The sequence below is a fragment of the Phodopus roborovskii genome, unplaced genomic scaffold (genome assembly GCF_943737965.1).
Source record: "Phodopus roborovskii unplaced genomic scaffold, PHOROB, whole genome shotgun sequence".
Classification (NCBI taxonomy): domain Eukaryota; kingdom Metazoa; phylum Chordata; class Mammalia; order Rodentia; family Cricetidae; genus Phodopus; species Phodopus roborovskii.
In genome coordinates this window covers 22,213,401-22,353,140 of record NW_026126541.1, presented here as the reverse complement: position 1 = coordinate 22,353,140, position 139,740 = coordinate 22,213,401, and the positions used below count along the sequence as shown (strand labels likewise).

General features: G+C 40.9%; 2 protein-coding genes across 2 annotated transcripts; both read left to right on the top strand.

The window, feature by feature from the left end:
- Positions 1-70,931: 70,931 nt before the first annotated feature.
- Tnks2 (tankyrase 2) lies at positions 70,932-126,758 on the top strand. The gene is made up of 27 exons (XM_051199574.1): positions 70,932-71,429; positions 82,234-82,458; positions 84,111-84,206; positions 85,145-85,181; positions 86,108-86,183; positions 86,497-86,591; positions 88,550-88,616; positions 91,020-91,206; positions 92,161-92,282; positions 95,419-95,510; positions 95,597-95,675; positions 98,721-98,892; positions 100,365-100,444; positions 104,445-104,590; positions 105,234-105,399; positions 106,420-106,639; positions 108,778-108,887; positions 109,683-109,871; positions 112,617-112,869; positions 113,702-113,784; positions 114,887-115,007; positions 119,852-119,949; positions 121,263-121,337; positions 122,711-122,816; positions 123,391-123,577; positions 125,557-125,713; positions 126,238-126,758. Exons 1-27 carry the CDS (start codon positions 71,231-71,233, stop codon positions 126,298-126,300), a joined length of 3,501 nt encoding a protein of 1,166 aa, XP_051055531.1. The 5' UTR covers positions 70,932-71,230; the 3' UTR covers positions 126,301-126,758.
- Positions 126,759-131,360: 4,602 nt separating this feature from the next.
- LOC127233224 (40S ribosomal protein S2-like) lies at positions 131,361-132,243 on the top strand. Its single transcript, XM_051199603.1, is given in 2 exon segments — positions 131,361-131,389; positions 131,391-132,243. Coding segments are annotated over 2 exon segments (867 nt in total). The 3' UTR covers positions 132,229-132,243.
- Positions 132,244-139,740: the final 7,497 nt, after the last annotated feature.

Sequence of the window (139,740 nt, the reverse complement as noted above, 5' to 3'; positions counted from 1 at the left end):
AACAGAACTCTTTGCTAAGAGACGTCACAGTATCCTGTAAGCTTGGTGATCCCAGTCTCTCCCTCAGGCTCCTGGCTGGTTTTTATTACCTTTCATGATAGGATTGAAGAAACTGGAAAGGAGTGGGTGTTTTTTAGTTGGGTATTGCGTCAATGAAGATGGATTGGAGCTGAAGAATTTTATTATTTATGGGTTTTCTCCAAGTGTGGTTTGGCAGCACTTAGACACTACTTTGTCTTGCTCATCTTCGCATAATAAACCTGTGGACTGGGGCTCTTTAATTGGTGCAGTGTGTCCAGCACCATGCTAGGGGTTACCACGAGTCATAAGCCTTAGTCCTTTGACCTTGAGAATAGTCCAGACTTTATTTGATTTTAAACTCAACAAGTAGCCTGGAAATGAAGGGCTGTTGACTGTGTGAGTTACACAAGTGGGGCTGTTAAAGCATTTGCTCAATATATCATCAGAAAGCTGAAATGCCATCGTGGGAAACTCACCCTGGGGTCCCTCAGTTACCAACTCATTTTCTTTTTCATCATTCTTTGTCTGTGTGTGTGTGTGTATCTGTGTGTGTGTGTACATGTTCATGCTTGTGCACATGTGTGTAAAAATAAATGTACATGTGTATGTATATTAAAGTCTTCCTCAGTCCTCACCACTGCCTTATTTTTGAGACAGGGTCTCTTCCTAAATCTGGAGATCACTGATGGCCAACAGCCCCAAAGACAAAGCTCACTATAACCCCAAACTCCTGTACTAAGACTACAGTCAATAAAATAACATGTTTTTTTGTTTTTTAGTCCCCTGATTATCTTGAACAAAATCAGACCTCTGAGTGCTACAAAATGAGATAAGAAGTGAATAAAATATAATCTGACTCTGGGCATTCACTCATCTTGATGGTGATATCGCCAAATTGCTGTGGTATCTCTCTCTTCACTCACAGATGGAGGTGAATAAAAGTGTTGAGTTAAAAAGAATCTAAGAGGTTGAGTGATGGTGGCACACACCTTTAGTCCCAGTGCTTGGGAGGCAGGGGCAGGAGGATCTCTGTGAGTTCAAGGTCAGTCTGGTCTACAGAGCTACTTCCAGGACTACCAGGGTTGTTACACAGAGAAACCCTGTCTCAAAATAAAAAAAAAAAAAAAAAAAAAAAACCTAATAATAATAAATCTAAGAAGTAGCAAATGTATCATGCTGAAAGATATTTAAAAAGACTCCTAAATGTCATTACTTATCAGTGTGTGTGTACGTACATGCGTGAATGTGAGTGTGTGTGCGCGCGCGCACACGCACGCACACCGTGGCACCCAAGTGGTGGTGTCCTGTGTAGGAGCATGGTAGATATGAAAAAGCAGGAGCATACAGCTGCAACAAAACACACAGCAAGGGAGGTCAATAGACAGTGGGGGTGAGGGACAGCTCCTCTCTTTTATAACCAGCTCTGGCAAGAACAAATCCTCTCTTGAGAAATCTACCGGTCTCCTAGAGATCAGCTTAGCTTCAATCCTTTCAGACAGCAGTCATGACCCAATCACCCCCCATCAGGCTTAAACTCTTAAAGGTCCTGACACATTTCAATACCATTATGTGAGGAACAAGCTGCAATGTGAGTTTGACACAGTTGGCCTGGCTCCACCCACCTGGACACTGCAATGTTGGTGATTTGGGGAGTTTCTACTTTAATTCACAACTCTGGGACAAGGGGGACAGCACTGAATAGGGGTGGGATGTGTTTTCTTCAGTAATGTAGCCACTGGTAAGTTGTTCATGGTTTAGTGTTTATCTTCCATCTGTACTCATTCAAGCAACCGTAATTCAATTCACAAACACCACACACACACACACACACACACACACACACACAGAGGTGCGCGCACGCCTGGTCTGGAGATTGTAATTATATTTTAATTATAGGTTTTTTTTTAATTTGTAGTCAAAACTTTTAATTTCCCTCTGGATATGGTGGCACACACCCTTAACCCCAGCACTCTGGAGGCAGAGGCAAGCAGATCTCTGTGAGTTTGAGCCTGGGCTACAAAAAAAAAAAAAAAACTAGAGCAGAAGAAAAGTTCCTAGGTGAGAATCCCTATCAGAGAAGTAGATGGGAATTAACACAGAGAACCACGACTGGTCAACGTGCAAAGAATGAGGAAATTTGAAACACTCAGTCCTAAATGGCTTCATCAAACCTCTCCACTCAGGGATCTATGTGAAAGAGGAGGCAGAAAGACGGTAATAACCAAAGCAGATGGATGGCACCTAGGAAATCGTGTCTTCTAGATACAACAGAACCAACACACATGTGAACTCACAGACACTGTGGCAGCATGCACAGGGCCTGCACAGATTCAAGCCAAATGGGGTCCTGGCATTGAGGTGGGGAAATGAACTTGAGTGTAACGATTAGTTTAGTGGCTTGGCAAGTCCTGCCACCCTTCACAGCCCCAAAGGAACATGTGGATGCTATGTTAATTATGAAACTGTTGGCCATTGGCCAACTTAATTATTAACACATTTTCTATTAACCTAAGTATTTCCAAGTGGTCTTGGCTTACTGGGAATGCCAGACTTGCATCTCCTTTGCCTGCTACATCCTGTTTGTCCCTGCTTATATTATGATTCTGCCCAGCTATGTCACTTCCTGCCTGTCTGTACAGACCTCCAGACCTCTATGGTTAGCTAGTGACAGTATCTGCCATGCTACGTCACTTCCTGCCTGGCCAAACAGTGTTTTATTCGTCAACCCATAAGACAAATGTATATACAGAAGAACATTCCCCCATCATCTCCTCTTTTCTGTCTAAATAAAAGGAAGGGCTTCAACTTTAACATAGTAAAATTAAATATAACAAAACAGTTATTAAGCAAGAACTATAGTTAACACTATCTAGCCAATTAACATTATCAAGAATTATCAAGATTATCAAGGAAATATCCTATCAGAAAACTATAACCATAACTATCTGTCTTCAACTCCATAAAAGACCAAAGAAGGATAGATATAAACTCTAGAAATGACAGAGACATCTCACTACCTAGTCAGTCACCTGAAGTTTTTCTGTAATGTTGGGGCATCCATCTTCAGCCCATAGGCCATAGTGTGTCTGGCAGACTTCTCAGTGAAGCAGGGAATTTTAAACTGTCTGCCTGTAATGGCAGTTTGTCAGTCATTTTTCTCTGTGTCCTGCAGAATGTCTGGCAGACTCCTCCACAAAGCAGGAACCCTTCTGGACTGTCCATCTTGTTTTGCGAGTTCAGCAGTCACTTTCCTGTGGGTCCTTCATGTCCAATTTATACAGCAACAGTCAAACAGTCTAGGCAAGGTTTGCAATCACTCTTTAGCAGTTTCTTGCCCAAATGGCTACTCTTGCTATATCAAAAGCAAACTCCATAACAAGTTTCTTCGATGCCCATCTTCCTCTCAGACGTAATTGGTTTTGCCAGAAGCAGTTGTGTCATTTTAAATGCCATTTTCTGAAAGTCTTTGAAAGGTTTGAAGACTATCCATTTCCAATATATCTCTGTACATCTAGAAATCCTAACTAACATAAGTTTTGACTATTATAGATGATTATATACAATCTGTATTTAATTATGTGTTACATTTTAAAATATCTGTATAAACAAAATACTTAAACAAGAGGAAAAATTTACATATCCCAAAATTGTCCTAAAATTTGTATCAATAAATGAAAACCCACACCAACACAAAGTATTCATTCCTATATCATTTCCCCCTTTTTTCCTTTAAAAAGAGATTGACTGTGATCATTACCATTTATAATCAACCCCATATAAATGAAAACAAATACTCATAAACAATATTTGGGAATGTGGGCTTTGCTCTCTCCAAACTGCTTCCTATGGTAGGGGGCACTGTCTTTGGGATCCTAAGAAGAGGCAGAAATGCTGGCTGTAGTAATCTGCAAGGCTGCCTTGTCCCAGCTGTCTTGAATGTTGGATCATCTGGACCACTGCTTTAGGGGGTCTGGAAGGAATATTAGTCTGGAAGGAATCCACAGCTTTTCATTTTCTGTGGAAACACAAATAAAATCTCTTTTCCGAAATAACATATACTTAAATTTTGAAGTCAGGGCATTTTTAAGATACATAAATTGAATTAATCCAGAGGCATTTCTTTTAGCAGTTGTTACTATTTCCTCAGCAATCAAACAATTCAAAAACAACACAATAGCATACAGTATCCAGACTCTCTGTGTATTTTCCATCTTTACATGGCTTTTATATTACTCTATTTCTTTTACTTTTATTTATTCCTTTTTTGAGATGGTTTCTCTGTGTAACTTTGGCTGCCTTTGAACTCACTCTGTACATCAGGCTGGTCTTGAAATCACAGAGATCTGCTTGTCTCTGCCTCTTGAGTGCTGGAATTAAATATGTGTGCCACCACACCCAGCTACACTATTTATTTTAATAATAATAATAATAATAATAATAATAATAATAATAATAATAATTTATCCTGTTGTGTTGCTCTCATAAGCCTATGTATATTTTTAAACACACTGTAAACCTTGAAGTTTTACTTTTTCCTTTTGAATCTCTCTTTATTGCATGTCTATCTTTTTCTGGCTACCTGTTTTTTATCTGCTAAACAATATTGCTAAAATTAAAGCATCAGCTGTTTTAGCCACTGTCTTCCCAAGATGTCACTGCCTTGGTCTATTCTGCCATCAAGCAACATGCTGCCGGCTTGGAGATGTGGTCACCGCCATTGCCAGCTGCTCACACACACCATTCAATTGTTAGCAGGGCCTCCTAAAAGAGCCTTGCAGTTTTTTTCTGCTTATGCTGAGTCAGGAAGCCTCCCTTAAAAGAGCTTTGTGAGTCTCCAGCAAAACAGAGACCACCCAAGAAAATGCTGCTACCAAGAAGCCGTGCTTGACTTTGCTCTTTTGTTACTAAAATCCCTTTTAAGCTTTTGTCATTCTACATGGAAATGCATGCTGCACATTGTGGGCATCATTTCGTTAAGTGCACTTTTCCAACAGTCTGGTCCCAGAGCAGTGTCAGCCCCAAATAACACGCAGAGACAGTGTATTAATTATGAAACTGATGACCAGTTATTAGCGTTTCTTATTGGCTAGCTCTGTCTTAAATATTAACCCATTTCTATCCATTTAAGTGTTTCCACGTGGTGTTATCTTACAGGAAAGAGGGTCCAGACCTCTCTCTCATCCTACATCCAGACCTCTTCTCTCACATCCTACATCTTGACTCCTCCTTACTAACTCTCCCAGAATCTTCCTTGTCTCCTAGTACCATCTGTCTTGCCTTCCTATTTGCCAACAGTGCTTTAATCATTAACCAATAAGAGAAACATATTTAAAGAATGACATCTCCCACCACATAGGGTCTTAGCTACTGTTCTATTTCTGTGAGGAGACATCATGACCAAGACAAATTATAAAGGGAAGCATTTAATTGGGGGCTGGCTTACAGTTTCAACGAGTCCATGGTGGCAGGCAGGCATGGACCTGGAGCAGTGGCTGAGAGCTCACATCTGATCCACAAGTTACAGATAGAGTGCAAGATGGAGGCAAGCACAGTACCAGTGACACACCTCCAACAAGGCCACACCTCCTAAACCTAATCCTAAATAGTTTACCAACTAGGAACCAGACTTTCAAATACATGAGCCTATTCTCATTCACATTCAAACCACCACATACACCCTAACCAAGAAGCTGTTTGTAACTGGCAAAAGGAAAATCTGTTTTCTCCAATGGAGTGTCATGGGGTATATCAATCACACTCCAGGGCAGACCACGTCCCCAGGAGTAGTTGGGTGACACAAAAGGAGCTCCATATTTTTTCACAGACTTTTTGTTGCTTTGAGACATTTTGGAGTTTTTCATTTGTTTTGGATTTTGGTTTCGTATGGTGTTTTGGTCTTTTGTTTTAGGAAGAGAGAGAGAAAGAGCATAAAGTTGGGTGGGTAGGGAGTTGGGGAGGACCTGGGAAGAAGTGGGGGAGGTGAAAAACATGATCAAAATGTATTGAAAGGGAAAAACTGAATTAAAAATAAGTAGTCTCTGAGGAGATAGGTAGAAAGGAGATGGTGTGGGGGGTTAATATGGTCAAAGTACATGGCACTTGAATGAAACTTACAAAACCTATAAAGGTTAAAAAAAAAAAAAAGTATTAAAGCAAAGACTGAATTTTCTAGGTACAAGAGGAGGGACAATGCATAGCCAGTCCCTCCCTCCCCTCTGAGTCAGACAAGCCGGTTCACGACTGCTTGGCTCTTTCTGTGTTGTGTGGGCTGATGCTATCTACATCGTCCTTGCTGTGTCTAGGCAGCTATTCCCACCTCTGATTTGGTCACACATTTCATTAAGTCTTTATGCCCTGTAACATCAAATTCTGCTGCTTTGCCTTAAATATGAACAACAGCTATGTGTTTGAGACCAGGCCACTTTGTTTATCAGGCTCGTATCGTCCACTGCACAGACTTTCTGTTTTATACCCTGATGTCTGGACCCAGCGCTGAACTTTGGCTCTAGGAAAGGTTTCAAAGAACCTTCAGCAGAAGCAAGCCCACTCACTTGTAAGCTACCACAACACTTCCTGCAATTATGACAAAACTAACCTCCTCCTCCCGTAACAAGCTGCCCCCTCATGCTCACAAATGACTCACATCACCCTACTCCGAGGCCAAACAGAACTGCTGACAACAACTGGCTCCAAGCATTATTCAGAGCTCCTTATTCCTTTCTTTGTAACTAGAATTGGATGTTGTCTCCATGAACCTTGTGAGGAGGGAGTGTAGATCTAGCCTAGGCCAGAGTCCTGTGACAATCGGAGAACTGTGTCTGCCTGGCTGTTGCATGCCAAGGATGTGATGGAAAGTTCCAGCTTGGGAACCTGGAGAAGGCAGTTTTCCAGATCCCACTGAGTCAACTATTTGCACTAGAGCTTTAATGTTTTGTTTAAAGTGTAGTAAATCTTCTAGAATGTCACCCAAAACTTTAAAAACACTCCTCAAAGCCAAGTTTCTCCAAATGTTGTTTGCCCTCCATTAGCTAAGTATTGGCTTTTTCGAATGAGCAACTGTTAAACATTTTTGTTTCATTTTGTTTTTGTTTGTTTTTCTGAGACAAGATCTCTCTATATAGCTTTGGCTGTCCTGGAATGCACTGTGTAGACTAGGCTGACCTCGAACTTATAGAAAGCCACCAGCCTCTGTTTCCCAAGTACTGGGATTAAAGGTGTGCCCCATGGTGCCCTGCTGCAACTGTTCAAACTTTTAAATGACTTAGTAAAGTTAAGAGTAATTTGCGAACCGCCAAGAGAAAGGTAAGTGCTTCCAAATGCTTCCCTAGTCGAAACAGGTTACCTCCTGTAGTCTGACTTTCCTGTGTGTATTATTGAGCTTCTAGAGCTCAAACAATTGGTGGTTGAAAAAGATTTTCATTCTGAAAAAGAACAATAGGAAGAAAATTCTCAATACTAGGAACAAATTATGCATCCATCATGCTAGGTTCTCTTACACATCTAACGGCGTCATTGCTATGTGCGTGACCTTTTCTCTGTGTCCCAGCAGCTGCTCCCAAATAATCACACAGAGACTTAATATTAATCAAAAATGCTTGGCCGATATCTTCGGCTTGTCTCCAGCCAGCTCTTATCATTTCAATTAGCCCATTTCTATTAATCTATGTGCTGCCCTGAGGCTCGTTTACCTCATCTATGAACTTCCCGTGTTGCTTCTTCTGAGTCTGGCTCATGACTCCCAAAACTCTGCCTTCCTTCTTCCCAGCATCCTCTCTGTTTGGCTCTTCCATTTAACCTCTACCAGTCCAGCTACTGGCCAGTAAGCTTTTTATTAACCAATGAGAGTAATAGTATTTACAGTGTTCAAAGTTTGTTCCACAGTACTGATAGCTATATTGTAATATTATAATATAATATTCAGGTTTACTTTATTTTGCTTTATTTGTTTATTTAGCTTTCTGAAACAGTGTCTCAAGAATTTGTCATACAGCTGATGATGACCTTGAACTCCTGATCCTCCTATCCTCTCATCCCAAGTGCTAGGACTAAAGGCATGCACCACCCTCTCAAGCTATAATGCTTATTTCAAATTAAAGGATATTATTCTTGGGTATTTACCCAAAAATCTCAAGTCAACATATCTCAGAGACATTTCCACATTTATATTTGTTGGTGCACTCACTATACCCAGAAAATAAAGCCAGCTAGATGTCCATAAACAGATGAATGGATAAAGAAAATCCAATACATACACACAGTAGAATTTTATATAGCCACAAATGAAATGAAATCATGATTCCTTCAGGAAAATTGATGGAACTGGAGATCATTATATTAAGCAAAATAAGCTAGACTCAGAAAGAAAAACAGTGCCTATTTCTCCTCAAATGTGGAAGCCGAATTTTAAATTATAAACGTGTATCCATATGCATGTATTTATGTATATTCATTTATGGGCTATGACAATTCTGAGAATTGGGGAGCAGACCTTAAGGAAGGCGGGAATTAGAGAGGACAATGGAATCCATAACAGGAAAGCAGAAGGGGCTCCTCACTAGAAGAAAGGAAAACAGCTGGAAGTGGGTGGTGTGGGAGAAGACTGGGGACAGGAAGAGAGTGAAAATGAAATGTAAAGACCTTTGTGAAGATGCGATTGTGAGAAACAACGACCCTCACCCATAGTAAGAGTAGCATTGAAGCCGTTAATTTTATGACTTTGCAAAGAAGGGGGTCAGCCCTTTATGGCAGGTACAGCTAACTGCCTGCAGAGAAGAGATTTTTAAACCCTAAGAAGCGAGTCCCTCCCTCCTTTCCCATTGCTATGTAATCAAGTACAAGCTTACCCGGCATCTTCATCTTCCTTCATCTTCCGTCTTACATTTATCTTTTTCTCCACCAAAAAAAAAAAAAAAAAAAAAACATGTGTAGGTTTATTTCTGTCAGACACATGATCTTGCGAGCAAGCTTGGCCATTAGTAACATTAGTAGCCTTCTTCTCTCAACTTCATGTTTATGGATAGGGCTTTGGGTTAGGATGACAGCTACACTAGCAGGCATTAGCAAGGTATTAGCAATAGTATTTCCTATTCATTCATAGCCTGGCCCAAAGTGTCAAGGTACCTTTGAAAATGGACTAACAGATTTTATTTCTGACAATAACAAAAACCCACTATTTTACATTGTAACTAAAAGATAATTTTGAAAAGGAAATAAGTAGGTAATAAAAATAAATAGTGTTCAGTTAAAAATTAGAGCAAGAGACAGTTGCTTAAGTCAGAACAAAAGATGGTTAGTTATCACTTTTTCTTGTCTTGCTTCCACCCCACCTCACCCCCAAATTCAAAGTTTGGGTACTGTTTACTGAACAAGTCTTCTCCATGGTTTATGTTGGAAGAGGTTATTATTTTGCAAAATCCAAACAGAAATGCAAGGTTCAATTTATAGTAGCCCCAGTCAGCACTTGAGCAATAACATTCTATGTGTGGTTAGGCCATGCAGTGTCCTACAGTCTTTATTCCAGTTATTCTTCATTAAAACCCTTCCTATTGCTGTGAAAGAAAACACGTCATTGTGATGATGGCTTACACGGTGCTAGAGAAGAGCTCTTACACCTTGACCCACAGGCAACAGGGAGTGGTCTAAGACACTGGGATGTACCTTGGGTATATATGAAATTTCAAAGCCCACCTCCACCGTGACACATTTCCTCCAACAAGACCACACTTACTCCAGTAAGGCCATACCTCCTTAAAGTGCCACTCACTCTCTTTGGGGGTCATTTTCTTTCAAACTACCACACCACTCATGATGCCATTCTGTCAGTGGGGAGAACGAGACTCGGTAAAACTGATTTACTGTGAAGAGTCACAGGAAGTAAGTGGACGGAATCAACTTGAACTCAAGACCCAATCTCATGGGTACAGTATCTGCATCATTCGCAGATATTGTACTAGGATGTGGTATGAGTAATCTGTTGGTCACTTATCTCTCCATATTCATTCTGTCTCTAAGTCTGTCTGTTTTTACTGCTTTGCTCTTCCCCATCTCTCATTTGAATTGAATGCCCTTCCTGCTAGCTTGTCTCATAATTCATTCAACTGAATCACAACCAATATACAGCTCTGACCACAAAATCCAACACTACCTACCCCAATCCGAATTTACCAAAAATAGATAAGCAATTGCTTAATACCCATGCCCAAATCTTTCCCTCTCACAGAGTCCTTTCTCCATTCACTTTTCTGGGGTTCATCTCAGAAGTCATTTCTACAGGAAGCCCTCCATGCCCTCCTCCACCTCAATGACCTTCTCTGTACTTTCCATAAGATTCTAGAGGGTTTCTTATCATTCCGTGCACCATCACTTTGGTAAAAATCTGCCTTGTGCACATCTCCCTTGCTAGACTGTATGTTCCTCGAGAGCAAGGACAATGCCTTATTCATCTGCATATCTCTAATATCGGATACCATGTCTGTCTAGCACATATGTCCACTAGGTGAACTGGGTGCATTAATTATTAATACAGGTACTGGCTTCCCAGTGCCTCACAGATAATTGAGAAAATGACATTGAATTGAGATGAATGCTGTGAATTGGCAGGTGGAAAGAACATACTTTGAGAAACAGTCTACAGATGAATGCTGACCCCACCCCCCAAAAAAGAAATCCTAAATAAAGATAGAGAACTACACAAGGTTGACAGGCAGAGGAAAGGTTATTTCAAAAGTACTGCAAAGCAGTGCCAATGGAACTACCCAATGAACCAGACTCGGGAGCCCCAGCAAAAGTACAAGCTGTCCTAGGACATGGCAGATCTGTTTTCAGGTCATAAGCCAGTTCCCAGGACTGGGACCAGTGGAGACTTGGGTTTCTTTAAAGCAATAACTCATCAGGGATTCTTTTAGTGTATCAAAGCCCTTCTCATCCTCTGATGATTCTTGGCTGCTTGTGTCTATTGGCCAACTTCTCCTGTTCATCATTAAGTTTCTAAATCTCTCTTCTTCTGTCTTCCAGTGTCTCCATTTTCTCCCTCATCTTGCGGCTTGTGTAAGATCACCATTGACTTTCAAGCCTGCCGGAAATTTCTGCTGCATAGTCCACACCTCTAATTGTAGAAAGTACACAGGTCAAATGAGTGCTTGCCTTAGTGTGCCATGGTCTCCTGTTTGTCTTCTGTCCCCTCTCCTGGGAAGTCCTTCACCTTATCCATCCTTCAAGGTCCAGCTCAAATGTCCTCTGCTAAATGTCCCCAGTGCATGGTAACAGAGACAGAATGCCCTGTTCTCCCCCGTGAGCTTTAGAGATGAATTTGTTTAGACAACTAAAATAGATTTTGTAGCATGCAATGATTTTATTTTGTTTACTTAACTAACTGCCTCCTCTATTAAACTATGAACTCTTGAGGACAGATACCACCCATGTCCATATCCCTTACACTTCACAATACCTCAACATCATAGACAAAGGAAATTTGCTTTTGTAGCCTTTATTCTAAGCCAAGCACAGTGGCCCATGCTTGTAATCCCACCACTTGGAAGATTGAAGCAGGAGAATTGCTGTGAGTCTGAGACCAAAGTGACTTCTAGGTCAATCTGGAATACAGAGTGAGACTCTATGTCAGGAGACAAGGAGAAGGAGGGAGGAGGAGAGAAGAAAGGAGGACTAAGAAATACCTTAGTTGGTAAAGTGCTTGCCTTGCAAAGACCTGAATTCAGCCACCAGGAAAGGCCAGCCCTGGTGGCGTGCATGGAGAATGCCAGAACTAGGGGGACAATGTCAGGTACATCCTTGGAGCTCATTAGCCAGCCAGCCTAGCCTCCTTGGCAAGTTTACCTAGAGAATGATATTCAAACTTTCCATCTCTCCTCCACATGGACATGAACAAATGGGTATATGCACACATGTATCCTCTATTATTGTGATATCTAAAAGAGACTATAAAGCAAGTAGGTATACAGTTAATTTAATATGAAATTTCCATGCATGAGTCAAAAGAAAACTGCAGGAAGTCCTGAGGAACATGACCAAAATGGAGAACGATCATGGAAGGCTACTTGCATGGGTACTTCATACTCAGGCTTACATTAGACAACAAGGGGGCATCAGCTAGGTAAAGAGGCAATCATGAAAGACCGAAAGGAAATAATGCACATATCTAATAAGGTGGCTTGGAACAACCATGCAAGGGCCTGTTATAGACTTCCAAGTGGTCCTGCAAATGCATTTGCCCCACTTGTACAGTATTCTTCATGTGTAGGGAGTCTCACTTACACCAATTTTGTCAATAGATATTTCTAACCTTTGGTTTCTGGTTGGGTTTGATCAGTAGCAGGAAAGAAGAGGGTGGGATGGAGTAAAATTGAAGAATTTATTTCCCCGCTTCCATCTTGACAAATGGCTGGGGTTGGCTTCTCCCTTGTACTCAAGGCCAAGGCTTCCACCAAGGGATCTCATCTAGAGATCAGCCCTACAGACTCTGCAATGGCTCTTCCACTAGAGGCAATGAAAGCTCCTAAGTTAACCCACAGAGGACAGCACTTGTTAGATCTCTGTTGCACAATAAATAAAAGACCCAGAGTGGGTGTTGGGGTTCAAGCTTCAAGCTGAAGATCAGAAAAGCAAAGCAGAGAGCCACTAGCTCTTATCTCTAGCTCAGACTGACAGATGATTCTGGCTGCACCAAACCTCAGACTGCTGCCTCTCCTTATCATGGCTGGAGAATCTGAGACTTCATTGTCTTCCTATCTTCAATGTGTCTGGAGAATGAGTGCCTGATGCTGAAACCTTGCTCCTGACTTATACACCTCCCAAATGCTGGGATTAAAGGCATGTGATCCCAGGTTTTGAGATCATCTTTGTGTGAGCTGTTTCTCTTTAAGACTGGATCAATCTTGTGTAGATCTGGGTGGCCTTGAACTCACAGAGATCTATCTACCTCTTAATCCTGAGTCCTAGGATTAAAGTTGTGTACCACCACCTCCTGTCATTGGGATTAAAGGTGTGTGCCCGGCTTCTATGGCTTGTGGCTGACTTTGCTTTCTGAATCCTCAGGCAAGCTTTAATGAATCATAAATAATACATCACCACAGATCTCCACAATCTTGTCATCACCCACATGTTGATGCTCTTTTCTGCAAGAATTTTGACTAGCTCCCAATGTAAAGGAGAAGCTAGATCAAGCAGAAGAAAGTTTTAAATTCGGAAGACTTCACTGTTACCCTAAGAGCTTCAGGGAGCCATTGAAGAGGTTAGTGGGTGAGGTAGGTATTTGAGTTTTGTTTGAGGCAATCTTTTAACATCTTCTGTAGAATATTAAGGAAAGAGGTGCAAGATGGGGCAGAGGTCAGAGAGTCCAGGGAGAAACAGCTGAAGGCATAAAAGTGGTACAGAACTTGGAGGAACAAAGGAACAATAAAAGCCAGCATAATCTCAACCACAACACAATGGCCCAGGAAAACAGACCCCAGTCCTTGTCACTGAATTCCTCAGGCAGTTGAGGTAGCCCAATGAAATGACATCTTTATTGATCACAGTGTACTTCATGCTGGTATCTTCTATCTAACATGTTCTGCCTCTTATCCAACTCCTACTCAGCTTTCAAGGCCCAGCTCAAAAGATAAGTACTCCAATCAGACAAACAAACAAAAAAAGATATAAAGTCTTTCCCAAATATATGATTGTGTGATATCTACATCAGCTCATATAATCCACCTACTTAAGTAGTGTTGTCATCCATTCCATTCTAGTTGGTGATCTGAGGCTCAGAGAAATTAAGTGATCTTAATTACACCAGATTGGATTTGAACAAGGCCTGGATGACTTCAGTCCATCCTAGTCTAATGTTGCTTCTCCAGTGGTAAATAGTTAACTTTAGTGATGACTCACTAAATGACAGTCATTTTACTAAACTCCCTTGAATTGCTTTATTTGATTTTCATAAAACTCGTTTATAAGAAAGGCCAATTGAAAAACCGTCTTTAGAGAATGAGATGAAAGCATGGAATTTCTTCAAATGCAACTGCCTCCATAAAGCTTTATTAGATTTCCCACATGTTTAAAAATATTTCCTCCCTCCTCTTAAAGGGCATGGCAGGGCATTTCCGGTCCCATCACTGCCCTCTACTTCACATCAGTGCAGGTTAGCTTGTATCATCTTTTTAGAACAGACAAGGAAGCCAACCTGTTCTAACTTACCATGCATTCAAGGAAATCACCTGCCTGTTCTTTCCTCCCAGCCATTCCATAACAGTTATTTGCCACAATTAATCACTTGCAATGGCTTGGTGAATGAGCACCAAGAGCCTACAGTGTGCCATCAAGGTAGTCCCTTAGCAATGAGGAGTGTCACTTGGCATTTGCTCAGACCACACTGCTGGGCCCACTAGCCACTGTAGAGTCACTGGATTTTCTGTAACATGTTCAATGGATTAGATTTATTACAATTAAGTTGTTAAACAGTAAGTGCAATCATGTATGGAGAGTTGTTGACTTTAGAAAAATCACCACATACACTTTTAGTCTTATGATTGTAAAACCTTGAGTCCATCAATGTCTTAATAAGCTATGGATTTCTGATCTATAAAATGATAGTAAGAACTACTTGCATCACAATGATTATTTAGAGCATTAAGTGAGATGATATTTGCAAAGCATCTATAGGGATGTGCCTTGAAGTAAACATAGTTTATAACTAGAGGTGAGCATGGACCTTTCTGCCCCTACATTTTAGGATGATCGTTAACAAACAGGAAATCCAAAAAGAGGTCAAAAGGATTGTTACACACACTGTCAAGGGAGCTGGAGGAGCTTAGCTTATGAATCCCAAAGATAGATAGATAGATAGATAGATAGATAGATAGATAGATAGATAGATAGACAGACAGATAGAGATAGAGATAGAGATATGCATGCATATGTAGAGTTCATGTATGGATTAGAAAGCAAACTTCTCCTTGGCTCCAAAACTGAAATAGAACCAATGAGGAAAATGATAAAGATAATTTTACATTTATTTATGTGTTTGTTTAGTGTGTGTGTGTGTGTTCGCATGCACGCGCACACACACGTACCATATCTTATGTGTAGAGGTCAGAGGACAACTGTGGGAATCAATTCTCTCCTTCCACCATATAGGTCCCAGGTATCTCTGTGTGTTCTAAAGAATGGTCAGTGACCTTGATCTTGTTCTTTAGAACACACAGAGATACAGTCAATATTTGCTAAAACAAAAGTAAAAAGTAGGGGTTTCTATAAGGTTCAGATAGAGTGATCTGAACATGCAAAGAGAACTGTTCTCCTTGGCCCAGACAATGGGAAAGCCCTCCCAAAGTGTGTGAGCAAGCCATGGAGCAGGGGTAGGATGGGCAAAGGGAATGAGATCTTCAGTCAGGGAACAGAACAAATCAATGCACAAAAACAGGCCAATTCAGAATACTTGCAATAGCCCAATACAGAATGCTTGCATTAACCCACTCAATTAAGGTGAAGTGAGGAGTGGAGTGGAGCCAGATCACCAAGGATCTTTGAAAGTCATGTTATGAAATTTGCAGTTTCTACTTTGTCCAACAGCAGCCTTTGAAGACCCTGACCTGGGAGAACTAAACATGGGTACATTAGCTCACCTCATCCTTCCCATAACCCTGCAGGCATGCATTCCCATATCCTAGTCTACAAACAGCACACGTGCTCCCAATCTCCATGTCAAGAAACCCTTGTAATGATGTGATGACACAGTGACAAGATACATCAAATACAATAAGCCAGATCCCAAATTAAACATTAGAACTACTTTATAGAGAATGATTGCTTGGCCATTTCTTTGAGATCTGGGAAGGTGAAAGTCTTCCTGTTTCACTCGATGACCCATAAGGCTGGTGTCTGTGAAAAGGAGGCCACTCTCTCTGAGTGGCTAGCTTTGGGATGTCATTTCACTTCCACACCCTCATTCAAGGCTGGCTGTGTCAAAGCACCAGGGACCCAGTTTTGCCCTCAAATGGCCTCTGTCCCCTTACCTAAAGGATCAAAGGCAGCCTGGAATCAGAACTGTCCATAACTAGTTTTCACAACCATGCTTGTTTTAAGAAACTCAATCTAATGGATGGCATTTTGCACTCTGATTTTCCATTTTGAGGGTTTCTAATTTTAAATGAATCAATATGGGATATTTTACCTAATCTTTCCACATTTCTTGTTTTGTGAATTATCTCAATAAATTCTAAGTTGGATCCTCTCTCCCTGGTTCTTGAAAACACATGTGTAAACTACCATGCACAGTCCATGGTATGTACTCAGTTAGCTCAATGACTAAAACAAGTGAAGACGGTGTGTGGGATGCTTCTTCATACTCTCTTCAATGGAAGTCAAAAGGGCCTTCTGGAAAAAAAGTGGATAATGGAATCCAATCATGGGAACAAGAAGAATCCCAGTAAATGCTGGTGTAGATAGTGTGGTATGATGCTGAATAGCATGAGTATGTGAGAGCCGCAATAGCCAGTAAAAAAGGGGGAGTGAGGAATTGCGATCTATCGGCAACAGGGAAGAGGGGAGAAGATGTTTCAATAGAAGCTATAATGTGAAACCATTCCTGCTCAGCACTCTACCCTAGTCAAAGTGTGTAACAGTGAAAGAGCTGTGACACCAAGCTGCCTTTCCAAGAGTCTCTTCAATAGAGCCTAAGTGCACAGAAGTTATTTCCCAGCCCAGTCACCTTTGAGTGAAATGGTGAGCACGTGCCCTGAGCCAGATGGCAGGGAATATAGAATAGGTACCAAGATGGTAGCTGTAAGAGGTAGCAGGAAGTAGACAAGAGAGACAACAGCCCTAGGAAAGCATGGATCAGACCAGGGGCTGGTAAAATCAAGGGCAAACCACAGCTGAAGGTAGGGTTTATGAACCTCATCATAATATGAGCCAATGAGATGTCTCTGTAGATGCCATAAGATACTGTGACTCCCTGCCTTCATTGACTGTTTCTATAACACAATACCTAAGACTGAAAAGACCAAGATGAGCGCCAGTAAGACTATCTTCCTCCTCAGTAGCATGTGCCTGTCGCATCTCCTTGAGGGGAGGAGTAGTATGTCTTGCCTATGTGTGACAGAAAAAGCCAACAAAATGCTGCATGAGCCCTCTTTTACAAAGGGCCCAATTCATTCATGGAGTTCATAGTCCAGCTATCTTTGAAAGGTCTCACTGCTAACCCATCACATTGACTGCAGCTTCCTCAAGCTTCTAGAAAGGGAGAAAAAGTCAAAATCAGGGGTCCTTATGTATATGTACAGAAACAAAAGCAGGCAGGTATGGTCGCTGCTACATAAAACCGGGTACAAAATTTGCTGTGTTTTGTAGACACGGCGCACTTTTCAGAAGTCTATTTTATCTGATACTAACATAGCCACTAGAGAAAATTTTCTTATTTTATTTTTACCTGTTGCTTTTGGGTGCTAAGGTTGAAACTGGGTCTCCATGATAGCTCGGCACATACACCACCACCAAGCCACCCACAGTACATTCAAGCTCTTCGGAGCTCAGTTTTAGCACAATATATTTTTCCTGCTCTGTTTTCCCACAGTATGTTTCTTTTTAAATGTAGACAGTGTGTGTTTAGGGTGGTTTGCTTTCTTTTGTTTTTGGTTTTGTATCACATCTGACAGCCTTTTCCTCTAATTGGAGTGTTTGGGTCATTTTCAATAATGCTACTACCAAACTGGTTGGATTTTTTATTTATCTGAGATTTTTGTTGTTGTTGTTGATCTTTGTTTGTTTGTTGTTGTTGTTTGCCTTTCTTTTGATCAATTTGCTACTGTGGTGAGTTTCATCAAAGGCTTATTGATGGGGATATCCTTCTGTATGCTGTGAATATAGTTTCTCTTGTTGATTGGTGAATAAAGCTATTTTGGTCAATGCACAGGCAGGAAGTAGCCAGGCAGGAAGTACAGGCGAGGCTTCCACACTAGGGGAAGCTGGGAAGAGGAAGGCAGAGAGTGGCTTGAAAGGGAGATGCGTGTAACTGCCAAGGGAGCAAGAGGGCCAGGCATCACCGGTAAGCCAAGACAACGTGGAGATACACAGATTAATAGAACTGGGTTTATAATTAAGAGAGAGCAAATAAGAAGCCTTAGCCACTGACCAAACAGTTTATAATTCATATTAAGCCTCAGAGTGGTTATTTAATATGCAGCTGTGGAGATTGGTAGGTGGGAGAGAACGCCGTCCAGTGGAGACACAGAAATTTCCATCCTACAGCTTATTTTCCATGTTTTAGACGTTGCCCTGGAGTTTGTGGTGTGCATCTTTCCCTGACTGTAATATATTTTTAAATAACATTAGCCATCTGACACATCAAAACGGCTCAGAAAGGTGTTTCAACTTCTCTTCCCCTTCTCCATGCTATAGGTGTCTGCTACATGGATTATTTTTACTTTGGCCTACTTTATAAACTCCACATGCCTTTCATTCCAGCACTCAGGAGGCAGAAGCAAGCAGATCTCTGTGAGCTCAAGGCCAGCCTGGTCTACAGAGTGAGTTCCAGGACAGCCAGAGTTGTTATACAGAAAAACCCAGTGGCGGGTGGGGAAGAAAAAGAAGGAAAGAAGGGAGGGAGGGACAGAGGGACAGAGGAAGGAAGGGGAAAAACTCCATAATGCTGTGTCATCTTTCCTTCTATAGTGTTTAACTGGTCAACGCCCGTCAGTGACCTTTTTCATTTCAGGTACACTTTTTCATCTCCAGAAGTGGCATTTGCTATGGAGGCTGTTGGGGGGTTTTGTTGTTGCTGTTGTTTTGTTTTTGTTTGGTTTTTTTTTTCCCTCTCCTACCATTTTGTTTTACTCGAAATACTTGTTTTTAAAAAAGAAGAAACAATGAAAGTTCTGCTTTGCCTGGTGGACACTTTCCAAGTAGCAAATTGCCATTCAGTTACTCTTGTTGGTAGCAAAGAACTTGTGAATAATTTTCTCAATAACAAAAGGACATTGGTTGAACCTCTTTTTTTTTTTTTTTTTTTTTTTTTTTTTTTTTTTTGCTTCAGATCTATTGGTCAATAAGCATTATTGCTTATGGTCAGGTTTGGTCCTGTCTCTTGTTTATGAAGTGTGATTTAATAGCTTTAAGTTGCAAGATAGCAGTGGTTGCCTGGCAGCTAACCATTGAGACTGTCTCCCAGCTAGAGAGGAGTTGTCTAAACCACGAGCTCTTGCGTCTTCAATGGTTGTGTCCAAAGCTACACCACATATCTAGTGTCATGGAATTCTTGGCTTGAAGATACAAAGATGCAGTTTTGCATGATCCATTTATTCAGAAAATATTTAAAGACTCAAGGGGACTCAATGGGACAGAGTCTTTGTCCTCAAGGGGGACAGTGGACCAGAGGGAAGATAAATGTGACTGCTCTGTTATAACTTTGGGTGAAAATGAAGATTGCTTGAGCACATGAGGAGGTGAAGGAGCTGCAAAGACTTGGAGAAAGTTTCTCTTCACCAGTTTTATGAGGAGCAGATGATGATTTGCCTAAGGCCGTGATGTTCAGAAAGTGCTGACATAAGTAAAGATTAAGCCATGCACATATATGGGGTTATGCAATCTAAATGCTATGTAGGTGGTGATTTTACTGCCCTCTTTAGGGAGTAGTAGTAACAAGAGGGAGAATCTGAACATATCTGGGATAGTTGAAAATTAAGTATTTTTGTGAAGTTGGTTACATCTGTGCAAAAAAAAAGGTGCATGGTATTAGTAAAATACATGGCCCTTATCAGTGCTTCCAAATGTTAACACGAAGTATGTTCCCTGGGAATCTCACTGCTTTGGGATGCGAAAGGACTGTGTTTCTAACAAGCTCCCAAGCATTGCTGATACTAAGTCCTCCAGTCCCCTGACAACCACAGGTCTAGACAGACTATCTGAGAAGCAATTTAATAACTGATACCTATTTTTGGAAGAGTTGTGATGTGGAAATGTGGGATTCGCAGGAGAAAGAAATGGCTAGCCCTTAGAGGGTGAAATTTGAATCTAAGCTTGCTCTACCTAAGTCAGCGTTTCACTCAGTGAAATTTAATCGATGCTGCTAGACAGAAAGCCAAACCTCCCACAGAAAATTGTACATAAAGAATGAAGGGTCAGAAGTTTAGCTGCATGGTAAAGGACCTGGGCTCAAGCCCTAACACATACACACACACCAAAATAAATTAATTAGTAAATTAAATAAGCCTAGTTAGTGGTCAGAGTTCTTGCAGTGGCCTCCTATTCAAAAACTTACCCAAAATGCCCATTAAGAAGGAAATGAACCCCAAATAACAATATTGCACTATATTTTTTAAGCTAAAAGAATTTAATGCCTTCACCCATTTTCCCCCTGATGCAGCCATCCCCAGCTTCAGCCAGTTGAAAGCATCTCCAGAGCCCCTGCTCCCATCCTGAGAGCTTGGCAGAGTCTACGGACCTAATGAAAGAAACCCACGTGTCTGTATTTCTCGGGTGGAGGGGGTGGGGGTGCAGGAGAGATTTGGAAAATCCCACCTAACCTGGTTCATATCATTTCTTACCGTGGAGAGAGCTGTGCATAGGAAACTGGAGTCCCATCAGAGATCCCAGGGGCAATCAACTATGACACCCATGTAGCCCTGATCAAGTTACTCACTATTTTCTCATATATATATATGCTTCTACAAAAGTGATGGAACTTTCTTTTGTTAAGTCAATACAAATGTGATTTCCATAAATGCATTAAGTCAAATCTTCACAGAACAAAACCGTTGAGCTGCTGTTTGGGCTGTGTTGATATAGAATGTATCCACTCAGCCAAGGGGATTTGGTAAAAGCAAAGGTCAAGTTAACATGAACCGGGACAAGCCCTGCTTTGCCTTTCATTATTCCAACCTGTGGGAAGATGGCTGTCTTCCAGATCTATTATTTTGCCAGTAAAAAAGTGCCAACGAGAACTCCCCACTCCCTTCTTGGACTGGTTGAGGTGCTTTGTAATGATGAGACCCAAAGGTGTTTTTACAAACTGCCTATGATGCCAGGCCGTACACATCGATGCCAGGCCACACAGGAGCTGGATGGGGCAGGAGTCAGTTTTCAGAGCCACTAATACATCACCCCCACCCCACCCTCGACACCTAATCCCTGCCCCAAAAGATAAAAGGCCTGCTGACAGGGAAGGGAGATGGGAGCGGTGACTTTCCATCCGTGGTTAAGAAACGAAGAGAATTAATGGATCAAGAGATAATGAGCTCGGCAAGGGGCACTCTCAGGCAACACACACTTAAACAGGGTGAATTTAGCCACTGAATCATATAAATACTTTGAAATATCAGGTTGTACAGGATAAATTTATTTCTCAATTAAAACCTAATAGTTAAATAATAATATGGAAAACATAGCAGAATGTCTGTGGTGATACATTGTTTATGATTTATTAAAGCCACTGGAGGTCAAAATAACAAAGCAGCCATACTTGTTAGAAGCCAGGCAGTGGTGGCACACACCTTTAAACCCAGGACTCAGGATCTCTCTGAGTTCAAGGCCACCCAGGGCTACACAAGATTGAATCAGTCTAAAAGAGCTCAAGAGAGGTATTTAAGGGTCTTGGGGCTGGCTTTCGTTTTCCAATCACATTGAGGCTAGGAAGGCATTGATTCTCTCCAGCCACACTGAAACCTCATTGAGAAGAGGTTTCAGTCTGAGGCTTGGTGAGAGCTGGTGGAGACAGGATCAGCCCTTTCAGCCTGAGGTGAAGGTAAGAAGCTACTGCTTTGCTTTTCTGATCTTCATCTTGAAGCTTGAACCCCGGTGTCAGTCTCTGGGTCTCTTATTTTTCATGTTACAAATGCCAATTCCCCCCCCACAAGTGTACACAGAGAAGACGCTGCGTACAGCAATATTATCAGTAAGAAGACGGCAATACATTAGTAAGACTGGAAGAAACAAACACCCAGTGGCGAGTGACCATAAGAACTTCCAGACTCCAGAACTGAAAGAAAACATATTCCTACCGTTTTATCCAGAAAATAAAAAGACCTTCAAAGATAGTCAGAGTCCTGCAGTCCCCGAAGTGGAGTTGAGGGAGGAAGCTGACCCACTGTTGGCATACCTGGTATCTTTCAAAGGTTCCACACCACATCTAGTGATGGAAAAAGTCAAACATTTCTCCACTGCTGTTAGCTGTTATCACGCAGGCATTTCAGGAGTGGGACTGTGGACTTCGTGCCTGAGGAAGAATTGGGTTTGGATATCTGTAATGTGGAGTGCACTTTTAAGGGATTAATTAGGGGCTCGGAGAGGCCTTAGAGTATGGAAGTGCTCACATAGACTCAAACCAGGAAGAGAGAACAGCTGTCTGGGTCACTCAGATCTAAGTGCCCAGGAGAGAGAGAGAGGAAGCTGCCAACGGCGGAAGCTGCCAAGGGCGAGCCGGAAAACCGGCAATCACCAAAGTGGCTGATCCCAGGAAAGCTGCTTCCAAGAGGATTTCAGGAGACAAGAGATGAAGTTCAGCAGCCAGCGAGCCAGGAAAACTCGGTCAGGTGGTAGAATGCTCACCAAGCATGCGTGAAGCCCTGGGTTCAAACCCCAGCACTATATAAACCACACATGGCTGTAATCCTGGTAGTAAGGAGATGAAGGCAGGAGGACCTGAAGTTCAAGGTCATCCTTTACTACATAGTGAGTTCCAGGCCAGTCTCAGATACGTGATATCCTGTCAACAATTAATCATAGCAATGAAACAAAGAACAAACTCCAACCCCTTATATCTCAATATTTTTGAAAACTCTCCTTTTCTTACCACATGTTACTTACTTAAAAGCCAGAAAGAGACTGGAGAGATTGTACAGAGGTTAAGGACACTTGCTGCTCTTTCAATGGACCTTAGTTCAGTACCCACATTGGGTGGCCCTCAACCTCCTGCCATTCCTATCCGAGGGGACCTGACCCCTTCTGGCCTCCAGGGACACCTGCACTCATGTGTACACATACCTATGTGCAGGCACATACACATAAATGTTTTTGGGGTTTTTTGTTTTTGTTTTTTTAACTAATAAGAAATGTGGTATCACACTCAGTAACAACCTAGAGGTTGTTACTTTTGTAGTCTCCTTTTTATGGTATATAGCATTAAACAAGATGATCCTTTTTTAATTAAAAAGAATGAAAATGCCTCATGGGAGTGAAGATCTATTTGGCCAGGAAATTACAGTTTAAACTCAGTTTTCAAACTTGCACTCACAGCAGAATGGTCTAGAAGTCATTAAAATGCCTGGTGTGTTCCTGTATGCCTAGATCTGAACAGCCTGTATTTGTACAAGCTCCAGGAGATGCTGGGTCCACAGCCCATAGTCTGGGGACCATTGCTGTAGATGGGGATCCTGAATGGATTAAGAACTAAGAATGTGCAGACTCTTAGGAATGAATGAATTTCCTTATGAATGTTGTAGCATTTTAAATGGGTATTGTAGCATGTCGCTCCTCCATGCTTGGCTTCCTAGTCTATGTCCCACTGTTTGGAAATGCTCACAGAAACAGTGAGGTCAATCTTAAAATGGAATAGTAGGATAGGTAGCTCACTGAACAAAAGCCATGTCATGAAGTGAGGTTCAGCCATTCCAGATTTACCCACAGATGCCTAGGCTAATATTTCCTGAGGCAGGGGAAAAGTTCCTTTGTTTGAAAACTATTGTTTGGAAATTATGTTTTCAGATTTTTTATAATTATGTATGGAGTGGGAGATTTAAAAAAATAATTTAGATGACTGGAGAGATATCTCAGTGGTTAAGAGCACTGACTGCTCTTTTAGAGGCCCCAAATTATGTTCCCTGCACCCAGATGGTAACTTATAACCACCTATAATTCCAGATCCAAAGGATCTGACACCCTCTTTCTGGCCTCCATTGGCATCAGGCATGTGTAGATATACAAACTGAAAAAAAAAACACACATACAAGAAAAACATTTAATTTTAAAGATAGTAAGAAGGGTCAGTGGTAAAGAAAGGCACTGGCCACCAGCCTGAGTTAGGTCCCCAAGACCCACCAGGTGGAAGGATAGAATTGACTCCTACAAATTGTCCTCTGACCTCCATTAGTGCCATGTGTGTTAACTCATGAATGCACAGAGAGAAAGAGAGAGATTAATAAATATGATAATAACTTAACCGGGTCTTTCCTAACATTCACAATAAAAATGTTAAATATTGTCTCTTTTTTAAAGATTTATTTATTGTGTATACAGTGTTCTGTCTGCAGTATGCCTGCAGGGCATAAGAGGACACCAGATCTCACTACAGATGGTTGGGAGCTACCATGTGGTTGCTGGGGATTGAACCCAGAACCTCTCACAGAGCAGCCAGTGTTCTTAACCTCTGAGCCATCTCCCTAAATATTCTCTTGCTAATAAAAAAAAATTGAGAACATCAAACATCAAAGCCAATGGCCTATGCTCAAGAGCTTGGAGGCCCAGATTAAGCGTGTTCATCCCTCTGTCCATCCTTTCTTTCCCATCCAGTAGAAATAGAAAGTTGGATTTGTTCTCTAGCCTAGCGAAAACACAAGGAAGCCAGGTGTGGTGAAACATACCAGTAATCCTAACACACTGAAGTCACTACAAGTTTGAGGCTAAGCTGGTCTACACAGGAGTTCGAACACAAGGAGCATCCCATTGGGAAACTTTGTTTTGAAAAGTCAAGAACTAAAACAAAACAAGACACTGATTCAAGAGGTAACTCAGCCAGTAAAATGTTTGCCACGCAAGCAGAGGACCTTACTTTGATCCTCAGAAACCAAGTGAAAAACTCAGCTGTGGTGGCATACCCTTGGAATCCCAGCACTTAGTAGGCAGAAACAGCTGAACCCCAGGGTACACTGGACAGCCAGCTCCATGCTTGGGAGAGACCCTGTCTCAAAAAACTAAGTGGAGATTGGTAAATGTCTCTAATCCCAGCACCCACCAGAGGCAGGCACATCTCTGTGAGTTTGAGGCCAGCCTGGTCTACATAAGCAGTTCCAAGCCAAGCCAGCCAGAACCACAGAGTGAGATGCTGTTTCCAAAAAAAAAAAAAAGAAAAAAGAAAGAAAGAAAGAAACAAAGGAAGGAAGGAAGGAAGGAAGGAAGGAAGGAAGGAAAAGAAAGAAGAAGACAAACAAAACAACAACAAGGTGAATAGCTGCTGACGAACAACATCCAAGGTTGGCTTTTGGCTTTCAAGTGCACACAGACATATGCATACACCTCCCACACCCCCACACACTTTTATGCTCACACACACACACACACACACACACACACACACACACACACACACACAATTAGATACACAGAGCGCTCAAATAAGCCACTGACATGGGTAATATCTTCCTGCAGGAAGAAAAACTAGGAAAATAATTGCCCTAGACATATCCATTGGACATTCTATGCCTGACCCCACCTGCTATAAATAGTGTGCTTCCTAGCACTGGGTGATGCACACTGGTGATCCAGAAAGCCTTGGTGAAGGTCTCCTCACAGTCATCATAATGATTTGAAATGTTTTGCTGAAAATATGCCTCTCCCTCTCGTTTGCACATCATGCCATCATGCCTCTGGGCCACCAAAGGTGGTGCTTCTAATGCTAGGTGAAGAGAGTCAGAGGTTTTGCAATCATGCTACATAACAGCACAAGCACAAAACACAGAACGACTGTCCCCATGCCTGCATGCTGTGTCTGCCACCATACCACTGTTAGGCAAGAGACAACTGGTGGTTCTAGAATGTGGTCAAGATTGGGCAGGATTTAGAATGGATCTCTAATATCAAGACATTGGTGCCATTATCTGAATTCTGACCAAGGATAGCAGCCAAGGTCACCACAAAGCTTACTGTGACCTCGGAACAGGACACCCTGCCTGCCTGCACCCTGGCTCCCTTCTGCCCAGCTCCTGTATCACTTTTATACCACTCTTCCTACATACCAAGCTCTTGGTAGGGCAGCAGCGGGAAGGTATCGGGTGACACGTGAAGTTGGTAAGGTATGCAGGTGGCAAGTGCACACCACCCACAGGTTGGGCAGTGACAGTCACAGCTATATTTAGGGACCAAGATTAGCACAATCCTCCCATGGGTACAGCAAGTACTGGCACATGGGCTCACTGCATTGTGCCAGCGAGAAGGAGACTATTAGCAATGTGGAACATGTACCATGCCAACTGGAAACACAGTCACACAGGAAAATCTGAGATTTAAAGGGAAAGAAAACGCTAACCCTTGTGATCAGCCAAAGGGTTCATTGATTATAGCATCCCATGTGTCTGAAGCTCTTGCACTCAGTTACTCCATTGTCAACATCGAAGCTCAGGCACAGACCTAGTCCTAAAGCTGAGTGATGGACACTGGGTCTAGGAAGGACCTTTCCAGTCCAGTAAGCTGAAGAGTTTTCAGTGGAGGCATTCTGTCTGACAAAGACTGCCAAGGCACTGTGTGGCCTGGACTTGAGTTGACAGGTCCTTTAATTTAGAATTTTGTAATTATCTGCGGAAGAAACCTTGAATATAGCTCCCAAGACACCCTGACATGAGTAAGACAAATGACACTCAAGATAAAAACTTAAATTACCACATTATTACCAGAGAGCAGCACTTGGAGCCCATTAAGAGTGACAGCTGTGAGGGTACAGTGACTGTCACCCAGTGTACAAGGTTCTACTAAAAGTACTTTCCTGTGATATGTGTAATCTTCACAAAACCTGACGAGGAAGTGCCACGGTGCCCATTTTATTGGTTAGAAATGAAAGCCCAGAAGAACACGTAGCCCATCCAAGATCACACAGCTAACTAAGCCTGGACCAGGGTTTGAACGTGAGTGTCTGGGCCCAGACTCAGCTACATGCTTTGAAGTAATTGTTTTTGTAAAATAAATTAATAATAACCCGATCCTACTGCAACTTTGCAAGCTAAAGCAGGATCAATATGTTTCATTTATATTCTCAGAGTGTCTCAGAGGCCTTAGCAGAAGTTAGCACCTGCCGTTCATCTTCACAAGGACTGCTCTTCCAGGGGAAATGACATATCTTGATGAGGGACGTCAGGACACTGTGAATGATTCTACCCTGGGCTGTGGAAATGCTCCTCATTGACCATGTCTGGCCTTCATCTCAGATTTCTCAAGTCAAGGTGCCAGTGAGCTTCCTAATGGCTAACAACATCAAGGCCTGTCAATGGAGAGGTGGCACGGGGCAGTACCAGGCACCCTCCAAAGCACTGGGTGATGTTACCCAATGTCAGCACTAATTGACTTATAAAATGAAAAGATAACTCTTAAGAGCTGGAAACTGAATTGGAAAATCTATTAGAAACAAGATCCCAAAGACGCCAGAGGCCAGAGGGGAACACTGTACAACCAGTGTTAGATACATGGGGAGAATTTTTTTTTTTACTCAAAACATACCAACTATGGGAATGTAAACTAGTCTAGTCATTTTGCAAACCAGTGTGGGGGTTCTTCAAAAAACTAAAACTATAATTACTATACGATTCAGCTGTATCACTCCTGGATATATATCCAGGAGTAACTATACACCCACGTGTGCTGTAGCTATGTTCTCATTAGTCATCCACGGAGTCACCGTAAGTGTCTCTCAACAGATGGCAAAGAACGCATAGTATGTACACACTGTGGAGAATTATTCAGCTATGAAGAGAAATGAAATTGTGTGATTTGCAGGAAAGTGTGTGGAACTGGAGATCACTATGTTAAGCAAAATAAGCAGACTCAGAAATTTCATGTACTCTTTCACGTGGAGAACCTAGTTTTGGTTTGGTTTGGGGGGAGGGTTGTATTGTATTGTTTTGTTTAAGTCACAAAAGCAGGAAAACTATTTGGGGTAGAGGAAGAGACCAAAAAGAGAGGGGGTAAGAGGGGAGACAAGAGAGAATAATTGAGGGGTGACTACGATTAAAGTAGATAGTGTGCATGTGTAGAAAAGTCAAAGTGAAACTACTGTGAGCAATTAATACCAATAAAAACATAAAACCGTCCTTTCCAACCCTCCTAGGGAAGGCATCATGGTAGGAACCGTGGACATGGAGACGGATGAGATACATCAGAGTGCAGAATGGAAGCAACCAAAATCCACAAAGCACTGCAGAGCACCACGCGGTTGGTAAAATGGACCACAGCATGGACAGATGTTGTGGGAGCCTTAGGAGGGAGGGAGTTCCAGGAGCTACCATCTACAGTCAACCAATAAGAACAAAGCCACATTGACTCAACAACATGCCTGGTAATGAGCATAACAGCTGCTTTTGAACATTTTCTGTATGACTCTTATGGCTTACAGTTTCAGCAGGAGAGTGCTTGGATTTTTTTTAAAACTCGTTTACTTACTTATTTTCTATTTATGTGTGTGTGCCTTTATAAGTTAATGTGAACCACATGTATACAGAAGCCCTTGAAGACTAGAGGAGGCCACTGGATCCCCTGAAACTGGAGTTGTAGGTTGTTGTAAGCAACCATATGCGTAGTATGGGTAGTGGGAATGGGACTTGAGTCCTCTACAAGAACAATAAGCACTGTTTTGGAGGGGTTTTCTTGGGGAAGGGGTGTTGAGACAGGGTTTCTCTGTGTAGCCATGGCTATCCTAGAACTCTCTGTAAACCAGGTTGTCCTCGAACTCATAGACATCTGCTAGCCTCTGGCTCCTGAGTGCTAGGATTAAAGACATGCACCACCACCACCACACTCTTAACCACTAAGCCACCCCATAGCTTAGCTCTTAATATTCTGTGATGACAAAGCCTTATATTTCTCAACTGACTTTACTAATCCATGTTTATCTTCATAAAATAACATCCATAGCAGCCATTGGACAAATGAACACATACATGTGCGCACACATGTGCGCGCACACACACACACACACACACACACACACACACACACCACTTGAGGATGAAGAGTCCATAGAGACTTTTCAGGGTATTTTTGTCTCTGACTTTGACTCTCTCCATGACCTGACTCCTTGAATTACATCTGTTGGGTTAGCATCAGATGGCTGTTAACAAGAAACATTCCACTTCCTGGAGGGGTTAGGGACCATGTCTGTTCCCATTAGAGTGGCTATGCTCTGACATCATGAGTCTCTCATTCCATGACAGAGTGTTGACAGGCTCACTCAATGAGATCTTAAAACTGCTCAAATATTTGTTCATTATTATTTTTAAAAGGGGGTAGAAACTAGAGAGGTGGCTCAACAGTTAAGAACACTGGTTGTTCTTACAGGGACCCAAGTATGGTTGCCAGTACCCACATGGTAGCTCACAGTCATCTGCAATTCCAATTCTAAGGGATCTGATTCCCTCTTCTGGCCTCTGCAAGCACACACACACACACACACACACACACACTCACGCACACACACACACACACATGCACACACACACACACACACAGGCAGAACACTCATAAAATAAAGTAGACAAATACTTTTTTAATCTAAGGAGAATGAGTCTAAGAAGTATTTGGAATCTTATTCTGTGAAAACAGGGTAGGTATGAGTCTCCTCTCAGATGTCTTTTCCAGATTTCTGTCTCTGAGAGCCAGTTCAATGTCTGTTCCTATCATTGTCAATGAAGGATAGAGCAAAGGAACACAGGAGTAAGAAATGAATGAATAAAATAAATAAATGTCCAATCTGTAGAAACTCTGGTCACCTTCACATGTTTGTCCTAGAGCCAGTAAACAATAAAAAACCTTCCTCTATCTCGGTGACCAAGGAAAACCCTTCTTTTTTCAGAAACACTTCCCAGTATGAGTCTCCCTCAGTTCACACTCTGACAGCCCAAAGGACTCCCATTGGCTAGCAGGCATCAGCATCATCTGGAGCATCTCTTATACACAGATCACAGGGCCAACCTGAGAGTCTCAGACTTAGGAGGGCTGGGACAAGAATTTGCATTTCTGTCTCCAAATCCTGGAAGCATGCTTAAGAAACATCTCTAAAGCATGGCTTTGACTGCATCACTCACTGCTTTAAAATCCAAACTCCACTCAAAAAGTTCACAATTAAAATTACTGATGAAGTCCACACTCCTTAGTCTGGACTCCTTAGGGACGTCCACACTTCCTTCCCAAAGAAGCTACGGTCAAACTTTCTGGTCTTATTTCCTGCTACTCCAGCCATTCTCTAGTGGCACTGAGCCTCTCTCATGTCACTGACACTCCAAGACCCTGACCTGCACTGTTCCTTTGCCCAAGAACGCCCTTCTCGTCCTTTATGCTGATAAAATCCTATGCATCCTTGATGACCAGATGCAAATGCATCTACCTGTGTCACTTTCTATGAGTCCCTGAGCATGTTGTGTGGCCTTTGTGCGTTCTCTGTAGATACCCATTGTGTTAGTAGACTGGCTTTGCCCATCCAGTTATGATCTTGGATTCTTCGTGATGCTCAAAGGCACATGGTGAGTTCATGAAGCCAAGTGTTGTTCCTGGAATCTCACTCTGGCCTCCCCTCTGCTCCTGGTCATCTCCATCAAATGAACTCAGACTAGACACACAGTGTACCAGACAGGTGAGTTTCATTTCAGAGAGACAGAAAACACTCTCAGGGGGTGAGGACGGACAAGAGCCAGAAAGACCATTGTGCAGGCCTCCATGCTCATGCAGGCTTTAAATTACTTTCTAATATCTCTGGAGGAGTCCTGAGGGTCCCTTTTTCATCCAGGTGACTCACGGGCCCATTTGTGAATGGAGAGGGACACAGTATCCCTTTGTCCCTTACCAGAAATGTTCCTGCTACATCATGACGTGTGGCAGGGCTAGAGATGTCATCCTTGACTAAAAACCTTAAACAGCAGATTAAGAATAAAAAAGTAGGGCATAATAGTGCATGCCTTTAACCCCAGTATACAGACACTCAGAGGCAAGTAGATCTCTGTGAGTTCAAGGAAAGCCTGTTCTATATAGTAAGTTTCAAGCCAGCTAGGGTTACAGAATGAGGCTCTGGCATGAAAGAGAAAAACAATGAGAAGAAAATAAATAGTATTCTTTAAAAACAGCCATGTTTACTTTTCAGGAAATAGCTGTCCCTTATCAGGCCTCAGCAAAGTCCTGCTATCTCCAACTTTCTCCATATCAGACAGTATTTGAGTCTCAAGGAGATGCAATTGTGATACCTTCTCCCTCCGTCTACATAGTGTTTCAAGTCTAAGGAGGGACAACAGTGATATTTTTCCCCTTCCTTAAAATAATGTGTTAACAGGAAGACAAGGGGTAGGTAGTGGCTAAAGATGATCATGAGGACAGAGCCCATCCTCGATGCCCTGCAAGTATGTTCATTCCTAATTAGCTACCCAGCCTTAAGAACTGAAGCTCCCATAAAAAAGCCTCACCTCTCACAAGGGCTAATCTTTGTTGTCAACTTACTTGGGTTTGGAATGCCTTAGGAAACCTGCCTCTACGTGTGTCTAGTGAGGACATTTTCAGAGAGGCTTAACTAAGGTGAGAGACCCACCCTGAATGCAGTTGTCACCATTCCAGGGGATGAAGTCCCAGACTGAATAAAGAGGAGGAAGTTAATTGAACTTCTGTACTTCCTGGCTAAGGACATGATGCTACTCGTGTTCCTGCCAGCCGCCTCCCCCGCCACGACTGTTTCCTTAAGGTGTGAGGCAAAATACACTCATCCTTAAGTTGCTTTTGTCAGGTACTTTGTCATAGTGTTGAGAAAAGTAACTAATACATCAATGCCAAAGATACTACAGATAGGGCAGGACGGTGGTAGCGCGAGCCTTTAATCCCAGCGCTCCGGAGGCAGAGTCAGGTAGATCTCTGTGAGTTTGAGGACAGTCTGATCTACAGAGCGAGTTCCATGACATCCTATAAAGCTACGGAGAAACCCTCTCTCTCAAAAAAAAAAAAAAACATATTTTACAGATAGGGCTAGAGATGATTCGGTGGTCAAAGGCAGAAGACCCAGGTTCAATTCTCAGAACATACACAGCAGGTCACAACCATCTATAACTCTAATTCTGTGGGTTCCAACACCCTCTTCTGGCCTTGGCAAGTGGTTCCCATACATACATTGAGACAAAACATCTATACACATAAAATAAAAATAAAAAAAATTTTTTTAAAGATTCTATAGATGTTCAGACTGCTTGACTAACTAGAACTTCCTAACTGTGGAGAATTGGAATGCTGAGTTGGAATGGGTCCAGAGCCAGTATTGCCTTGGTCTATCCTTACTGCCTTTAAGCATCATTTATCATCTACCCCTTTATCTGGTTTAATATTGCAATAAGAAGGACACCACTGGGATTTCTATATTTGTTCAAGCACTTAAAAAGTCACCTACAGAGTAGGTTGCCTAATGAAAAGAGCTGTGTTTGCTCTAAAGGTAATTCTAGTTCATGTGGTGGTTTATTAGCTGTCATCAGACCTGGATGAAAGTGTCCATAAGAACAAAGAAAGAGCAGAAAAACAAAGATCCCGCCTTATCTCCACAGCCAGGCAAGAAAATTTCTACTATAGAATCTAATACAGTGCTTGTGTCTTTTAAAAATATGTGGAGTGATGGGGATATAATCTAATTTAAAAAAACAAAAGCACTGTGACCATTTCCTGATGGGCTCATCAGCACAGACTTTCGAACTTTGGACTTTCATCTATCGTGTGCTTAAGGCTGGAAACCAAGAAGAGCTTGATTCAGCCACTGTTTTCAGAACTATCTTTTACAAAATCATTGTGTGTGTTAGCAAAAGCTCCCATTGTTAGGGAACACAATTTTATTCTTCCTTTACAAAACTGTACAGGGCTGTGAAACTTCGCAAAAGTCCAATCCTTCCAGTCATAATAATACTTTTCTTGAACTTCATTTTCCCTTTGTCTAGTCTAAAGGCTGACAAAAAGCCTGGTCTAAACCAAGAGATCAGAGGGGCTCTCACATAGCTTCCATGCAGGAAACAGAAAATAATCACCATCTCCCCTTCCATACACTCATACACATGGTCTATTGCTAAGGATGACATCACATATAGATTTCACATGCTAAAGATGACGTCACACTATAGGTCTTCTTATGGCCTGTTGCTAAGGATGGCATCACACTATAGATCTTCTCCAGGATGAGATTATTGTATCCCTTCTCTGTTTTTCTGAGAACCTAGCACATGGCACACCTCCAGCCAGTAAACTTCTCCTCCTACCTGTTCTTGAAAATCAACCAAGAAATCATCCTCTATTCTTACAGACAGTCAAAGAACAGAAGTCTATTTTGAAGAAGACAACACACGATATAGCCATAAGTTGCGAGTTCTACCACCATGGGCCTTCCTGGACCTCCATTCCTTTTCTCATCTCTCCTGGAAGGAATTTGCCCATACTTCAGGTGAAGCAACCCATTCATGATACAGAATGATTTGTCACTTATATATTAATTTATCTTCTTACTTACATTTCAGCCACATAAACATGCATTTCATACCTAGCCCCTGGATTAATGTCAATACATAATAATCATGCATGCAATTAATAGATGAATAAATGCATCAAATAACCTACTGTTATAGTCTATTATTTTTCTAGTCACAGCAAAAAAAAAAAAAGAGCAAGTGACAAAAATATAAAAGATTAACTCCCTTTTATAGTTCCCAAGAAGAAACGGGGTAGTAAGTGACAAACTATAAATGCCCTCTTCATCAGCCACACATTGGATCACTTTGTTTGATAGTATAAGGGATGATTATCTCATATGTGTTTTAACATGACCTGAGTAATTACATTAATCACAGAAACTCCAAAGTCTTTCATTTCTTCCTAGCATTTCTCAGCTGACCTGATCAATCATTTGACTCAACAGTTAAACAGCCTAGCCTACTCACCAAATCCAATCTAGTTTTTCTGCTTCCATTATGTCTAACCTCAGAATTATTTCATTGTTTTTGCTCACTCTTACTACCAAATCCAGAGAATTCAAGATTAAATCGGAAACACACCGCTTAAAAATATGACATGTAGCTGGGTGGCAGTGGTACACACCTTTAATCCTAGCACTTGAGAGGTGGAGCCAGGCAGATCTCAGTGAGTTCAAGGCCAGCCTGGTCTACAAAGCAAGTTCCAGGACAGCCAGGACTGTTACACAGAGAAACCCTGTCTTGAAAAAACAAAAGGAAGAGAGGAAGAAAGGAAGAAAGGAAGGAAGGAAGGAAGGAAGGAAGGAAGGAAGGAAGACATGTAACTCTCCAGAATGGAGTTGTTACATAAAGTATGTGTACAAAGCCACTATAATGAACTGCCATTAACCACACTGCTTTCAATATATCATTTAATTAGGAAGACCATAGTTTATGAATGGCTGTGGTCTCTATCCTCATGCCATGCAAGCAGCACACAATTGGGCTATCCCAATCTAAAGGACAAATCACAAATCACTAAGTTGGTCGTTTTTCCTTTGGCATTCTTTTCGTTCATTTTCTGGGTTTGGAAAAGGATTTTAACTGCTCTTTGTTGTTTGTTTGGTTTTGTTTTGTTTTTTTGTTTGTTTGTTTGTTTGTAAGTAGCTAAGATGATGTATCTGGTATCTGCTATTCATAGTGGTCCCTGGACATAGAAGTGGAGAGCCAGTTACAGCTCAAGCACAATGAGGGATGTCCTTCTTATTGGTTGATGAATAAAACACTGGTTGGTCAGTAGCCAGGCAGGAAGAATGGGTGGGGCTACCAGACAGAAGAATTCTGGGGAGAGCATGCAGAAAGGAGCCACAAGAGATGCCATGTAGCTACCAGGAAGATAGGACACTCTGGGCATTCTCTGATAAGGCCATATAGAAATACATAGATTAATAGTTATGGGTTAATAATTAAGAGAGAGCTAGCCAATAAGAAGTCTGAGCCATTGGCCAAACAGTTTATAATTAATATAAACCTCTGTATATTTATTTGGGAGTAAATAGCTGTCGAAGACCAGGCAGGACAGGAAGCCCCACTCACAGCGCAGTCCAGACATGACTCCCTGTTCTGGCCTTCTAAAAACTTTTGGACAGAACAAATACATCTATGCAGTGTCTGTCAGATGTTTAAAGCAAAAGCTAGAACTAAGTTTTTCCCACCTTCACAGCTTTATTTCCACCTTTCTTCACTCTCATCAGCTCACACCATGCTTGCCTGTTGCCCTCCTGAACCCTCATCCTGGAAGTCTTAACACATCTGCTACCTCTTCCGTGAAACTGCTGCATCATGCTGTTTGGGAGTATCTGAATTCACTGGGGTCTCTTACAGGACTTTTCTTCTGCTGCTGTGATGATTCAGGTTTGAGACATTACCTGCACCACAAAAAAAGGCTCCAGTGTTGAAGGATTGGCCCACAGTTGGAGGTACTACAGAAAGATGATTGAATCTTGGGTGTGTTAATATCATCCTGCTCTTTGGTGAAGCCTATTTGGAGGAAGTATGTCACTAGAGGCATGGCTTCTGAAGGTATCTTGTTTCAAGACTTTTCCTCTTTCTCTGCTTCCTAGGGATGAGCAACAATGCTGCACCAGGCCCTTTCATCACCACCAATCTCTGCCCCAAACAGTCCCATCACAATGAAGCAAACATTCCATTCACAAAATCCTTCTCTGGCCAGGAGGTAGCAGTGCATGCCTTTAATCCCAGCACTTGGGAGAGAGAGGTAGATGGATCTCTGTGAGTTTGAGGTCAGCCTGGTCTACAGCGCTTGTTCCAGAGAAACCCTGTCTCAAAGCAAATAAACAAAACATCCATCGAGAGCCCAAATGAATTTCTCCTCCCTTAAGGCATCTATCTCAGAGGGTTTGTTATAATGACTGACACACCACCTTATCTTAGGGTACCTACAAGACTCCCTTTCTCCTGTATCAACAATAGCATCTGTATGTAAGACCCATCCCCTCTGCATCTTTATTTCTCATAGTATTTTTGGTTGGTTAAATGAATAAATTTTCCCACTTGTGAAATAACTATTATGCACTTAGAATTCAACACATGCTGTGAATAACATAACTATTCTTTTGGATCTCAACATTAGCAAGATAGATAGTAAAACAGTCATTGAACAAAATCAGGATATAAATTTGGCTTTTGTTGTTGTTGCTTTGTTGTTTTGTTTTATTAACCTTGGAGGGTCTACTGTTTCATCTCAGATTTATGGCAGGAATATTAATTCTACCCTGAGCCAAGTAATACACTAAGATCACAAATAGAAGGAATCACACCTCCTACTGGAAGAAACTGGAAATATAGGCACTCACTGAAACATCTACTTCAAAGATACTGGAAGAAACTGGAAATGTAGGCACTCACTGAAACATCTACTTCAAAGAGTTAGAGCTACAACTTCCTTTTTGTATTTAGGTGGTTCTGTTCTTGGATACCCATGAGTTTCAAAGCACAGTGACTGAGTGTCCACATAACAAAATGGACATAGATGGTGTCAAGGCTTGTTTAAGCCTAAAATAATATTACCCAAATAGTTCACGAATGTATAACCAAACTTGAAAGCTGCAAACACAATCAGAAGAGTGTTCCTTACTGGGTTTTGGAGAGCCAGGAACATTCAGGGAACTAGTGTCTGAGACAAATATCAATGATGAAATGAGAAGCAGAATGGTGATCTTGGGAGTCATTAAGCAAAGTAAGGTATGGGTCAGTCAGGAAATTCTGGAAAAGTTAAGTACTTAAAGAAGAACCTGTCTTTAAATAAACTGCCCAGGGTCAGACTCCAGAAGTTGGAACCAACACTGGCTACTGAGTCCTGTTGAACCAGACTTCCTTCTTGCCTCACGTAGATTAATATTCTGCTGTCCCTGGGGTCTGCAGCAATCCCCACACATTGTGTCTAGTAAAGTACTTAATAAAGATAAACAATCTCATGTCACTACCAAAAAGATACAACTGTTTTGAGAGGAAACCAAGTAAGATGTAGCAAGACCACAAAAAAAAATGTTCACACTCTGGGTTGGGGATACACTTCAGTTAGGAGAGTGTTTCTCTAACATTCAAGAGGCCCTGGACTTGACCCCCATCATCACATGAAACAGGTCTCAAGTCCTGGCATTCTGAAGTAGAGTCTAATGTTCACACACAGGTTATGGAAAGGTAGGTACCTTTTCTATCTCAGATGTCACAGGCACAATAAGATGGAGAATGCTTGCAGGCTTGCGCTAGTCCAGCATTAAAGTAGGTAGGTCTAAGGTTCTCTACAGTTACAGACCGACTCCCAGCCTAACCATCCATCATAGCACCCTCTACAGTACCCAGAGAGAAATGCTATCCACCAGTAGCTCTGTCCAGTCTGCTCAAATGCAGACTTTTCAGAGTTCCTGTGAAAGTGACTATGTACAAGATGGCCCAGGGCAATTGACCCAATAAAGAGAGGAAAATATGAGAGCTGGGGGAGCAGAGTCAGAGTGCAACTCCATCAGTACCTATGGTACAGTAGAGAAGACCATGAGATACTTAGATTCCCTTACACAGTTAGCCATTCTGTGCCTCAGTTTTCTCTCCTTTAAAATGGAGCATATTACTGCCTACCTTAGAATGTTAAGTATAAGAAGGCCTGATACATAACAGAAGGAACTGTTTACTACATGTTCACCTTTGTGTCACTCTTCTCTTTCTAGTTCTGGAGCTTAGGGGATTGATTATTCAACAGGCATCACCATGTGGGCAGAGGCAGAGGTCAAAGGCACTGCCAGGATGCTTAGGGTGCTCTCCGCAGGGGGTCTCCTCCCACTCAGAACCTCAAAGATGGAAGCCTCAGGCCATAAAGTTTCCTAATGCCTCAGAAATGAACCCAGGTAAGCAACCTGGGACCCACGCCACATGTGTGAGCTGCTTAGGGTCAGATAACTCAGCATTTGAGTGAGAGCCTGTAAGGAAATATGCAGCTGCCAACCTTGTTTCCCACCACAAACTGCAGGACTCATTCCAGCTCATCTCAGGAGGGTCTGGCAAGTGCTCCCAGAACAAAAAGGGAATGACTTTGCTCAAACCAAGTCTTATGCCATGGACTAGACTCAACTACCTGGATGCAATTCAATTAGGCTAGACCAACCCCAGCTTTACTCAGTGTGAAAGGGTGTCCATCATGGCTGTCACCTATGTGGGGTCCCTGCAGGAGAGGAATAAGTGTCCAACCCCCTGGCTCTATATATGAGGATGCTAAAAACTTCTACCCTCAGGACAGTAGTGGACGAAAGGCCTACAGTGATTTCTAGCTCTCAGAGGGATTCTTGTAGTAGCTGGGCTACAAGGGCAACTTGATCCAAGACAAGTGTCCGTTCTAGAAGCCTCCACTGCCTCATGTGAGTAATCTGTTCTCAAGGCAGCTCTTTTCTTCAGCCGAAGGGCTCAAACTGATTTGGGATCTGTTTACTCTCCCTTCCTTGCTACTCAGATACCCCTGAGGTCATAATTACTAAGGATAATGCCAAGTTGGCTCTAATCCATCTGCTCCCCAGGGCCAGAAAGAAGACAAGATCTCCAAACCTGGACCTCTTGCTTGTTTCATAGGGCTCCCCAATGGAGATACTTGACTAGGCATGAGACATACAATGAATAAAAAAAAAAAAAAAGAATTCCAAGGAAGCAGGCCACCAACTTCATTGACTGTTTTGCTATGGCTTGAACCCTAAATTTATGTTGAAGCTTTAATCCCAGTGTAATATTTGGAGATGAAGCCTTTGAGAGGTCATTGGGATTAGAGGATGTCATGAAGATGGGAGCCCCATGATGAAATTAGTGCCCCCATAGAATAGAACACCAGAATACTCATTTTCTCCCTCTATGCAAGAACCATTGGGCAAAAAGGACATGTGTCCCATGTCCCCCTCCCAACCACCATCATTAGCTACCCTTAGGCAGCTACCCTTAACGCAGTCCCAGTGTCTCCCAGAAATTATGCCAGATTTTGGGGTCCAGCTACCAATAAAACCAGGGATTACATACACAGCAGTGAAGCCTATAGATATGCTGGATGAACATGATGTAAGAGCCCTGTCTATAAGGAGAAGAAAGGTTTCTCCTGCTTCCCCACTCAAAGAGAATCTGACTAGGAATCAGACTTAGACACTCTCTAGCCCCATTCTCCCTAGTAGGAGTGGGCTTGTTTCAGAAGGAACCCTCATGATGGTGACTCTGTGGTGGCTTACTCCAAATGTCTTCAAAGCTGCTCAACAATTAATTTCAGGGCTGGAGCATTGTTGGTAAGCTGTTGGTAAATTACCTGCTTTGGAAGTACAAGGACCCAAGTTCAACCCCCCAGAACCCATGTGAAAAAAGCTAGGTGGATGCAATCTTGTAATCCTCGCAACAGACAAGCAAAGACAGGATCCCTAGGGCTCCTGGCCAGCCAGCCTAGACTGTGTGATGTGTTCTGAGACAGTGAGAAACATTGTCTCAAAATAAATAAATAAATAAATATCCTCCACAAGCATGCACACATGAACTTGCTCACACAAATATCTACATATCTACATAGAAATAGACAATTCATTTCAGTTTTATGGTCCGCAAATATCTATATCCTTGAACGTATTGTTTCATTCTGTTTTGCCATTGTTGGCTTAAATACTCTTCTCTGAACTCTCGTCTCAATTGTTGTCCTTTCATATAGGAGCGTCCCCTCTCTGGCATCTCCTTTCCCTTAACCACTTCAGTCCCCTGGAAGCTTCTGGTCTTGTTAGATCATTTTGAGGATATCTGCCCATATTCTCCCTCTGTCCAAGAACAACCCCACAACCCGTCCCTGTCTGCCAGGACAGTCCCCAGAAGGCCACATTCACAGTGCCTGCCCTGCAGGGTGGACCTTCCTCATCAATGCTTTCCTGTCCGTAGGCATCAAAGTATTCAAAGTCTTCCTCAGATGTTTTTCTCACTTGATACACTCTTGAGAGGTAGGCTGGCAGATTCTAGCATCCCCGTGTTACAGGAAACAGAAGTCCCTTTAACTAATGCAATAAATGAATTGCAGCGCCATAAACTGCCTAGGACAGTGGGGGGAATTGAACTCTGGCTCTTGAGTTCCATGAACCCCTATCCAAAGCTAGGCACTCCATCTCCCACTAGCTGCCTCAGAGCAAACGCCACCTCCTCCTCTTGGATTTAGAGTGAAAGCCATGTCCTCTAGTCTACATGACTCACTTCTGCATGGTTGACCTTCTGCCCCAAGTTCCTCAATCCCAGTGGCGAATCATTTCTGCCCTGCTGCTACTACACTGACTAGTAATATCTCCGCCTAACGCCAAGTTTCTGCCAAACACTTATCCACGCCCATGGTAGTGCTCCATGTTTGACAAATTATTAAAGAGGAGAAACAACTTGTTGTCCTCAGTCTGGTCATTTTCTGACTCACTATCTTACATTGTCCTGTGACTCATGTAGTCTATAATATTTGTTATTGCTGCCCCTGCTGCTGTTAATACAACACTAGGTTCTGGGACTGGCTTCAAACTCCTGGGATCAAGCAATCCCCCACCTTAGCTTACTTGAGGAACTAGGACTACATTTGCATGCCACTAAACCCCACAAAGATGACCTTTAAGACCCAATGTTAGAGCCAATGAGATGGTTTAGCAGATAAAGTTGCTTGCCGCCAAGCCTGATGGCATAAGTTCAGTCCCTGAGACCAACTCTCTTAAGTTGTCCTCTGATCTCCACAAATACGATGTGGCACAGATACACTCACACATATACACAAAATAAATGGATGGATGATAGAAGGCAGATAGATAATAGATAGATGATAGATAGATTGATTGATAGATAGATGTAATTTTAAACAGTTAAAACCAATTAGACATGCCTTTAATCACAACTAGCCTGGTCTACAAAGCAAGTTCTAAACCAGCCAGAGAAACAGTGAGACTATGCCTCAAAAAAAATTATTTTTAATTTAAGGGTCAGGAGAGATGGCCCTGAATGTAAGAGCACTGGCTACTCGTCCATAGAACCCAAATTCAATTCCCAGCTCCCACATGGGAGCTCACAGCTCTCTATAACTCCAGTTCCAGGAAATCCAACATCCTCACACAGACATATATGTAGGCAAAACACCAATGCATATGAAATAAAAATAAGTAAATAGATTTTTATTTAAAAATGTTTTAGGCTTGATTTGGGGGTCAAATTTCTTATAAACAATCCCAGACCCTTCCAATTCAGAGGCTTCTGCTTCTTACTGTTGTTTTCAAAAGCTACTTTGTATGTACATAAAATTCAGTTGTCCATTGTCCAAGAGCATGATCTCATCTATTATGACAGAACTACACAGACCCAGAAGTGTTCAACCCAAAAGAGACTAAATGTGTGAGCAGGATGAGGTAGGGAAGCCTTCTAAGAGAAAAGTGGCCAGGCCAGTCTTTAACACTGAGTGGGAGGGCCAAAGAGATGGCTCAGCAATTAAAAGTACTGGCTGCTCTTCCAAAAGAAACCTCAGTTTAATTTCCAGTACCCTTGTGGTGGCTCACAACTGTGTGTAACTCCAGTTCCAGGGGGACCTATAGCCACTCTAGGCCTCCAAAGGCACCAGGCACATACATTGTACACAGACATACAAAATACCCACACACACACACACACACACACACAAAATACAACAAACTGAGAAGGACCAACCCAGAGGGGGAAAGAGGAAGATACTTCATGCACAAGATGTGGTACACATGAATACACAATGTGAGAAGTTGACAGACTACGAGACGTTCAGCCTGGCAGGAGGGAGGGTTGGGATGGGACAGCACTAGGAGATAAGCTTACAGAAGAGCCTGTGCCAGACAGGAAAGGACCTGAGTGGCATGCAGACATGATGACTGTGTACTCAAGGAGAGAGCTACCCTTGAAGAATTCTCATGATCAGACTTGTGAGAACATTCTAGATACATAAGGAGACTTTATGACACTGATAGGGAGCAACACCAAGTTTTAGGATTAAAACAAAATACAATAAAATGCAATCTGTCTGAAATCCAGTGCTATTTTCACCCACTCGTTAGGAACCCATGGGTTTATTTCCTTAATAGGAAAAAATTCTCCAGTACCAAAGCATGCATTAGCCAGTGTCCACTAGAGAAAACATACCTCTGTCCAATGGTCAAATGCCTATTAGTGTGTGTAGGGAGCCAGTCTTAAAATGTTGGAAAAGTTGGGAGACAAACACTGGATACTGAGATAGTCTGGAAAGCCTACACAGTGACAAGCTGCTAGCTACAAACCACCTTAATAAAAAGCCAGAAGCCAGGGCATCAGAGGAGGACTGGAAATGCAAGACAACCACCTACAGCAGAGAAATGAGAGACAAAATATCAGCCTCCCTTCCAGACACCCCAGGGGTGAAATGTGGTTAGAAACCAGATGGTGCTAAAGAAGCTTAGGGAACAAGTCAGTGGCCATCCCCTTGATACCTGAAGAGGAGGAAATAGGTTTAGAGTCTCATAGCACACAAGGAAATGTGTGACACAGTATCCCAGCAATGAGCTAGAATAGTGCCTGAGAAAGAGTGTTCATTCTTTCTTTGTCCATGGGAAAGAACCCAGCACCTCGTCCCTCTAAACATCCAAGTTTATTGTCCTTAAACTCTAGTCTTCCCAAGGGTAGTTCCACCACACCAGACGGAACCCACTTGCATGAGCATCTTACTCTGTGTTTACACTTCAGGCCGTGGGACAAGCATTTCATCATCTCTGCCCACGGAGGCTGATCTAGACAAATCAGCTTTTAAACTCTGTGCACCTTGCAAAACCTGTGGACTTTGTGCCACACCCAGACTTCTGACCTTTGCCCAGCCCCGTGATCTGTTTGCACTTCCCCGGTCCAAAACTCAAGAACCAGCAACAAAAGTCTCACTGCAGCAAATAGACACAGCTGGCTGATGCTGTGACAGAAATGCATGTGTAACAAACACTGGGAGGAATAAGGCCAGGAGACACAATGGTGTGAGCTTAACTGTCATGTGACACAGGAGATTGACAGGTTCCCTGGGAAGTAAACCAATCAGGATGGAGGTAGATGAGCTATTAGAGACTTGAAGGAAGCACCAGACCTGAAAACAGAGGTGACTGAGAGGAAATGGGACTGCAGGAGGGGAGGGTAGAATTCTTCCGAATTCTCCCGTGTTCTTTAAGCCACCAGAGATTTCTGTTCTCAGATCTTGTCTCTGGCATTCTCTGCCTGAGATACACTTTGCTCATACTCTCATGGGCTGGTTCTGGCTGGTTTCCATTGGGGAATGACAAGTGTTGGGATTTGCTTACAAATTTCAAGTGTTGAGTCTAAAACACTGAAGGATTGTGGGTTAGACAGTATTGCTGTCTATTAGATAAAGATGGCCTTCTCAATGGACTTAAATTGTAGTCAGTGTACCCTCCTTCGATCTCTTTTGAAAAGGCAGTGATTTCTTGTAAAGGAGTCTATAGGCATCAACAGCACAAAACCAGCCTCTCTCCACTTTCTTCACAGGCTTCACCTTCAATCTGCTTGAGTGAATCCCCACTCTGATTGAATAAGTGACTCAAGCTGAGTGGGTCAAGCTAGAGTGCAGAGGAAGGCACACCCACCTGGGCTCCAGGCTGCGACAGTTGCTTTTATGTTCAGCTCCAATGGCCACAGGGCTCCCTTTATCTGCTTTATCGTGGTAAACATAGTTTAGAATCTTTCAACTTGCTGATCTCGAATTTGTGGATTAATGATTCCTCATCTGGTCTGCTAACTCCCTGAAGAAGTATTGCCCACCTGCTCCCTTACTGGTTTTTACTGTGAGCATGGATGCCAGGGTAGCTATGGGACATCACATGCCCTTTGTCACAGAAGAGCCACTTGAGAGAGTTTGGCATCAGCTGAGTGTTTCAGGGTTATCTCCTGGTATTATATATACCCAGGGAATTACATGAGTAAATATGAAAATGAACTCTACTCACAAGTGTATAGTGATTGATGATAGTTGGATGTGTAAGGGAGAATTACATAGTATGAACTTTAGGCTTTATAGTTTCTATTTGAACTACTCAAATTTGCTATTGCATCAGAAGAATAGACAGAGATATGAATTTATTAGGAGAACTTAGGGGACCATGGACCACTCACAGACAACTGTACCCCTGGAAAGTCTCTGGGCAACTATACCACTAAAAGGTCCAAATTCCAGTTAGCCTTCTGCCTCCTATACATTCTAGCATTCTGGAAACCATGCAAACAGCCTCATTACTATTATTACCACAGACCTAGCTTATTCTGCTTATTTCATTGCCATTACTGTCGCTTGGGGTCTTCTGTAGATCACCACAGCTCCTCTGCCATGCCCAAAGGAACAGATAATATGGGGTGAAAAGAAGAAACACCCTGAGCCTGACTTGACCACAGGACCAGGACTTAAAATCCCGTAACTCCCTGAGCTTTTCCCATAATCAGGCCACAAAAATCCATCAATCTCAAGCCACCCTGAAGGCTACACTCCCTTAAGGAACCCTATATAAGCTCTGTACCCTGTTCAATTTACTGAGGCTTTTCATCCTAGAGGCAGCCACCTTCCTGGATTCTTCCAGGAAGAATAAATCTCATGAGTGAGGTTTGCTGCACAGTGTGATCTTTTCGTCTAAGCAGAGCCCAGCCCAGCTGTAACAATTTTTGTGGGAGCCAGAGTGGAGCAGAGCTGCTAACGCTTTCCCTGAGGAAACTTTCCCCCAGTGGAACAGAGTTACTACACTCTGGGGGACCTATACAGAGCTGTAACACTTCCCCTGGAGAAGATTCCCCCAAGCAGAGCAGCTCTCTGCAACAGAGCTGTAACAACTTCGCTGGAAAACCCTCCCCTGCAGGGCAGTGTTGTTACACTGGCATTCATTGGAGCAGGGCTGTTAGCTGCTATACTTACAGTGACTTTGTGGTATTCTTTGGCTCCCAACTGCCAGGATACTTTCCCATCTGCGCTGCAATGATTACAGATACACTATGACATGGGTATGTTCCAATAAAATGTTATTTACAAAATAGACCCAGCAATTAGATGTGGCCCCTGTAGTGTGGTTTGCCAAAATCTGAAGTAAATGATCAGTATATAAATGTTCATTATATAATTATTTTAGCATTTTTGAAGCCAAATTAGAATTATTAAGAATTTTTGATGAATCTTTTTAGCTCTTGTGTATAATTTTTAAAGCTTTCATAATGAAATAGTAAAAATAATGTCTAGCATATAAATGTTTAAACATGAAGCATTTGTAAATTGCCAAGTGTTATGGCACATGTATGTAATTCCAGCACACAGGAGGATGGAGATTTTGAGGTCAACCTGATGAGCTACATAAAGAGTTCAAGGCCAATCTGAGTCAGATTGTGAGAGTGTCTTAAAAATAAATTACATAGGCCCAAGTTCATTTTTTGCTTTATGTGTGATCTTTGACAGCAGCTTCCAGGTGATAAAAATCTGTATACCAAAGTTTCTGACAAGCTCTCCAGATTGAGCATTTGAATTACCCAGGAGAGGGGTTTTGGCAATGGTAGGAAGAAATTTTTCTTTCCTGCTTTTCCCAGACAAAAATATACAGAGACTTTCCACTTGAATGTGACCTTTATATTCCTGTCAAGAAAGGGGATGCAGTTTTTTTAAGATACTAATATATATATAGCATACGTGCCCCTTTTCCAGGATTTTTTTACACACACATTTAAGTTAATATTATCGAAAGCTGACAGCTGTGACTTTTCAAACTATTTCCCTCTGAACAATTCTGTTACCTGATGCTTATTATAATTTGACATATATTCACTTCCTTCACGATGTGGACTTTTAAACCACATCTTGGGGAAGTTGTGACAAATTACTTGAGATGTTAAAAGGGTTCTAAATATGTATGACTTTAGACTGTCACTGCTGCTGAACAGACCAAGACTATAACCAGACCCCAAGACACCTTTGGCCTTCTTGAATGAAAAGGGGTGGGAATCTGTTTTAAATCATAATCCACACTAAGCATGAGGAGAAACTGGTTGTCTTTGGCCCTCACAGAATCTCTCTTCGGTCCCATTAAACCATCTAGCCTTCAGGCCAATTGTTTGCTATAGAAAACAAAACGTGGCATTAGAAAGAACACACACCTATGCTGTGAGGCCATTTTAGCCACCACTGTCACAAGGTGCTTCTGTGGTGACACTCAGCACCCCTAAACGCTAAGAGAGCATCCCCACCTAACTACTGACACTTTACTCTTTTTAAAGCACCGCTTAGTGTAAGAGCAAGCAACCCAGGCTTAAGCTGGAGTGTTCATTTGGTGAAGAAATTATCAGGGAATTAAACTATGCAGCCTTCCCTCCTGCCTGGTGAGTCTCACATGCCTACTCTTCCATGTGTCTTATTGCTATCACTTCCTGACAGGAGAGCTAGCTTGCAAATGGCGACTTTGAGGGCAAACTGTGAGTCAAGCAATTGGGGATCTTACTAGTGCCACTTACAGCTACACATTTTGGTCAAGTTGCCTAATATTGCTGAGCTAGCAATGGCTCCACAGATGTGTCCAAGCCAGAGGTTCTGGGATGACCCCTTGGACAATACCACTTTTGAAGGTGATTAAGGAAGGATCTCCCCCCCCCCAAGACAGGGTTTCTCTGCATAGTTCTGGCTGTCCTAGAACTCTCTCTGTAGACCAGGCTGGCCTCAAACTCACAGAGATCCACCTGCCTCTGCCTCCCGAGTGCTGGGATTAAAGTCATTCACCACCACTGCCCAGCTTTAAGAAAGGATCTTGTAGTGAAGAAATAATCCTTATTTTCCAGGTGGTGTATAAATGATGTTGTGGGAAATATCACCAGTGTCCTTAAAGGGTGAGTGGACTCCACAAACATCAAGGGGGAGAAATGAAGGCGTATAGCAGGCACCTAGACGATGCTTTGCGAAGGAGCCTTGACCCTCACAGGGGAAACAAAAACGGATGAAAGCCTGGCATCTGCCCTCACGTCATGACTTTCCCCTTCACTTTGGGTCAGACCTCTGCTCCTCTCTGCATAGTATGTCAATCATGTAAGGAGTGTCTGCAAACCTGTCTCATCACCCCCCCCAAAGGCATAGAAACAAGTCATGAACAGCTAAATTCTGCAGCGCAGACCATGTTCCATGTTCCATCTGCAAATGAGAGTTAAGTGATGATCTTGTAGGAAGAAGATTGACCCTACCAAACTACCAGAGCAGCAAGGACTTCTCCTGGCCACTCTGCAGAATCTGAGCTAACACAATGATCAACCAAATGACACTTTGACCAGGACTGTTAATTATCCATACCCCTTGGCTTGTGCAGTAACTCTTTCTCTACTTAAACCTAAGGCTAATGCCAGTAAACCCAAACAGACTCAGGGTCACTGACTTCTTTATCTGTTCTTCCTTTTCTTTTTTCTTTTCTTTCTTTCTTTCTTTTTTTTAAGATTTATTTATTTATTCTGCATACATGTATCTCTGCAGACCAGAAGAGGGCACCAGATCTCATTACAGACAGTTTCGAGCCACCAAGTGGTTGCTGGGAACTGAACTCAGGACCTTTGGTAGAGCAGACAGTGCTTCAACCTCTGAGCCATCTCTCCAGCCCCCGTTCTTCCTTTTCATAACCACCTCCCCCAAACTGAGGTCTGAATCTAGACACCCACCCATGCAAAGCAAGGCCTCGTTGTTCCTCTCTGTGATTGGCATGTTGGGGTGGTGGATAAGCCTAGCCTGTGGGCACTACCACAGTCGGGACTTTTGCTCTACACTCTAGATAAAGATGAAAATAGAGATTGGGGTAATTCAGCCACGCGCTAAAGAATGCAAAAGCCCCATGCTGAAGAGAAGCTTCCAAAAAGAATCAGCACTCAGAACACCCTGATTCTGAACTTCTACCCTCTACAATTAAATATATTATCATTTTAAGCCACTTAATGTTTGTGGAAATTGGTTTACAGCAGCCAAAGGGAAGCAAATACTAGCTTTGGTGAGTGTCTTTATCTGTTAAGTGGAAACCATGCATGCCTTGCTGGGTTGCTACGATAACAAATCCCATAGACATAAAAACTAACTCAGTGTCTGCCATGACATACACACAGCGCACACAAACGGCTGTTCTGTGAGTATTGCCTTCATTGTTTTTGAACCCAGAGGGAAAAGTATAGACAGCTTATTCCACATTGCATTGCAAGGGTCTAAGTAATACTCAGTGGTGTCGGCTTCATCTGGAGGAGCAAAAGCAATGTATAATTTATTTCCAAATAGTGCCTTTCATTGAGAAGCCATCTTCTTGACCTGTTGTGCCGGTGTTCCACATCTATCCATGCCAATAATTAAACAAACCATGTTACAGCTTTCCAAGTGTTTAATTGCATGCTGACTATAAATTATATGTTCAAAATGGAAAAGTTAAACATTTCCAGCTGTTTTGATGGCCCACATACTGAGGGCCTAGCTGGGTCCCTTGCAGGCTCCCCAGTTGTCAATCCAGAGTTTGAGTTCCTATGAGCTCCGGTTAGCTGTCTCTGTGAGCTTCCCCATCATGATCCTGAGCCTCCTCCCACCCCCCAATTGCTCATATAATCCCTCTGCCCTCTTTTCAACTGGACTCCCAGAGCTCAACTCAGTGCCTGGCTATGGATCTCTGCATCTGCTTCCATCAGTCACTGGATGTAGGTTCTATGATGACAATTAAGGTAGTCACCAATCTGATTACAAGGAAGGCCCGTTCAGGCACCTTCTCCACTATTGCTAGGAGTCTTAGCTGTGGTTATTCCTGGAAATTTCCCTAGCACCAGGTGTCTCCCTAACACCACAATGACCCCCTCTATCAAGATATCTCTTTCATTGCTCTCCTCCTCCATCCCTCCCCCAACTGGACCATTCCCTCATGTTCTCATCCCCCATCCCCGACTGACCCCCTACTGCCAGTGACTTATTTTTATTTTATGGGTATAGGTGTTCTGCCTGCATGTATGTCTGTGCACTATGTGCACGTAGTGTCCATAGAGGCCAGAGAGGGCATCAGATCCCCTGATCTGGAGTTAGGCTTGTGTGCCATCAGGTGGGTTCTGAGAATTGAACCCAGGGCCTCTGAAAGAGCAGCCAGTGCTGTAAATTGCAGTACCATCTCTTCAGCCCTTGATAAGTTTTCTTTGAAAGATTCTTTAAGTATGTTAACAAAGGACAAAAGCACAAACTATTAAAGAAAAAACTTTTTGTTCCACCCTCATCCATCCCAGCCTGTTACTATCTTATAAACCTCAGTAAAGGACACCTCCATCAAATGACAAGCTCCGACCAGAAAGCTGCGAACAAACATTAATGGCCCCCACTTCCTGCCTCCTGGTCTAACTCAGCACCCATATCTTCCAATTTTGCCTCCAAATTTCATCTCAAACCCATAATACTCTTTCCTTCAGTAGCAGCCCTTTCACTGAGTTCATTTCCTCTCCTCATTCCTCCTGGTTCCTGTCACAGTAACCAGAGAAAAAACGTGCTCTTGAAAAGAAAACCTGACCAACACTGCTGTCCAATCAAAATTAAGACAGGGCCAGGGAACGGGAGGACTGCTGAAATTCAAGACCAGCCTGAGCTACAAGATCAAAAAGAAAGCATACTAAAAAAATTATCAAAGGAAAAAAATGAAGCAAAATAAAATTGGGCTAAAAATCCAGAATCTTTACCACTATTGCGGAGGATCTAGTTTTTGGGTTTTTTTTTTTTTTTTTCCCTTCCAACCTCATTATCTCTCTTTCATTGACTTCCCATTTCCCTCCAGCAACTGGCCATTCTTTAAAAGCTTCAAACGTATCAAAACTCCCATTTCAAGGAGTTCGTATATGTTTTTCCCCTTAGCAAGCCACACAGTCTACAAGTCTACACGTTTCCCTGTGGCATACACAGCTGGAAATTCTAAAATGACGGTTTACTGGCTTTATGGCCACACTTTGCTGCTGGAAGACATTACTAATTTAATCCCTTCTCCCACCACTCAGTAGAGATGGTTTGAAAACCACGCCAGCTTCCCACATGGCCACTTGGCTTTCTCAGAAGGGCAGCGGCAAGAGCATCCAGAAGTCAATTGATTGAGCAATGCACAGTCAGCAACCACAAAGTTGGCAAGGCGTTTAAATCACCAAGAGAAAGAAGCTCAGAGAGGCCTTCATGGACACTGTTCGAACAGACCGAGAGCAGAGTCCACCCTCTGGAAAAGAACATGAGCTGGCAGAACTCAGTCACCAGCAGTATGGCAAGCACCACTGTTTCACAACCAGATACCCTTTCTTTCTTGCCATGGTTCACTATAGAAGCAAAGAAGCTAAATGGTCTAGCCTCATCCCTCTTGCAGCTAGGAGTAGCCAAATGAGCAGTTTGGGCTTGATGAGAAAACTTGGAAAGTGTTTCCTGACAAAGCAGGTGATTTAACAAGCAGTCTTACAGGCTGCACTATGTATGTAATGTCTGGATCAGCAGCAACCATCTTGCAGCTATGAGCAACCAAGCCAATAAGGATGGGAAGATATCGGTCTTCTGGACCCACAGATAACATCTTAACTTGCACTGATTACTCCCAGATCTTTCTGTTACACAGGAAAACTAAACCTTCTCTAAGCAAGCCGCTATTCTTACCACAGAAATATTTTTATGTTGACACTGTATCTGTGGCAAGGGTATGAGAATACCGTTCAAAGCCAGAAGCAGTGCCCTGGCATCGATGAGAGCTGCTGGGGATGTGAGATGTGAGTTCTTTTTTTATTTTTTTTATTTTTCCGAGACATGGTTTCTCCATGTAACAGACTTGGCTGTCATGGAACTCACTCCTCACTCTGTAAACCAGACTGGCCTCAAGCTCACGAAGGCCCGCCTGCCTCTGCCTCCCAAGTGCTGGGATTAAAGGTGTGCGCCCCCACTGCCCATCAAGATGAGAGTTCTTTTCATCCTCACCTGCCACCCACAGCTGACCAGGCTCTGGTCTCTACCTCCTCGTCTTTTCTGTCTCTTCCCATTTTCATTATTTCATTTCTTGGAAACTTCTTGAACCGTCTTACTTCCCCATATTTTGCTTGTCCAAGCTATTATAACTCAAAAGAGACATCTTATAAGTGTATGAAACATTGTTGGTAAAAATAGAAGGCTGAAAAGAAAACCGTGGTGCCAGAGACATGCCGCAGCCTGTGAAGGTGCCCGGCACCAAGCCTGATGGCTCGAGCTGGAATCGGAAGCCCCCATAGTAAGAGAGACGCGTTTCCTCTGACATCCACAGGTGGACGGTGGCACGCATGTGGAAGTCTCTCTCTCTCTCTCTCTCTCTCTCTCTCTCTCTCTCTCTCTCTCTCTCTCTCTCTCTCTCTCTCTCTCTCTCTCTCTCTCTCTCTCTCTCCCTCAGAGAAAATAAATGTAATTTTAAGAACATTGTGGACATTATCATATTTCTAGGATGCATTTCAAAATTTAAAAATACAAAACCAAACACTTGATTGGTTTGTTCCTAGTGTTCATTTTAATTAATGACATTTCCATTTTCCTAAATGTTTATGTCTTTCAAAAACTTCTTTTTTTTTTTTTTTCTCCCACAATGCCACATTTGGTCCATTAGCAAATTCTGCTTGCTTTAACCTCTTAACATATTCCAAACCCAACTATTTCTCACCTCTTTTAGCTTGGTCTCAGCCAGAATTATGTATGCCGAAGCCACGACAATAGTTTCCTGCTTGCTGTCACCTTTGCCCTCCTATGGTCTTGTTTTCAAGGAACGGCTGGAACAATGCTTTTTAAAATGGGAAAGTTGGCATATCACTCTTTTTCTGAAATCTTTCAGTGCTGTTTGTTTTGGTTTGGTTTTGACCCTGGGTCTTGGTATATAACTCAGGTTGGCCTGGAACTCTATACATAGCCAGACTAGCTGCAAACCCACAGTCTTCCTGCCTTAGTGTCTTGAGTGCTGGGTTTGCAGGTGTAAGCCACCAATGTCTTTTGGGTGAAGGGTGGAAGGGTTAATATTTAAGATTTTATTTATTTGTGTGTGAGAGTATTTGTCTGTCTGTATGTATGTGTACCACATGCATGGCTGGTGCCCAAGAAGGTCAGAAGGGGGCACTGGATCTCCTGGAATTGGAGTTACAGGTAGTTGTGAGCTGCTGTGTGGATGCTGGGAAACTAGCTCTGGTCCTCTGTGAAAGCAGAGTGCTCTTAACCACACAGCCATCTCTCCAGCCCCAGCATGGTTATTAATGTAATTAAATACAAACTCCTTAACAGCTTAGAAAGCTGTCCCTTGGTCTGGCATCTTCCACCGTCACATGATCTGGCCTCTACCACTCATCTCAATTCCATCCTTCATCATTGCTGGCCTTTTGCTACCACTCAAACATGTCAACACATCTATATCAGGGTCTGGGTTCTCTAGAATCACAGAAATTATAGAAGACAGACAGACAGACAGAGGAATTTATTGGCTGCAGTCCAACCATGGCTAGCTGTGGACAGAAGGTCCAAGAATCTAGTAGCTGCTCAGTCCCATGAGACTCTGTGTCCCAGCTGGCCTTCTGTGTGTGCTGAAATCCCTAAGAAGCAGACTCCAAGGCCAGTGAAGGAACGGACATGCTGACTGACATGCAGGAGAAGAACAGACCCTTTCATCTTCCATTGTCCTTATTTAGGCTTCCAGCAGAAGGTGTGGCCCAGATTAAAGGTGTACCTTCCCAGCCAGGTGGTGGTGGCACACACCTTTAGTCCCAGCGCTCGGGAGGCAGACACGAGTTCCAGGCCAGCCTGGTCTACAGAGTGAGTTCCAGGACAGGCTCCAAAAGCTACACAGAGAGAGAGAGAAAAACCCTGTCTCCAATAAAAAAAAAAAAAAAGAAGAAGAAGAAGAAGAAAAAAGGTGTGCCTTCCCACCCCAAGATCCAATCACAAATCTGTCTTCCACAGTGTGCCCTCCATTGTAGGTCATGACAGATATAGTCAAGTTGACAACCAAGAATTGCCATCACAGTGTCGCTTTCTCTTCCTGCATCACCCTTCCTCCAGACACATTTTCCTCACTTAATTGTACCTCTATTCAATTATTACCCTGCTAGAGAAGACTGCACTGAATATTTTCCATAAAACAGAATGCTCCTACCATGCCTCTTACCATCCCTTTACTGCACACTTCATAATTAGACTTTACATTAACTTTGTACTTGCTAAGTTCTTTATTGTCCCCTCTAACACAAACAACAAGAACACACACAGTTTTATTTACCTCTGCTATCCAGGTATCTTTTTAAAATGTCTGACATGAAATATGGGCTTACTAATTATATTTGTTGAATTAATAAGCTTCCTGTATGCCTACCTTAAACTGAATTTATATTATTTTACCATTCTTTACTGCTTCCTCTAGATCCTCTAAGTTAATAATTGCAGTAAACTTTGTCCCCTGTCCATACATTTCTATTCATGTGAGAGTAGAGCCATTGAGCTACTCCATTCCAAGGATGAATCTAATCCAGCCATGAGAATATTATCCTATTTTACCATGTATTATCATGCAATAGATACATAATTTCATTCTGTAAATGAGAAATAAGGGACATTTTTTTAAACAAGCTCTATAAATAACATGAGTTTTGCAGTTATCCTGTCCTTCCTCTTGGACTATGGATGTTTTATTCTCTTCTCTTCCTCATCCTCCTTCTCCTTCTTTTCCTTCTTCTCTTTCTTTTCCTTCTTCTCCTTCTTTTCCTTCTTCTTCTCCTTCTTCTTCTTTTCAAGACAAGGTTTTTCTGTGTAACAGCACTGCCTGTCTTGGAACCTGCTCTGTAGACCTGGGTGTCCTGGAACTCACAGAGATCCACCTGCCTCTGTCTCCCCAGTGCTGAGATTAATGGTGTGTGCCACCACTGCCCAGACCACCTTTTTTATAAAGTGGATGTTTTCTTTCCTCCTATCTAGATCCTGTTCTATCCCTTAGTACCTGCTATTTGTAGAGCCTTCCCTAACCGAGAAGGTCAACATGAGAACACACTTGGTCAGACATCCATCACCCTCGCCCAATCCATCCTTTGCCATACACCCAGCAACATTACCATCCCTTTGCTAAGTCAAAACTCTGTGACTTAAATCAGAGCACAGTTGTTAGTCAAAAGAGAGCAATTTTTATGTGCCAAAACTGAATTGTATACACAGCTCCTAACAATTGGCTCCCTATCTCAGTGACAAAACTTGGGAGCCAGGATAGTCTTTCCCCTTTCAGTGTTGGTGAACTATTCTGCTCCTTCCCTATGCTGAACTCAGGACCAGCGACTCCAAGAACAGCCTGCAGCATGCCCAAGGAATATGGAAGGAACTGGGCTCCCTAGTTCATGACATAAGGGAAGAGCAAGTTTCTCTCCTAACATGGACAGTGACTTTCCTTTTTTTTTTTTTTTTTTTTTTTTTTTTTTGTAGACATTAGCTGATTTTCTTGGCAGAGAATGTGTAGCATAACCTTTCATAAGACAGGCTTTTAGCCTTGGAGAAGCATTTTAACCAAAACAAAAAGCCAAGTTGCTGACTATTTCTCAGTTTGCACCCATACGTACACCAAGACAACTCACTGAAACCAAATAAAGGGCTAAATTCACACCTTCTTCTGTTTCTGCCCAATAGCAAGTCATCCTATTTTTACTTTTTCTCTCTTGTTCATTTTCTTGCCCTTCTGCTTAATTAAAAGAATTTTTCATCACCCACAGCCACTGTTCTCATTTGCATTTTCCTGCTCTCCATCTAAATAGGACACTTTAAGAAACTGAGCCAGGCAGTGGTACACACCTTAAATCACAGCCCTCTGGTGGAGCTCTGACTTCCAGGCCAGCCTGGTCTACAAAGGGACTTCCAGGCCAGCCTGGGCTAAGCGCACGCGCACGCACACACACACACACACACACACACACACACACACACACACTCATCTAAATTGTAAGTAATCTAAAATTGAATTTTAAATGTATAAAAATAATATAAGTAAAATGTGACTCATTAGATAATTTATTTCTTACAAATCTGAATACAGATGTGTTTCATGTTCTTTGTAAAGCGATTTTAAGGAGAACTTTAATTTTCATCCTTAGGAAACCTACTTTAGAAGCGATTGCATTCTGCCAATATCATGATTTAGGAAGGTAATAAAAATGAACTACTGTAAACTCTTGTACCAGAATCAATGGCAAGAGTACTAGGCAATCCAGAGTTCCAGCTTTGAAGTCAATCAACCCCAAAGTCAACTATCATCGTATGTTCCACTTAATGAGTAACTAGCTAAAGAGAAAGATCCAGGCTTGATTGCAGCATGATATGCACTGACCAGACCACTAGTTTTTCTACTTTTAACGCAGTTAAAGAGTAACAGACATGATTTTCAAGGCCATGGAAAAGCACCACAAAGCTGGGATAATTATAAAAATTAAGCTTTAGTTCCAAGTTACCTTACTTTCACGATCTAAGTTTGAATTTTCCCTTAAGATCTTCAGAGGACCTGGTCAAATGCTGAGTTACTAACACCTCCCTGCACAAAGGCTGGAGTATGTAAGCCTTGGGTGTCTAGTCTGAGACTGAGTCAATTGGTGTCAGGCTCATCCTTGTTTTTTTTTAACCTTTTCCTAATATGCATGAAATATTTCATTCACTGCCTAGAAATCTACTTAATTTCTTTCTTATTCATTTATGACATGTTGGATCTACATTTGTGTTCTTGCTGTTGCACACACCTGCAGGGATGCTTGTGAATCTCCCTTCCACACCTCAACTGCACTGAGTTGAATATGTTTTTACACAGACACATGGTCTTGTGAAATATATTGTTTTATGGACTGTATAAGTATCTCACTGAACTTCATATTCTGGTTTTTGTTTTTGTTTTTTGTTTGTTTTGTTTCGTTTTTAGAGACAGGGTAGCCTCAAACTCAGTATATAATGAAGACTGTCTTGAACTCCTGATCTTCCTGCCTCCATCTCCCAAAGTCAGCCATAAATTAGTCTTTCACAGCTTCTTCACAGGCAAAATCAAAGGTGAGATTTTGCAAGTCAGGCATTCCCAAACTTGTTTGAAACACCTTTATCTAAGGAGATAATGGTGCCAAGCAAATAATGATGAAAGAGGGCAGGAACACAACGCCTCTTTGAGACCTTTAGGGGTGAAGGGGTGGGTGTTTCAGGTCTGCCCACAGGACCGGGTTAATCATATTCTTCATTTCAAGTCCCATCATCATCATTCATCTGTGCAAAGCCTCACCCACATTTTATTTATTCACTCATGTTTTATTTATCCATCTTTTAATTCCTATCTCCTACTTCTTCCTGCTTCCTCCCCTTTCATCCTCCTACAGGCAACTGTGCCAATGAGTAAAAGGAATACTTGCTTGTATGTGTTCTTGCAAAATATATTATTTTTGTATAAAGATTTTTTTCATCCCACGCTATGCTTGTATGTTCATTTATAGCCCATGTATAAATCTACTTAGCTGCTTCTAATTCCTGTCCTGTTCCCATGGTAACCAATCTCCACATTTTACCTAGCCGCTTTCAGAGAGAAGGACACTCGAGACACCATCCAAACACTGGCCAGCATAAATAATGCTAAAATTAACATTCTTATGTGAACTTCCACATGAACAATCAAAGCTATGAGGAAAGATATAACCGCACAGTCCCTTGATCTGAGACGGCTGATTCTGCCTGCCATGAACAGACCTACAGATTCAAGACATAGAATCAGAATAATTAGAGAAAGGAGCTTAAAGAGCACAATCTACACATGTCTTCAGGATCTAAATTAATGCAACAGAGACAAACATAGCTAGTCAACAAGAACACTTGTCACTTTGACCCCTTAGAAAAAGCAATTGTTTAGTTTGTTTGGTTTTGGCTTTTGGTTTGCTTGTCTGTTTTGGTTTGGTCTTTTGTTTAGGGGGATGTTGGTTTGGTTTGGTTTGGTTTGGTTTGGTTTGGTTTGGGTTTGAAGCAAGTTCTCTCTACATAGCTCTGGCTGTACTGGAAGTCACTATGTACAACAGGCTGACTTTGAACTCACAGAGATCTACCTGTCTATGCTTCCCAGGTGCTGTGATTAAAGGTTTGGGCCACCATGCCTAGCTAGAACAGATATTTTTTTTTTAAATACATACTGGGGTTAAGGGAGAGGTTTGTAACCTGAAAGGTTACCCTTTCTATGTAAAACTAGAGACAGGAGGTGACTCGGCAATTAAAAGAACATACTACTCTTTTTTTTTTTTTTTTACATTTTTATTTTATGTGCATTGTTGTTTTGCCTTCATGTATGTCTGTGTGAGAGTGTCAGAACCCTGGAACTGGAGTTACAGGCAGTTGGAACTTGATATGGCCTAATACACACACACACACACACACCCTTTAGTTTTAACTAGAATATTAACCTCAAAGAATAAATGCAATCCCCCACAATGTGTGTATACCTATTAAGTTCCAAGAAAACGAGGCTATGTATTACTTCTGTATAAACAGGATATAATTTAAGAACTAATGCACAAACAATAATACAAATGCAGCATTAAAAAGAAATACATTTTGTGAATCTAAATATATGTTATGTGCTCACAGGAATGAGGAAAATGTAAGTTTTGGAGAAGATGCAGAACCACCAAAAGTCATACTAGGAATATAAGCTGCTACAACCATTATGGAAAACTACAACCCCTAACAACATTAATCATGTGAACTCTATGGCCCGAAATCCTACTTCTGGCAAGTAGCATAGAGAAATGAAAATATACATCCAAATAAAGACTTGCACACAAAAGAGTCAAAGCAGTTTCCCATTTAAATGTAAAAATAGCACCGGGTAGTAGTGTAGCATACCTTTAATCCCAACACTCGGAGGCAGAAGCAGGCAGATCTCTGTGAGCTCAAGACCAGCCTGGTCTACAAGACCTAGTTCCAAGACAGGCTCCAAAGCTACACAGAGAAACCCTGTCTTGGAAAAAAAAAAAGTAGCACTTGAGCTTCCAAGTATCACCTGAGTTGTCTAATCTGTTTTCAAGAGAAAAAAATAATAACTGAATTGCTTTCAGACAATTATTACCAAATACCAATGTTTGAAGTCACAAAGTGTCATTCATAGTGTTTTCTTTCTCTCTTCAAAAATGGATGCCATTTATTTTTTACTATGATTTACTATGGCTTTGCTCTTCTGGGTTTTGTTGTTGTTTGTTTGTTTGTTTTTGTTTGAGAGGACAGAGTATTCCTATGTAGCTGGGGCTGACCTCAAATCTCCCTGACTTAGGCTCTCTAGTATTGGAATTACAAACACATGCCACCATGCCTATTCAATATATATATATATATATTCTTTCTCTTTCTCTCACCCGATCTCTTCATCTCTCATACCTGTTTGTTTCTGAAAGTAAAGACAATTAGTAAGATGTCATTAAGAAGTCTCTAAATGGAACAATTTGCCTCTAGGTGAGCAGATCCGCAGAGTCTGGCCCTCTAGGCTGTACTGAGGTACTGCTTGTCCCTTGTGGGCAGCAGCCACAGCACTCAGAAACAGTTCCTCCTGGGCCCTTGCTCACAGGCCCAGCTGATGGGGATGAGGGCTGCTTGAATGTCAGCAGCTCCAGGCTGGAAGGGCACTGGACCGGCACAGAGTGAGAGCCCACACCTGTGTTGGACTCATTCTCCATGACTCTGGAATATTAGACCTAACTGGAGCCTGAGCTTTAAGGTCATGCTAGTCCTGCTCCGGCTCAGCCCTGCCTTGAAGCATCCCTTGGAAAACTCTCGTCCCAGTTAGTTTCTTGTCAACTTGGCACAGACTAGAGTTACCTGGGAAGGGAAACCTAAACTGAGAAAATGCCTTAATCAAATTGCCTGTAGGCAAGTCTGTAATACATTTTCTTCTAATGGTTGATGTGAGAGGGCCCAGCCTACTAGGGTGATGCCATCCCTGGGCAAGTGATGCAGGTGGTGGGCTGAGCAAGCCAGGAACAAGCCAGCAAGAAGCAACATTCCTCCATGGCTCTGCTTGAGTTCCTGCCTCCAAATTCCTGCTTAAGTGCCTTGGCTTCTGTGCTGGTCTTATGTCAACTTGACATAAAACTAGAGTTATCTGAGAGGAAGGAACCTCAACAGAGAAAATGCTGCCATAAGACCCAGCTGTAAGGAATCTTCTTAAATAGTAATTGATGGGAGAAGGCCCAACCCATTGTGGTTGGTTCCATCCCTGGGCTGGTGGTCCTAAATTTTTTTTTTTTTTAAGAAAGCAGGCTGAGCAAGTTATAAGGAGCACTCCTCCATAGCCTCTGCATCAGCCCCTGCCTCCAGGTTCCTACCCTTTTTGAATTCCTGCCCTGAATTCCGACAGTGAGGAAGAGCAATATGGAAGTGTAAGCCAAATAAACCCTTTTCTCCCCAACTTACTGATTTGGTCATGGTGTTTTGTTGCAGGAATAGAAACCCCAAGACAGCTTCCCTCAGGGATAGACTGTGACTGGGGTATTTAAGTCAAGTAAATGGTTTCTTCCCTAAACTGCTTTTGATCATGGTGCTTCATCACAGCAATAGAAACCTAAGCAGGACAGCCTCCATCCACCAAAAGCTCAGAACCAGCAACTTAGCCTGGATAGCCACAGTAATAATACTAGCAAATTAAAAGTGCAATCAAGTTCTGCAATAAAATATCAAAATTCTTTCTTAGAGTTATACACAACCAGATGTTTGAAGTATTAGCACCTGACCAAACAGAGCCAGATGTGCTGCTCAGGAGAAAACCTCACACAAATTTCTGGATTCATATTTAATCCAAAACTCCAAAACTATCATCGTTTGCCAAAAACATGTGCCCCCTTCTTTTTTAATATTAGGGACAAAACCTGGAACTTTGTGCATGCCAGGTAAGCATTCTACCACTGAGAGCTACAGCCTTCCTCCGATTTCTGATGACTCATAATTGTGAATTAGTTCTTTCTAGTTCAATTTCTCATGACTCATAATTGTGAACTAGTTTTTTCTAGTTCAATTTCTCAAGACTCATAATTGTGAATTAGTTTTTCCTAATTCAGAAGAAAACAAAACCCTGCATATAAAATCTGATCTAGCTCAAGCACCCATCACCAAGCCTGTCACATTACTAGCCCTTTTAATAGCCTTTGTTATGAAAATGCTAATAAAAATTGTAAGCCTAGCCAGGAGGTTATGACTCACGCCTTTAATCCCAGCACTTGGGAGGCAAAGGCAGGTGGATCTCTGTGAGTTTGAGACCAGCCTGGCCTACAAGAGCTAGTTCCAGGACAGCTTTCAAAGCCACAGAGAAACCCTATCTTGAAAAACCAAAACTAAAGTTGAAGAATTATATATATGAGTGTTGAATGGACATCAACAGTTAAACATCAATGGTGACTAGGAATTTACTCTGCTGGCAGAGCATCTGCCTGACGTGGGCAATGCCCTGGGTTCAATTAATCTCAACCACTATAAATGATGCAAATATGCTGTTCATAAGAACTTGCCACCACCACCACAGACCTAATGACCTCAGTGCCACCCTTTCCCTGCTGTGATGGCCTTATTCCCTGGAACCAGGTGCCAAACTAACTCTTCTTCAGAAGGCCTCTGTCAAATACTCTGCCACAGAAATAAGAAAAGTAACTAATACTCTATCCTACAACGTTAGCTACTTCCTGCCACTTCAGAGAGTAGCTGATGCAGACTCGAAGCCATGCAAAATGTGTTTGCTCTTCTCTAATCAATTAGCTCTCTACTCCCTGAACCAGGGTACGAAGACCACCCCCTCCCCAACCTGCCCTCTGCTTTCTCTCCACTTTCAGAGCTGCAGTATCTGAGTATGGATTTGTTGTTTGGGGCTCGGGGTTTGCTTGTTTGTTATTTTGTTTACTGCCTTGGAGTTTGAGGTTTATCATGTAGTACTGATGAGTGAACTGAGGGCCTTGCACATTCCAGCAAGCACTTTTCTCCCGAGCTACACCTCCAAGCCCTTTTTATTCATTTGTTTTCTGGAGACAAGGATTGTAGCGCTGTCTAGCCATAAACTCACAGAGATCCTCCTTCCTCTGCCTCCCAAGTGCTGGGTAAAGGTATATGCCACCATACCCGGCCCAGCCAGTCTATTCAAAAGCCTTAAATCAACATTGCAGTTTTCCGTTGAACTGGGCACCCTTATTCATTTTATTTGCTGATCCTCAAACATTGGTAGTACTATTTCCACTAGGTGGCTGTCTTCACCAAGAAGTGTCAGAGCTATGCCGGCTTATAGTAATTTGAAAACTTCAACCTTACCGGTTTACAGAGCTAGGCATGGCTGCAGTCATTAATAGACATTCTCATACAAAGTATCAATCTATAACTTTCTTTTTATGCCTTCATACTGGGAGGAATGGACAATATGTTAGTGTTCTCAGCTGTACTGGGAGAGACAAGTGGAATGGGGGTGGACATCTCTGGAGAGAGCTAGAAACCTAGTGCAAATGAAAACTCTCAGGAATCTTTGACAGTGACCTTAGCTAAGACTCCTAGCAATGGGACACACAGAGCCTGAGCCGGCCATGTCCTGTAACCAGACAAGACTTCCAGTGGAGGGATTAGGATGCCAAGCCAGCCACAAAAACCTTCAACCTGCAAGATGCACTGGGGTAACGGTGGTGTAGAAATTGTGGGAGTGGCCAACCAATGACTGGTCCAGCTTAAAACCCATACTGTAAGAGGGCGCTCACCCCTGATGCTGTCTGGGGAGCCAGAACCCAGAGGCATGGTAGCCCTAGACTAGACCTAGACAATGAAGTGATTCCTAATGATACTCTACTATACTCATAGATTTTGAAGGTTGCATATCAAATACATAAATAAACTTTATTGTAACTTGTACAGCCACTGTGGAAATCAGTGTGGTGGTTTCTCAGAAAATCAGGGATCAACCTACCTCAAGACCCTGCAACATCACTGTTGGGCATATACCCAAAGGAGGCACATTCACATCACAAGGACCTTTGCTCAACTATGTTTATAGCAACATTATTTGTAATAGCCAGATCTTGGAAACAACTTAGATGCCCCTCAACTGAAGAATGGATAAAGAAAAATGTGGTATATTTACATAATGGAGTACTACTCAGCGGTAAGAAACAATGATATCCTAAAATTTGCAGGCAAATGGACAGAACTAGGGGGAAAAAATCCTAAATGAGGTAACCCAAAACCAGAAAGACAAATATAGTATGTACTCACTCATAAGTGGGTACCAGACATAAAGTAAAAGATACCCAGCCTACAATCCACAACCCCAGAGAAGTTAGAACCCTCTTCCAGAAACAGATGGAAGCAGATGCAGAAATCCACAACTAGCCAATGGGCAAGCTCCTGGAGTATAATCAAAGTGAGAGAGAATCAAAACTATGAACAAAGCAGTCAAGACCATAATGAGAAAACCCTCAGAATCAGCTGACCCGAGCTAGTGAGAGATCAATGACTCAGGTCTGACAAATGGGGAATCTGCATAAGACCTAACTAGACTCCCATTCTATATGGGGAGATACCTTGTCCAGCCTAGACACAGGGGTGTGGGGATGGAGAGGTGCCTTGATCCTGCCTCAACTAGATGATGGGACAGACGGACTTCCCAGGGGAGGCCTTGCCCTCTCCAAGGAGCAGAAGGGAGAATGAGGAGAGCGGAGGGTTTGGGAGGAGAGGAGGGAGGGGGAACTGGGATTGGAATGTAAAAAATTAATTAGAAAATGAATAAGAAAATTAAAATTAAAAAAAAATCAACTTACAAAAACACCTTGGAACTAGATTAAGGTAGCCACTCAAATAAACACTCCTATACAGTTGAAGTTGTGGAATTTCACTCAGTTTTATACTTTCATTATCAATTATATTTTTACACACTTATCCACACACACCCCCAAAAAATAAAACAAAGAATACGAGAAAAATACACAGGCTCTGGGCTACTGATTCAGCTCTTAACCCAGAGGACCTGGGTTTGATTCCCAGCACCCACATAGTGGTTCACAATGGTCTGTAGCTCCAGTTCCTGGGGCTCCTACGCTCTCTTCTGGCCTCCATGGACACTGCATACACATGGTGCTCAAGCATATGTGCAATCAAAACACCCATACACATAAAGTGAAAATAATTAACTTTAAAAAATAAAAGTAACTTTAAACAAAAAGAAAACAATGACAGTGGGCTAGTTTCATATACTTTTTCATTATTCGTGCATCCTTTTGCCAGCATTCCATCTGATGTGGGATGCCCTTCTGTATGCTATGAATATGTTTCATTACCAGTGGTTAATAAAGAAGTTGATTTGGCCAATAGCCAGGCAGAATATACCTAGGCAGGAAATCCAAGCAGAGAAACAGGGAGAAAAAAGTCAGAGTTGAGGAGACAGCAGCAGCTGCTGGAGAAGCAAGACGTGAGGAAACAAGCCACAAGTCCTGTGGTAAAATATAGAATAGCAGAAATGGGTTAATTTAAGATGTAAGAGTTACAAATATTAGTTAATAGTAAGCCTGAGCTAATAGGCCAAATAGTTTAAAATTAATATTAAGCCTCAGAGTGATTATTTTAAAAGCAGCTGTGGGACAGGGCAGGGTGAGAAACCTCCAGCTACATTCTTCCTCATCATCTAATATTACCCTTTCTTGGTCTCCTTTCTAAATTCTATACTACATCCACACTCACAGATATCATGTATGCATGTACTCATTACAATCGAGGATCTCCATAGGGAGAACATATGGGGTTTTTTCCCCCTTTCTTTCTACATTTGGATGACCTCATTTAATATTATTCTCTCTTTCTTCTTTCTTTCTTCCTTTCTTTCTTTTTTGAGACAGGGTTTCTCTGTATAGTCCTGGCTGTTCTGGAACTCCCATTGTAGAGGCAGGCCTCACAGAGATCCACCTGCCTCCTGAGTGCTGGGATTAAAGGTGTGTGCTGCCACTGCTCAACTGTTTTTTTAATATTCCAATTTGTATATTACCAGATTTTCATTATTCATTCATCTGTCACTGGACATATATGTTAGCTCCATTTCCTCACTGTAGTAAATAGGACAGCAATAAACAGGGGTATGCAAACAAAGCAATTATTCATTTATAAGAATTAAGTGTTTTAATACTATAAGAGATTGGCTACTACCTCTCATAGCTGGTACTTCTTTATATCTTATCTACAATGGCAACGATTTGTAAAGATAAAATCTGTTGACTGGAATTTACTAAATGATACAAATGCCTATTACTTAATTAGTGTCTAATGCCTTGATCTTTGGCTAGGGGGAAAAAAAAAACAAGCATCTTGTTTAGAAAGAATTGGTTACTTGCTTATTTTTCAGTAAACTTCTAAATTTTTCAAATTTTATCGTTGTTACATGCTACTAAAGATTAGTGATCAGTGACAGCTACTGAACATTAAATCGTTATGGTATTGGCAAAGGATGTGCAGATAAATTGATGAGTCAGTCTGGAACAGTCTTGCATTTATGGGAGCTTGAAGAGTCACTGTATCACTCTTCTTAGGATGGGAACACTGACTAAGTGGGAGGAGCAGATTTTCTTATTATTGTGGGAAAAATATAAAGAAAATGAAGATTTATTTCATATAACACTCCAAAATCAAGTCCATAAGTATTAGTCATTTAAGTATAAAAGGAAAATTTTTAACTTTTAAGAAAAAATTATTGCCCTTAACAATATTTTTTAAAATCTTTTTTAAACATTTATTTGTGTGTTTGCTAGTTTAAGAGGCAAGGGCACGCATGCAGGCATAGAGGTCAAAGGATAATGCCTGGGGGTGGTTCTCTCCTTCTACTTGGGGATTAAACTCCAGTTGTCAGGTTTGACAATAAGAGCCTTTACCACTGAGCCATTTTGCCAGTCCAGATGGAAATTATATCTTTACATGAATGTGTCAGACCATAAGAAAATTTTATCTTTATGATATTGGAGTAATAAAGAATCCTTAACAGAGGCACACACTCTACAAGAACATATTATAAATTCAACTACATTAAAACCAAGACATAGGCCGGGCAGTGGTGGTGCATGCCTTTAGTTCTAGCATTCAGGAGGCAGAGGCAGGTGGATCTCAGTGAGTTCAAGGCCAGCCTTGTCTGCATAGCTAGTTCCAGGACAGGCTCCAAAGCTACAGAGAAACCCTGTCTAAAAGAGAGAGAGAGAGAGAGAGACAGAGAGAGAGAGAGAGAGAGAGAGAGAGAGAGAAAGACATTTTTGAATTGAGAAAATAAAAAAAAATGACAAATTGGGAAAAGATATTTTTCCACAAATGCAGCTGATGAAGGATTAGTTGCTAAAATATATGAAGAATTCTTGCAAACAAAAGGCAAACAGTAAAAAATGGACAGGAAACAAATAGGCATTTTACTAAAGAGTAACTATAAATAGAGGAAGAGATAGTGCTGTGATCTGAGTAATAGCATCACCTTCAAAATTCATATTTGAAACTTAATCTTCAATGCAACAAAAAATAAAATGAGTGGTTTTGGGAAAAGCAATTAAGTCCTGAGGATTCTTTACTTTTCCCATTGCTTTGACAAAATATTTGACAAGAAGCAAGTTAAGGGGAATATCCCAGAGCCCCTCATCTTAGTTTGGGTTTCTATTGCTTCGACAAAACACCATGACCAAAAAGCAAGTTAGGGAGGAAAGGGTTTATTTGGCTCACACTTCAGCATTTCTGTTCATCACTGATTAAAGTCAGGTCAGGAACTCAAACCAGACAAGTTCCCTGATGCAAAGGCCATGGAGGGAAGCTGCTTACTGGCTTGCTTCCCATGGCTTGCTCAGCTCATCTTCTTATAGAACCCAGAACCAGCAGCCTAGGGATGACACCACACATAATGGGCTGGGCCCTCCCCAATTGGTCACTAAATGAGAAAATGCATTATAGCTGTATCTCAAGAAGGCATTTCCTCAGCTGAGGCTCCTTCCTCTGATGACTCTAGCTTGTGTCAAGATGACATACAACACCACCCAGAAGATGCCCCCAAAATAATATAGCTATTGCCATTGTTCTTGGTTGCCCACCAGAACTTGATTCTAAGATCCTATTTGAGGTATCACACACTTTGGTGGCATATGGAGAAATCAAGTTGGTAATAACCAAGAAGCTTCCTTCTGGCTTTTATAAAACTGGAAAGCACTATGCCAGATGCTAGGAGGAAAAGTTATCAACAGTCTGTGAGCCATAATAATTACCAGCATGGCAAGATATGCCCATGGGTGTAATAGTGGCACAGCTGTTATGGGGATAACCCAATTACTTTCTGCTTAAATTTCACAGGAGGAAACACATTCTTGGGACTATAAATCTGGCCAAAAACACATAGTTGAAGAGCTCATGGGCCCCACCAGTAAGCCTACTACTATTATTTCTATTATTTTGTTGAGTGGACACAGTATCACACTGCCCTCTAAATTTGGATATCTATTCCCATAGTTTAGTACAGTTCTCAGACCTCTCAGAAAAAAAAATTTCTTTTTTGTAGTGGATGGTAATTAACTCAGAAACTTACAATAGTTCAAAGTGCAGAAAATTACAGTCTGTGGAGTGTTCAAACACAAGTGAGACATCTATATCACACTCCCTTTCCCTGGGTTCAGAGGGCATCATGGAGAAGGGAGCAGAAAGATTTAAGGATGAAAGGTTAGGAAGAACTGGGGCCAACATCTTCTGGACATGGCAGGACTGTATATCCTTGAATTCACAGCAGCTGTGATTGCCTGCAGAAGACTTGCACAAGAGAACTGGGAGCTGTCAGTCAACAGTCACATTGGGAAAGGCTCACAAACCCTACCCCTAGCTGAAATGCTATTGACAATTGGTGCCTTCTAGATAAGGAGAGAGTTTTCTTTAAAACTGTGGCCTCCCAGCTGGGCATTTGGGAGGCAGAGGCAAGCATTCTCTGTGAGTTCAAGACCAGCCTGGTCTACAAGAGCATCCAAAGCCACAGAGAAACCCTGTCTTGAAAAACAAACAAACAAACAAACAAAAAGTTGTGGACCTCCCTGTTAGGTCAACCATGCTCCAGTGGATAGCCCCACATCCATGAGTGTGTAGGCAGCAGAAACTGGACTGGTGGATTAGATTTAAAAAAAAAAAAAAGAAAGAAAGAAAGAAAGAAAGGAAGAAAGAAAAAGAAAAAGAAAATACAGCATATGAATACAAGTAACATTATACAGACTAAGAAGGTATTATTTATATATTTTAGGGATACGCACGTACGCGCACACACACACTCTCTCTCTCTCTCTCTCTAACAGTTAAAGAAAAAGAGGCCATGAACTTGAGAGAGAGCAAGGGGGTACATGGGAGGGTTTGGAGGGAGGAAAGGTAAGGGGTAAATGGTGTAATTACGTTATAATTTTTTAAATATTTTTAAACTGGGTGATATTGGTGCACACCTTTCATTCCAGCTCTCAGGCGACAGAGGCAGGTGGATCTCTGTCAGCTTGAGGTCAATTTGGTCTATAGATTAAGTTCCAGGACAGCCAAGTCTACACAGGGAAACCCTGCCTCAAAAAAAAAAAAAAAGAATAATACATACATATATATGTATGTATGTATGTGTGTGTGAACATATATATGCATGTGCATGTATACTGTTTTATGTATATAATTATAGTTATATGTATGTAACTATATATGGTCATATATGTAGATATATATTTTTAAATATTAAAAAAAACAAAGCAAAAGAGGGCACAAAGTTGGAAGGAGTTGGGGTGGCTCCAGGAGTTAGGATTGAGGGGTAAATATGATCAAAGTACATTGTACACATTTATGAAACTCAAAAATTAATAAAAATACTGTAAATTTTAAGAGGAAATCGTTTAAGGGAGGAAGGGATTGTTTTGCGGGGGATATGGTTCACTGAGGTGGGGAAGGCATGGTAGCTATAACTAGAGGCAGCTGTCACACTGCATCCACAGTCAGGAAGCAGAGAAAAGACCAGAAAGTAGGGCTTGTATAAGCTCAAGGCCACCCTCAGCTGTCGCTGGTTTCTTCCATTTTTCTCTCTGGCTCTTTGCTCTTTTGGGAGCCTACCACCCAGCTCCCAAATAAATCACACACAGAGTGATTTATTCTTAGTTATGAGGGCCAGGCCTTATCTTGGCTTGTTTCTTGCCAGCTTTTCTTAACTTATCCCATCTATCTTTCGCCTCTGGGCTTTTTCTTTCCTTACTTCTGTCTAGTCTACTTTCACTCTTGCTCTGTGGCTGGCTGGCTGGGTAACTGGCCCTTGACATCTTCCTCTCCTTGTTCTTCTTTTCCTTCTTCCCTCCCCTTTTGAAATTTCTCCTCCTATTTATTCTCTCTGCCTGCCAGCCCTGCCTATCCTTTCTCTGGCCTTGCTATTGAACATTCAGCTCTTTATTAAACCACCAGGTGTTTTAGACAGGCAAAGAATCTCAGAGTCACAGAGTTAAACAAGTTCAGCATTAACAAAAGCAACACACCTTAAAATAATTTTCCACAACACTCAGTGACCCACTTCATTTAGTGAGAACTCATCTCCTAAATGTTCTACAACCTTCTACCATCAACACCATTCACTAGCAGGAGACTAAATGTCCAAATCCATGACCGTATGGGATGTTTCACATTCAAAGAACATTCTGTCCCTGGTACCTACAGACTTTTCATGGTTCAAAATGCATTCATTCCTACCTAAAAAGTCCCTGCAGGGGACTTTAACAGTCCTAACACAGCAGTTTCTAAGCAGTCTCTTCTGAGCCTCAGTGCAATTTCCTAACTATGAGCCCCTATAACATTAAAAATTAAGTTACAAAGTCCCAATACCCAATGCCATAGAGTAAACATTCCTGTTCTAAGATGGAGAAACAGGACACAACAAGGGAAAGTTAGGGACAAAACAAGAATAAAAGCCAGCAGGGCAAACACCAACTTCTGTAGCTCTAAATCCTACATGGTGGATGTGTGACAGAATCACCTGAGTTCCAAAGGTGGCTTCTCCCCTCCAGCTCTGCCATCCACAGCCTCTCTCTCAGAAAACTTCACTCTGTGCCTACAGCTTTCTTCTACAGGCATCTGTATCATCCTGGCATCTCTGTTGTAGCCTCAACTTGTCCCTTGCCTGGCTGAGGGCAACAGATCCTGAGACTAGAGCTATGGTTCTGGAAATTGAAACCAAGTCCTAGGAAGAACAGATAGTACTCTTAACCACCAAGCCATCTCTTCAGTCCCAATATGTTGAGTTTTGTGAGGAGCTGCCAAATTGTTTTCTAAAATGAATACAGTTTACTTATGAACCCATCAAAAATGGAAAATGATTCTAATTTGTCCTATCAACATTTGTTATTTTTGTTTGCTTGTTTTAGAATAGCCATCCTAATGTGGTTTTCAACTGCATTTTTCTAGAAATCATATATGATGTTTTTTTTAAAAAAAAAAATGTCAGGGGTGTAGGAGATGGATCTGTGATGATATATTATTTATGATTTATTAAAGCTTGCCTGAGGATTCAGAAAACAAACCCACCCTCAAGCTATAGAGATCAGGCATGGTGATACACACCTTTAATCCCAGCAGTGAAGTAGGGAGAAGTCTGAGGATTGCTCCTTTGGTCTGAGCTGAGGTACACCTAAGAAGAGCTAGTGTCGGCCTGCTTTCCTTGTCTGATCTTCAGATTGAAGCTTGACCCTAATATCAGTCTCTGGGTCCTTTATTTACCATGCTACATGGATCAGTAGGTAAAGTGTTTGCTGTGCCAGCATGATGTTGCTTAAGATACATATATTGGAAGCAAATGCATAGGCAGAAATTATTAAATAAAAAAGAATTGGGAATATATCTGGCAAGTAGATGAAATGAAGAAATGTGCGGCACAATCATATCAGTAGTGTTCTAATCCTTAGGTATGTTCATGAATGTTTATTTTATTAAGATGTATCAATTTAAAAATACACTAAAGAACACAGTTCTACAATAAACACATATAACAATGCTCCCATTGACTAAAATGCTTTAAAAAGTGTACCCTGCTTTTCTCCCACAGCAGTGAGTCAACACTCACAAACAAAAACTGGATTTCCTGAAAACAGGTTAAGTAAAGTAAACTCACTGAGGGAAATGCTTGTCAGCATGACAAAGGCCAGCACTTCCATGAGAGCAAAATCTATATAAACCTTTCTTTCGGGTTTCTGAAACAAGATCATACACAAAGATGTCACTATTACCTTAAACACAAAAGTGAATTGTGCGCTTGTACTCTTTGATCACAGGGTTAAAGAAAAAAAAAAAAACTTCAAAAAACTTTCTTGACGTGCACGCTCAATGTACCGGCACCTTCGGCCACATCCGGTAACAATACTGATTTATATATAGATTCTCTAGTCAGCGCTGAGCTAATCATTTACTATGGGAAATGTAGCTAATCAGAGCCACCCCACCCCCCAATTGTTGCTTTAGAATTAACTTTCATCGCTTTCTTGACTTAGGGCCGCTCATCCAAAGTTCTCAGTAAGAGCAACGAGTCCGTTTCTGAGGAAAGGCTTCCGAGAAAAACAAAAACAGATGCGACGGTTAAGTGAAGAGACACAGTAAAGAAAACGAGAGAGGGAGTGGGGAGCAGGAATCTCCTACAGGCAGGTATGGAAGCAAAAAACCCAGAAATTTCCTACACTACGACTTCCAAAAGAAGATGCATGCCCGGAGCAAAACTTGCAAAGGCTCACTGAAACTCCTCCTGGAAGGTGTGTGCTTTAAGGGAAAGAAAAGACAGGGAGCCCTGCCGTTTTCAGCAGAGGCTCCGTAAAGATGGCGGTGGGCCGAAGCCCCTTCCCTTCCCACAACCAAAGGCGCTCGCTGCACATTTCCCACAAACCCCTCCGCGCCGCCCCGCTCGCCCAGGCCGGCCCGGCCGGAGTGCAGCCAGTGCGCACGCGCGAGCTGACGTCACGCGCGCTCCCAGGACCCGACCGAGCTGGCGGGAGTGGTCTCGGCTGCTTCCGCCGCCGCGTCGCTCCGGGGCTCGGCGGGCGGGTTCGCGCTGCCTCCGCCGCGGTGGGGCAGCCGGGGGTCACGGAGTCGAGCAGGGGGCGCGCGGCGGCGCGGCCATGGGACTGCGCCGGCTCTGGTGACAGCGGGGAGCCAAGCGGCCCGGGCCCTGAGCGCGTCTCCTGCGGGGGGCCTCGCCCTCCTGCTCGCGGGGCCGGGGCTCCTGCTGCCTTTGCTGGCGCTGCTGCTGGCGGCGGCGGCGGCCAGGATCATGTCTGGTCGCCGCTGCGCCGGCGGGGGCGCGGCCTGCGCGAGCGCGGTGGCCGAGGCCGTAGAGCCGTCTGCCCGCGAGCTGTTCGAGGCTTGCCGCAACGGGGACGTGGAGCGAGTGAAGAGGCTAGTGACGCCCGAGAAGGTGAACAGCCGCGACACGGCTGGCAGGAAGTCCACTCCGCTCCACTTCGCCGCAGGTAAACGCCGACCCCGCGTCGCCTCCCGCACGCCCCACCTGCGAGCTCGGGCTTGCAGGCCGCAAGCCACGCAGCACTGCCCGGGCCCCGACCTTTTCCCCGGGGCTCTCGCCGTGGCCATCTCGCTCTCTTCCTCCCGGGGCTCGTGATGAGGGGTGGGGTGGGGTGAGCGTGCTCTCGGGCAGTTGTTTTGGTGGTGTGGGTATTTTGTTGGTGTGGTTTGTTGAAGAGGGCTGCTTTGTTTTGTTTTACTGTGTCAACAATACCTGCATCGACTTCCGGTCTTGCTACCCTGAAGGGCCTCTCTGCACACAAGAAAGGCTTAGTAGACCTTGTGAATTGAAAGAGCAATTATCTCAACAATTCACCCGTCTTTTGCAAGTTCCACCGTAACTCTTACCAATCCCTTTAGTCGTAGCGGCCTTCGTAAACTGGGAAAAGGTAATTTAGGAGTTGTTTTATTGGCTATTGACTCATTAGAGTTAATTGGTTTAGGTTTCTGGGAGGAGGGGGGAGGGAGGACGAAAACCGGAAATAGGGAGGTTTGGGAGACCTGAGATCTACTTAGGCTGAGTGTGGGTGGCCTCTGCCACACACACATACACACACACACACACACACACACACGTTGGTGTGGAAAGTGACAGACAAGCTGGAACAAGCACTTGAGCTTGGATCTAGGATTTTGAGACCTGTTTTGAGTCGTTCTGAGGTTTATTATAGTTTGAAGTTAGTTTTAACTACTGGATTTTCTTTATGATAGCAGAGTGCTTAAGTTTGTTGAGGTATTTAAAAATAGCTTATTGACTAAATCTTTTATGCTTCTCATGCTAAGGACAGATGGTAACTTTTTAATCGCTTAACCTCATGGCTTGGTAACATTTGCTATAGTGTGCATCAAGATTGTTTAGAGGTTCTTTTAGAAAAGAAACATTTTAAGTTACTCTTCTTCCTCTAGCACAGGAATGATGGACAGACGAGCATGAAAAAGATTTCCTTGTTCGCAGACCTTGCTTTTACAGTTATACCGATTGTAGTCTGTTTGCTTTGACCCGTCCCTATTTTAAAATGTACGTGCTGTCATGAATCATGTTTCCTTAATCTAGTGCCCTTTAGGAGCCTTTCTAAGAAGGAAAAGTTTGGGAAAACCACAATTGGGCGAACTGGAAAAGCCTGTGGACACGGGGAAGAAAAGAGCACAGAAGCCAAGTCTCTTGTTAACAGTGTCCCCTTTCTTTGGGCCAATTTGAATTGTCCTGCTTGACCATTTAGCCAACCTATTTGGCAAATGGTCACAACCAACTGCTACATATCCAAAGGGGTAATGTTACTTAGATTATGTTCACTTGATAAAAATAGCCAAGGACGATCGTAGTTGCCACCTTTCAAGAATTTGATGAATTAGTGAGTTCATGTCTGAAAATAGTAGGATTTAGAGATGTGGGTTTATGGTGTGACCTTGTTCCTACACCACTCAACCCTCAGTTCTTCCCAGCACACCTCTCCTCCACCCCAAGGGTGGAACCTAAGGCCTCAAGTATGCTAGACAAGTGTTCTACCACTGAATAGGATAGAGTATACACAGCCCCTGTCCCAACATTTTAGAGCATATTTACATGTATTTTATATTGTTTGTCCAGATTGAAATGGAAATTTAAGTAGCATAGGGACCAACTTGCCACTCATAATTCTCCTATATAGACAGTTTTGGGGTTGTGAAATTAAGATATAAAATGCAAGTCATAAAGTAATTACTAAGAAGACTAGGGAGATGGCTCAGTGAATAAAGTTCTTGCCTTGAAAACATGAGGGCTTGAATTCAGATCGACAGCACCAATATTTAAAAATAAGTAAAATTGTGCTGATGCATGCCTATAATCCCAGCTCTAAAAGGTGGAAAAAGAAGGATCCTTGGGTTTACTAGCCAGCCCTTAGTCAATGAGCCTCAGGGTCAATGCAAGACCCTGTCTTACAAAGTAAGATGGAAAGCCATAGATGAAAATGCCTCACCTGCACCTGCACACACACACACGTGTGTATATTCCATACACATAGAATAATAAAAATAATTACTAAAGAATTGATATTCGACCACAGTTTTAAAAGCTATGCATTTAAACACTAGAAAATAAGGAGTTTTGTGAGAGACGACTTTGTGAATTTTTTTGTTTCTGTTTTTCAAGACAGGGTTTCTCTGTGGAACCCTGTCTTCAACCCTGGCTGTCCTGGAACTCGTTTTGTACACCAGTCTGGCCTCAAACTCATCCATCTACCTCTGCCTCCCTAGTGCTGAGATTAAAGGCATGTGCTGCCCCCACTACCAACTGGCTGGCTTTGTAAATTTTAAAAATCCAAATTATTAGATTAACAAGGCACTGATTCTGTTTTTCTTTGTTGGGTATGGAACCCAGTACTTTGACCTTACTAGACACATTTACTACCCCTGAGCTACATTTACCCTGACCTGTTTTTTAAGTAAATGTGACCACCCACATTATCTTTGTGGGTAGTGGCTTACCATTTGTGTTTATGTAAGCATACTGTTTGATGCTCAGTCTATGGTCTGTAGGTGGTGGTACTTGGTAATTGCCTGACCAAACAGTTACTTGTGTTTATAATTTATAGAATTGGAGAAGTAACCTCATTTAAAAGAATTAAAATAGTCAAAGTTTGGAGGTTTAATTGACCAGGAAAGGCATGCTTTGTCAGTAGGAATGACAGGAGTAAATGCTACAGAAAATGAAGAATGTTTTTGTCTTTCCACATATGCCCCTCAAAACAACAACATAGACCCCTTAGTTCAATTAATCAGTTGGGAGCTCTTCTGGGAATTAAGTTCTGTTTGTGATTAAGGTAAATATATAAACATTTTTCTCTGTTAGCTGCTTTTTATATAGAACTAGGTTATATACTTCTAGATAAATACAATACTAAAGAAGTCATTTCTAAGAGAAAAAAATAACAGAAAACTATTTCCTTTTCCTTCCATTCTTTCTCTGCCCCATCTATACAGATACAGGATATAAATTCTTTTTCTTTAAAATAATTTTTTGGTAACCTCACATTTTGGGCTCTAAAAGTATGAAATTTTTGGCATTGAAGTCCCTTCTGATCAACAACGCTGTACTTTGAACTTTTCTGGAAACTAGGTGACAGAGACATTGGGAGAAAGTCATTTTGGTGTTCATCATGGTAGAAAAAAATGCGGTGTTCCTTGCCTTGAAGTAGAACTCTATGGCTATGAATCAGAAATTTATTTTGTTAAAGATTATTTTTATTTTATGTATATAATTTTGCCTGCATGCATGTGTACCATGTGCATGCAGTACCTTTGGAAGCCAGAAGAGGGTATCAGATTCCCCTGGAACTAGAGTTATAGATGGTTCTTTGATGCCATATGGTCACTGGGAATTGAACCCAGATCCTCTGGAAGAGCAGCCAGTGCTCTTAACTACTGAATTATTTCTCTAGCTCTCTAATTTTTTTTTAAAAAGAGAATAATTTTTATTGTCTGAGCATTTTGTGCATGCATACAGTATGTGGGTTTTGTTTTTTTTGGTTTGGTTTGGTTTTGGTAGGTGTGCATTGGTGTTTTGCCTGCATGTATGTCTGTGTGAGCATTTGCCTTGCCTCTTCCTGGGCCTAGAGTGGAGAGCTGACTTCAGTAACTTCTGCTTTGTAGTACTCTTCCAGGTGCCTCCTCATTCAGCTTGTCAGGGTTTTATCATCTCTGTGATAAAACCATGATACTCTTATCTACATTTCCTCTAGTCTGGCTACATAGTATACCAGCTCCAGGTCAAGGTGGTTAAAGCCCTCTTCCTTTATTCCTTATTCTAAAGAAATTTAAGGTGGAGGTTGGCATTGACTCTTAGGGTATATTTACTCATGTTCTACCTCACCAGCGGGGACAGATGAGAATGTAGCTAGCTGTAAAGCATTCCCCTCCCTCCAAGAAATTGCTACTTATCAGAAGTGCATTGTGCGATTCTTGAGAACCTAAGAACAAGGATTTCATCAGAGATTATCCCCTGAGAATTTGAAAAGCATCTTTTTATTGTTGTTTGTTTTAAATTTTGAGGCTAGATCACATATAACCTAGTTGTCTTTGATTCAATTCTTGACCCCTCTGCCTTTTGCCTCTGAAATGGTAAAGTACCATGCCTGACTGTGATGCATCTTAGATTGATACGTTTTCCTAACAGTGGAAGTTTATTGAAAATAATTCAGAGACTGTCTAAATAATATCCTTTAGTGCAATGGTTCTCAACCTGTGAGTTGTACTTGAGGATCAGACAGCCATTTTACAAACATATCTGATATGCAATCCCTGTAATATACATTACAGCTCATAACAGTAGCAATATTACAGTTGCAAAGTAGCAGTGAAAAGAGTTTTATGTTTGGGAGTCACTACAGCATAAAGAACTGGAGTCAAGGGCTGCAACATTAGGAAGGTTGAGGACTACTCTTTAGTGTTAGGATGTGGCTTCAGATGTTAAATTTCAGGCTCTTGATCTTGAGCAATATAGCAAATTCCACTTATATATATTATAGTTGTTCCATGTGTATTTAAAAGCCTGCTGATCTCTACTATCAGTCTCCAAACTGATTTTAAACATATTGATAGCTAGGGAATCATGTTGATAGAAACTCGTTGACATGGAAGACATAAGTGCCCTGGAGTAATGGTAGATGTGTAGATCTACACACTCTACTCATTCTTCCTTTATCTCCTCAGGTGAAACTATAGTCAGTGTCCCTTTAATTCTGGCTTCAAGCAGCCCTTTTCTCAGTGGTATTTTGCCAGGCACTTACAACTTGACCTTCAGCTAGGTCACTGGCACTTTGGAACAGATATCTTCCCACTGGACACTATTTCTTGTAACAATAACAACCATACATCCCACTTTAGCTTTTGCTGTAATCACCAAGTTTTTTTTTTTTTTTTAATGAGAATTGGCCTTTATGTCACCATCTTTATTAATGATTGTTAACCAGCGAAGAAATAGGGATCTTTCTAAAGGTGGCTATGTTAAATGACTTTACAGTGAAGAGGGATACTTAAATTTTTTCTCATTCTTTTATTCTCCAACTTAGGAAGCTTTCCTAAAAACATTTCCTCCAAAACACAATGTCCATGAAGCCAAGGTGGTGGTAGCAGAGTCAAATTAAGAGCAGTAAATTTACTGTCTCTTTAAAATTTTCCTTCTCGGCTTCTCAGTACCATTCTTAGCTTTCATTCTTAGCTTCCTTTCCCATATATTAATTAAGCAAACATCAGCAAACTATTAAACACCTCATCCTCTGAAGGACTCCAGGAAAATAATGATGAACTAAGACATTCACAGATCTTGATTCTTGTGGAATTATCATCCAGGAGCTGGGTTTGGTGGTACATGTTAGTAATCTTAGCCCTAGGAAGCGGAGGAAGGAAGATCTTGAATTTGAAGCTAGCCAGATATATAGAGACACTGTGTGTAGAGAAAGACAGATGATACAGACCATATATATATATATATATATACACACACACATACATACACACACACATATATATATATATATATATATATACAAACCATATATATAAGACATAATCTGCTCTTAAGGAACTTTTGTCTTAATAAAGGAAAGGGAGATGGCTGGGTGATAACAGGTGGGCAGAATGGAGATGGTCAGAGGTGACCTTGTTTGGGTGGTGACTTTTAAATAGATAACAATAAATGAGGGTTGTACATCCAAAAGATGACTTTCTGAGTGGGAAGACAGTGTTTACTAAATCCCGACATACCTGATTAACTCAAAGGAAGCTGGATCACAATTACGAGAGGGTGTTTTGCCTGAATGTGTGTATGTGCAATACATGTGTACTTGGTGCCTGCACAGGGTGTCAGATTCCCTGTAGCTGGAGTTATAGATGGTTGCTAGTCACCATGTGGTTGCTGGGAATTGAACTCAGGTCCTCTGGAAGAGCAGTCAATGCTCTTGCTGACCTCTAGCTTTCCCACATCTTGGGTAATGAATGACTCCACTCTGTCCACTCACTTTTGCTTTCTCAGCACCTAACCCTATGCTCGCCCCACATAACCCATCAGGAAGCTGTGCTGCCTCTGCCCCAGAGCATCCAAAATGTGCCACTCATTCTGAGCAGTACTATAAGGTTATGCAATATAAACCATCATAATCTCTCCTCTACTTTATCCTACTTAGCCCCTAACACAGTAACCAGATTAGTATAAGGCATGTCTTGTAACTCAAAACTCTGTAGTGACTCACATTTTCCATGATTTAAAAAAAAAAAAAAAAAAAAAAAAAAAAAAGGCAAACTTGGTGATCTTCAAGTCTTCACCTGATGTTTTTATGTGTCCTTCCTTGCTGCTTTACTTCCTGTTATATTATTTTTCACTGTTGTATCCACTGTTAGCCGGTAAATTGGTAGCTACAGAGACCACCATATTCAAATTTTCAGTTGTCTTCTCCCACATACATACTTTAAGCACTCCTCATGCTTCCCTTTTATTCATCAACTCTTAACATAATTATTTTTTATGTTTATTGTCTTCCCCCATACCAATAAAAAAGAAGTTCCTCAAAAACAGAAATTTGGTGAGCTAGAGAAATGGTTTTGAAGTTGAGCACTTAATTCTCTTCCGGAGGACCCAGATTCATTACCAGCACCCATAGGTAGTTCACAACCATCTATAACTACAGCCCTCTTCTGTTTTCCAAGGGCCCCTGTGTGTACATATGTACACACATTCATTCACACGTGTGCACACACACACATTTTTTTAAGGCAAAGATTTAGATTATTTATTGGTTTGTCATATACACCAGAAAAGCATCTGGCAGATAGTTGATATTTTCTTAGGGTTGTTAAAATGAATGAGTGGGATAGCAAGAAAGCCTGGATCATGATTCCTTGAACTCTTTGGAGATAGTACTTAAAGCAGGAAGGAATGGTGAATTTGCTGGCAAATTGTCTAGTCAAATCCAGAATCCTTTGGATGTGGGAATGTGGCCATTGTAAGTGACCTTGTCCAAAGCAGCTGTGAGAAAATAGCAGAAGCTGGCTGCATTTGAGAAAAGAAAGGGAGGTAGCCTTACAGCTTGGGTTATGTGGGAGCAGAGCTCAGAACGTGAGTTGGGGGAGAGAATGTGTTGATGGTCTCTGGGCACTGATCTGGTAGAGAGTGTAGATTGATGGAGCACAGCAGAGCGAAGGTCTTGAGAAAGTGAGGAAGAGCTGTAGGTACACTTCCCATTATACAACAAAATACCAGTGTTCTCTGGTTAGCTTCAATAATATTCATGACTTTGTGGCCCATACTTCAAAATGACTGTCTCCAGTTTGGACCAGTTTCTTGAGTAGATCCACAGAACTTACTACTTGCTGGGCATTTATCCTGTGAGCACGTCTAACTAACATTTCCAGAACCAAATCTTACCTACACCTACTGTTTCCGTTAGGGTTTTTATTACTCGATAAAACACCATGACCTGTTACACAGAAAAACCCTGTCTCTAAAATACAAACAAAAAACATGACCAAAAGCAACTTGGGAGGGAAAGGGTTTCTTTAGTTAACTCTTCTACATCACAGTTCATCGCTGAAGGAAGTCAGGGCAGAAGAAATTTGAACAGGACAAGAACCTGGAGGGAGAGACTGATGCATTGGCCAAGAAGTGTGCTTGCTTTGTTAAAGCTCTGGAGCTCAAGGGTGTGACACTACATACAATGGGATGGGTCCTCCCTCATCAGTTATATAGAAAATGCCCTACTGGTGCCTACAGCTAGATCTTATGGAGAGGTGGGTGGGTGGGTTGGTTGGTTGGTTTTTTGGTTTGTTTGTTTGAGACAGGGTTTCTCTGTAGTTTTGGAGCCTTTCCTGGAACTCGCTCTGTAGACCAGGCTGGCCTTGAACTCACAGAGGTTCACTTGCCTCTGCCTACTGAGTGCTAAGATTAAAGGCATGCAACACCACCGCCTCCCGGCTATGGAGGCAATTTCTCAATTGAAGTTCTTCTTTTTGGGTGATTTTAGCTTATGTCAAGTTGACAAAAAGCTAGCCAGCACTTTCACAAATTCTGTTTTATTCTGTATATCTCATTTGAGAATCTGTTCACCGTATTATCTACTGGAGTCTATCATTTTCTTTCTCTCTTTAGTTGTTTATAGTGTCATATAAATCATCCAACTGTCTAGATAGGATGGAACTAGTAAAAGATTGATATTACAATAAAGAAATTGTTTACAAATAGAAGGCTATCACTAGATTTTAAATAAAAAGACAAAGGGGTAATATGCAAATAACATCTTTAAAAACATTGGTGGTAATATGAGTGGAAATGTGTGCAGAAAGCAATAATCATAAAGGAATATGTGGGAGGCTGGGAATAGGAACCAAAGAAAAGCAAGTCTCAGTATATGAATGCAATCTGGTTTAACAACTAACCCTGCCTTACTAAGGGCACTCAGCGCATGCCACATGGATTGGAACAGTGACCCTGTCAAATCTTGACTTAGCTATCTCCTGTCTCTGTAGTCCTTCCATTTATCTACATACCACCAAAGTGATCTTCCTAAACAAAACTTAAGGGCTGTTGATGTGCTATAGTACTGTTCAAACTTCCTCAGGTGTCTCAAATATACAAGAATATTTTCTTTTGAGTCTTTGTGAAAGAGAAGAAGGCTATTCTGAGTGTCAGCTATGTGCCAGCATGGCTATTTGACAGTAACCATAGCATAAATTTATTACAGTCATAAATAAGATTTCATTGAAATCTGCTGCCTGAACAAGTCTGTAGGACAGAGTCAGAACACTGCCTGGGGAGTCACGTAGGTCTTTCCAAACTGCCCTCTGATTATGTATCCTGGCTGTCATTAAGCCTTTGTTCTTTTATCTCTAAAAACAGATACATGGTTTCTTCTTGCACTGCAGTGTGTTTTCCTCAAGTTGTATCCTTGTTGAGAGAGAATCAAGCAACAAAGGAAAGGCTGAGACTGGCTTAGTTGATAGCGTGTTTACCTAGCATTCAGGAAGCTCTGGGTTTAATTCCCAGCAACACACAAACAGAGCATAGTGGTACACTTGGGAAAAGCAAGAGGATCAAAAGTTTAAGGCATACTTGGTTACAAAGTAAATTCACAAGTATTCTGGACTCTAGAAACCAAAGGGGTGGGGGCAGGCTAGGGAGAAACTCAGTACTGTACCAACACAAGGACTCCTTTTTAAAAAGAAAAGCAAGCAGGCTTTGATAATCTCAGTGCTGTGGGGGAGCAGAGGAGGCTTGCTAGTCACTAGCTCAGCTCCAGGGTCAGGGACAAGCCCTGCCTCAGGGAAATAAGGAAGGGAGTGATAAAGTGACCTCCATGCATGGCACATGTGTATATTCATGAGTGTGTACACACATGATACTCATTTTTCTTGCCAAAAGATACTGAAAAACTTGTTTCACCCCCCAAAACCCAGCTGACTTCTCAGCACTGTTTGTCCTTCATTTGCAGCCAGTTTCCTTTCTATCTAGAAAGACCATGCCACTCTTTTGATCTACATCTTAAAAGCATTACATTCAGACTTAATGATTCTAAGAATGTTATGGAAAAATTTCAGAAGACTGAGTAGTTGAGGTTTTTCTCCCTGTCTCAGGGAGACACCCACTTTAATGCATGCTCCAAATTGTTTCATTTCACAATTAATTTTAATGGTATTGAGTATTAATAGTATGAGAATGATAGGAGATAGTTTTTCATTGGTACTAAATTATTGTTAGTTAGAATAATTGTTACCAGATGTGATAGTTTGAATGTAATCTCTTAGGGAGTAGTACTATTAGGAAGTATGGTCTTGGTGGAGGTGGACTTTGAGGTCTCATATATACTCAGGATACCACCCAGTGTCTCACTCAGGTCCCTCCTATTGCCTGCAAGTCAAAAAATAGCCAGCACCATGTCTGCTTGCACACTGCCATGCTCTCCCCCATGATGATAATGAACTAAACCTCTGAAATTGTAAGCCGACATCTCAATTAAATGCTTTCCTTTATAAGAGTTGCCATGGTCGTGGTGTCTCTTAAGGCAAAGAAGTGCTATGCTAACTAGCCTGGTCCTCAAAGCAAGTTCCAGGACAGGCTCCAAAGCTACACAGAGAAACCCTGTCTCAAGCAAACAAACAAAAAGCTAACTAAGACATCAGACTTCTTGTTTCACTTGGTGTGGGGTGCTTGAGCAGACTGGCACCTATAAAAAGGAGGACCTAGAAGTTGTTTGTGTTGTGCAAATAGCAAAATAAAGACATACATTTCACCTCTCTCATCAACAAGCTGTAAGCTGGTCTTATTTTGTTGTTGTCTTATGATCCCCCACTGGAGCAGAAAGGGATTCTGTAAGAGTTTAAGCCTCCACTTCTTTATTAGGTACTGATTTACATACTTAGGTTACATACATGGAGTGTCTGAAAATATGTGCACACTAAATATGCAGAACTTGGTATTTATAATTGGAAATGTTATTGGAATCATTTGGGGTTTGAGTTTTGCTCCTCCTCCCCCCCCCCCCCTTGGGATCATCTCTGAAGTTAGTAGCAGCAGCAACTAAGGCACTCTCCCACTAAGGTGTTGTGGGCTGTTTAGGAGAGGGAGAGACCTTGGCTTAAACATTAAGATTAACTGTATGTATTTCAGGTTATCTTTTCAACAGTTCTTGAATTGTTCATCTTGTTATTTTGGATCCTAAAACATTTTAGCATGGCTTATTGTTTTCCTTGGTAAATTTAAAAGTGGGCATTTTGTTTTCTTTCTAGGTTTTGGGCGGAAGGATGTAGTTGAGTATCTGCTTCAGAACGGTGCAAATGTGCAAGCACGTGATGATGGGGGTCTTATTCCTCTTCATAATGCATGTTCTTTTGGTCATGCTGAAGTAGTCAATCTCCTTTTGCAACATGGTGCAGACCCAAATGCTCGAGATAATTGGAATTATACTCCTCTCCATGAAGCTGCAATTAAAGGAAAAATAGATGTTTGCATTGGTAAGCCTGTATTTCTTTTTCAGAGTTTTCTAGAAATTGTAACTATTCTGAATCTAATTTGTTACTGTCATTCATGATTTAATCTTTTTTTTTTTTTTCTTCAGCCCTCAATCTAACTATTCTTTATTGAATGCCTTTTCTTAAAATCTTAAAGTTCTTTGGGAAATAGAAAAAAAAATCATTCTCTAGAAACTTATTTCTTGAGAGATAAGATGAATGAAGAACCAAATAAAAGGCAGCCAGGCATGGTGGCTTTTAGTCCCCAGCACTCACTCAAGAGGCAGAGGCAGGTGGATCTCTGAGTTCAGTGCCAGCCTGGTCAACAGAGCAAGTTCCAGGGTGGCCAGAGATACACAGAGAAACCCTATCTCTAAAAATCAAACAAAGCAAAAGAACCAAATAAAAACATGGTAGAAATGAACATTGAGTTCATGAGAGGATAGTGGCTAATGATAAGTTAGTGTGCTGGTTAGGTTTCATCACCTAGACACCAAGTAGAGTCACCTGGCAAGACTGAACCCCAGTTGAGCATTTCCTCCATTAGGTTGACCTGTGGGCATATTCTTAGTTCTTAGTTGATGTAGGCAGGCTCAGCCCACTGTGGGCGGTGCCTTCCCAGGCAGGTGAGCCTGAGCTGGGTCAACAGTGTTCCTCCATTGCCCTTGCTTGACTTACTGCCCTTAGGTTCCTGCCTCAGCTTTTCTTGATGATAGAGTGTGACCTGTAAGCCAAATAAACCGTTCCCCAAGTGTCTTTTGGTCAGGGTTTTATCCCAGTAACAAAAATCTGGACTGGCTAACCAGAATCAGGTCTCAAGGCTCAACTTTTTGGCATCCTTGTACTGGAGAAATGTTAGGAAAACAGAAAGGGACTTATGAAGAACTCTGGTTGTAGTTTGAGGGTCTTGTTCTAACTATATAGGCACTGTTCCGTAACTTACCCAGATCAGTCTTGACCTTTCCAGTCTTCAAAAAAAGTTTATTATTTGCTTCTGTGTATGCAAGTACACACAAATTCATGCTTGTATTCACATAGGTTTTAAGTCCTATGTCTCTCTGCCTGGTCTTGGTACAGCTTTAGACATTTCATGATAGAAGAGTCTTTCTAACATAGACAGTGCTCCTTTGCAACAAGAAAAGCTTTCAAACCATTTTTCCCTTTTACCCCTGCATACTTCTTATTGACCTTCATCACTTGTCACTAGCCATAAAAATAGCCAAGAAAAACTTTACATTGAATTGAGAAAACATAACATGCTCTTTGTGTTTAAATAATTGAATATGTTACATTTTCTTAAATTTAAACATTTATTATTGGTATACAAAAAGCAATTAAATAATTTTGAGAATTCTGTACTGGGACTTTTACTTTAAATGTATTATTGTCACTATTATTGTATGTGTCTATGCGATGTGGAGGCCATGTATACCAGGACATGTGTAGAAGTGAGAGAACTCTGTGGACTTGTTTCTCTCTTTTCACCTTTAGATGGATTCTAGGGTTTGAACTCAATGTTGTAAAATTTGCACAGCAAGGGCCTTTACCCACTGAGACATCTGACTGGTCACTATACCAGAACTATTAAGAAACTGATTCATTAACTCAGATTGCCATGATCACCATTGTGAAAGGTAGTGTTGCTATTTTTGCAGTGCTTTTACAGCATGGAGCTGAGCCAACCATCCGAAATACAGATGGAAGGACAGCGTTGGATTTAGCAGACCCATCCGCCAAAGCTGTTCTGACTGGTACGTCTGTGCACATTGTGTATTCCAGGAAGAATAAAAATACTTAATGGGTTAGGTAGATGCATTGATTCGTGCAGCTAATGACCTCAAGTAGAATTTGTGAGTAGCGTAGTTCACTTACTATTTTGCTGTCTATCAGCAGTTTAATTTGGTTCTTCTCTAAAAATAAAGCTTTTTTTCCTTTCAAATTTGAATTTAAATTTATCATTGTATTGACAACAGGATGTGATACATGTGTTGCTTCAGGTATTCAGTATATTTTTAAAATATCCCCAAACTTTTCAGATGACAAATGTACTCCTTTATATACTATTATATTTTTAGTGTAATGATTTTTCTTTTTAAGGAATCCTTTCAAAAAGCACAATTTTCTTTTAGATAATTTCGAATTACGATATGGGACACATTTCATACCATGAGTATGGTTGTTTTAACTACAGTTCATTTCTTTGGACTCTGTTGGCATGAGAGCTCTAGTTTAAGGTAGAGGCCTTAATTTGAGTTATATCTACTTCATGTGTTTTTTTGCCCTTACCCAGTATGCTATCCATTTAAGTAACTGCCATTATTTATTGGATTCGTTTTATAAATATTTATTTAATTGTGTGTGTGTGTGTGTGTGTGTGTGTGTATGTGTGCAGTGCCTAAGGAGATTAGAACAGGTGTCAGAACCTGGTATAACTATAGTTATAGATGGTTGTGAGCTATTATAGTTGGTTGTGAGCTGCCATATACCAGGTGCTTGGGACCAAATTTGAGTCCTCTACAAGAGCAGTAACCATTTTTAACCACTGTGCTGTCCTTTCAGCCATGTTTACTGGGCTCTTATCTATCCTTAGGAGTTTATTTCTAGGTTGATCTACTTTAAATCTTTGTGCATAAAATCACTGAATTGTTTTGAAAATTTCTCATCTTTCCCTTTACACCCCAATTCACAGGTGACTATAAGAAAGATGAACTATTGGAAAGTGCCAGGTATGTACTACTCTTATGTATGTGTGCCATGGAAACTTCATAGTGAGGGGATGGAGAGATGGCTTAGTGATCAGGAACACTTGATAGTTTTTCAGAGGTCTCAGGTCAGGTCCAGGTCCCAGCACCCACAAGACAGCTCACAACTATCTGAAACTCTAGTTCCAGAGGTTCCTATACCCACTCCTGACCTCCTTGGGCTCCACATAGTTTCTCTGTGCAGCCCTGGCTGACCAGGCTGGCCTCCAACTCACAGAGATCCACCTGCCTCTGCCTCCTGAGTGCTGGGATCAAAGGTGTGTACCACCACTGCTCAGCTAAAAATAAATCTTTAAAAAAGAAATTCTTGCTTGGCATGGTGGTGCACACCTTTAATCCCAGCATTCTGGAGGCAAAGGCAGGTAGATCTCTATGAGGGGATGGGGAGATGACTCAGAAGAGTGATTTGATGCTCTTGCAAAGGACCCAGGTTCAGTTCCTGGTACCCACATCAAAAGGCTTAAAACTACTCTTAACTTCAGCTCCAGGGCCAAATGGTGCCTCTGACCTCTGGGCAGCACACACAAGTGTGTATGTATATGTACATGCACACACACAAACACATTAAAAAAATAAATAAAGATAAGATATTTAAAAAGAAAAGATTTCACTGTGAATCTCTGGTTGTTCACCCCCAATTCCCAAATGTGGTAATGGCCTGCACTATACTCTCCATCCGTGGGAGGCAGAGTCAATAAGCCTACTATGAGATCAGGGTAGTTTGAGCTGTATAGAGTTCCAGGACAATCTGTGCTACAGAATGTCAGACCAAGTTTTTTTTTTTTTTTTAATTGCCATAAATATGCTTTAAGAAAAAACTTTGTTTTAATGATCATAATACGTAGTATAAGCTACTGATACATTTTTTTTTTTTATGTGTGTGTTTCTAGGAGTGGCAATGAGGAAAAAATGATGGCTCTGCTTACACCGTTGAATGTCAACTGCCATGCAAGTGATGGCAGAAAGGTACTTGCTTTTGTGATTTTTTTTTTTTTTGGTCATCTGGTGGTGTAAGTGTATATTTATAAATTAAAACATTTAAAGAGAGTTCTAGTGGGGTTTTTTTTTTAAATAGTAATTAAAATTCTTAAGCTTAATAAAACACACTGGTAATGAACATTATCTCTGTATGCAATAGTGAACTTTAAACTTTTATGCTTTGCTTTCTATATATGTTAATTTTATAAAATCAAATTATTAGCAATGAAGTTTTTGATGTTTCAGACATGTTATGCAGCCATTATGTGAATTTCATTAGTTTATTTGGTTATTGTTTCAGTCAACTCCATTGCATTTGGCAGCAGGATACAACAGAGTAAAGATTGTACAACTGTTACTGCAACATGGAGCTGATGTCCATGCTAAAGATAAAGGGTAAGCTTTGAACAAAAGGGAGGTCTTCTTGTTCCGTCCTTGTAACACTGAAAGCATGTCCTCTTTCATTGTTTGTATTTATTGAGCTTTTGTAAGTTGCAGGCTGTTCTGAGCACCATAGGAATTATAAAGCATTAAGCCTACCTACCACTCATACAAAACAATTCAAAGCTCATGAAAGATGCTTCATAAATTTGAGTGAAAGTAGAAATTGATGGATGGAGTTATTAGAAAATCTTTTAGGAGATGTATGCTCTACCCATATCTTCAAGTCAGTATTCACTTCAAGACTTAAAGCAAAGTTCAGGGCAGGGTGTAATACCACATGCCATAATCCTATAACATAGAAGGATATAGTCAGAAGTCTCAAAAGTTCAAGGGCGTCTTTAGCTACATAACAGTTCAGGGATAGCCTAGGCTATATGGAACCTAGACTCAAAAATAAATGAGTAGATAAATAGAAAGCAAGAGTTTAGGGAACATAATTCTATAGGAAAATGTAGGTAGTACATTTAAGTAGTAATCAAGCCAACTTTGACACAGTTTTATAATCCCAGCTCCTTGGGAAGATGAAGGAGAAAGATCACAAGTTGAGATCAGCCTGGGGCAATTTAGTATGATATTCATACCACCATACCCCTAACCCTAATGAAGAAAGCAGTGTCGCTCAATGGTAGGATTCTTGTTTTAGCATGCACAAAGGCCTCGGTTCAGTCACCAGTAACACACACACACACCAAACTATCTTGGATAAAGTAGATGATGATGATTCTCCTGGGACAAATACCAGACTTGGAGAAACTGGATTAAAAAAGAAAGTTTTGGTGTATTAGCATGAACTTAATTTTGTTTTGCAGTCTTAAGCATTTTGTGATCTGAAATAAAGAGCTGTTGTTATTTTATCCTCAGAGGAGCTTAAGGAAGTGGTGCATTGTGGGATAATACATGTTGGATTAATTGGGGAAGAGGGAGACTAGAAGTAGGAAGAGCAGTATCTAAGGTGAGCTCTGTGAAGCTTCTGTGCAGCTAAGATCTGACAGTAGTTGCAGGGGAAATGAAAAGGAAGGCATAGACATGTACTGCAGTGGAAAAGGAGAGATAGTGAAGATCTGAATGTGAAGCAAGAGAGAAAGGAAATGAAAACTTTTGTGTCTTGGAACTATGTGAGTTAGACCCGCAGCACAAATACTGAAATATAGGACGGAAATGGTTTGGCAGAAAACATTGTGCTTTTAGAACTCTTGGTTTTATGAGAATATGGAAATTGAAGCAGAAGTATTTAGTGATTAGCAGTAAAATTGGTATTCAGGTAGGGGAAGAGCTGTGTCACCAGAAGCTGCTCTGGCAGTGCTTGTACCAGTTAATGATGCTGATCCCCAAGGAGAGGGAGCAGCTTAAAGGTAGAAGCCAGAATTTTAAGGTTCCACGATGTAGGAGTTCTTCCATTACACTACAAAAGAATTTGGCTTCAGTTTACTGAGGGCTATAGCACTTGCCTTACTGAATTAAGATGTTTCAGGCTGGGGTGGAGGGGGGTCAGTGCACACCTTTAATCCCAGCACTTGGGAGACAGGCAGGTGGATCTCTGCGAGTTCAAAGCCAGCCTGGTCTACTGAGCAAGTGCCAGGGCAGTCTCTAAAGACTGCAGGTGGGTGGGTGTCTGTGAGTTCAAGACCAACCTGGTCTACATAGTGAGTTCCAGGACAGCCAAAGCTGCATAATGGAAAAATTAGAAAGTTTAAATCATCTCTTCAAAGCAAGACTAGAGCTTAGAGAAAAAATTGGTTTAGAGGTTATTTCAGAAAAACAGAGTTTGTAACAATGTAAGCCCAAACTAGTAACCAGTAGTAGTGATAGGGAGAAAAGGACTATGGCTTTGAAAGAGACTCCAGAATTATAGTTTGAAGATTGCTCTAGGGATTCTGTAATAATGGGCTTTCTCCCTTACTTTCCCACAGTGACCTGGTACCATTACACAATGCCTGTTCTTACGGTCATTATGAGGTGACTGAACTTCTGGTCAAGGTTAGTTCTTTTGTGCCTTATTATTTTCTCTAATTATGTAAAATGATTTCAAATGCACAGTGTTTTCTGGCTTATTCTTTGTTCTGGGTGCTTGGTAGAAAGTGGGAATAATTATAATATGTAGATTATTAATAGGCTAGCATTTGACTGCCTTCATGCACTATTAAATATAAATAAAAAGTAGCGCTAGAGAAGTCATACAAAAGTGTTATTTGATATTTGAGGTAAGGGAACAGGGACTTACTAGAATAAGATAAGAGGTCCTGCACAAATACCAGGTTAGTCCTTACTAAAAAAATCTGGCTAACTGAAGACATTCAGTGACTGCATTCCATCACCAGAACACTCACTATACCCAAGAATAGAGGTACCAAGTGATATCCCTGAGTTAAATAATAAAGTATGGCACCAGCAAACACAAAAATAGCAAGGAGGGCTAGCAAGATGTTTTAGTAGATAAGGCCTCTTGCTGCCAAGCCTGGGGTCCACATGGTAGGAGGAAACCAGTCCTTCAAGTTGTCTTCTAACCTCTGTATGTGTACTGTGGCACTTGCATGTTTATACACACAATAGTTTAATTTGACAATAACTGTACTTTTAAAAAATTTTTTTAAAATGCCAAGGTTGGCACTTGCCTTTAATCCCAGGGGCAGGTGGATCGTCTTTGAGTTTGAGGCCAGCCTGGTCTGCATAGTGAGTTCAAGCCAGCCAGGTATACATAGTGAGACTCTGTATTAAAGTACCACAAATAAGTAATTTTTTAAAAAAAAGAATAGCAAGGTATTTTCTCAACTTTTCATCTTTATAGCCTCTAAGCGCAAGGAAGCACGTAGTCTGGTCTGAGGGGAAATTCTGACAGATTCGTAAGTAAATTGCTGTGCCAAGAGTTGACTGTTACTCTCCGCTTGAGAGGGAATGTCAGAAACTCTAATATATTAGGCTGCCTGAAGGTTCTGTCTGTAACTTTATTGTGATCCAGGTTTTAATGTTGGCTTGATAAACAATTAGAGGATATAAAGCTAATTTGTTTTCTGGTTTTAACCCTTTCATTTAGATTTCTTTATGTATGTGGAGGGAGTGGTTAAGTGTGTAAAAATATAATTGAAAGTGAAAGTAAAATCCATTGTAAAGCTCCATAACTTCAGGATGAGTACTCTAGCTGTATCCATTCATTGAGACCGTGTGGCTTTTGAGTCTGGCTAATCTCATTGAATACTTATAAAAATATTTATACAATAAAGTTTTGACTGTTAAAAACATTAGAAAGGCTGGATGTTGGTGACACATACCTTTTATCCCGATACTCAGGAGGCAGATGGATCTCTTGAGTTTGCAGCTAGTCTGGTCTACAGAGGGAGTTCCAGGACAGACTCCAAAGCAATACAGAGAAGCTCTGTCTCAAAAAAGAGAAAAAGAAAAACAAAAAAGAGTTTGGAGGCTAGAGAAGTGCTTGGGGTTAAAAGCAATCAGAGAACCAGAGTTGGATCCTAGCACCCACATTGTATACCTCCAACAGCCTGTTAACTCCAGTTTCAGGAGATCTGACTGCCTCGTCTGGCTTCCACAGGCCTTGCATTGATGCATATACTGGCACACAGATACATGCAGATGCACATAATTAAAATCTTAAAAAAAAAACAACAAAAAAAATGCCTCCTCCCAAAATAAGAGCTTTTAAAGTTTCATGAGTATAATGTGTATTGTTGGCTAATGGAATTGGAGTGTCTATAGAGAGTCAAACCACATTTAAGAATCTTGTTATGTCAAGCTCCTCTTCCTCCCTGTTGCCTTATTCTTCTCATTCCCTCTCCTAGAAACAGTCCAGTTGTCCAGTGACAGCCTAGGTAAATCACAATGTAATGAAAGCTCCTCAGCAATCCAAACTGGTGATACAGCTTGAGTCTCAGGAAAATTAACATGTGAAAGAGCTAAACAGACAATCTACTTGCTTCATTTTTATGAAATCCAGGGACACATAAATATGGTACTAATAGAAGGGGGCAAAAATTACCAATGAAAGAAGCATAGAAAACATTCTGTGGTATTGGTGGTACATACCTTTAATGCCAGCACTCGGGAGGCAGAGACAGGCAGATAGATCTCTGAGTTTGAGGCCAGCCTGGTCTACAGAGTGAGTTTCAGGACAGCCAGGGCTACCCAGAGAAACCCTGTATCGAAAAACCAAAAGAATATGAATCTTGCTTCCATAATCTGTCAATTTACTAAGCTACATTCATTAAAGTTGTGCTTCCCTGTATGTAAATTATACCTGCAAAATGAAAGGGAGATTCTTGCAAAAGTCTTTTTTTTTTTTTTTTCCAACTTTCATGTTGTTAAACTACACAGACTTAATGTAGATTCTCTTAAGAATTGAACATTAACTGTACACCTTTTCTTTCCCAGCATGGTGCCTGTGTAAATGCAATGGACTTGTGGCAGTTTACTCCTCTTCATGAGGCAGCTTCTAAAAATAGGGTTGAAGTGTGCTCTCTCCTCCTGAGTTATGGGGCAGATCCAACACTGTTGAATTGTCACAATAAAAGTGCTATAGACTTGGCTCCCACACCTCAATTGAAGGAAAGATTATCATGTGAGTATAAAAATGATATTTAAGATGGGTGTGATGGCACATACCTTTAATCCCAGCCCTTAGGAAGCAGATGTAGGTAGAGCTTCTTAGTTCAAAGGCAGCCAGGTTCATGCCAGCCAGGGCTACATAGTGAGGCCCTGTCTTGAAAAGGAAAAAAAAAAAAAAAATGTGATACTTAGTGAAGATACATGGTCTTTATGGGGGGGGTTAAATAATAAAGTATTTTCCTTATTGGTGGTTATCTGTTCCTGTTTTGCATAGTTAATAATTTAAATCCTGTGTAAAAATATATTTGGGCTAGTTTTTTAATTAAGAACTATAAATTAAAGCCTTTGGATTTTACTCATATCTTTGGGACTTTGTAGTTAATTTTACAAAAAGGTGTTTGTTATCTTGTAAATACAGTCCCTGGGTTGTGACATATAATGTTCTTTACTGCCTGGGCCAAATTCTGTGGTTTTCTGTGTAGCTAAAAAAAATACAGTAAGAAATAAGCACTTGATTCAGATATAGTATTCCTACATATAAATGAACAGCATGAACTAAACTCACATTGTTCTAGAACGGTAAAATGATGATGACTGATTTCACAAATGTAATAAGTAAAAGAGGAACTTTGAGGAAACGCTTTCTTTAATTTTGTTCATCCTGAGGAGCAGTTGGTAAGCCTGATAGGCATGAAGAAGACGGTCTTCTACTGCTGTAATACTACCATAGGGTTATGGTCACCCTTTGTAAATTATCAACAGATTATGGGTTGAATGAATGAGCCATGACTAATGGGACCTAGAATGCCGTTGTATTTGTTGTTAATACAACAAATGGAGCCTTGACCTGGCTATTTTGGAGATTATTTTGAAAATAATTCAAAAAGAAAGAAAATACTAGTATTGTGTGAGTCAAGCCTCATTACTATGATAATTTTCATGTAGATGCAAATGCTTCTTCATTTAGATGAATTCAAAGGCCACTCATTGCTGCAGGCTGCACGGGAAGCTGATGTGACAAGGATCAAAAAACATCTTTCTCTGGAAATGGTGAATTTCAAACATCCTCAAACACACGAAACAGCATTGGTAATGTTTCAGACTTAAGCTTTTAAAATAAAATAACCAAAAACCAAGCATAATCTGTGATTCAAGTGATGGCATTGTTTTTTAACATACTCTTCTGTTGTTTGTTGTCTGGTTGATGTTTTAGTTGTTTTGGTTTTTGTAAGTTTAGTAGCTTTCTATAGCCCTGATTGGCCTCATATGGGCGGTAGTCCTACCTCTGCCTCTCAAATGTTGAATTAGGCATTTGTTACCATGCTGAACTAATTTCAGTTGCCCATCTATACATAAAGGAAAAAAATCTAAATAGTGTAGAAAAATAGGAAACTTCATCCAAAAAAAATGTAGTACTAGTAGTTTAAGAACCTATCTAGAAAACAAATCTCCATGTTCTTGCATGCTATATGTAACTTGGTTATATCTATAAATGAAATTGATCATTTGTGGATTCCCACAAGTTTGAATTAAGTACCTTAGAGTTACTTCCATTAACAAACTAGGCATGACATTACACCCCTAGAATCCCAGTATCCAGGAGGCTAAGGTAGGAGGACCACCAGTTTAAGACTAGACAGAGCCACACTAGCAAAACTCTTATCTTAAAAATCAAGTGGAGGAAGGGCATGGAGTGAGAGACTGTGGAACTGAGATACAGTAATGTGAGTAGTGAAGTCCAGGAGCTACCAGAGATGGGTGGTGAAATACAGAAGCAAGGTCAATGGCTAACTTTCTTAAAAATAGAAATTCCAAAAGAAACTGTTTTAAATGTCACAATGTTCCTTAGTCAGAAAGAGATGAGAAAAGGAAGCTGTCTGGTAGATAATGTATTTGCCACTTACCTTTCTTTTGTTTATTTATTTATTTTATGTGCATTGATGGTTTTGCCTGCATGTATGTGTTGAAAGTGTCAGATGTTGGAGTTATAAATAGTTGTGAACTGCCATGTGGGTGCTGGGAATTGAACCTGGGTTCTTTGGATGAGCAGCCAGTGTTCTTAACTGCTGAGCTATCTCTCCAACCCCATCACTTTTTTTTTTTAATTCAAGTTAAAAGAAACTAAAGTTCTAGACTAATAAAAATATTAATCATAAAATTAAAACCATAGCAGCATTAAAGTAGTATGGAGAAGCTTAACTGTCATGAAAAATTTTCTAGTTGTGAAAATCTAATACATTTGTAGCCCATTATCTAAGGAGGATATCTTCCAGCTCCCCAGTCACTGCTTAAAATCACAGATAGTGCTGAACCATACGCACATACATACATACATAGTTTTTTTTTACATAACTATACCTGTGATAGTTTAATTTATACTTTACACACAGTAAGATTATCGACTGTACCAGTAGCTTTTAGTAAGATTTTAGTATACAGTATCTTTTCTGTCCATAGTAAGTCGAAACTCTTCAATTAAAAAAGTACTTTTACAGCTTCTCTTTGGCTTATCATAATGACCAGAAAAACTACCCCTGCACTTTAGAACTATTAAGTAAAATAAGCATTTCTTGAACACAAGCACTGGTACATTCAGTTAATCAAATGATAACAAACAAAGTTACTAATGAGTATGCAGCATTTGCAGCCTGTGTACTCTGAACAAAGATGTGGTTCACATCCCAGTGCAAAAGACAGGGTTTCATCATACTCCTCAGAAGCATGTTTATTTCTGGAGCTTTTCTGTGTAATATCAGATCATAGTGATCTCAGATAATGAAAGCAAAACAGCACAGATGAAAGAATGTTGTACTATGTATATTTTCCGCAAGTACCCTGCTATAAGCATCATGTCTTTAACTTCAAAATACTCTTTAAGACTTAAGTGTTCATGGGTAGTTCTGCTGCAAGGGCAGTTTCTTCTTGTTTCCAGAGATTGCAGGCTCTTGCCTAAGATGGACAGAAAAATAGGCCTCTAATTTGTGGTGGGTGTAATAAACTGTCTTGGAAATAAACTACTTCCATTTTTTGTGTGTGTTCAGAAAGATGTCCTAATTTATTACCCTTAGTATGTCAAAAGAACTATGTACCAGTTAGACTTGACTGTATTGAGGGTGAGGGAATTATTTTGGTGACTATAGCAGTATCAAGAAATGAATCAGGAGCATGTGAGGAACTGACAAAATTTATGATTAATAACAGGAGAATAAGGGCTGGAGAGATAGTTCAAAGATTAAGAGCACTGGATGCTCTTCCAGAGGTCCTGAGTTCAATTCCCCTTTATGCCCTCTTCTGGGCATAAAGGTTTATATGCAGATAGAGCACTCAGATACATACAATAAGTAAATCTTTTAAAAAGTAACAGGAGAACATTTCATAATCACTGTATGATTAGATGCATAGAGCATCTTTGCTCTAAATTTTTAACCAGAATTTTTAGCACACAAATTTCAGATTTGGGTTTTGACAAATATTCACATTGATTTGGTCAATTGTCGGTCAGATATTGAGTGCCTGTTATACTCAAGTAAAATTGTAAAGTTTTGTGCCATAATCAGAGATAATAAGTTTATAAAAGGCAAATCCCTGCCTCCTTTCTCTTTCCCTCTGTGGTACTCAGAAATGCTGCAGCAATAAACAATACAGGTTGTGCCAAACAGAAAAATTCAAGCTCTTTATTCTGCTGTGGCAACTAGTTAAGGAAGATAGTCAACTTAGCAGCTAGCCCATCAGTGCTGTTAATCCAGCAGAATTCAGAACATAACAATGGGTACTTTTTTTTTTTTTTTTTTTTTTTTTTTCATGTAACAACCCAAACCCTCAGCTGAGGATAAATACCCATCGATACAGCTGGACTATCATCTGTAAAGCTGTGGGTTCAGTATTTAGCACTGTGAGAAGAAATGCCAACATTTGAGTCTTTCCTTAACCTTTTAAATATAACATTTTCATCCTATCAGTAGTTGCTTTTTTAGAGATTGAGTACAAAGTTTAACCAGGACATTTAATGGCACATAGTATATGATCTGTGGGGTTTTCTGGCCATGTCAGAATCTATAATTCCTACATGTACTCTCCAATGGAAAGTCTTTCAAGATCAAAGTCCAGGAAAAATAAAACAAAGAAGTTAGATTGCATTTATTACCCTTGATTGGAAACACAGGTGTTCTTAAGTGGAACTGGTTCTGTATGGTCCTTGATTAATGCTGCAATTTGAATTATTTAGCATTGTGCTGCTGCATCTCCATATCCCAAAAGAAAGCAAATATGTGAACTGCTGCTAAGAAAGGGAGCAAACACCAACGAAAAGACTAAAGAGTGAGTATACCTTTGACTAGTAGATGTCATTGATATCTTTTTGTATGGAAAAATATACTTATTGTGGCTGGTCTTTTCTCTTTAAGATTCTTGACTCCTCTGCACGTGGCATCTGAAAAAGCTCACAATGACGTTGTTGAAGTAGTGGTGAAGCATGAAGCAAAGGTATACATCATTTCTGGTAATCTTTGGTAATCCAGTGAGTTACTTTCTGTTTAGTGGATATCTGGCTCCTTAAACTCTTCAATCTATCATAAATTTTTTTTTTTCTCTTAGTTTACAATTCAAAACAGCCCCAGGCTGGGGAGTAAAATACTTGCCATGCAATTATGAGTACCTGAGTTCAGATCCCCAGGACCCATGAAGCAGGAAGTAGTAGGGGCTAAATGGGAGGCAGAGAGGAAAGAGTGCCTAAATGCTTGTAGGCCGGCTAGCCTGGCATTTGAGTACCCAATCTGTACAAACAATATAGAGGGCGAGGAGCCATACCCAAGGCTGTACTCTTGACCATCATGCACGTGCACATGTGTATGCATGCATACGCACACTCCTCAATATGCAGAGAGATGAGGGGAGGTCCTATGGACAACTTCCCAAATCTATCTATTGTATGTACATTATTCCTGTATGTCCTTTTTTCTCTGATCCAAGTTATTCTTGACTTTTCTTAACAATACACAGAACACCTCTTGTAGCAGGAGACCCATCCTACCCTAGTTTTCTTTTCTGACCTTTACCTGAAATTCCAAGTTTGCACTTTCCACCATTTCTGTAACTAAGACAAAGAACTTGAATAAAAATAAAAAAGTATTTTGACTTAAAACAAAATGTGTAACCATGTTGATAAATTAAGATTCTTTAGTTGGCATTTATACACAAAGCATTTCACCCCTTGAATAACTACATCCAACAAAGCTGTAAATCATTTTCTTACTCAATAACTTTAAAATATAATTAGCAGTGAGTCCAGAGAAATGGCTTAGTATATAAAGTGCTTGCCATTCAAGCCTAACTACCTGAATTAGATCTCTTGTAATCCATGTGAAAAGGCAGGTATGGTGGGACACATCTGTAATCTCAGTGTTCTGATAGATGGGCAAGTTAGCCAGTTCAGCAGCCAGTAGCAAAGTGGAAGAAACAATAACAAGATCCTGCCTTGACATGGTAGAAGATGAGAACTGAATCCCAGAAGATGTTCTCCGGCTTCCACACACTTACATACACACAATAAATTTCAAATTTTTGACATAAGAAAATGCTTGGTAAAAGGTATACATGGCAGAAATGACAATTGATAGTTTCCAGTTTTTACTCCAAAGATTTTTACCTTCTTCAAAGAACATTTTTAATGAAAATGTAGTCTGTGGTACAGAAATGGAGCTGTTGGATTGGGGGCAGGCTCTGAGTGGCCCTGAGATCTTTTCCTCACTGGCTTTGCAGGTCAGTTTTCGTACTTTCCTTCAGTTTCTTTTTCTGTTAACTTTTAATGTCCTAATCTCTGGTTTTGGGAAGTTCTTGACAATGTATGAACTTGATTTTTTTTTTCCTACTGTAAATTACTGAATAAAATAAAGTTTGTTCTGCTTGACTACTTGTCATCCTCATTTGTCTCTACTCTGTGCCTTCTTGTTGATCACTTTCCTTACATATGGCACATTACTTGAAGAGTATACAGGCACACATTGAATTTGAGCTGTGAAACTTAGTGAGACAATTCTGACTATAGAGCATTCATTTGCTTTTGACCAGGACTTGGTAGTTTTAAAAACTCATATCATAATGTGAAGACTGAGGAAGTCCCAGGTCACCCTAATGTATAACATTCAAAGCTTTCAGGAAATGTTTTTCCAAAAATATGGTTTAGTATGTGAGTGAACATTGCCCTGAACATTTCAAGTAGGTTTTCAGTTCTGTAATCATAGACATTTATATTCTAGTTTTATGCTCATTTAGATCTTGCTGTGTCCATCTTCAAATATTCTCTAATGACATGAATGAATTGGCCAGTGTCAAAAGACTGGTGGACAAAGGGTTCATGAGTATATATATTGAATTGTTTTCATGGTAGGAAGGCAGAATGGGAATGGGGTGGCCTTAGGGCTAATCTTATTTTCCTCCGAAGAATTTCAAAGGTACGGCCAAATTGAAAGAATTTTACAAAAAATAGTTTGATAACCTACTACCTGGATACTATCACCAGCTATATTATGTTACATATCCACCAACATGTCGTATTTCTTGTGCACATACATGTATAAATAGCAACTAGAGTTGGGTGTTTATATATAGTTTTTCTATAGATACAAAATCCATATGGGGTGAAATGTACAAATCAATGTGTATTTGGTGCATTTAACAAATGTGTGTGTGTGTGTGTGTGTGTGTGTGTGTGCATATACATAAAGAATAAATCTGTGCAACCAAGATCTATTAAAAAACACAGGCTAAGGCAGAAGTGGGTAGTGAGTAACTCAATGGTAGATTGTTTCAATGTGTAAAAGGCCTTGAATTCAGTCCATAACCGTGCTTCATCTCAAGCAACCTCTACCCTAAGCAGTAATAGCCATTTTGAGGTTTATGTGATCACAAACTTGTACTCTTTAGTGTGAAGTTTTTCTATTTAGTATGTTTTGGAGATTAATCAGCATGTCAGTAATGCCTTTGTATTGTTGGTGAATGTTCCATTATAGATACACAGTATGTCTATTCACATAATATCCTACATGATAACATGGTGTAGAAGATTAATTAAATGAGATTGACTATTTCAGTAGTAACCTCTGTACTTGTTCCTGGCTGTTGTATATTTAGGAGTCAATTATAAAAATTATGTATCTCAAAGACTCATAAAATTACAATGGATACAGCTTTTTTCCATCAATTTTTAGTTCTAAATATGGTGAATACATAAATGCTTTAAAGCTATAAACATAAATGTTTAACTTAGTGTATTTGGCAACCCACATTTTTAACCCAGAGTGGGATCTTCATTTCTGACATTGGTTTTCATGGATTGGTGAATTTGTACTCTAGTATTGAGCGGAGGGAAATACCTAGTTTGGCACAGGACAATTGGTTTCTTTAAAATAATAATAATAATAATAATAATAATAATAATAGAAACTTTTAGTAGTAAGTATTAAGTATGCAATTGGATGATTTTAGATGGTGTGCCACAATGCTAATTGTAGTGTTTTCTGCATTATTAAGGTTAATGCTTTGGACAGTCTTGGACAGACCTCATTGCACAGAGCTGCACACTGTGGTCATCTGCAGACCTGCCGCCTGCTCCTGAGCTATGGGTGTGATCCCAATATCATATCCCTCCAGGGTTTCACCGCCTTGCAGATGGGAAATGAAAATGTGCAGCAGCTGCTTCAAGGTACCGGGTGCTTCTCTGGCGTTCCTTTTAGAGATTAACCTTTAAGGTTTTTCACATATCAGGTGTTAGGTGTAGGAGTTGTCAATAAATACATTTTTTGAGAAATGTTGATCTTCTTAACTTAAAATTCTTAAATGTCATTAAATTATAATTATAACTTTTTGTTCAATATCATATTCCACCCAGTTTCTTTGAGTAAATATAGGACACTTAAGTTTTGAAGTTTATAAAGTCGATTTGCCAGGCATAGTGATGCACACCTTTAATTCCAGTATTCAGGATGCTGAAGTAGGTGCATAACTCATCCTTTTTTGCTTTCTATTTTCTTGGGACACTGTTAATACCTGCTTTGGAGAAGTGGTCATTTGTTCAGTGTTCCCTTAGGTACATAATGAGATAGCCCCATACCAAAAAGGGGGTGGGGGCTTTAAAAGCTCTTACTAATAAAGTAAGATATGGTGATTGCTGAGTTTTTGTTTAGAGCAAGGATAACATTAAAAAGATAGGTTGGCTTTTTTGTTTTGTTTTTTCTACAGCAATCCTGGTGATAACTTCCATAAGCACTGGGATTGCTCCATTCTGTTTTTAGATCTTGGGTATATAAGATGTATATACATCTTCTGATAACATATATGTTATAATGTGAGGCTTTTCATCTTATCCCTGGCTTTATTATTTTGTTTATGGATGATTTGCCCTGGCACTTTTCCACGTTGGTTTTTTGTTTGGCTCTGCGTTTGCCATACTGTTCTAGATGTTTATCCTAAGGTGTAAGCATTTATCTCTATTTTAATTCTTTTAAGGTTTACTTTCAAACTTCAACCTTTACCTGGAACTTCCTTTGTTGTACATATTCTTTTCAGAAATTTGTGATTTGAGACACAATTTCAATTTTGTTTTGTTTTGCTTTTGCTCTTTAAAGACAGTTTCTCTGTGTATTGGTCCTGACTATCCTGGAACTCACTCTTTAGACCAGTCTGGCCTCGAACTCACTGAGATCCACCTGCCTCTGCCTCCTGTGTGCTGGGATTAAAGGTGTGCACCACCACTGCCTGGCTCCAGACACAGGTCTAAGCTGGAAAATGGCTAGTTACTTTCTAATCCACCTGCACTCTTTAAATTGAAAAAAGCCTGAGGCTCAGGAAATTAAAGTGATTGGTCCCAGTTCCAATAACTAATTAATGTCAGAACCATGTTTAAATTTCTGCTGGCTGCTCTTTTCCAGTGCTCACACATGGCGTGGTTATAGTGCAGGCAAGCTTTCGCTCTGGCTACCCCTTTACACCACTTAAATAGCATGATACAGCTAACAGTTTGTTCAGTGTATGTTTTCAGAAGTTTGTTAGCCTTAGTGTTTTCCCCTGTGGTGATACTATATAAGCTAGCAAAGTCAAAAACTACTTTTGTAAAAACAACTCCCTTGAAGCTTATTTTCTACATGGAAATTAACATCTCTATTCCCCCTTTTCTAGAGGGCATCTCACCAGGACACTCAGAGGCAGACAGACAGTTGCTTGAAGCTGCAAAGGCTGGTGATGTAGAAACTGTAAAGGTAAGATACAATCTTAAAATGTGTTAATCTTTGATTTTTAATTTGACATTGTTAGTAAATATGTATTGTTACATCAAATAGCCTTATTAAAAGGACAAAAAATACCAATTCTCTGCAGTAAGGAACATTGAGAAATGGGGGAAGAGCTTTAGTTTCACATGTAGTTTAGAAAATATCACATCACAAATTTTAGTACTCTCCTTGTATAAAATGCGATCGTCTTAAAGAACTCACTTGTCCCTATAAAAGAAGAATAAGAGGCTGGAGAAACAGTTCAGATATTAGAAGCATTTGTAGTTCTTGCAGAAGCCCTGTATTCAGTTCCAGCACCCAGATGGTGGCATACAACTATCTATCACTAGTTCCAGGGATGTAACACCCTCTCCTAACCTCCATGCGCACCAGCACTCATGTGGAGCACAGGCATACATGCAGGCAAGACATTGGTGAATATAAAATGATCTTTTTAATAAAATTGATTTTAAGGATAAGTAAGTATGAACCAGGCATGAATAGTGCACAGTTTGAACAGTAGGGAAGTTGAGGCAGGAGACTGCCTTAGCTACTTAGGAAGACCCTGTCTAAAAGCAATACCAAGAAAAAGAAGAAAGTTTTATGTCACTATCAATTACTGTTACATATGACATATAAAACAAAGGAACCAGGTTCAGGCAACTGTGTACAGATTCCTTCTGGCTCATTCATTCCTTTACCTTACCCTCTTCTGCCTGTGGATCATTTGCTACTGTTTGAGCATAGTGTTGTCACAGCTTAGAGCCATTCAGTCTCTTACTCAGCTGGGCTGAACATTTCTTTTCTCCTGCGAGCACCAGATTGCTTGTCTGTCCAATCATGGCAGTAGCCTCCCAGAGCCTTCGTCCCTCAGATTCTGTTTTGACTTGTGCCATACAGTTGCTGTCTTATTGTTACGTACAGAAATGTATGTCTAGTAAATAACCCAAAGCCTGAGGTTTTGAAAGAGCAAACTTAAATTCAATTGATATAAATCAGAATTTTCCAGGCGATGTGGTGCACACCTTTAGTCCCAGCACTTAGGAGGCAGAGGCAGGCCGATCTCTGTGAGTTGAGGCCAGCCTGGTCTACAGAGCCAGTGCCAGGACAGCTAGGGCAACACAGAAAAACCCTGCATGGATGGATGGATGGATGGATGGATGGATGGATGGATGGATGGATGGGAATATGACTCATTTGTTTCATATAGTAAATAATTCTTCAATAATGCAATAATGTTGCTTCAGTTTGTCAAAACTAACCAGGGAGAAAAGCATTCTCTCTCTTTTTTTAATTTCCCTCCTTAAAGACTTTTTCAAAACTAGGCTACTACAAGTTGAGGGAGCATTTGTGTACAGTAATAAGTTTTATATAGCTGGCTGGTGGTGCACATCTTTAATCCCAGCACTCAAGGAAGGCTGATCTCTGTGTTCTAGGATAGTGTTTTATATTGCCTAATTTGTGGCAGAAGCAGCTGGTAGAAATAATTTTGTTGAATATCTACATAGTAGATATTCTGTAGATTTATATAGTTGTTTGCTTATTTATTTATTTAAGATATACAAGCCAGACATGGTAGCACTTGTCTTTAATACCAACACTAGGGAAACTGGGGAGTAAATAAATCTCTTTGAATTTAAGGTCAAAAGACCTGTCAGGGTTACAGCTCTTAGAGTTTCTTCACTGATCTTTTAGATGGTTAAGTGTTGGGGTGGGAGTGTTTGCACTGCACCTGTACCAGTAGAGCCGTGTTTTCCAGCCCTGAATTTATTTTTTTAATTTTCTTCTTCTAAGAGTACACATGATCCTCTCTCTGCTGTGCCAGTGTCAATAGACATCACATGCAATGTGGCTTTCTGATTTATTTTTCATGCATCAGGTGATTGTGTTTTATTAAGTTCAAGGTAAATAATCAAGTTGAAACTAGATGATTTTATTTGTATGTGTATATGAGTGAGGAGACTGATGGATTTTAGATGTTAATTTACTTATAGACCATGAAAGTATTTAATAAGCATGAGACTAAACATTAGCATACTCCCATGATCCTATGGGTAGGGGATAAAGTTTGAGACCAGCTTGGGCTAATTCTTTCTTGGTGGTGATAATGGTTATGATTTTTAGTTTAGGTTTTTTGTTTTTTAAGAAATATGAACATTGTTTTTCAGAGGAGTAGAAGTAGCTTAGAGGGAGAAGACATGAATTTAAAGTACAAATTGGACTTAGAAAACAAAGTAATGCCATTGGATTAAAGAAGACACCCATTTCTCTCTGGGATAAGCATTGGGCTAGCTTCCTTGGACTCTAAAATCACTTGGAAATTCATCTCCATCAGCCTTTCTGTTTCTTTTCTATTTTAGGGCATGCGACTCTTTATAAATTTCTAGGATAGGAACATTCTCCATACTATCCAGTGAATGTTTACATTTTTATTTAGATTTGTTTCCTATTATCAGGTTACATCATTTTCTGGATAGCTCTAATACCTCACAAAAACAACCCGAGAAAAGAAGGGTTTATTTGGGCTTACAGTACAGGGTACAGTCCATCAAGGCAGCAGGAGCTTGGGGTCACATTGCATCTGCAGTCAGGAGGCAGAGATCAGTGAGTGCTGACTTCTAGCTCACTTTCTTTTTTATTCAGTCTAGAACCCAGCCCATAGAATGGTGTCATCTACAGTTAAAATGGGTCTTCTTGCCTTAATTAATAGATGATCCCTGGCAGGTGTGCCCAGAGGCTTGCCTTCTAAGTAATTGATTCTAAGTCATGAAACCTGACTTTATTAACTATAACAGTACCTCTAATAGCAGAATGGACAATGTTAAAATGGAAAGGTTAAAAGGATCTTTGGTAACTACCACATGTGGGAACAGCTGGTTCACAGTAGAAGCATCACCCCCCAGATCATGTTTCAAACCCACTGAAACACTGCTTTGGGACTGGAACCTCATTCATCAAATCTAGCAAGTATGTCTCATACGCTCGGGAAAGCTTTGCTAGTTCAGTGGCTCCCTTTTGGATAAACCACTAATAGGACCTATGGACATCAGTTATCCCTGTTCTTAAAGCAGAAGTAGTTTAACATATCTTTACTAATGCTGATATTCTTTTCTTGTGACTCTTTAAGCATTGTGATCTGTTGTCTGTTTTATTCCCCTAAATTCTCTATATAATATTCAAGAATATTTGGGGTATTTTGGTTGAGCTAGACTTACTCATCTAAACCACAGGAAAATAATTTTAGTAATTATTTTAGTTCTCCAAGGATGTTATATAACCATCAACATTTTGTTAGTTCATTATTTATAATGCAGAAAAAGTCATTTATCTTATATGTGATTCCTTGGCTACTAGATCACCTTGAAACTTGGCAGGAATGCAAATTTACAACCCCATACACTGACTTAAAATTTGGAGATGGACCAGTGTGTGTCAAAATTGAGAATCCTTGGTTTACAGTATCACTTCTCAGACCAGTTGTAGATAGTGGTCTTACTAAAATGTACATTCTCTGTGGGATTTTTATTTGTTGTTTGTTAAAAAGTCTTAGCATGGAATCCAGGCTGGCTTTGAACTCAATCCTCCTGCCTTCGTCTTCCATTGCTGAGATGATAGGTATATACTACCTCACCTGGCTTAAAATGCAGATTCTGACTTTAGATATGGATTTGGAACTCTTGAGTTTTTCCTCTCGGTGCTACTGTGACCTAGTGTGCTATTACATGTGTTTACCACCAAATGGAAGTTAACAATGAGATTCTTTGAAGTTACAATATCAATATATAAATAGTAAATTTTACTCCCTTTCAAAAAAAGTAGAAGATATAAGCATCCATGAGAGGACCAGAAGAATTCTCAGTAAATGAGAAGCTGAAATATGAATAGTTTCTGAAATAACTTAGTTAATGAAATAAGAAAATAAGGCAGGCATTTGAAATTTCTGTTAAACTGTGTTAAAACAAGACATGTGCTGTGCTCAATCCCACAGAAACTGTGTACTGTTCAGAGTGTCAACTGTAGAGACGTAGAAGGACGGCAGTCAACACCACTCCATTTTGCAGCTGGATACAACCGAGTGTCTGTGGTGGAGTATCTGCTGCAGCATGGAGCTGATGTGCATGCTAAAGATAAAGGGTGAGAAACAGCTGCCTGACTCTGCCTTGCCTTTATATGCCCTTTTGGGAAAATACAAGACTTTTAAGATAAATGATAAAATGCTCCATTTTATAATATCTAATTTGTTTTCTTGTATGGGTACAATGATAACTTACTAGCTTCAGTTACAGCTTTTATGCTGAGCATAGTGGTGCACACCTGGACCCCAGGCACTGGAGAAGTTGAGGCAGGTGGCAGATCACCATTATGAAACCCTTTCTTTTAAAAACAAAATGTAAATGGCTCAAATTTACATTATTATTAACTTGTATAAAGTCTTATCATTTTATAATTGCCAGCGATTTCATTTTTGTGATTTTGATACCGATATTAATGTATTAAAGTTTTTAGTGTTCATGAGGATATTTGAAATTTTTTTGATAATCTTGAACTTGTTTTTGTTAAAAAAAAAAAAAACACAGTGTTAGATGTTGAGTCTGTATGTGAATGTTTCTCATATTCCCTACATTTAAGATCTTTCTCTGCTTTCCATAGATTGAAGTTCTTTAGAATATAACCAGTACACTCCCTTAGGCAGTTCAAGAAATGTCTTTCATTGGTTATATATAATTACTGAGATTAAACTGTGCTTTCCACCATTACTGCTTATTTAACTTTTCAGAGGCCTCGTGCCCTTGCACAATGCATGTTCTTATGGACACTATGAAGTTGCAGAACTTCTTGTCAAGCATGGAGCAGTAGTTAATGTAGCCGACTTGTGGAAGTTCACACCTTTACATGAAGCTGCAGCAAAAGGAAAATATGAAATATGCAAACTTCTGCTCCAGGTATGCCTAAGTACTTGCTATGGACAGTGTGAATTACCTAAAATGCTCAGATTATCTTTCTAATAACACTAGTATAAAGTTTAAACTAATGAAAGTAGGGGGGAAGTTACCTAATGCTGAGACAAAATTTCAAAGGAAATATCATGAGCAATTTATTTTTTGAGTCTACATCTATATTGCCAGTTTAGGGTTTTGTTTTTATCTTATAGCCACCTACCATATGGTAGTTCTGGTTGCTATCAGACTTTCCTATTTGGTGATTTAATCTCAAATTACTTGACTCATCATGTGATTTATAAGCCAGATTTGTTTAACAGTCTATGAAATTGATGGTGCTGGTCTACTATAGATACACTTTGCTGTAAATATTACAGCATAGATTCATTCATACAGTGTTTGTAAAAAGGAAAGATGCAGGCTAGAGAAGTGGCTCAGCATTTAAGAACACTGGTTGCTCTTCCAGAGGACCTGGGTTCAATTCCCAGCACCTACATGGCTATTACACAGAGAAATCCTGTCTCAAATGGAAAAATGCAGTCATGCAATGTGTAACAATTCAGTCAGTGAAGGGCTGGCTACATTTTTGACAGTGGTCCCATAAAATTATAATGTAAGGACTATGGATCTCAGTTGGTAGAGTACCTATCTAGCATGCACCCGGCTCTGGGATTTATACCAAGCACCACATGGACAGTGGTACATACTTATATTCTCATTATGTAAGAAGAAACAGACAGGAAGATCAGCGGTCAAGGCCAGCTTCAACTACAGAATAAATTTCAGAAGACCAACCTGTGTTGCATAAGACTATCTAAAATAATAATAATTTTAAAATTATAGCTGAAAACTTACTGTAGTTTTTCTGTTCTTAGATAATATACTTACGAATGTATTATAGAGTTGCCTTATGGTGTTTAAGCAGTAATAACAATCAGGTTAGATTCAGTATGAAATGATTTTCTTGCTGTGGTTATTTTCTCATTGACAAAATACACCACCCCCCTTTTTTCTCATGACTAGCATGGTGCAGACCCTACAAAGAAAAATCGAGATGGTAATACTCCTCTGGACCTTGTTAAAGATGGAGACACAGATATCCAAGATCTACTTAGAGGTGATGCAGCTTTGCTAGATGCTGCCAAGAAGGGTTGTTTAGCCAGAGTGAAGAAATTGTCTTCTCCTGATAATGTAAATTGCCGTGATACCCAAGGTCGACATTCTACACCTTTACATTTGGCAGGTAATGAGTGAATCTAGATTTAACCCGGTGACATCTAAGGTTATTTTATTTGCATCATGTGGGTTCCAGGGATTAAACTCATGTTGTTAGGCTTGGCAGCTGTGCCTTTCCCTGAGGAGCTCTCTTACCAGCCCTAAGATTCATTTTTACTCTTGAGTAAAGTATTTCCTCTAAACTTGAAAGGTGCAAGTCAAATTATCTGCCAGAGCTTTCATCCTATCCTACCTAGTATGTGTGTTTGTACAGAGCTGTTGTGTTTATACATGAAGCTGTTAGCCAAATTTCACTTTCTCAGGCAATGATTTACATTCAGTAAGAAGAGTTGCCAAGTGTAGTCTACATAGTGAGTTCCAGGACAGCCAGAGCTACATAGTGAGACCAGTAAGAGCAGCTGAAATAGGCTCTACCAATCACTCTAAACTTTGGAATACTTTCTTTGAGGTCACTACATTGATTCATGTTTGAACAGAGTTATGAAAAATTTGCCTGTATAAACCAGCCTTCTTCATAGAAGACTGAAGTTTTCATTTTCTAGTGATAGCTAAGTGTAAGCTAAAAAAAAAAAAAAAATCATTGTCTTCCACCATGTAGGTTCTGAGGATCAAACTTATTAGGCTTGTCAACAAGTACCTTTACCCACTGAGCAATTTCATCAGCCCAACTTTTATATCTAAGTGTATGGGTGTATAGCCTATCTTTCTTAGGACCACCAGCTCCCAAATAATGACCGGAAGACTTACTACTTAATTATGAAAGCTTGGCCTTACCTTGGGCTTGTTTCCAACTAGCTCTTATAACTTAAGTTAACCCATTTATGTTACTCTACAGTCTTGTTAATTCTCCTTCATGGTGTATTTCGACTCCCATCCCCACTTCACACCCCTACTGCCTCTTGCTTATGAACCGAGACCTGAGTTCCTATCTCTGCCTGGAAGTCCTGCCTAGATATTAGCCATTCAGCTCTTTATTAAACCAATCAGAAGGTGCCTTGGCAGAAACTCATCTTCACAATGTATAAAAAGATTATCCCACAACATGGGTGTTTTGCCTACACGGATGTCTATGTACCACATATTTGCCTGATACCTGTGGAGGTCAGAATAGGGCATTGGATCCCCTAGAACTAGAGTTAGTTACAAATGCTTATGAACTACCTTGTGGATACTGGGAACCAAATCTAGGTCCTCTGCAAGAACAAATGCTCTTAACTGCTGAACCATTTCCCCAGCCCCTTATCTAGAATATTTGACATTATTAGGGTTGTTTTGTTTTAAGATTTCTTCATTTTATGTATGAGTGCTCTATCAACTTTATGCTAAAAGATGACATCAAACCCACTATAGATTATTATGAGCCACCATGTGTTGCTGATAATTGAGCTCAGTACCTCTAAAAGAGCAACTAGTTCTCTTAATAGCTGAGCTATCTCTCTAGCCCTTGACATTACTATTTTAAGTTCACATTATCTTTGTAAGTTGCAAATACAAATACATTGTTGGTTTGTTTTTTGAGACAGGGTTTCTCTGTGTAGCCCTGGCTGTCTTGGAACTATCTCTGTAGACCAGGCTAACCTTGAACTCAGAACCCACCTGCCTCTGCTTCCTGAGCGCTTGGATTTAAAGTGTATGCCACCACTGCCTGGAGTTGCAAATATATTTTAAACACAAAATGTGTCTACTCATTTCTAATAGTGTTAATACTAAACCTGGGCTGTGAAGAAACTCGGTCGTGAAATGTTTGCCATGCAAGCATGAGAACTTGAGTCCATACAAGTCACTGATCTGGCACAAGGCCTCTGGTTTCTGCCACACCACCCATAATGGGCTCTCACTGGGGCTCTTCTTAGATATTCTATTGTTGTCCTGTGTCATAGAGATCCTGCTGTTTTGGAGATAAGGAACTTTTAAATGGGTAGATGAAAATCTTTCTGTAATTTGCTGGGTCTCCAAAACCAATGACTGACAATACCAAAAGCTGACATTTTATCAATGGGGTATTTCTTTCCCATGAGATAAAATACTAATAATTTCATTTACATAAAATTTAGTGATATCTATTTAAAAATATATAGCGATATGGGTGACACATGATTTTTCTACATTTATAACTAAGAGTGATGTTACTTCTTTCCTGATTAGCTGGTTACAATAATTTGGAAGTTGCGGAGTATTTATTGCAACATGGAGCTGATGTGAATGCCCAAGACAAAGGAGGACTCATCCCTTTACATAATGCAGCATCTTATGGGGTAAGTTCTTCTCTGTGTTACTTTAAAAATTCATGTGATTTTTCAAAGTGGATATCACTGTCATAGTTTACATGGAATTCAGTGTGACTTTTTTCACAAAGAACTAAATAAGAAGTTAAATAATGGAAGTTTTAGTTATGTTACAGGCATGTTGTGTGACAAGCCAATATATTTGTCATTTGTTCTAATATCCTTGGCACCTGTCTCTTATTTTTGATGAAATACTAATTTGTGTATGTGTGTCCAGAAAATCTATAGGTTTCACAGGAATCTTTATAGAGATTCGGATACATTGTTACAAACCTCCAACAACCCTGAAGATTCTGGTCAGCATTGGCCATTGTCAGTGGTCTAGTTAGAATAACTGAGGAAGGCTGCTAGTTTTTAAATTTATATTTACCAGTTATAATACAAGAATTAGTTAGAAAGCATTAAGTTGTTTTAGTTTATTTTCCTATGTCAGATTCTGAACTGTAATTCTTAAGCAACTACCCATAAGTTATAATGCTGAGAAGAAATAGCTTTACTTTATATTTCCAGGATGAGTTTGAAACCAGTAGGTACAGAACCAGGTTTTGTTTTCTTTTGAGACAGGACCTTTCTACATAGCACTGGCTGTCCTAGAATTCACTATGTAGATCAGGTTGGCCTCGAACTCACAGAGGTCTACCTGTCTCTGCCTCCCGAGTGCTGGATCAAAGGCATGTGGTTCCACGCCCAGCTCAGAACCAAGTTCTTAAAAAGTAAAGTACCATAAAACATTTCCAACTGTAACAGGAATATTTTCTTTTACAGCATGTAGACGTAGCAGCTTTACTGATAAAGTACAATGCGTGTGTCAATGCCACGGACAAATGGGCTTTCACACCGTTACATGAAGCAGCCCAAAAGGGACGGACACAGCTTTGTGCTTTATTGTTGGCCCATGGAGCTGATCCTACTCTTAAAAATCAAGAAGGACAAACACCTTTAGATTTAGTTTCAGTAAGTGATGGGCTCTTTGAAAACTCAGAAAGTTCACATGACATGCATAAAATGTCTGCATAGTGAATATGGTTTTGGCCCAGATTTAAATTTAGGAATCCTTTGGTGTTGGGATAAGTAGATAAGTTATTAGTCAGTTACTATATATTAAGTACTTTGGATATGTGGAAAAGAACATAGTTGGGGGGAACAACAGGCCTGGGCCCTCTGTAAATACTGTTGTAGTGCATGGTATTATAGACTGAAGAGCATACCAACTCACCAGTTAGATATATCACCCTCCAAAACCTGCTTCTAGCAGGGATCCTTTGTCCTTCCTCACTGCTTCTTCCTCATGTTATTAAGCAATAACAAGAGCTGTCTATGGGAGAGCCAGCTAGATGGTGCAGCTTGTAAAGGCGCTTGCTGTCAGACCTAACAGCCTGAGTTTAATCCCAGGACCCACCTGGTAGAAGAGAGAACTGCCTCCCACAAACTGTCTTCTGACCTCCACATGTACAGACAAGCACCCATACACATACATGCACACAAAATAAAATGAGTGCTTAAATTTTTTTTAAGGTTTATAAACTGAGCTTTTTCCTTCTCTTTCCATAGCCAGTCATATAATAGCCTCCTTTGTAGCTCCCAAATCTGTGTCAGTCACCAGAACAGGAATACTTCCTTACCTTTGCCACTGAGATCATTTACCAGAGCAGTAAAATAGAAAGAAGGAAAGTTTTGACCTCCTGGGATCTTTAAGACAGGACTTAGTATATAGTTTATAGTCTTGGCTGGCCTGGAACTTAGTGTTTATCAGGCTAGCCTGGAAGTTTTGTTTGTTGTTTTGTTTTTCTTTCTTTTAAAGATTCATTTTTATGCAAATGTCTGTATGCGTTTATGATCCTCTGGGACTGGAGTAACAGGAGGTTGTAAAGCACTTGGTGTGGGTGCCTGGAAACCAAATCTGAGTCCTCTGAAAAAAAGCAAGTGTTCTTAACTACTGAGCCAATCTTTTGCCTGCCTCCCTAAGCGTTCTGGGAATACAGGCATGTGCCACCACACAATGTAAGAAATATTTTGAAATGGGAAAGAAAGTGTCTTCTATGGAGAGAGTTTATTCCAACTGATCCACCAAGAAACTATGTGACTGCATTCAGGTTTAAAGAGATGTACCCCTCCGTAGGTTAACTACCAAACCATATTTGTGCAAGGATTTCTTGGAAATATATCTCTGGTTCCAAGCTAATTAAGAAGTAAACATTTAGAATTCATTCCTCCCAAACATTGATTCACCAAATACAACTAATGGCAAGGAAAAGAAAAGGCCCCAGAGAATGCATAAGGCCTAGGGAGATGAACCACTGAGTAAAGCACTTGTTACACACGCCTCCAGAACCAACATAAGATCTGGATACATGTTTGAACACATGTGAGAGATAGGAGTTCCCTAGAAACCCAAGGGTCAGCTAGCCTGGCATCTCAGTGCTGATGAGACCACCTCAAACACGGTCAAAAGTGAGGACTAATGCCCAAGGGTCCTAATCTCCACATGCAGGGATTTATACACTTATACACACATACAAATTATACACATACTCCAAAAATAAAATTCTAAAGATGGTTTCTGAGAGAGTGAAAGCATGCTTAGCTTTAGACTGAAATACGCCCAATCTACTGTTCCAGCTCTCCACTTAAAATTACAGTCTTGCTCTTAGCCTAGTTATCCTATACAGTTTAGAAGCATCATCTATAAGGGATAAAATATATCTGGTTAATGGAATCAATCATTATAATGCTATCTAAAGCCTTTAGGTAGTTTTAGTACCAAAATGTACCCAATAAATGGTCTTTTTTATAGATAAATACTATATACAAACTATAAGGTCAAGAGATGCACAAATTGAAGAAGAAGAAAAAGGTAAGGGTGTGGACATTATAAATGATTAACCAAGAAAGTATCCCTGTTGATGATTACTTAGCATCTTTTTATATATTATTTTTTAATTGTTTGTTGAGGAGAGGAGGCTCAAATGTGCTTCAGTATACCTATAGAAGTCAAAGGATAACTTGTGGGAGTCCATTCTCTCATTACACCTTGTGGTTAGCAGGAATCAAACTCGGGTCATGAGGCTTACTGGCAGCTACCTTCCCACTGGGCCATCTCTCCAGCCCATTACTTAATTATTTGAACATGGTAAATGTATATGATCAGTGAAGTGGATATAGCACTAAATTTAGAGACTTTTCCTTCCTAACAGTTTGATTAAATTATCTTTTATAAAAAACAAACAAGGTTTTCTCAGTTTTGAATAATAAATCATTGTTTTCTAAAAACTGTAAGTGGTTCTGTTTGCTTAAGTTCTGTTGAAATGCTAATGTCAGAGTTAATTGTAATAGGGTTGAAAGTTCTTTTTGCAAATAGTTCTGAATTAATTTCAGTGCCTTTTAGTTTGGATGTCAAAATTAGAATTTTATTCATCGTCCATACTTTGCAGCATTTAGCAGTTTTTTATTTGTATGTTTAATTACATGTGACCTGGAAGGATGTTCTGAATTATGTTTTATATTTAGTGACAATTTAGTTAGCTGGGTATCAGCCTGTTTGTTTCACTCTTAACGTTTTCTAGTATTTCTCAGTGTTGTATAATAACAGATCCAATGGGAGTTTTCTAGGTTTGTTCTATTTTTATTGCATCTTATTAGACATAGGAGAATTGTAAACCTTGTTTATGACAGATTTCACTTCCTTGAAATGTGTTCTAGGCAGATGACGTCAGCGCTCTCTTGACAGCAGCCATGCCCCCCTCTGCTCTACCTTCCTGCTATAAACCTCAAGTGCTCAATGGTGTGAGAAACCCTGGGGCCACCGCAGATGCTCTGTCTTCAGGGCCATCCAGCCCTTCAAGCCTTTCTGCCGCCAGCAGTCTTGACAACTTGTCTGGGAGTTTTTCTGAACTGTCCTCAGTAGTTAGTTCAAGTACAACAGAAGGTGCTGCCAGTTTGGAAAGAAAAGAAGGTGAGAAATTCCGTAAAAATTATAACTCATATTGTAGCTCCATGTTTGTCATTTAGAATGATAGGAAATTAAATCTTAAATGTAACTCTTCATATGAAATAAATTAAAATATCCAGAGAGTATTCACATGTAATTTTCTTCTACTAGTAATATAAATAGAATTCCTGTAGAAACTCCATTCAAGTCGAAAGTTGCTGAACATGGTACTACTAACCTATTTGTTTGTTTATTGTTTGCTGTTATGTGTGTGTACAAACTCATGCCATGATGTATGTGTGTGGAGATCAGAGAACAACTTTAAAAAGGTTTTTTTCCTTCCCCTTTAAGTGGGTTCCAGGGATTGAACTTAGGTTGCCATGTTTGCACAGCAGATACCTTTACCCACTAAGCCATCTCCCCAGCCCTGACCCATCCTTTAGATGTCGATTTTTACTAGTCAAATTCATCTCACTGTGTAAACATCATAAAACATTTCTTCATAAATTTTGTTGTAAAGGAACCTGAACGAAGGCTGATTCTCTGACCACCACCACCCACCCCACCCCCGAGACAGAGTTTCTCTGTGTAGCTTTTGGAGCCTGTCCTGGAACTCCCTCTATAGATCCTTCTGCCTCTGCCTCCTGAGTACTGGGATTAAAGGCATGTGCCTGCCTGGCAGAAGGCTGATTTATTTATTTATTCATTCATATATAAGTATATGAATGAAAGGCTAAAAGTAAAATTTAAAATGATAATAAAATGAAAAATGTTTAAACTTGAGAAAGCTTTTATATTTACAGTGTTGCTGTATATTATTCTGATGTGAAATGTTGTTCTGGACTTTTTCTTCCAGATCCAGGAGTGGATTTTAGTATAACTCAGTTCATAAGGAATCTTGGGCTTGAGCACTTAATGGATATATTTGAGCGAGAACAAGTGAGTAACTGGATTATATTGTTTGGTTTAGTATTTCATAGAAACTCAAGAAAATCTGGGAAATGCTTGAAAGTACTTAAACCTATTATTTATTTCAATTACTACCCACTCTTAAGCCTGACATTCTGCTACCTACAATGGACAGAAATATGAATGTGCCAGTCATGTATTTGAGCTTTTCTGAATATCCCAGTTTAAAGTATTCCATCAGCATACATGTAGCTATCCTTTTTAAGATTTACTTATTGTGTATTAGTGTTTTGCCTGAATGCGTGTATACCACATGCAGATGGTATACCTGCTGGTGCCCATGGAGGTCAGAAGAGGGTGTCAGATCCCCTGGAACTGGAATTATGGGTGGTTGAAAGCCACCCTGTGGTTACTGGAAACTGAAAGAGCAGCGAGTACTCTAAACGAGCTGTCTCTCTAGCTCCTGCATGTACTTATTTTGTTGTCATTGCTGTTGTGATTGTTGAGGAATATAATGATTGTAGACTTGAACCTGCAGTCTAGTTATGGAGGTGGGACAAAACATGGAAAGGTACAGTCTGACAAAGATTTTAGTAAATTTAAAGAAGGAAAAGATTACTGTTAGCTACACTTATTAGGAGTGGCTTTGTAGAAGTCGTATAAATGAAACAGGATTGATGGCTTCAATTTCATGAAGCAGGAATGATTTATTTTAGGTAAGAGTTTGAACAGTGATGTAGAGGTACCAGTTAAGTAGTCCACACCCTGAAGGAACCGTGCAGGGCACTGTGTAAAGGCTTAGATATGAAGCAATAGTGAGAAGGTACAGTGGAGAGATGAAATTTAAAAGGACATTTATGATTCAACATGTTTAGCTCCAACTTTTTAAATTCAACAAATGATTTGTTTTCCTATTAAAACTATTCAAAATAATAAGAAATGGATCTGTCAAGGTAGTTTGGTTCCTAACAACTCTAGTTGTGCCCTCTTGTGGCTGCCAAAGGCAATACATGCACAAACAAAAAACATTCATATACATAAAATACCTAGCTTAGTAAAATGTGAAATAAATGAGAATATAAGTGTCTACCGAATGAGCAAGCATTCTGAGTATTTTGTTCTTTTTCATAAGATCACCTTGGATGTGCTAGTTGAGATGGGGCACAAGGAGCTGAAAGAGATTGGGATCAATGCTTACGGACATCGGCACAAGCTAATTAAAGGGGTTGAAAGACTGATCTCTGGACAGCAAGGTATTTCATTTTGTTACTTGGTTGACCGCTGCTTATATGAAGGTACCCTCAGTCTAACACTTAAGAAGTCTGTGACAGGCTCTTTTTAGTAAGGAGACCATTAATAGGGTTTTGAACACAGATAAGGACTCTACTGATAGTTTGAACTTCCTGACTACTAATGTTAATTATATGACCCAAAGTAAAATTTCTTGGCCTGTGCAGAAATTTAGGATTATTTTAGTTCCTGAAAAATGGGAAGGTATAACAAATGAAGTATTCTAGCTGTGAAGTGTTATAATTTTAAAAGGTCCAGACCATGGGTATGTCTTTCTTAGGTTAACATGCTATGTAATGATTAGGTATTCACAGCCAATAAGATGCATAATGTTTTGGGGCCTGGAGAGATGGCTCAGTGGTTTAGAGCACTGACTTCTCTTCCAGAGGACCCAGGTTTGTTTTCTAGCACCCACATGGCAGCTCACAACTGTCTATAACTCCAGTTCCAGAGGATCTGGCACTCTCACACAGATGTATATTCAGTACACACAAAATAAAATTTTTTAAAGGCATAATTTTCATAATGTTTTAGCTGAAGAAAAATATAAATTGCATTCACTCAACAGATGTTAGCATGTGTGTGTACCAGAGCTAGGTAAAAAAATGTGAATTATTTAAGAGTCAAAAACACATTTTTAACTTTACCATTAAATTGAAATGGTGATTTATCCCTGATGCTCACACATTACTGACAGGGGCATAAGCTAGTGCAGTTACTGTGGATAGTAGTAAAACTAAATAAAACCATGACCTCTGGGCATATAAAAGGACTCTACACCAGCATACCACAGAGATAGTTGCATACCCATCTTTATAGCTACATAATTCACAAGAATTAGGAGGGAATGGAGCCAGTTTAAGGTGTCCATCATCAGATGAATGTATATAAAATGTGGTACATGTACATAATTCTCTTCAGCTGTAGTGAATTCAATTAGGACATTGGCAGTAAACTAGCTCTCCCTGAAGGTCATTATATTAGATGAGAATAAGCCAGACTTGGATAAATAGGACTTGTTTTCTCTCATGTGGAACCCAGATTTAAATGTGTGCATGGAAGTAGGGAGGGGATAGAATATGTGCTGTATAAAACAGAAAGGGAGCTGGGAGGTGGTGGACACACCTTTGATCCCATTTGGATTTGGAGGACAGAGTCTGGTGGGTCTCTGAGTTTGAGGCCATTCTAGTGTACAGAGTGAATTCTAGGGCAGTCGGGGCTACATAGAAAAACCCTGTCTTTAAAAAAAAAAAAGAGTGAAGTAGAAAGAAAGCAAGGGAGAACAGGAAAGACCAGTAAGAAGAGGAGCAGAGTCAATATGGGGTGAGGACAGTAAGGATGGAGTATAATAATGCATGTTTATGAGGGGCCAGAATGGAAACTGTCACTTGTTTATCAATCAAAAGAAGAAATTTTTAAATATCTTAAAGTAAAAGCTATACAACTAGGATTGAAGAACAATGTCTATTTACAAAAATGAATAGGATTTTCAGAGGGGGGAAAATATGTGCTGGCCAGGATGAGATTTGATATTTTGATTTTTTTTATGTATGTGTGAGCACCACCTGCATTCAATACCGAAGGAAGCCAGAAGAGGGTGCCAGACACAGTTGTCAGCCATTGCCTTGTGGGTTCTGGGAACCAGATCCTGGGTTCCAGTGGCCAGTGCTCTTACCCACAAACCAGCTCTCCAGCACTTGTGTCCACTTCTTGAAGAAGAAAAAACAAAGAACACTCAAAGTTGAGGGATTGACACAAAGAAATCCTTTAAACTTGGAGAAATTGGGGCTCAGTATTTAAAATACGAGGTTAGTCTAGGCTGTGACTAGTACAATGACAAAATTTTGAAATGGAAAACCCACAACTCCCTTATGTGCATAGTCCCAGCACTTAGAGGAGACAGGTAGGAGGATCTGTGCATTTACACAGCCTAATCTGCACAATAAGTTTCAGGACTACATAGAGAGACCTTGTCTCAAACAAAAGAATAAGACAACTGCTAAACTAACCATGGTAGCAGCTGTGATAGGATACTGGGGTATCTATCTGTGTGACAGCAGTTGTGATAGATATGTGGTTTTAGGAAAGCTGAGTAAAAACAAAGAGCAGTAGTGTTTGTACAGGTAGATGTGTCTTAATTGTTGACACTCCATTTCCAAGGCTCAGGAAGTACATCTATTGTCTCCAGGTAGCAGAAGAAAGTTAGGACTTACTGTCACTAGGACATGTCCACAGTAGTTGAATGGGAGCCTTTTTTTATTTTTCCATGGTGGAGAAACTTGTCTTAAGGCACAATAGCTGGTCTTGTCTAACGTCAGAGTCACTGTTCTTCATAAAAGTTGCCATCTTGCAAAACTGAATTGGTTGCTGCTTATAAGGTCCTCCGACAGTCTGCTCTTGGTAACTGAAAGCCTTTTCTGACCTTTCAGTGCTGGGTTATAGGTCACTAAATCACATTTTTGTCATAGTCTTGGAGAAAGGGTGCTTTTTCCGTTTGGGGGGATCTGATTGTTGATTGTTGACTTCCATGGGGATTGCTTTTTGTTTTGTATTGTGTTTTTTTGTTTGTTTGTTGTTTGTTTTTTGTTTTTTGTTTTTTGTTTTTTTTTTTTGAGGCAGAGTTTCATTAGACTGGCCCCAAACTCAAGGAATCCTCTTACCTTACCTCCCTGCTTGCTGAGACTACAAGGGTGTGTCACTGTGCCCAGCCATCATAGTATTCTGTGGAATAGTCTTCATATGGGCCCCAATCTTGTACAGACATAATTAAGTCTCTGCAGTCTGCCTTGACAAGGATCTAGAGAGATGACTCAACACTGACTGCCCCTCCAAAGGACCTGTGTTCAGTTCCCAGCACTGGCATAGTAGTGGCTCACAACGGTCTGTATGTAACTCCATCCACTTCAAGAGATCCAGCACCCTTTTCCTCTGCAGATACCAAGCATGACATGGTGCACAGACATACATGAAGGCGAAAGACTCATACATATAGAAAACTTTAAAATAAAAATAGAAGGCATGACAATTGTAGAAGTAAAGAATCTATTTTTAATCAGTCAGCAAATTTTATGAACTTATAGGATGTTTTTTAGTTGCCTGAGGCTGTTTAAGTCTCCATCATAATTCTTCGTTGTAGTTACAGGAAGTGGAATGATTACTTTATTAAAATAAAAGGTTGAATAGTTACTAAAGGAAATAATTTGAAAAAGAAAGTATGTCTATAAGCTCATTAGCAATAAAAGGAAAAGGGGATTTTCATAAATAGTCCCTAAAACCACTATAACCTGTCAGGTTAAAAAATAGTTACTTAAGGGGGCTGGAGAAATAGCGCAGGGATTGAGAGCACTAGCTGCTTTTCTAGAGAACCTAGGTTCAATTCCCAGCACCTACATGGCAGCTCAAAACTGTCTGTAATTTCAGTTCCAGGGAACCTGATACCATCACACAGACATCACACACAAGACCAATGCAAATGAAAATAAATAAATCTCTTTAAAAAAAAAAAAAAAATAGTTACTTAGGACATGGTGGCGTACAGCTTTAATCCCAGAGCTCAGGAGGCAGAGGCAGGCCAACCTGGTCTACAAAGTGAGTTCCAGGACAGCATAAAACAAGTTATTTGAGGGGCTGGAGACTTGGCACAGCAGGTAAGAGTGATGTACTGATTTTGCAGATGAGGATTCAGGTCCCAGTACCCACATAGCTACTTGCTTGCAGCTCTCCATATTCCTAGCTCCAGCAAGTCCTTTTCACATGGTGCATATACATGCATGCAGACAAACATACACACAAAATAAAATGAGTCTTAAAATGTAAGACCCTCAGAATGAGGAGTCTCCCAGTTTCAGTCGGTAGCCCCAAGAACTCAATGTTTAGTCCAGTTGCTGCAACACACAAGAGCTTTAATGAACTAGAAACGTTTGCACAAACGGGCTCCTCCAGCATGCAGGCTAGAGAGAAGCAGGCAGGAAGGCGATACCCTCCCCTTCTCCCCCCCACCCCCAGCCACAGGTGTTTTTAAAGGCAAACCCACAAGGGGGTGGGACCCTCTGTCCATTGAGTATGTGACCCTTTGAGGCCCATGGTCTCCTTATTAGGGTCAACAGACCTTAGGGCCTCAGGGTGTGCTAATTAATCTTGTCTGGGCAAACTGGAGGTACAGTTATCTCTTTGTTTCTTAAGGACCCTATTTACCACCTGCTGACTCACAGGAAAGGAGGGCAGTGTGAATTCTTGGTATCTTGTTATCTCAGGGCCTTGTGAGGGGAAGTTAGCAAATTCCAAGGAACAAATATTGGTCTGGGTTAGCTTTCCAAGTTAGTCTGTCTTTCAAGTGGGGGGTTTCTTTACTTTTTGGCTTTCAAAAATAGTGTGCAGAGGGAGCGCTGCTGTAGTGGCTCTGTGGTTAAAAGTACCTGTTGCCCAATTATGAGAACCAGAGTTCAGATCTGAGAACACACGTAGCAATAATAAGCTGGGCAGTTGTCTCTAACTCAGCTCAGAGGGATCTGACACTGACTTCTGTCCTGCGTACGTAGGCACATACACACACACTGAATATAATGTGCTGTTATGGTTTTGATCCTATAAAAGAAAAGGGACTTTCGTGGGAAAAACTAGTGCAGTCCAAATGAAGCCTGACAATTGTAGTATGTACCTGTCTGCACTTTCTGTGTTCCTATAAATCTAAATTATGAAATTAAAATTTGGGGGAATTGGTAGTGTCAAATAAATCATGTGAATGTTTTGGGTTGGTTGGGTTGGATTGTTTTATTGGCAATTTTTACTTCTAAATTTTATTTCATAGGTCTTAATCCATATTTAACTCTAAACAACTCTGGTAGTGGAACAATTCTCATAGATCTGTCTCCTGATGATAAAGAATTTCAATCTGTGGAGGAAGAGGTATGTTCATCACCCTTAAAAAATTGGATAATACGGATCTAACACTCACGTTGTTGATTTAGCTGCTATACTTGTTTGTTTTGGCATTCTGTCCCTCTTTTCATCCCCTGGAAAATGTGGAAGTATTTACAATACATTTGTTTTGTTCCCCCGCTCCTTTTTTCTTTCATTTTTAATTTTAATTTTTATGTTGCATGGGTGTTTCTCGCCTGCATGCATATATGTCTCTGTGAGGTCAGATCTTGGGAGTTACAGTTCTAAGATGCCATATGGGTCCTGAAAAAGCAGTCACTGCTCCTAACCAATCAGCCATTTCTTCAGCCCCCTACAGTGAATTTCTTAATTAACCTTAATTTTAGGTACTTGAATCACTAACTAGTTCAGTTAATGTGGAACCAGAATTCTGTTGGAGAAGGTCTCTGTCATTTGAAAATAATGCTAGTGTTCACTCCCTTTATGAAGGCAATTACAAATGAGGATTCTCAGTTCTCAACATGTAGATAGTACTTATCTGGGGAATTTTTGATTCTGACTTTTTTTTTTTTTTTTTTTTTAAAAGATTTCTTCAGTCCACTGAAATCTTTGAAGAGTTCTCCTTCTTCCTTTGTTGTTGTTTTTTTTTTGGGGTTTTTTTTTTGTTTGTTTGTTTTGTTTTGTTTTAAGCAAGGCAGCTTCATATTCTTGTAAAACAATATATAGCCTTAGCTTTCCTGGTTTTCACTCTCTAGACCAGGCTGGCCTCAAACTCAGAGATCCACCTACCATTCACTCCCCAGTGCTTGGATTAAAGGTGTATGCCACCACACCCCATTGAAGAGTCTTTACACACTGATGTGCATGTGCCGCATCTATTTGAATTAAGCACAGATACAAAATTGAGTGAAATTTAGTTCTAAAGCTCATACTCCCAATGAAATATGTATTGTGCTTTATTGGTCTAATATCAGCACAAACAGACTATTGTTTTGCTTTTATGTTTAACATATTTTGCATTCTGTTTTATTTTACATTATGTAATTTTTTTACCTATAAATATGTTTTCGGGATGTTTCTCTAGAACATAGTACTCATGGTAATCCTAACCCTCAAGAAACAGAGGCAGACAGATATCTGAGTTCAAGCTACACAGAGAAGCTTGTCTCAAAAGAAGAAAAAGATATATACTCACAAGTTTATAGAATTTATGTCCTTTCAAGAAAAATATTAAAACCTATCTTGAATTCTCAAAAAAAAATTGGATCAAATGAATCAAAACTATGTTTCACAGGTCAGAATAGCAAAACCTAATGCCTCTTTTAAATTTTTTTCATCAGATGCAAAGTACTGTCCGAGAGCACAGAGATGGAGGTCATGCAGGAGGCATCTTCAACAGATACAATATTCTCAAGGTAACAAATGAGGGAAAATAAAGTTTCCCAAGACCATTCATTACTTTCCACATCCCAAAGCCTTAAGTAGTTTTGATAAGAACATAGTGATCTGTCCAGCACAGTGCCCTTTGACATGGCTGCAGAGACTATTGAGGGGGAAGACCATGTCCTCCAAAACTTAAAATTCTCACCAGGCAGTAATGGCACAAGCCTTTTAATGTCAGCACTTAGAAGGCAGAGGCAGACTGATCTCTAGTCTGGTCTACAGAGCAAGTTCCATGGCAACCAGGGCTACACAGAGAAATCCTGTCTTGAAAAAAATGAATAAATATAAATTTAAAAACTTACTGAACAGTATCAGTATGCCCTGAACTGGATGCATCCTTTAGGCTAGTCAACACTAAAGCTTACTTGGGTTTACATGATTATATCTGCTGCAATCAGATTATTCAGGGAAGGGAGCACTTATGTAAGGTGGTGAAGCAGGAAACCAGGAGAAGCTGATTTATAAATTACTGTGTTCAAATTGAAAAACATGCTGTTTCCTCTTTTTTCTTAAAGGTCTTTCAGTACAATATTTAAGAGAGAGAGAGTCCAAATGCATGCTAAAATGATTCTATTTTGTTTTATACATGAATTGGTGCCAAGTGTGGTCCTTGATTACATCTATTACTAGTACTTTGGGGCTTGGTTTTTTTGTTTGTGTGTTTGTTTGTTTTTGGCCAATACTAAAACTGCAGCTCTGATGTGTGCACAGGAATGTGGAAATGTCCATTTGACCATAGAAATACTCCAGTAGGAACTGGGGGGGAAAAGTGGGGAGATGTGTGATGGGTAGCTATTTCAAATCTTGTTTATGTATTTTGAGTCTGGTAAAGTCAGGAGGGCAAGGTGCTATGCTCTTTATCTTCTCTACAAAATTTAGCATGTCTGAGGGATTTCAGAGCTGACTTTTATTTTTTGGTTTTTGGAGACAGGGTTTCTCTGTGTAGCCCTAGCTGTCCTGGTACTTGTTCTGTAGACCAGGCTGACCTTGAACTCACAGAGATCCACCTGCCTCTGCCTCCCAAGTGCTGGAATTAAAGGTGTGTACCACCACTGCTCATCTTAGTGATGATTTTCTTTTAAGTAATTTTAAAATAGAAGTATTTTATGCAATTTTCAAGTATTCTTGGCCTCTTCATGATTGTGTGTAGTCTTTTCCTCTTTGGAAAAAAAAAAAATTGTTACATGCATGTAAACTCACACAGACACACTGCATATATGCACAATCACACACGTGTGGAGGTCTAAGAACAACTTATGGGAATTGTTGTTGGGTTTTTTTTTTTTTTGTTTGTTTGTTTTGTTTTGTAAGATTAAAAGAATTATTTAAACTCCCTGGTTTTTAGATTCAAAAGGTTTGTAATAAGAAATTGTGGGAAAGATACACACACCGGAGAAAAGAAGTTTCTGAAGAAAACCATAACCATGCAAATGAAAGGATGTTATTTCATGGTAAGTTCTCACCCTGTCCTCCCTGTGAGATTGGAGTTTTCGGCGTCATTGTCTTTTTTTCTATGTAACCCTGGCTGTCTTAGGCCTCACTCTATAGACTAGGCTGGCCTCAAACTCACAGATTGCCTGCCAAGTGTAGTAAAGATAATATTTCTGTAAATTTTATATTTGTGTTCATATTTTTAGTTTCTTTTGTGATAATGTACCTTACAATTAACATTTTTTTAAAGATACATGCATTGTCTGTACCTTTTTTTATTTATTATGTGTACAGTGTTGTGCCTGCATATATGCCTGCAGAGTTAGGGTTAAGGTTAGAAGAGGGAACCAGATCTCATTACATACAGATGACTGTGAGCCACAATGTGCTTGCTTGGAATTGAACTCAGGACCTCTGGAAAAGCAGCCTGTGCTCTTAAACAAACAAATGAATTTAACATTCAGGGCTGGATGTGGCTCGGTGCTTGACTGGCATGCACAAAGCCCTGGGTTTAATCCTGCTTCCTTGGAAAAGTTAACTCACCAGAAGCATTTTGCTTTTTAAGTTGTTGTTGCCCATCTGCTTGTATTTTAGGATCTCCTTTTGTGAATGCAATTATCCATAAGGGCTTTGATGAAAGGCATGCATACATAGGTGGCATGTTTGGAGCTGGGATTTATTTTGCTGAAAACTCTTCCAAAAGCAATCAGTATGTGTATGGAATTGGAGGCGGCACTGGATGTCCAATTCACAAAGACAGATCTTGTTACATTTGCCACAGGTGAGCGATTCTTATTATTTGTCTTGGAAATAATTAAATGAGAATTAATCACAGATTTGAGAAACTTGGAGGGCAAGACATAGCTGACAGTGGAGGACCCATAAGTTAAAATAATAGCTAATATTTACTGAAGAATTTAAATGAGTTAGCATGCAGATAGTAAGCACTTAACCGGTTTAATTCAGTTTCTCATTGAATACTTGGTGCTTCATAAAGAATGCTGAGGAGAGCCGACAAGGCAGTGCACACCTCTTGCTCACCTATGTTGACAGATGATTTGGGAAGTGTAGGAGTTCAAGACTGCGTAGGCAGAATTAAGCCCTATCTCAAGCAGGAAAAAATAGTCAGACAAGTGGGACACATCTTTCATCTCAAATCCCTGGAGGCAGACAGAGGCAGGTGAATCACTGAGAAAACAAAAAGAGAGAAACCCTACAACTGCTGAACAAAAGGCAATGTCAAGCACTCCAGAGACTATTGTTAAAGCCTTTGAGTATTACAGGCCCGGAGATTCCAGAAGTCGTGTTATTGGGGACTGGGGCTATAATGAAATAGATAGCTCTTGCCTGATAGGAGTGAGGTTTTGGGTTTAATGTTTAATATCCGTCACCATACATACAGTACACACAAATACACAGTGCTTCTGGTTGTCTGGTTACTTATTTTATAGTAATTCCTGTAGGAGTTTCTTGTTCATTATAATATCCTAATCCTCAGTTTCTAACATTACATCCATAAGAGAGATAATTAAAATGATTTAATTCTCTTTAGAAAGTAATTACCAAATGCCTACTCTGCACATCCCCTCTTAGTTGTCTATTCTCAGTTCTTTAAATCATTTAGTTAACTTGGCCATAACTTATGAAATCTTTGAGGCACTTAAAGTATCTTCTGCCATTTGTAGGATCAAGTAACATTAGTCACTAAGATTTATTCCACAGCTAGGACCCTGATTTTTCAGGTTTGAGCAATATTATTCAAACCTTAGGATGTGACAGAATTACCTAGGTTTGTTAAGTTGCACACTGCTGAGTCTAGAGAGAAGGCACAGCAACAGCAGTAAAGAGATCTTGCTCTTGTAGAAGACCAATGTTTTAGTTCCTTTTGCCCACATGGTGGCTCACAACCATCTGTTACTCCCAATTCTGGGAGATATGACACCTTCTTCTGGCCCCCTTCAGCAGATACACATATAAGATACACATACATACATGCAGATAAATACCCATACACATAATATAAAAATCTTGAAAAACAAAACAAACAATCATACAGACCTCTAGGCCCCACCTCTTGCATTGCTGATATTTAGTGAGGCTGGAATGAGTGAGACTATAGCACTGGATTTTCCACCAAGTTCCTAGGTGATCCAGAGGTATGCTCAAGCAATACTTTCTGTCTTGGCACCACACTTAATCCCTGCACAGAAAGTCTTACTTTCCTGGTTTCCCTCTCTTACTCCCCCACCCTCCTCTCTTGCTCTCCTGCTCTCCCACCCTCCCTCACTGGTGGCCGTGGGGAGGAGTGGGAGAGTGACATGTCTCACTCTATCTATCCCAGGCTATCTTGGAACTCACTATGTAACACAGACTGGCTTCAAACCTCCTGCCTCAGCCTCCTGAGTACTAGTATTTACTAGGCCCATTTGTTTTATTCTTATTGCCATTATTTTTCTCCTAAGTTTAGATTTATGTATTATATTGGGAAGTCCCTTCTAAGTAAGTATAAATTATCACCATCTTTTTTGGGTCACAAATCTGTACTATTTAGGGGGCTACAGAATTTCAAATTCTGTAAATTAACTTGTCTTCTATGATTATGATTATTAGTAATAAGCAGTGTTTTCTGACTTTACCTAAGCTGTTGTTGGAACCTAGTATTTATTAGTTGTCTGGAAATAGTTACTAATATAACTTCATTGTTCTGGGTTTGTGCATTCAATCTATTTTCAGGGTAAATTTTTCCTTTTCATGTTGTAGGCAGTTGCTCTTTTGCCGAGTGACCCTAGGAAAGTCTTTCCTGCAGTTCAGTGCAATGAAAATGGCACATTCTCCTCCCGGCCATCACTCAGTCACTGGCCGGCCCAGTGTGAATGGCCTAGCGCTAGCTGAGTATGTGATTTACAGAGGAGAACAGGTACTCACTCCACTTGTATTTGTTTGTCTTCAACAGTATGTGGCTCTTACATGGTCAGGGCATGTTGCCTTAACTGGATTTGGAGAGGGGATAAAGGGGGTTCAGACTTAAAATGTTTGGCATAGATTTTCAAAATTAAAAAAGAACCATTGATATATCTATCTAACCTATTCAGAGTTTGTCAATTATTACTGGATATTTTTTCCTTTTCTGTGCAATATAGCAATGATGTTTACTTCTTTCTTGCCATCAGTGACAAAGAAAAGCTGGTCTAGAGCAGCATTCTAAGTCAGAGTTGGTGACAGAATTCCCTCAGTTACTGACAGCAGACAAACATGTACTTAATTCTCACCCTTACCTGCCTCTGATGAGAATCCAAAGGTTAAGTCAAGGTGGGAATATTTAGAGAAATGTCCCCAGGTAGTTCTGGTTTGCAGAACTCCTCAAGGTTTGGAATGTTTATGTAAGGACACCTTAACAAACAATAAAACACACCAACATTTGAACTAATTTTTCTTTTCCAGGCTTACCCTGAATATTTAATTACTTACCAGATTGTAAGGCCTGAAGGTATGGTTGATGGCTGAAACCAGTTCCACCAAACCTAACATCCCGAAGCAGCTAATGGCCTCTTAAGTTTCACTCCTTGGCTGGAAAAAAGTTCATCCTGACTACAGGCCTGTGGCAAAAAAGGATAAAAATGTGAAAGGAGCTTAATGTTCTGACTTGATAAAGCTTTAATAATGTACAGTGTTTCTAAGTATTTCCTGTTTTTCAGCACTTTAACAGATGCCATTCCAGGTTCAACTGGGTTTATCTGTACTAAATTATAAACAGTTAACTTGAATCTTTTATACATTGTGTATTGATTCTAACAAAAATGGTAATGCCCTCAACAAAACTCATTTTACTAATCAGGACTGTGTTCTTTAAAACACAGCATTTACACTGACTACAGTTCATTTGTAAAATGTAAATAAGAGCTTTTGTATTAGCCCAATATTTATTTACATTGCTTTGTACTATAAACTGTTGTAGAGCTACAGCGGTTACAGAGTATTTTCATATGTGTTGTTCATCTGTGTTTCATCTGTCATCACCTGAGTGATCGCTACATTTGATTCCAGAGGCTGCTCGGTTGCTGGTGGAGACTTAGTGGGGAAACATTGATTTATCAAATTCAGTTTGCTGATGGAAGCATTTCACTCTCATAATTTTCTCTTTTGAGAATTTCATTAATACTCTGGGAATTTAATTTGGGGTGCTTTTGTATCTACAAGGCACACATTGCATAGAGCTCTGGTGTGAAGATGTGAGGGCTGACGGCTAAAGAAGGGCCTCGGTGGCCTCAAACTCTGGTTCTGCCTCAGAAAGCTCTCTGATGTTATGGACATCTGAGTGAGCAAGCTCCCCAGGTTTTCAAGAGGCTTGACCCTGGCTTCTGAATACTCAGTGCTCTGATCATGGAATGTAAGAAGTGAAGTTTCAGACATGGGAAATTCAATCCTGGACAATTCTCCAATCAGTTCTAATTACCTTAAATCTAAAAAGGATGAATAGCAAGTGGGAGCGGGTGCTTTTTTTTTTTTTTTTTTTTTTTTTTTAAGTTTTTCATTATCTTATTATGCTTATATTTATAGCCAAGCCTATAAATATAAACACAACCCGGAACCATAAATGTGAGTATATCCGCCTGTGGGTAGCCTTTGGAATGCGCACACCCAGTGCTTCCTACTCCTGTCGAGACATTCTGCCCAGTTAGAAAGAAACACACCATCACAGGCCTATTTTCAGTATGGCAGCTATGGAAGAGATACTTTCATACAAGGCCACTCTGACTGTTCTCTAATGTAAACCCTGTACTTATCATCTGGCACAGAGGCCTACCTTCCTGCAGTACACTCAGGAGTCAAGGAGAGGATTTTACCCACCTAAGTCTTTGTACATGAGGACGTCCTCTTCGCTCTCTGCAACACCTTATCTTTGTTTGGCATTTTTTTGTCTCTTAACTAGTCCTTTATAGAAACTTGTACATATAGTTGCTCGAAAGTCAAATTTATTGTTCTATGAGTTAAGAGAAATGTATTTCTGGAGTTGTTCCTATGATGTGAATTGTGGTCAAGGTTTAAAAGGTCAAAAAATCCTGACCTGGACGTGCTTTTATACAGCTCTCTATTAATTACCTAAAGCAATCCTAAAATCATTTCTTGGAACATAAAAAGAGCATGCCAAAATTTTTATAAAATGTTCAAGTTCTGAAAGCTTCTGAATTTTATAGGTAAAAGATAATGAAATGAACTAGTGGGATTTATATTTACATACTTCTCAAAGTTTGGCCTATATTACTCTATTCATGGATCTGGAATTGTTTCTCATATAAAATCATGGTCTAGTTATGAGCTGTGTTATTCCTCTAACCCATTGCTTATTTGTGTTGTTTTCCACTGTGGTTACTGCACTAGCATGGCAATGTTTATCGGGAGCTGGGAGTTTGGGGGTGTGGTTTAAATAGTGCTTTGCATGAAATATCTTACTTTATAATGATGGAATTGCGTTTTCTTTTGCCTTGTGATTTTTTTTTTTTCTTTTGAAGTGAAATTTAATTTGTGTGTGTGTGTGTAGTGTTTTTCTGCCCATCTGAGTGTCTTGTATCACATTCCATGCCCTCACTTAATTCTTAATAAACTGTTTACTTGCTTTCTGGCTAGCATGGTAATTACTGGAGTAGTACAAATGTGTTGAATGGCCCTTGAGAAATTCATTGAGATCACAGTATAAGTCATAATTGCAGGGAAACCGTGTAGTTTTGAGTCTGATAGTGTCAGGGTGCAGCATAAATGTAAAACTGTGAGTGTTGTGGCCATATTTACTCAGATGCTTCATGATAGAAGTAGAATGTGTTTAGATGTTTACACCATCCAATGCAACAGTAGTCCTAAAAATTCATTAATGAAAATCAATGTGCTTAACTTATAAAGAGAAATATATTTTTGTTTCCTATGTCATAAAAACATTCTTGATAAGTTTCCAAATCTCAGTTAGTGATATTTTTTCTCTAAAAGGAAAAAAAAGTATTGTATTTTATATTTCCATATGCTAGTGACCTATATGTAATCAGTCCTCAGCGTTCCATAAGAAGAGAGTGATGGTACAAGTATCCCTACGTCTCACTTTAAGTCTGTGTAAACTGCTTTATCTTCCTGCTTCATTTAAGATGATACCAAGTGTTTGCTTGCTATTTCCTGAGCGTGCATGCCCACGTATGATGTGATCCAATTGTTTGCAGGTTGAGGCAAGAAAACATGCAAATAAATTTCTCAAAGCTCTTAACAATTAGTTCTCTCGACTATACCTTTACCTTCTGTCCTGTCCAGTTAGAAGACTACAGTGACAGAAAGCATGCAGTGACCCTGTCACCAGATCTTGCAGACTGAAAATACTGCTTTTCACTATCTCCTTCGTCCCTGTATATACCCTATGTTTCTTGGCTTACTGGGTTGTGGCCTGAAGTAGTTAGTCCTATTAGTAGTTAGTAGTTTGCCTTCTCCACTTAGGTACTTACTCACAGTTGCTATTCCCATAACACAGATAGCAGGGAATCCCCAGAATGCTATACCAGAATAGAGCAGTCTATACAAATGAGCTCTGCTAATGGGCATTGTCTTCATGCTCTTTGTTCCACACACTGGAAGAGGGAGGAGGGAAGTAAGGATGTCATTCGGTGGTAGAGCATTTACCAAGCAATAAACAAGTCCACCCAGCACTGTTTTAAAAATTAAATAATGCAAAATGTTTTATTTCTTTTATAAAATTATTGATCTGCAAGACTAGAAATTGTTGTAATCTGAGTCAGATGTGATAGCACAGACCTCTAATACCAGCACTTGGGAGGCAAAAACAGGCACATCTCTTAGTTCAAGGTCTACAAAGTGGGTTCCAGGACAGCCAGGGTTACACAGAGAACCCTGGGTGTGGAGGGCATTTAAGAGCAAGTGTCTACAACAGGGTGGTGGTAGTACACACTTTTAACTCCAGCACTAAGGAAGCAGAGGCAGGTAGTTGGATCTCTTTGAGTTCAAATCCAACCTGGTCTACAGACTGATTTCCAGGACAGCCAGGGTCACACAGACACCCTGACATCCTGTCTTGAGTAAACGAATAAAGCCACTGTCTGGAAGAGCAAGTAAAGGCTGACTCCTGGGAGCCACATGGTGGAAGGAAAAACCTGAATTGTCATCCTTCATGTATACATGAGCACATTGACCCATCCCCATCGCATGTTCTCACAAAATAAAATTATTTGTTTGGGTTTTTTGAAATAAGCCTTCTTAGCCCTGGGTGCTCTCAAACTCAATTTAATATACAGGCATACACCTAAAATAATAAAACACTGAGAAAATAAAAAGCAACTCAGAAAAAGTAAGTCTACCACCCGAACCCTTCATTCCCCCGAGAACAGAGGGGAACATGGTCACAAACATTAGAGTGTGGCACTCCAATTGTAAGGGTGGTGGCTGGCATCCTAACCTTAAAAGGAACCCAAGCTTATTAACAGGATTGGAACCCAGTGTGGAGGGATTGGTCTGAATGGCTAGCTTTTCACAAGAAACCCATTGATGCTGTTCGCCATTTACTGTATATAACCCGGAGTTACATGGATAAGGTATGGCTACTGCTGGGAACTGATCTACTTTGGGAATCAGAAAAGTAGGGCGACAATCTTGTCATACAAGCTCTGGTCACGCAAAGCATGTTACTTCATTATGCATTACATCACCAGCTTTGTAATTTGAACTCTAGCTCTCACGTTTGTGCAGCAAGCAGCCTCTAAGCCATCTCTGCAGCCCATCGTTCCTTCTAAAGTCTGTGCACCATTATATAGAGGGAGCAATAGCAAAGACACTGCAGCAGTAACATGGCACGGCTACACATATTACAGTAGTAATATGAGTCAGCCAAAGAAGTTGACTGCCAAGAACAGTTATCAGTTGGCCAAGAGGCAAAGAATAAGAGACTGGAGTACTCAGCTCTAAAATAGGGTGTGTTTCTGTTACACTTCCCCCCCAAGACTCGGGTCGCCACTGAAAAGGGGGCCAAAATATTCCAAAGACCTAGAAGAACATCTGCAACAAAACTATTTGCTGGATGTGACAGAGTGTTGCACACATAACAAGCTCAAGCCAACAGAAGGCTAAGTGTAGGTGGAAGAGGGGATCATGAAGTCCTTTGTCTGGAGCTATTTGGCAAATGATGGCTGCTGGAAAAGGGGGAGTACCTTTTCGCAAGAATACAGATCCAAGCTGCAGTAGAAGGTCCCACACCTGTGCACATCTGGTCAAACACTAAGTGGACTCTGGGTATTAGAACATGACTTTGAGAAGGAAGGGTGGGAATAGGGGAATCACTGGAGGAGGGAGGAATAGTGGTGGGGTGGATCGGAACCAAATGTGTATGAATATTCAGTTTTAAAAAATGCCACTCCTAGTTATTTAGAAATCCACCACCAGTTAGATCAATACTATATATCACCCAACTCCCTATACACTGGGCTGGACAATTACACGCTAGAGATTAAATCCATCTTCAGATGAAGGCAGGCGAGCTCAAGAATTAAACTCAAGCTTCTTCTACTTCGGGAAAACACCAAATGGCGGATGACGCCGTTGCAGCGGGAGGACCCCGGGGGCCCAGGATTAGGAGGCCGCGGCGGCTTCCGTGGAGGCTTTGGCAGCGGCCTCAGGGGCCGCGGTCCTGGCCGTGGCCGTGGTCAAGGCCGTGGGGCTCGTGGAGGTAAAGCCGAAGACAAGGAGTGGGTCCCTGTCACCAAGCTGGGTCGCCTGGTTAAGGATATGAAGATCAAGTCCCTGGAGGAGATCTACCTTTTCTCTCTGCCCATTAAGGAATCCGAGATTATTGACTTTTTCTTGGGGGCATCTCTTAAGGATGAGGTTCTAAAGATCATGCCAGTACAGAAACAGACAAGGGCTGGCCAGCGGACCAGGTTCAAGGCTTTTGTCGCTATTGGGGACTACAACGGTCATGTTGGTCTTGGTGTTAAATGCTCCAAGGAGGTAGCCACAGCTATCCGAGGGGCCATCATCTTGGCCAAGCTTTCCATTGTCCCTGTGAGGAGAGGCTACTGGGGGAACAAGATTGGCAAGCCCCACACTGTTCCATGCAAAGTGACAGGCCGCTGTGGCTCTGTGTTGGTGCGTCTCATCCCTGCCCCCAGAGGCACTGGCATCGTCTCTGCTCCTGTGCCCAAGAAGTTACTGATGATGGCCGGTATTGATGACTGCTACACATCAGCCAGGGGCTGCACTGCCACCCTGGGCAACTTTGCCAAGGCCACCTTTGATGCCATCTCTAAGACCTACAGCTACCTGACCCCTGACCTCTGGAAAGAGACTGTATTCACCAAGTCTCCTTATCAGGAATTCACTGACCATCTTGTGAAAGCCCATATCAGAGTCTCTGTTCAGAGGACCCAGGCTGCAGCTGTTGCCACCACATAAGGGGTTTTATACAAGAAAAATAAAGTGAATTAAGTCTGAAAAAAAAAAAAGAATTAAACTCAAAGCCCATGACTGGTAAGTGGAGGCCTTTGTGACACCTGTTTTCAGAAACCCTAAATGTGCTGTGTCCCTGGCACAAGGAGAAAGCCACTGCTGCCGTGTACCCTATTGAGATGGAGGATGGGTAGCATCTCTGGTTCTTGCAGTCTCAGCTCATGCTGAGGCTCTAAAGGAACCCCAATTTCCTCCTCATCCCAGCCAGTTCACAGATTTACCAGAAGAGCTCTCTTATTTTAAAGCAGACACCCACTAAAGCTTACCTTCCAAGGAGGCCAACAGAAATGAGTGCCTAGGCCAGAAGAGCGCATCAGATCCCCTCCCTGGACTTGGGAGTTCAGGGTGACCGTGAGCCACTATGTGTGTGCTGAGAATTGAACCTAGAGCTTCTGGAAGGTCAGTCAGCTCTTAACTGCTGAGCCATCTCTCCAGATGGCTCCCTCCCCCCTCCCCCCCACACACACACAGTCACAAACGTATACACCTGTATTTTAAACTGATCCAGGTAAGGTCAGGTGGACTCAGAATTAAGCTGTAATGGAAAGACAGTGGTTCCTAGTGGCAGTTTCAACCCCGCGTGTTTGTTAACAGTGCTCTCCATGTGGATGAAGGAGAATGTTTCTATTCTGACCACTGAACAAAAGACTGGGGACAAGTGGCCTGACTGCAGGTTAATGGGTTTTCATATAAAAAGGCTAGCAGTTTCCAATGGAAGTGAATATAGTCTATTTGTTATTTATAGACAGGGATTAAAAAACTAATCCAATGGGAGTTTGTGCTATCCATTGGGGGTAAGAAGGGTCCATCTGCATGTGAAGAATTGTGAATGAGCAAGGATCCATGGCTCAGTGGGCAGGAAGGGCCCTGGGGAGACCACCCGTCTGGATAATCAGACATTCGCATTTCCCACTGGTTTGCTCCATTGTATCCAAATGTGAGAAGCTGCTCTCCAGCCCTCCTTACAAAGCTCTTTATTGGACGTTACTGAGGCATGATCCCAGCTGCTATGCTCCAGCTGCCAGCTACTGAAGGGGTTTGGCTTGATGGTGTCTGGCAGCTTTGCCCCCAAGGAGATTTATGATCTGTGAAAGATAGTCAAATTAACACCCTGAGCATTCCTGATAGGATTAGAGGCCTGCATTTGCATTCTGCTCTGACATACCACAGGATCTTTTCCCAGCCTTGCTGGGTGGGGTTTGGGGAGGTAATTAGAAGTAGCTGGCCACACACCCCTCTCCCAGCTGGCCAAGGCAAAGGGCCACTATGCATTTCCAGAAGGGTTATTTGGGATTTAACACCTTTTAATTGCTGCCTCCACCATTTGTGGAGGACTGAGGGCAGCCTCGGGTTTCAGTTCTCGCCTTCCTTGAGAGAGATAGGATTTCTTTTCTGTTTCTCTGCTGCATAAACCAGACTAGCCAGCCCTTCAGCTCCGGTCATTAGTCATTCTACTACTGTCTTTGCTCAGACTATGCCTCCAGCTTTTATATAAATTCTAGGAATCTGAACTCAGATCCTCATATGTATGTGGAAGATGCTTTTATCCATTAAACAATCTCCCCAGCCTATTACTATTTTTGCTTTGTGAGGTGGGACCACAAACAGAAGAATCCCATCAACAACATACTTGAGCCCCATGAAATAAAAGTAACTCTCCAGGGCACAGCAAGTAATGATGGCCATGGCTGAAGGGTGTGTGTGAGTGTGTGTGTGTGTGAGAGAGAGAGAGAGAGAGAGAGTGTGTGTGTCCAAAATTTCAAGGATCCTCTCACAGAGAGTGCATGCGCCACTGCCACACAGCTGGACTTTTTTTTTAAGTATATACTTGATTTTTATTTTCAGGGTTAAATTCTTTCTGGTATGAAATCTGTTTCAATATACTTGAACTATGTATCTAATCTGGATTCAGAAATGAATTTAATTTTTCTGATTTAATTGAAGACTGTGATCCAGGAATCAATCAGTTTTGCTGTCTTGTCCAGGAAGTTACCTGATAGCCACTGTAGAAAGGAGTTCACAAAGCTGACTATACCTATAACTCCTCCCCTAGGGGTGGGAGGGGCTGAGGCAAGAAGACTACCCAGTCTTCAGAGCCTGCGCTGCAGCATAAAGGCTCCCCTTGCCCCCCCCACACACACACACACTATATATATTCTCAACTGGGGAACTTAACACTGTTAGTAATTCTGATTATCTGTTAAGTATGGACTTGGAAATTCTAGTCAGCATCCAAACTCAAGTTTCTCACAAGCAATACCTTATGAAGCTACCTCCAAAACAAGGCTACTTGCTCCATGTATACAAGACATGTCACTCTTGTTTCTGACTCTTCCCAATATCCGTCCTGTGCTGGGGACATTCGTATTTAATTAACGCAACAATGCCCTTGAAGCTCACTGATTCAAGGCCTGAATGACAATCCAGTTAGATTATCTACTGGGTATGGGGGACTGAAGACTCTTGGTACTGGTTTATGTCATGTTTGGAAGTAAAGGAGGCAGATGAACACTTGATGAGCAGCCAGGATCTTATCAAGGTTTGCACAGGCTTGGCTGGCCCTGAGACTTCCTTATCTCTTCAAGGACTCTGGGGTACTTACATACATACAGCTGTATATAATTCACAGCTACATCTATCTCAATGACTATAATTCACCAAGTGTCGCTGCTGTGAAGATGTGTCACTGTGATTGGTTTATTAAAGAGCTTAAAGGCCGTTAGCTAGGCAGGGGAATGTTAGGTGGGACTTGTGGGGACAGAGAGCTCTGGGAAGGAGGAGTCTCCAGCCAGACATGGGATAACCAAGATGGGCATTATGGAGATGAGGTTACAAATGTGTGGAAGAACGTAGAATTAATAATTTGGGTTAATTGGCTGTCCTGGAACTTGCTCTGTAGACCAGGCTGGCTTCAAACTCACAGAGATCTGCCTGCCCCTGCCTCTCTGCCTCTCCCTCTATCTCTACCGAGTGCTGAAACTAAAGGCATGTGCCACCACTGCCCAGCTCTAATCTTTGTTTTTACAAAAATGTTATATTTGTTTACGTATTTATGCAGCACTTTTATCCATTGAACCCTGCTAGCCCTCTTTAATCTTAATTACTAATATTAACTCTCAGATCACACATTACCCTTCATGTTGCTTCGTACACACATGCATGGGCATCCGAATGAATATTGCGTGGTAGGGAAAAATTAAAGAAGCTACAGTGAAATCAGAAGCAGACACCTGACACAGGCAAGTCACAGCAGATAGATGGGATATTGAGTGTAGTCATAGGCCTGTCCCCAAAAGTACCAAGCTGTCTCAACATGGAGCTCATTCAAGACAAAGAACCGAGTCCAGACAAGTGACAGCTTGAGTGGGTTACAGCCAGCAGAGCAACTGTGCCAAGCTGATCATCCTGTCCACCATATGTGCCTTTAATATGACACTAGTGAGGGCACCATGTCACTTATTGATTTGTGCATTGGTGTTCGGCCTGCATGTATATATGTCTAAGGGTCCCTGGTTCCCCTGAACTAGAGTTACATGGTTGTGAACTGCCATGTGGCACAGAAGTCAATATGGCAGAGGCTGGAAGCAGCTGGTCACAACATGTCCACAATCTGAAAGCAGAGATCAGTCCGTGTGTGAATGCACTCTAGTGTGCAGCCTGATCTCTCTGTGCAGCGCAGGATCCCTGCACTGAGAGTGGTGCCCTCAACCATAGACAAACCCAGAGACCCATCTCCCTTGGAGGGACTCTGGCAGGCTGACAAGTAACACCAACCATTACAAATGTGTTTGTTTGTTTTGTTTTTCGAAACAGGGTTTCTCTGTGTAACAGCCCTGGCTGTCCTGGGATTCACTTTGTAGATGAGGCTGGCCTTGAACTCACAGAGATTCACCTGCCTCTGCCTTCTGAGTGCTGAGACTTAAGGCATATGCCACCACCTCGTTAACCATTACAAGTAGTAGTAACATCTGATTTGCACAAGTCTGTGCCTCCTGCCATGTGCCATGGTCATGTGGCCGTTTACTTACACAAGCAAGATGTGGGGTGATTCTGCCTCAGTGTTTGTCCTCAAAATGGAACAAACAATCTTGATAAAATAGAGGACTCAAGAAGTGTGGGCCTGAGAATCACTACTTTATACAACATGGAGTAACTCAGACCTTACATCTGTGCTTCTTTGGTCCTATAATTCTAAGCATGAAGTTGTGTTATAAATCAGTGCTCTGGCAATAACAGCAGTGTTCAGAGAGGAATCCCAGGGAAGACGGAAGTCAGAGGGAAGACACAGCTGAACTCAGTTTTCTGCCCTCGTTTGAAAGGATGAAGGGAGGGCTGGAGGCTGACTGGTTTAAGATAGTGCTGTGTTGTATTTTTCTGATGCTGAAGCAAAATCATAATGGCAGGGTTTTATATAAAAGAGAAGGAAGCCAAAGTATGAATTTCATGTTTGTTTGTTAATTCCAGTTAATTTTATTTGTTTGGGCTTTTTTATTGTTGTTGTTTTTGTTTTTTGAGAAAGGGTTTCTCTGTATTGCTTTGGAACCTGTCCTGGAATTCGCTCTGTAGACCAGGCTGGCCTCGAACTCTCAGAGATCTACCTGCCTCTGCCTCCCAAGTGCTGGGATTAAAGGCGTGTGCCACCAACACCCGGCTTCCAGTTAATTTTTGAATATATATTACATTCATGCAGCTCAAAATATTAAAGGACAGAAAGGTTTCCTGGTTTCCCTTATTAAGTGTGTGTGTGTGCAAGTGTTTGAGTGTGCTTATGCATGACATGTGCATATATGTGTGTTGTTAGGGATCAAATCAAGGAGGACTATTTATAATCCAATATATATGAGCTTCTGTAATAGGAAAAAAAATAAATACCCAGAGACTGATATTGGAGTTCAAGCTTAAAGCTGAAGATCAGGAAAGCAAAGCAGCCCCACACTAGCCCTCACCTCTAGCTCGGGCTGAAAGGGCTGATCCCAGAGCTCTTCACCAACCCTCAAACTGCTGCTTCTCCTCAGTGTGGTTGAGAATGAATGCTTCATAATGAATCTGTTCCTGCCTTAAATACCTCTCATGAGTCCTGCTACTGTTTTAGACTGATTCAATCTTGTGTAAGCCTGGGTGGCCTTGAACTCAGAGAGATCTATCTGCCTTTGTCTCCTAAATGCTGGGATTAAAGGTATGTGCCACCACTGCCTGATCTCTATGGCCTGTGGCTGACTTAGCTTTCTAAATCCTTGGGTAAGCTTTATTAAATCATAAATAACATATCACCACAAGCTTCTTTTTTCTCTTCTTTTAAAACACAAAGAATAATTTGAAACACATCTTGTATTTTTTTTCCTCTCCATAATACATCTCTAATACCTATCTAGTCTACATTAACATAATATTAACTCAATCAAAAGGAGAACTAAGTTTTGGGAATGTTGGGACTAGAACACAGCGCAGGCCAAGTAAGTATTCTGCCATCAAGCTACACCCCCAGCTCTGAAGGGGAATTTTCTAAACCTATTCCACTGTGGCTCTTTTGAAATTTCCTCTCATCTGGATAGAAAGCATCTTAGCTAAACCCTGAGAGTCTCATTCAATCACAGGCCAAGGGATGAAAGAACTTCTTGAGGTCACATCTGTTTCTGGGTTCGATTGGGGGTCAGCTGGTTATGTGTGTATTGCTATCTTGGGACCATAACACACGAGGAACAAAGGTGTTTCAGGAAGGTCAGAAATTGGAGCCTCACAGGTGCTCTGTGATTACTGGCTAAGTCCTCATGGAATACTGGCACCTGTCCTAGTAGGTCCTTGCAAGTCTCCTGTGTCAGGTGTATGTGTGTGTGTGTGTACATGTTCATGTGAGTGTGTGCATTCATGTGTGCATGCATGTATGCATTCGAAAGCCAGAAGTGTCCTGTCCTATCTCTCTCCACCTTATTTTTTGAGACAAAGTCTCTTCATTGTATCTGGAGCCCATAGATTGGCTAGAGTGAGTAGCCAGGAACTCCAGGAATCCACCTGTCCCCACCAAGCAGGGCTGAAGCTGTAATCCAAGCTGTCTTGTCCAATTTTCAGAGCTTTTAAGCCCTTTTTACTGGTTCTGGTGGTCTGAAGTTAAGTCTTGGTGTTTGCATAGCAAGTGCTTTACCTGCTCAGCTTTCTTCCCAGGGTCTTTTTCTTTGCCTTTGTTACTGCCCCCATTCCACCCCACTCCTTTTTGGAGACAGGGTTCATTCCATAGCTCTGACTGGCTTAGAACTTTCGCACTGAGCCATCTCTCCAGACCCAACTTACAGACAGGCCTTTGGAAGGAACTTTGCAGGGATTTAATTCCCACCAGTTTCCACACACCCAAAACCTTAACTGTTTGAGGCATCTCTGCCTGGGCAGCTATAGCACCTGAAATCCATCCTTTGATATTAACTGGCCCTTTGATTATGCACTTTTCCTCAGGAGTATTAGGAGGGCAGGACCATGTCCTTAGTCACCCTTTAGTCACCAGACTCCCTAAGTACTACTAATTGAAGTGATCGATTTATCTTGTATGTGATGTTTCCTTCTGTTCTGAGGGCATGCTAATTTATAATTATAAATGGACTTAATCGTACTTTGTGTTGTGATCAGATGCTAAAGGATGGTCAGGATGCCTCCTGAGGGGTCAACTGCAAGGCACTAAAAAGGAAATATAAAAAGGGAAACATTTACACTACTTTGTTTTATCAAATATCTTGGGAAATGTTGCCAGCTCCAGCTTATCAATAAAAGATCCTAGAGTGGGTTTGTCACAGAGCAGGCTCAGTGATTCAGCCTTGATTCTGTATTGTTGTTTTTATTTAGGTGGCCACAGCTTAAAGCCTGATTTTCTCACGTACGTTTACATTTCCCAAGACATGCTTTGTAAAATTAAACAACGGCGAATCCTCCTTCCCCCATTAACATGGAGCTGATGAAAGGCCAGGACACAATCTGTTGCAGCTGTGCCACGTTGTATTCCCAAAATGCAGACAAAGAAACATTCGCAAACACCAGCGGGTTACACTAGGGAAAGCGGTCAGAATGCACGATGGGGTGACCTGGCCTAAAGTGCCGCGGTTGCTGTCCCCGATCCTGGCCCCACGTTTCTAATTGCAGCGACGCCCGCAGACTTCTTAATGTCCCAGCTTTGTAAGCCCACAGGGTCGCCTGAATGGCGGCGAAGGTAACGCGACCGCACGGCGCCAGGGAGGCCAGGGAGGGGCGCGGGCTTGGCCAGTGGGAGGGTAGGACGTGGAGAGACGAAATCACCCCACAGCATCAGACCACCCGCCCCTTTGAGCGACGGAATGTGGGCGGGCAGAGGCCCCTTGTCCGCGGTTAACCCAGTGCGCGCCGGGGAGGGCTTGGGGTGGGGGCTCCCCAGACCACCTGGTGCGAGCTGCAGAAAATTGGCACGTTCACCTTCCCTGGCTCACGCTCAGGGCTCTGCTG

Bases quoted from the DNA above. Each gene is read 5' to 3' on its own strand.
- Tnks2 (XM_051199574.1), top strand. From the start codon at position 71,231: ATGTCTGGTCGCCGCTGCGCCGGCGGGGGCGCGGCCTGCGCGAGCGCG. The intron at 106,640-108,777 runs GTAATGAGTGAA...TTTCCTGATTAG, and splicing joins TACACCTTTACATTTGGCAG to CTGGTTACAATAATTTGGAA. The intron at 112,870-113,701 runs GTGAGAAATTCC...TTTTTCTTCCAG, and splicing joins CAGTTTGGAAAGAAAAGAAG to ATCCAGGAGTGGATTTTAGT.